The following is a 144,179-nucleotide window of genomic DNA, read 5'->3' as shown; positions in this document are numbered from 1 at the left end:
CAGGGACAAGTTAAGGTAGTGCTTCAGGATTTCCAGTTTTGAAATGGTGGTCCACAGCCATGCTGTTCTTTCTTTCCCTTGTCCTCATGCCACCCTAGTTCTTTGTCAGATCTCTTACTTGCATCTCTCTGACACATCCGTATTTCATCCTTACTCATTGGCCTTATTAGAAGCAATGTCATTACAAATTGCCTGAACTCTCTACAGGTATAAAGCAGTTTAGAAATGTGATCTTTTGAGAGCACTCTTGCCTCATATCTGGATGCAGTCCTAGTCTAATGCAGCAACACATAGCTAGGTGATTCATGCCTCGGTGCTTAAACTACCCTGTGCAGATATGCCCATAGTCATATTGGACACAGCATCAATGCTACTGCTGGTCCAAGGGGATTATAAATAGAGTGTGCACTTCGGATGGGTCTTCCAGCTTGCTAAACTTGCAGCCCTGTGTTGGCATAAGATTACAGCAGCAAAGTCCTAACAAATATATTACTAATTGCATACCCAGTCATCCTACTTCACTTCTTCCCCCTCTCCAAATATAAGGGAGATAGGTGGATTTCCATCCTTTGCTAAATGAAAGGCTGATTTACAGCAAGCAGCATCTTTCTGAACAGCAAGTGTATTAACCAGGAGTAGGCTAAAGCCTCCATTTGCTTATCAGTATAGCAAAGCAAACTGTTGCACTGGTGACTCATCCAATTTATAAACAGGTACAGTGCTCACCATTTTATCCTTGTTTCTTTTGTAGGCAGTTCCTACTACTGTTTATATTCAGATTTAACTGTTTGTTAGCCTAGATAAGTGAAACAATCTGGGTTAAAAAAAATAAAATAAAATTGTGGGTTTGTTTGGCTCTTTTTCAAGCTAAACACCACATAATCCCTTCTCTGTTTTTACACCCATCCCCACAGGTTCATTATATCTGCCTGGCAAATTTCCTGCTCACTCAGATTGTGTGTTCTTTTCCATGGACTTCTCTGCTCAATTCTGCAGCATCCTCAGCTTCTCTCATGATCCTTGCAGGAACCTTCATAGGTTTGAGTGTCTATTAGAGTTTCTGTGAACAGACATCTGCAAGCCTCTTGGGCCTTTTTGATACTCTGGAATTGTTATTTTCATCTTTTTTGTTTGTTTTCCCTGAGATGAGGCTAAATTACCTGCACTTTATTGGCTTCCTGAGAAACACACACTGCTTGCCTCTGTAATAGCAAGGTTTTAGTTCATGAACCCTATATATTTTAGAAAATCTGTGTTAGCTGCAGCAGAGTTTATGCTGCAGGACCAGTTACATTGTCCTCCTGTTGTCAACTCATTTACCTACCTCATGAATACAGTTTCCGCCCCAGCAGGTGTTGTACTATTCTCGTTTCATATATGGAGGCAGTTTTTCCCCTGTTCACCATACTTTGCAGAGAATGGATGAGAGCACAATGAAAACTGTTTGGACACAGTGATTTAAGAGCCTGCTGGCTTGAGGCTCATGCTGTGAAAATGTCATATATCCTAATCCTTGAATCTCAGGCATCCACAGTGTTGCAACAAATGAAAGGAAGCATCATGGCTTTAAACCTGGCTCAGGTGAACTGTGAATTGCCTTCAACAGTCTCTGCTAGTGCAGCTGCAATGCTTCCTTGTTCCAGCAGCTTCCGACAGCCGAACACTTAAGCCCCTAATTTCATTTCACAGGTACCAACCACCTTTTCTTTTAGATTGTCTAAACAGGTGACATAACCAGTGTAACAGAGAAGTCTGCTAACTTGCATTTATACTCGGTTGCATATAGCTTTAAAGGCAGTTGCTTCCACTTAAGAATTTAGGAATGGCTTCTGTGCCCATAAGCCCGTGTATTTTTTTGCACTGCTGTTAGTGCTGGGGATTTTCATTGATTGGAGTCTATTTAATATCACATGAAACCAATACTAGGCTCTGTGGTATTACATATTGCTTTGTCCCCATAGCTTAAGAAAAAAATAAACTTCTCTTTAACATGTATTAACACTATTTTTCCAGTGAAAAAGTAGAAAATGGATCTATTAAGAATATCGGCCATAATTTACTGAAACAACTGTTCAGTCTTTACTGAAAAGGGCTATCTGAAACAGGAAGATTTTCCATTATCAGTGTACCATTGATATGCCATATATTTACCTCCATATTGAAGGTAGACATCTCTGGGAAACCATATAGTAACGTAACTGCTAGCATGTGCATGTACAATGTTTTCCAAAATCTAACCATAACCAAAAGTTTGGACACGATCTTATACCATGACAAAATGTCTTCACTTTGAAATCTTGAAACACAGTAGACAAGGCAACTGAGAAACAATTTTTGCTGTGCTTCGTAGGTATTTGCAGTCTCCACTTGTTGTTTATTATATCACTGGAGATAGTAGTTCAGATTACTCTTAGAAGTATCCTTGATCAAATTATTTGGTATGGTCATGAAAGCTTTGATTGTTAGGGTGTTGCCAACTTTTCACTGTCTTTTCTTGTACTTAATAAATTAATACTGCATGGGAAAAGCCTAGAATTTGTATTAAAATGATAATATGCTCTAAAATCCTATGTTTTCCACTGGTAATCAGTAAAACATATTTCAGTATCAGACAAAATTTCTAAGATTTAGCCTACATGAAAGTATACATTGTATATCACCTACTTATTGAAGGTTTCCTAGATCTCCAAAAGAAGAAGGAAAAGCTGGGCATGAGTGGCATCTAAGTTACAGCTATTTGAATCAGCTACCTTTAAAATCTTGATATGATAATAACCCTGACAGTCAGAGTGCTTATCCAGCTACCTCAATAAGAATGTGAGCCCTACATTCAGGCACAGATATCTCTGTCCCTGGAGTATTCTTTTATGCATTGTCAGTCAGACAATTAAATCATCCATGCTTTTGTTTTGTGATAGTAGAGCAAAGCAACACAGGGGATGGTGAAGATCAGAATGTGGATGTTCTTGGTCCAAATTCACTCTTCATGAAGGATAATGGACTTTAACTGAAGATTCAATAACTAAATTATAGAATCATAGAATCATATTCTGATAGATGCAAGAATATTTTTTTCTTTCTTTCATCTGGTTGACCACATCCTAGCTGTGCATCACAGGACTTCACAGTGAAGCTGCTACCTCACAGAAAGTCTTACCCCACAGGATAAGACTTGTTGTAATTAAAGCCCAATTCCCTGTTTCACCAAGTGCTCACAAAGTAAGGAGTGTTGTGTGTGAACAGGTGGTAGGAAATGCAAAGGATAAACTGTCAGGGAGTTTGCTGTGAGTGAGCTGCCTTCATGCCCCCAAATTTTGCCCGGCTACACAGCAGCTTTATAGAAGCTGCAGTATTATGATAACCTCTGGCAATTCGCAATGATCCTCAAGGGAGATGGGGCAAGCTGAGCACAATCAGAGAAAGTATAGCACTTTATATCTTCTATTTCCAACCTGCTGTGTACAGGGAAAACCTCTATATGTTTTTTTTTTTTAGGGAATTTTATAGATCTTATAGGGAATCTAGGCTGGTGCAGTCAGTCCCTGTGCCCTTTAAAGAATAGGTGGGGAACATAGTCTTCTTGTAACTGTCTACCAAAAATCCTGCTGTCAGGAGAGGACATTAGAACACACAAAAAGGGTAAGTCTTAACAGACAGTAGGCTTTTCACATAGCTGTGAGCAACACAATCTACTCTGTGTACATTTCAAATAATAAACAAAAACTATTAGATTAAATAACACTAAGCGAAGGCAAAGGTGGATAATCTTAAAATCATGTGAATTGCTCTATAAATGTCTGTTATCCTCAGTGAGGCTTTTATGTCAATACAAAATGTCATACAGTTAGCAGTGTTTGTTTGTTTCATTCTGTAAAGGCCAATTCTTGAGGCAAGACAAATGACAGATGAGCCAAATATTTGCCAAAAGGAAAATCAATATTTTTCCTTTTCTTCTGTCTTTTTCTTTTTTTTTTTTCTCCTCTGGCCTGCAGTAGTTCACTTCAAAGCCAAGCAGAAGCCTGAAGTAATATCCCTTATTTCCTGCACCCCACTTCAACCTGCGCAATGCCTGATGCAGGAGGTCGGGCTCCTTAACTGCTCTAGGAAGCCCTGGTGATTTATTTGGCCAATAATGCAGTCAGTAATAGTGATTTCTCAAATGTGGGTTTTGTACCATTATCAAAAATTGAGTCTGGGAAAACATCCAGTCCCCAAGCCTCCCTCAGAGTTTCTTCCTCAGAAGGACCACTTCCTATCCCTTTGACATCTCCATCTGCTCTCCTACCTAAAGCAGGATCTGATTCAAGATGCCTCCATGCCAAGAGGAAGGCTGGAGACTGCATTTAGCTGGCTGTGTTGCAAAGGGGAAGATAACTCAGGAAGTCTTTTGTTGTTGTTGATTTTCTTTCCTTCTAGTGCTGCCCAGTTCCCTAGTCCCTTTCCAGAGAGCGAAGCATGACTTGGTTCAGGCTGAGCTCTCTGCTCTGCTGAACCCTCTGCTCCTCTGCTGCACATATGGTGGAGGCCTGGCAGGTGGCTACCTCTGTGGAAGACATGGGTGTCTGACTGCATCACCACAGAGGCAGGGGGGCTGAAGCTTTCTCGGAGCAAACTGACTTCATTTGAAAAGCTCAAGGGGAAAGGTGTGAACATTTTCATTGTTACTGTCCATACAGCACCTAACAACAAAAACAACAAAAAGATCTGAGCTGATTAAACCAGCTGTTATGTTTGACAGAAACTAGAAGGGAGGAATAAGCAAATAAAAACATCTGTAGTTTTGTGTAGTTTCCATGACCCTTTGGAAGGCATGCTTAGTTTCCTTCCTTGTAAAAGGTATCCACTCCTGTCTCATAGGTTACCTTCAGTCGTTTTATTTACGACACATAATGAATCTGTCATTCTACGCTTCTTTTGGAAAGAAGGACAAGGGCAGGGATGTGTTTGCCAAATGCAGATTAATTCAAGATATTAACAGTGCATCCAACCCATTTATAATGAAATGGCCTAATAATAATAATAATAATAATAATAATAATAATAATAATAATAATAATAATAATAATAATAATAATAATAATAATAATGTGTATGAAACAAGTGATGCATAATGCAAGTGCTCACTACCTGCTGACCAATGCCCAGCATATCCCTGAGCAGCTAGCCCCCCCACCCTGGCTAACCACCCCTATATATTGCTCAGCATGACGTCAGATGGTATGGAATACCCCTTTGGCCGGTTTGGGTCATCTGTCCTGGGTCTGTCTCTTCCCAGCTCTTGCTGCACCCCTAGCATGCCCACTGGCAGGACAGAGCGAGAAGCTGAGATGTCCTTGGCTTAGTGTAAGCACTGCTTTGCAATAATTAAAACATCAGTGTGTTATCAACACTCTTCTCATCCTAATCCAAAACATAGCACCCTACCAGCTACTAGGAGGAAAATTGACTCGGTCCTAGCTGAAACCAGGACATACATCCACTCCTTATTCAATACGACTTGTCATGCTCAGGTTACACCTTTTCCAATACATTCCAATGAATCACCATTTTCATCTTTGGTATACAGAATCTCCACTGAGTCTGCATAGTCCGTGACTGACATCAGGCTCCATCTGTCACGTCAGTCTTTCAGGGCAGAAGAGATGGTGTGTGATGTTGCATCGTCACACATTGAAGCCTGTTCTTGTTCCATCACATCTCTGTGCTTGTCCACAAAATTTTTCTATCCACAAAATCTTTTCTATCAAAATTCATTCATTATTATCTTTGTGGTTGTTACTGTGATACCATTAATAGGACATTGACATATAGCAATCATGGTAATGATGACATGCAGTGCTATGTAATAATTGACATAATACAATTCAGCTCATGGGCTATTCTCACCCAGTATTAAATCCCCTTGAGGTACACACTGGACCTCTCAATTCTTTTGCATTACCCACCAAGTGTATCCAGGTCCCTGAGTAAAAGCAATCCCACAAATGGATTTGCCTTTTCCTGAGGCAGCAGTAGCCCAGACTGTCTTACCCAGCATGTTTCTTACATGCACTACAGGAACTTTATCCCCTTGTACAGTATGTAACAGGTTTGATTGGGCAGGTCCATATCGGTTGGCAGATCAGCAGTCAAGTACTGTGTTCAGTTTTGGGCCCCTCGCTACAAGAAGGACATCGAGGTGCTTGAGCGGGTCCAAAGAAGGGCGACGAAGCTGGTGAGGGGCCTGGAGAGCAAGTCCTATGAGGAGCGGCTGAAGGAGCTGGGCTTGTTCAGCCTAGAGAAGAGGAGGCTCAGGGGTGACCTTATTGCTCTGTATAAGTACATTAAAGGAGGCTGTAGCGAGGTGGGGGTTGGCCTGTTCTCCCATGTGCCTGGTGACAGGACGAGGGGGAATGGGCTAAAGTTACGCCAGGGGAGTTTTAGGTTAGATGTTAGGAAGAATTTCTTTACTGAAAGGGTTGTTAGGCACTGGAACGGGCTGCCCAGGGAGGTGGTGGAGTCACCATCCCTGGAAGTCTTCAAAAGACGTTTAGATGTAGAGCTTAGGGATATGGTTTAGTGGGGACTGTTAGTGTTAGGTCTGAGGTTGGACTCGATGACCTTGAGGTCTCTTCCAACCTAAAAAAATTCTGTGATTCTGTAATACTAATTGACTAACCAGGTGGCCTTTGCGCATCCCAATTTTTGAATGTCCCAGAACCCATTGCTTTCAGTGTAGTCTTTAACTGTTCATTGTATTGCTCAACTTTCCTGGAGGCTGGTGCATGATAGGAGGTGTGATATACCCACTCAATACCATGTTCTTTGGCCCAAGTGTGTATAAGTTTGTTTCAGAAATTAGTCCCATTGTCTGACTCAATTCTTTCTGGGCTGCCATGTCGCAATAGGACTTGCTTTTCAAGGCCCAGGATAGTGTTCCAGGTGGTGGCATGGGGCACAGGATATGTTTCCAGCCATCCAGTGGTTGCTTCCACCATTGTAACTACATGGCACTTGCCATTGTGGGTTTGAGGGAGTGTGATGTAATATTTATATTTCAACCATTGTCCTCCATACCAAAGAGGCTTTGACTGTTTGGCTTGCTTGATTGCAGCACATGTTTCACAATCATGAATAACCTGTGCAATAGAGTCCATGGTCAGGTCCACCCCTCGATCACGAGCCCATCTGTATGTTGCATCTCTACCTTGATGGCCCAAGGTGTCATGGGCCCATAGAGCTATAAATAATTCACTCTTATGTTGCCAGTCCAGGTCCACCTGAGCCACTTCAATCTTAGCAGCCTGATCCACCTGCTGGTTGTTCTGATGTTATGTTCTTCAGTAGCCCGATTCTTGGGCACATGGGCATCTATGTGGCGTACCTTTACAACCAGGTTCTCTATCTGGGCAGCAATATCTTGCCACAATGCAGCAGCCCAGATGGGTTTGCCCCTGCGCTGCCAGTTGTTCTGCTTCCATTGCTGTAACCACCCCCACAGGGCATATGCTACCATCCATGAATCAGTGTAGAGATAGAGAACTGGCCACTTTTCTCATTCAGCAATATCTAAAGCCAGCTAGATGGCTTTTACTTCTGCAAACTGACTCGATTCATCTTCTCCCTCAGTAGCTTCTGCAACTCATCGTGTAGGACTCCATACAGCAGCCTTCCATCTCCCACATGATGCTTTCCCACAATATGACAGGACCCATCAGTGAACAGGGCATATTTCTTTTCATTTTCTATTAGTTTGTACAGTGGGGCTTCTTCAGCACGACCCACCTCCTCCTCTGGTGATATCCCAAAATATTTGCCTTCTGCACAGTCCATAATAACTTTCAAGATTCCTGGGCATCTGGCATTTCCTATTCGAGCCTGCTGAGTAATCAGTGCAACCCATTTGCTCCATGTCGCGTCAGTTGCATGATGTGTAGAGGGGACCCTTCCTTTGAACATCCAGCCTAGTACCAGCAGGTACTAGGGGTGCCAGGAAGAGCTGCGCTTCAGTACTGACCACTTCTGAAGCAGATCAAACTCCTTAACATGCTGCCAATACCTCCTTTTTGGTTGGAGTGTAGCAGGCCTCAGATCCTCTGTATCCCCGACTCCAAAACCCTAGAGGTCGATACCGAGTTTCCCCAGGCTTTTTCTGCCGGAGGCTCCAGGTGGGGCCATTCACCCTGGCTGTGTTGTAGAGCACATTCTTTACATCTGGTCCTGTTTGGACTGGCCCAACGGCTACTGCATATTTCCTGCTTAATTTGTTCAAAGGCTTGTCGTTGCTCAGGGTCCCATTTGAAATCATTCTTCTTACGGGTTACTTGGTAGAGCAGGTTTACAATCAGACTGTAATTTGGAATGTGCATTCTCCAAAACCCCACGACACCTAGGAAAGTTTGTTTTTCTTTTTTGCTAGTTGGTGGAGACATAGCTGTTATTTTGTTGATCACATCCATTGGGATTTGACAGCGTCCATCCTGCCATTTTATTCCTAAAAACTGGATATCTTGTGCAGGTCCTTTGACTCTATTTTGTTTTATGGCAAAACCAGCCTTCAGAAGGATTTGGACTATTTTCTTCCCTTTCTCGAAAACTTCCTCTGCTGTGTCACCCCACACAATAATGTCATTGATGTACTGCAGGTGTTCAGGAGCTTCCCCCTGCTCCAGCACAGACTGAATCAGTCCATGGCAAATGGTAGGGCTGTGTTTCCACCCCTGGGGCAGCTGATTCCAGGTGTATTGGACACCCCTCCAAGTGAAAGCAAACTGTGGCCGGCACTCTGCTGCTAGAGGGATGGAGTAAAATGCATTAGCGATATCAACTGTGGCATACCACTTGGCTGCCTTTAATTCCAGTTCATACTGGAATTCTAGCATGTCCAGCACTGCAGCACTCAGTGGTGGCATGAATTTGTTCAGGCCATGATAGTCCACTGTTAGTCTTCACTCACCATTAGACATTTGCACTGGCCATAGGGAACTATTAAAAGGTGAATGAGTCTTGCTGATCACTCCTTGGTTCTCCAGTTGATGAATTAGCTTATGGATGGGAATCAGGGAGTCTCGGTTGGTGCGATATTGCTGCCGGTGCACAGTTGTGGTAACGATTGGCACCTGCTGTTCCTTGACCCTCAGCAACCCCACAACAGAAGAGTCCTCCGAGAGACTGGACAAGGTAGACAACTGTTTAATGTCCTCTGTCTCTAAGGCAGCTATGCCAAAAGCCCACCTGAACCCTTTTGGGTCCTTGAAATATCCTCTTCTGAAATAGTCTATGCCAAGGATGCACAGAGCATCTGGACCAGTCACAATACAGTGCTTTTGCCACTCATTCCCAGTTAGACTCACTTCAGCCTCCAATACAGTTAATTGCTGGGATTCCGCTGTCACTCCATAAATACAGATGGGTTCTGGCCCTTTATAGCTTTATGACATTAGAGTACATTGTGCACCGGTGTCTACTAAAGCCTTATACTTCTGTGCATCTGATGTGCCAGGCCATCGAATCCACACAGTCCAATAAACTCGATTGTCCCTTTCCTCCCCCTGTCTGGAGGCAGGGCTGCCCTAATCCTGGTCAGAATCTTCATTTCTGTGTCTGAAGGACTGTCTGCTGGAAGTTTGAGCAGCAACCTTCTCAGAGAACCCCTTATTCCTGAGTGTTTTTCTTTGCAACTCACATATCTGTGCCTCTAGGGTCAAGGTAGATTTTCCATCCCATTTTCTCATGTCCTCTCCATGGTCACATAGGTAAAACCACAGGGTGGCATGGGGTGTCTACTGACTGTATGGTCTTCCTTGCATGGATGGACACTTACCCCTGATAGCTGAGACACCGGTTTGTACAGGTGGGGCAAAAAATAAACTCTCTTCCAGTTGGTGAACCTCTTCAGAAAGTTTCTCCACAGCTGAGATGCAGGACTGTAGGGAAGAGGAGAGACTATCTTCGTACTGCCGGAGTTGTTTAGTCAATTCATCCACTGTGGGTTCCTCATGTTCTTTCCAGGCTATTACTGCCAGTGAGCTGGCATATGATGATGGTGCACTCTGTACAAACTCCCACGACATGGGTCGTGTACACTTGACTTCATCTGGATCTCTGGATATTTGTTTGTTGTCTAGGTCCCTATAAATCACCTCCCGTACGGCTAATTCCCTCAGGTACTGGATTCCCTTCTCCATAGCGGTCCACTTGCCTGGCAGACATACAAATTCTTCCTTGAAGGGATACCTTTCCTTCACCACAGCTGACAGGAGATGCCTCCAGAGGCTGTAAGGTGTGCTCTATCTCCCATTGTTTTGTCAATGCCTGCATCTCTAGCAAGGGATCCCAGCCACCTAGCTTCCCTGCCCTCTAATTCCAGACAATTGGCTTTGGAGCACCGGAACAGCAAGGTGACAAGCTGCTCACCTATACAGCAACCAAAATCTTTTCTCACATCTCATAGCTCATGCTGGTATAAGGTTCAGGCAGTTACTTCTGTTTTGTTTTTTGTTTTTTTTTTTGACATCTTTGTCTTCATCCTCCTGTTCCAATGATGGCCCGGCCTCGTGTTCTTCATGCTTAGTCTTAGCAAGAGTTTCTCTGTGTTCTAAATGATCTGGCTCAAAACCATTTTTTTCACCTTGGCTACAGGGGCAACTTGCTCTGCTACAGTTCATTTCTCTGACCCAGCCACAGAACCTGCCACAGGGTTTAGAATGAATGCAGGGCCCACCACAGGGGTTGGAATAAATGCCGGGCCTGGCACAATGGTTGGAACAACCGCAGGGCCTGTCACAGGAGCTGGAACAACTGCTGGGCCCATCAAAAGGATTGGAGTGGCTGCAGGGGCTGGAGTGGCTGCAGGGTCCATCATAGGGGTTGGAGTGGCTGCCAGGGTTGAAATGGCTGTTGGGCCTGTCACAGGACTTGGAGCGGCTGCTGGGTCTGTCACTAGGTTTATAGTGGCATCAATTGGAGCTCAATAGGCATAGGCCAGACCCCAGCATGTTGCAGTGATTTGTGTCTCTTTGGAATTGCCAGAATGATGACACCCCTTTTTCAAGCATTCTACCAGCTTTTTAGGATTTTGCAGTTGTTCAGGGGTGAATTTCCAAAGTACTGGAGGTGCCCACTGCTCTAGATACCTGCCCATATCCTCTCACGCTCCCTGCCACTCATAACCATCCCACCTCAGGACAGATCTCTGGATAGCATTCCTCAGTACTTGTTTAACCTTAAACAAAATCTGAAGTGCATTCAGGAGACATAACAATAACAACATGCTGGTCTGAACATCCCAAGGATATTCAAAATCTTGAAAAACTATCATAACTAGACCAGAGGCTAAGAGGGGGTGAAGGAGAAAGGGAGAGTGAACAAGTAGGAAAAAATATCTCCCCCTGTCCCCTCCACAGATTGCCTACCTGAGAAATAAGGTAATAGGTGTAATTGCTAATAGTTTCTGAGGTATGGTTTCCAAAGTACAGAGTCAACAACAGTGCAGAGTACAAATACCAGATTAGTCTCATGACCAGCAATTTCATCACATCATAAGCCAGTGTTACACTGCACAGTAAAATAATGATCTTAAACCAGTCCCCAGAAAGGATAACAGCACAATAGGGAACACATAAAGTAAGTAATGTGCTATATAACTCAAGTTGAGTTTCTTTCTTAAAATTCACTGTGATATTCTCTGCGCTGGTGAGGCCCCACCTCGAGTACTGTGTGCAGTTCTGGGCACCACAGTATAAAAAGGACATGAAACTGTTGGAGAGTGTCCAGAGGAGGGCTACGAAGATGGTGAAAGGCCTGGAGGGGAAGACGTACGAGGAACGGCTGAGGGCACTGGGCCTGTTCAGCCTGGAGAAGAGGAGGCTGAGGGGAGACCTCATTGCAGTCTACAACTTCCTCGTAAGGGGGTGTCGAGAGGCAGGAGACCTTTTCTCCATTAACACCAGCGACAGGACCCGTGGGAACGGGGTTAAGCTGAGGCAGGGGAAGTTTAGGCTTGACATCAGGAGGGGGTTCTTCACAGAGAGAGTGGTTGCACACTGGAACAGGCTCCCCAGGGAAGTGGTCACTGCACTGAGCCTGACTGAATTTAAGAAGAGATTGGACTGTGCACTTAGTCACATGGTCTGAACTTTTGGGTAGACCTGTGCGGTGTCAAGAGTTGGACTTGATGATCCTTAAGGGTCCCTTCCAACTCAGGATATTCTATGATTCTATGATTCTATGATTCTATGATTGTATAATCCTCATTCTTTTACTCCCTTCTACCAAATACACAGAAAAGGTTTTCCAACTCCTTATCCTATCAATACCTGGGAAGGGGTCTTCTATATTCTATCTTAGTAAAAGCTGATACTTAATTGCATGCCTCCTAATCTGATTAGCAGAAGTGAAGAAGACTCTTTATTAAAATCAATTACCTGGGACTGCAAGCCATGTTGTAATGAAAAGCTGTATAAGCTTTTTTTTTTTTTTTTTTTTTTCTTAGGGTTCTTCTGTTCTAGCTATCATTCTGTTATCTGGAAATAAACTCAGCAAGGTATACACATCTTGCTCTTCCTCCAAAAGTGTTTCTAGAAAAGTTACCTCTCACAAGCACCAAACCTTTCCATTAAAGAAAGAGATGATCAGCATCGATGCCCTGCAGTTGACTGTTTTCACATGATCTTTGTAGCAAATGTGATCAAGTTTTACCTGGTATAGCTCAGAAATGGCAGCATAGGCTTCAGTTCTTTGATACCAAAGACAAACCACCCTATTCAACTGAACCACAGAATGTCTGAAGCTGGAAGGAACCTCTGGAGACCATTTGGTCCAAACCCCCTTCTCAAGCAGGGCCACCCAGAGTAGGTTGCCCAAGACCACGTCCTGGCAGCTTTTGAAGATCTCCAAGAAGGAGACTTCACAACCTTTCTCTGCAGCTTGTGCAACTTGTGCCAGTGTTCTGTCAACAGTACATTAAAAAAAATAAAAATAATGATGTTCAGTTTAAAGATCATTTCTTGTATTTCAATTTATGTCCATTATCTCTTGTCTGCAGTCCCACCCAGTCAATATTTACATACCTTTTTAAGTTCACCACCACAAGCCTTTTCTTCTCTGGGCTAACCAGCTGCGTCAGGAAACTCTCTTCCACGCTCTCCATAAGCCTCCTAGACTGCTTCCTCTGAGCTGTATTGCATTTCCAGGATATGTTTGGGAAGTTGAAGTCTCCCACAAGAACAAATGCTGACAATTTCTCAACTTCTTCCAGCTGCCTGTAGAATTCCTCATCCGTCTCCTCATCCTGGTTTGGTGGTCTATAACAGATCCCCACCAGGATGCTTACCGTGTTGGCCTTCCTGCCGATCCCAACCCATAGGGACTCAGCCTTATCATTCCCAGTCCCCAGTTCCACAACATCAAAGCACTCTCTAATATAGAGAGCCACACCACCACCCCTTCTGTGTTGCCAGTCCCTTCTGAAGAGCCTATAGCCAGTCATTGCAGCACTCCAGTCATGGGAATGGTCCCACCACGTTTCAGTGATGGCAACCAAGTCACAGCTAGCCTGCTGCATGATGGCTTCCAGCTCCAAATATGTTTATTATATTATTATATATATGTATTTTATTAGAATAACTGGCACAAACTGGAATTAAAAACAAACAAACAAACAAACAAAAACTTAGACAAAATCATAAGTGCCTTTAAAAAAAAAAGTTATATATTTGTCTCTCATACATGTAAATTCGTGACTTTCAGAGAAGACATTAGGATCTGGATGTGCATATCTGAGATCTTCCCTTCTTGCTCTCTTTTGAAGGTATTCAACAAAATGGATTATGTATACATAAAAAATACATTATGACTTCTGGATAGGAATCACTACAGGATAAACATATTCCATGTGGATGAATTAATCTTTACACAATTTCTAAAAGTACAAATGGTTGGAGCAACAATCCCAGAATGAATGTCGTTATTTAATCGGTACAAACATACAGACTGCTGTTATTAGAAGCCATAAATTCTTGGAAGCATAAATTTCACAGATAAAACAGAGACCCTACCAGAACATCCTGGCTAGACAATAAATGGGCATTGTTCTGATTGAATTAAAAATGTCCTTATGTGTTCATAAATTGAACTGAAAAGTTATACTATTTTATTAAGAGCATAAGTGTTGATGTGAGGAGCCTGGGTTACTTCTTGCAGGACAAAAACATAGGGTGAAATATCCCACTTCGATTAAATTGATCTGCTTACTCCCCCCAAATTCCCAATGCATTTGGGAAGACAAATGCATGCGTTAAATCTCAGAGAGGGAGAAACGTGATTTCGCGTAAGGAAATTTATTAGCCAAATCCATAACAAGACCAAGAATTCAGGTTGATGTTCAACAGTGCAGCTGTAGAGTTATACTAGCTATTCAATATGTATGCCAGAAGAGTTCTAGCTCCAAATAAATCAACATAATTTAGGCTTTGGCTGCAAAAGAAAGTGATAGTAGTTTCACTAGGGTTGTTTCAGTAAATCAATTTCATTAAATATGAAGCAAATCCACATGTGGACACAGTTAAATTGATTTACAAATGACATGTTGATTTAGCTTAATTCAAAGGATGGATTTTTATATGGCAGCTATAAATTGATTTAAGTCCATCTACACATGACTACAATGGTTCGATTTCAATAGACTTAAAACAAGACTTCAGTTAAGCCACTCTTCCAACACTTTAAATATCAGGTTAGGTCTTATGAAGTAAACACACACATAGGTAGACGACAGCTGTTTTTCAAAAAACAGGACATTTAAATTAATCTGAGTTCAATTTAATGGGACAGATCTTAGCTCCTCTTGATGGTTTTTGATGGTCTGGATCTTAAGGGTCTTTTTTAACCTCAGTGATTCAATTTATACAAAACTACCAAAGATTGACAAAGAGTCTCCTTTATTGACCGATGACCATGACTTTTATTTATTGCAAACTGACCCTACTTTTAAAATGATTTAATGTCTTCCATCAAAACAGAGACCCTACCAGAACATCCTGGCTAGACAATAAATGGGCATTGTTCTGATTGAATTAAAAATGTCCTTATGTGTTCATAAATTGAACTGAAAGGTTATACTATTTTATTAAGAGCATAAGTGTTGATGTGAGGAGCCTGGGTTACTTCTTGCAGGACAAAAACATAGGGTGAAAAATCCCACTTCGATTAAATTAATCTGCTTACTCCCCCCAGATTAAGTCAGATTCTACATTTCAGTTGTACAGATCATCTTCTTAGCCTGTGAAGGAAACCTAAAACCTACCAGTTTTGATCAGCTGTATGCTTTCTGACCGTGCACAGAATAAAAAGAATGAGAGTTCAGTACAATACCTTTCCTCATCAGTATGTTCAAGTCATGCTCCAGAGTCAGTTTCTTGTTGCATTCCCAGTGGAAGATCTAGGCCATGCAGCAGGGAGAAGATAGCTGATCCTCATCTGCTTTTAATTTTGCAGCTAATCCTCATTTTATTTCATATCTGAACATATGGGGAAGAAAATATCAAACAGAATAGTTGATTTCTACAGTATCATTTTTCGTAAGCTCTATTTTTGTCACTTTTTTACTCAAAACATTTTTGCAGTGTCTTTTGACAGATGCAAAAAGAAAAGTGAATAATGCTTATTTGGACTAAATATTCACTTGTCTGTGTATGTTAGAATAAGCTATAGCGATTATTCATTGGGATGATCTCATCAGCAGGAACCAGTAAATTCTCTATGCTTTTGAAAATTAAGCTGTTTATTTCAGAGCCTAAATAGACACTTGGCAACTTAAATTCAGGTATGCATTTCTCAGTGCCATGCCTGCTGGCCTCTAAGATGCAGTATTCCTGAGTGGAGAGCCAGATGAAATCTCAACATTTTATTATGATGAATTAAGTGGAGGTTTTAACTCTTCCAGTGTGTCAAGATTTCATCTTGTATCTTTTCTGTGTTCAGTTTAATGCTCAGCACGACATCAGTGGTTAATCAGTACACATGGGATTAATTTATTTGATGAGAGCAAGACTGTGGTAACAGTGATTTCCTCATTTATTAGCTTTAATAATAGATGTTCTTTTTGTTATCTTCCTTATCTTATGAATGGTCCAAGTTCAGCCAAACCTGACCACTCATTCAGTTCCTATAAATTTTCTAAGGGCAGACAGGTAAAAGAGCAAGACAGAGCAAGCACGCTGGCAAGGGGGAGAAGTTGCTGTGTGAATTCTGCTTCCCTTGACACCAAAGAATCCACAAAGAAAGCAAGACTGCTAAATGCCAGTGTCTTCCGTCACACCTCATAATCACTGCTGGACAACAACCCATAAAAATGAATTTTTTATCACCCCTGGCATTACCGGAATGATTTGTTCTGAGAACAAATACTGATCTGTAGTTTTGCTACTATCTCTAGGGTATTTGGGACTTCAACCTTCTATACAGAGGGCAAGATCCAAAGCATGCCCAGAATTGTCTCTGTCTCTATTAACATCAGATGACCTAGCCCAGAATTCTTCATCTGTCATCAGGTTGGGGTGACAGCATACACAGTCCTGCATTTGTAACGATTCCAGGACTTTTGGATTTACCCATGGGTTGCAAGTTCCCTGAGAGCCTTGTTCTTGCTTAAGATGCCAGACTAAAAAATAAATGGTAATTTTTCAGAAAATCCCAGGCTCTGTTCTGTCGAGTATAGTTACTACAGTTCCTGGATGGATGTTTATCCCATTTCAAAATTTCCGTGATGTTAGTACTTCTGTTCTTTTATTACAACTAACACTTTAAAATCATGAAAGCCAATCAGCTCATCTCAAGTAGGAATTATGGATTAAAACACATAAAATGAATGGATATTAACTGAATGATTGTTTTTTATTGTACAGACAATCTTTACACTCAGAATAATTATTGATTAATTGGAGCTTAATAACAAAATAATTATTTTTGTTAGGTGAGCTTAATTAAACTACAGGATCCAAGGAAGTGAGGTAAGTTTTCAGAGGGTGCTGGCTGGGGGCCATCAAGTGGCAGCAAAAGTGTCTGAACATGATGCCTGGTCCAGCAATGTTGCTTAGCAACTTCTCCGGGATGATTCTGGCAATTAACTCTTGTGTGTGCCAGGGGTACACCACTGCTTCATTCCAAATGGGAGAAGGCAGAGTAAATAGTCCTCCAGAAGACAGACCAGTAAAACCGGGGTTTGTGCTGAATAGCAACTGCAAAATTAACCCTTGTGCAATAGCTCTTTCTCAATGAGTTCCTTTTCTCAATGCCCTTGTTCTTTCCATGCAAACATAATATGCTTTTGGAAAGGATTAATCAATATCAGAATGTACAAGCTTGTTACAGAACAAGAGGATTTGTGCAGGGCATTGCTTCAATACTGGCTATTTCATTTCACATTCCTACATGAATCTGAACTGGCTTTCAAGTGCAAAAAGCCCAGCCATAACCCCTGAACCTGTCCGTGAAACCATGCTGTTCAGTAGATGACTTGTGAGTTCAGTTCCTTGAAAGTACACTTAGTTTTGCCTCAGTGTGAGCTCAGGTGCCCCAAGAGACTAGGAACAAATGAAGACACTGCGAGTCTATGCTCTCTTCCTAGAGACTGTTCCAGGTTGCTCCAAAGCTGGGCCATAATTCAGTACCCTCCTCTGCTTCTGGGTTCATCCTAAATTCTGATTCATTTCTATAAAGCCTTTGTGTAAACACATACAACCGAATTATTTATGAATTTCTACCATTTCCCCTACCATGACAAAACAGCTTATTAAAATAGGTCAAAAAATGGTGGAAGAGCTTTTATAAGGAAGAAAAAATCATCTCCTCTGTGCCGGCAATATGGTTCTGTAAGAATTCTGAAAGCCAAAATTTTGCATAGCATTGCAGTGGAGGAAAACTTACATAAAATTTACATATTTTTGTAGTTTTAAATAAATCTCTGAAGGACAACTTCAGTTCTTTCACTAAGTAAGAGAAGCTACAATTCTCTTTCATTCAGGATGCAGAGGTTTAAATTTACTTTGTATATGAACTGTGGAAAGAATTCGATAATACGCCTCAGAAAAAAGAAAACAAACAAACAAACAAGACAAAAAAAAAAACAAAATCCAACCAACCACCAACTAGCTTGTTTTATCACAGTCAAAAATAACTACAGACTTTTCTGCAATTCAGTCATTTAAAACAGTATAGAGTTATTGTCTTTCAACTTTCCGATCAGCAGTTGCCACAAGAATGGTGCCTTCTTACTGCAACTGCTTCTTTTGTCTATGGGGTCGAGTTGTTCAAAAAAATGATTTCATGTTGAAAAAGTGCCCCAATGACAAGGAACATAATTTTGAAAGTTATTTCATTGCATAAAGGATTTTACATAATTTACACACATTAACTGATTTTTAACTTGCTGGTGATTTATGATGCACCAACCAAAGAAAATACCTGGCAAAGGAAAATGCCCTATGAAGAGTGTCCATCTACACAGTGAGTGTACTTGAGTAGCTGAATATGCACAATCAATGGCCCTTTACATGGGCTGAGCTCTGCCCAGGAACCTCATCTGTTAGGCACAGTTACAGACATACCATGCACATGATGGCAATCTAGGTTGTAGGCAGCTCCCTGCTCACAGAACCTATCCCTGTCCCCAGCCACATCGGGTATGAGTGTAACAGCCTGAACTCACCAGACAACAGAAATTATTTTATGGAGTGGAGAGAGAAGGACAACATACAGCCCTAAATTAGGATTGATCTAATCCTTAAACATCAGGAGAGAACAATTAGACAGATGATCTATGAAAGGTATGGTATAAATGGGAAGCATTCTGCCTGCATGGACTTCCTCTGCCAACAGCAGGCTGATGGGACCCCCACAGCCTTCCATTTCTTATTTCTACGCTTTTTATTTGCTTGGTAAACATCTTTGTGTTCCGTCCCGTCCCCCCCCCCCTTTTTTTTACCATCTTTGACAGTTGGATTATATCATCAATCAGAAAAAAATTGACCCAAAATGTATACTCTATCTTGTGGGAGTTTTAGTTATTTCAGTTTTTGGAAGAGAGTGAGTGGGTAGGTGGGAGTGCCAGGAAGCAAGTCCCTCTGTAGATGCAGTATGAATATCCACTTCTTGTTTCCAGGCAGTGGTATCAAAGACAGAAATTCCTATAATCCCCATACTCAACCTGAGCTATGTTGAACAAAATTGATTCTGGAGTTAGTTTTTCAGCTGTTATTAATGTTGTTGTTTTCTAAAGTATAATTCAAACAGAATGAAAACCTGTGCCATTGCCACATATCCATCTTCCCACCCACATAATGTCTATTGAGGTATTATGTTATCTGTCTGAAAATTGAGTTAGTTCCCAGGTTGAATGAAGTTCATAAAACTTTCAGCAAAACAGGGCTGAATTTTATCAACATTTATCCACATTATGGCTTGGGAGAGGGAGCAGGGTAACCTCACTGTAATTGCATGGCTTCACTGGAAATCATGCAAAGTTTTGTAGGTTCAATTGCAATTTTCTTTGATTTATATTTTTTCTCAACTTCTAAATAAAATCTAGGCTGGTAATTTGGCTGAATTCAATAAGAGAACAATATTCTCAATGAACTCTACTCCTCAATGAACAGTTTTACATTTGAGACCTGACTACATTGCCAACTGACAGAAAACATTGTATTAGCAACCATTGTAATCTTACAGTATCTTGCTCTATTTACAGAAAACTTCCAGCAGCAAGGAATCTGCTGTACTCCATTCTTCAAAGAACAATCATTGCCTTCTACTGCATTGTGTTTTCTTTGGAACTACTTAGACCATGGTATTTCATTTTGTATGTACAAAACTGCTGAACAGTACTGACCATAAGCCCCGTGCTGTAAAAGGGGATACTCCTTCAGGACACTGGTTGGCAGAGTCCCTTGGGAGGCAGTTCTGAAGGGCAGAGGAGTCCAGGAAGGCTGGGCACTCCTCAAGAGGGAAATCTTAAAGGCACAGGAGCAGACCGTCCCCACGTGCCCGAAGACAAGCCAGCAGGGAAGAAGACCGGCCTGGCTGAACAGAGAGTTGTGGCTAGAGCTCAGGAAGAAAAAGAGGGTTTATGACCTTGGGAAAAGAGGTTAGGCCACTCAAGAGTACAATACGGATGTTACGAGGATGTGCAGGGACAAAGTTAGAAAGGCCAAAGCTCATCTGGAGCTCAATCTGGCTACTACTGTTAAAGACAACAGAAAATGCTTTTATAAATACATAAACAAGAAAAGGAGGACTAAGGAGAATCTCCACCCTTTTATGGGATGCGGAGGGAACTTAGTGATGAGAAATGAGGAAAACGCTGTGGTACTTAATGCCTTCTTTGCCTTAGTTTTTAGCAGCAAGAGCAGTTGTTCTTTGGATACCCAGTACCCTGAGCTGGTGGAAGGGGATGGGGAGCAGAATGTGGCCCTCATAATCCATGAGGAAATGGTTGGCAGCACACTAGAGCACTTAGATGTACGTAAGTCAATGGGGCCGGATGGGATTCACCCAAGGGTACTGAAAGAACTAGCAGAGGAGCTGGCCAAGCTGCTTTCCATCATTTATCAGCAGTCCTGGCTATCAGGGGAGGTCCCAGTCGACTGGCGGCTAGCAACCATGATGCCCATCTACAAGAAGGGCTGGAAGGTAGACCCGGGAAACTATAGGCCTGTTAGTTTGACCTCAGTGCCAGGGAAGCTCATGGAGCAGATCCTCTTGAGTGTCATCATGCGGCACTTACAGGGCAAGCAGGCGATCAGGCCCAGTCAGCATGGGTTTATGAAAGGCAGGTCCTTCTTGACAAACCTGATCTCCTTCTATGACAAAGTGATGTGCTTAGTGGATGAGGGAAAGGCTGTGGATGTGGTCTACCTTGACTTCAGTAAGGCTTTGGACACCGTTTTCCACAGCATTCTCTTCAAGAAACTGGCTGGGTAGCCGGGCCCAAAGAGTTGTGGTGAATGGAGGCCGGTCACTAGTGGCGTCCCCCAAGGCTCAGTACTAGGGCCAGTCCTCTTTAATATCTTTATTGATGATCTGGATGAGGGGATAGAGTGCACCCTCAGTAAGTTTGCAGATGACACTAAGTGTGTGTGTTGAACTGTTCAAGGGTAGGAAGGCTCTGCAGGAGGATCTGGATAGGCTGGACTGATGGGCTGAGGTCAACTGTATGAAGTTCAACAAGGCCAAATGCCGGGTCCTGCACCTGGGGAGCAATAACCCCAAGCAGAGCTACAGGCTGGGAGATGAGTGGTTGGAAAGCTGCCTGGCGGAGAAGGACCTGGGAGTACTGGTTGATAGTTGGCTGAATATGAGCCAGCAGTGTGCTCAGGTGGCCAGGAAGGCCAACAGCATCCTGGCTTGTATAAGAAACAGTGTGGCCAGCAGGTCTAGGGAAGCAATTGTCCCCATCTACTTGTCTCTGGTGAGGCCGCACCTCGAATACTGTGTTCAGTTTTCGGCCCCTCACTACAGGAAGGACATCGAGATGGATGCTTGAGCATGTCCAGAAAACAGTAACAAAGCTGGTGAAGGGTTTGGAGAACAAGTCTTATGAGGAACAGCTGAGGGAGCTGGGTTTGTTCAGCCTGGAGAAGAGAAGGCTCAGGTGCAACCTCATCTCTCTCTACTACAGGTACCTTAAAGGAGGCTGTAGTGAGATGGGGATTGGTCTATTCTCCCATGTGCCTGGTGATAAGTAGAGAGGGAATGGGCTAAAGTTGCACCAGGGGAGGTTTAGGTTGGATATTAGGAAGAACTTCTTTACTGAAAGGGTTGTTAGGCATTGGAATAGGCTGCCCAGGGAAGTGGTTGAGTCACCATCCCTGGCTGTCTTTAAAAGACATTTAGACGTAGAGGTTAGTGATACGGTTTAGTGGAGGACTTGTTAGTGTTAGGTCAGAGGTTGGACTAGGTGATCTTGGAAGTCTCTTCCAACCTAGATGATTCTCTGATTCTGTGATACTGTGAAAAGCTATTACCACTCCCTGCAGACTTTTATTGGCTGGTAGCTGTAGACAATTACAGATACAGTAACACTGCTGCTACTTTATGTTGATTGGTGTCACACCTCCTGCCCACCAGCCAGTCAGAAACTCAGTAGGAGCATGGGAACCCTAAGCTAAAGAAAATTTTGTAGTGATGTGGCCTTTTACAGCCATTTGATCTGGAATGATTTATCCATCCAATAGCAATTAGTGTTCTACATACTCACTGTTTTTTTCATTACTGTACTCCAGGGCAGTACTAGGTTTCTTATTTCACAGTGCCTGATCCTAATGACCTTTTCTGTAGTATAGGATGTATAATTTGTCTGTGGCTGTCTCTTCTTTGTTGTCCCCACCTGTAGTTTTTTGTGAATACTCTAAAGGGAACTTCAGTAATGACACAGACCTTGAAAGGAGAAAAACCGTGACAGATGCAGAGCTCAAGCTAGATCCTTAACTTATGCTAGAAATACACCAAGTGCAAATCTGTCTGCCAGCTGGTGCCCTCTCAGGGCTGTCATTCCCAGATAGTGTGAGCATAATATTCTGAGTATAACACCAATGCAAGCATCCCAATGCCTTGAGAGTTTAAGGGCGAAAGTTGGAAGACTGTCCTGGATTTGCTGTGAGTACTTTGTTTAAAACCTGCTTTGGTGAAGATAACTTCAGTAAAAAGTATCCAAATGAAAATACTGAAGGAATGGGACCAACAGATTAACTGAAGATACATAGCTACTGACTCAGCATGTTTCTTTACCAAAGATGGAAGCTTTCACGCAGACTTCTCCAGCACTACATGAGCCAAGATAGCCACTGATAGCAGTAGCAGTACATGGTTAACCTTTGTGCAAACGGGTTCCAGGGGACTCTGTCAGTAGATATCACAAAAATTTGTTGGCATTAGTAAATTAAAGAGCTTCAGACTGCTATAGTCTCTGGAGACAAAACTGTCCTTATTTTGAGCTGTTACTGCCCTTATTTTTCCTGTTACTGTTGTTTAGAGATGTTACTTACCTACCTGTCTCTGATGCAGACCCAGCTTTCTCCATCCACGGTTTCTTGTCTGATGTCTGCAATCTAGGCCTACCAGTTCAGTCTCTCAGATCAAAATATCCCACTATCCTGCCTTCATGTCCTACTCCCCATGTTTCTAGTCCCATACCTTCTTCCTTTCCCTGACAGGATGCAGTCACTTCTCCTTGTCCCAGGCCACTGCCCAGCTCCTTCTGCTACCTTGTTCTTCAGTCTTATGACCTCTGGAGCCTCTAAAATGGCCTAATGCTCAAACTACTATACACAATATAGAGACAACAATAAATAGTCTAGGAAATCATTTCATTTGCAGATAAAGTATGTTTTCTATTCAGATAGTGACCCAAAGGGAATTCAGATGGTTGAGAAGCTTTACTGGGCAGAATACTTAGGAGCTGCAGTTCCAGAGTACATTTCCATGTTAATTTGTCAATAAGCTTTTTCTTGCTGCATACATGTATGTGACTTCAAATATGTAGAAATATATTTTTTTCAATCTCAGATAGTAGACAACTTTATAATCCTTTGGGTTGGCAAAATCTATGAAATCTTTAATTGTGCACTTTGGCCTGACTTCATCTTTCATCCAAACCATGAACTCTATTTCTGTTCTGAAACCCATCTATTTTTACACAAGGACTTTGTATGTTATACTCTGCACCATGCTGGCCCTTGCACTCTCTCAATCTTTACTTCATTCACTCACACAGCTTCCGGAGTGTTGTGGGTTACCGAAAACTTCTGTTTCCCGTGACCTGGTTTGCAAGCTCCAGCACTATTGTCTTAAATCTGCAAAATCTGGCAATAATCCCAGTGCTTCCAGGCACATACATCTTCTCCTCGCCTTTTTCTTTTGCCTTTTAAACTATTCTTTCTCTTGTTACTGTCAGTTATAACTCTCTCCTTGGGTTCAGCAGAGCTTCTGCAGAATCAGGGCTGTGCTTTCCTCTCTGCTCCAGCACCAGCCTCTGCCATGCTGCTTGTTTATGCTGCTGCTCCGTGTTCACCATCACACACAGCAGAAGCAAAGTACCTCTTGGCGACTGCAGCGTAAAAGCAGACACTAACTTTTTAAAGTGACAAACAAAGTTTATCACATTGTCTTTGGAGAACTTCTATTCTGGCCTGTTTGTGGAAAGCTTTTTAACTTAACTTCTCTACGAAGTCAGAAAAGCAAATAAAAAGTACCATATTTTTAACACATTCCCAAATTCTGTGTGCTTTCCAGTATCTCAGATAAAACTATGCAATTAGGCAATTTTAAAACTCATAAAATCTGCAGACAATGCAAGACCAGACAATACAGCATAGACATAACACATTAGACTGTGTGTTAGTTATAAATTAAGAGGCAACATGCATAATAGGGAAAGGAGGGTAGAAAAGGAAATGGAGGGATGAAATTCTTTCAGCAGTCTCAGTGGTTCTTAAAAATTGTATCTAGTCGCATGCTCCAAGTTCTCCAAGTGTTTCTGAACTTGTCTCCTTCCTCTGTAGGGTGGGAAGCTCTTCTTTCTGTGGCTGTTCCTTCAGAACAGCCAAGTACCCTTTTTCTAATCTGGGCTCAAGCTTCTTTCCCAGTTTTCTGTAAACTCATGCACTTAATGCAGGCATGATCTCTGCAGCCATCAAAAAACCAAAGTCATTGTGGCCTTATTTAATACATTTTGGCAAATAAGCATAGTGAATGGGATTCTCGGCAGAAGTTTGGCTACTGAAGATGGCTTTAATTCTTAGGTCTCTCTCTGTTCCTTCAGCTGCCTGGCTGACAGACAGTCCCAGGCAACACTTACCAGTGCCCTATTTTTTTTTATATTACAGTATTCCCAGGCATTAAAAGAAAAAGGCCTTTGCCCAGCTCAAACTCCATAGTGCCTGATAAAGCTGATATTTATATTTTTTTGTATGAAGCTGTCTGCAAGCCATAAAAAACCCTCTAACCATTACAACATACACTCTGCCACTGGGACCCTTTTAAGAGGTGACCTGCTTTCATAAAGAGCTTCAGGCTTGCAGAGTTCTTCATTAGTGAAGTGTATGGGTGAGAGGTTGTAGGGCACTCTGGGACATGTGACAGTCCAGGAGTATCCGATCTAGCTTATTAATTTTAATTATCTACACAGTAATGAAGGCAGTATGTCAGAACACTGTTCCGCATTGGGAAAGGGAAAACATATCTCTGACACTTTGCCGATAATACTATATTTGATTTCTTCAAATGATGGACAAGGTGCTAACCAGAATCACACAGGAGAACTTTACAAATACTATCAATTTACATTTAATAAGTTAGGAGTGCGTATACAGAGAGGCAGCAGAAGATACAGAGGTATTTATGTAGAATATTAATTTTTGTACTTAAAATCTTTCTGTAGTAGTTCAGGCAGAGATGGCACTCTCTGTTCACCTCACTGGGGGAACTCAGGGTTTAAATAAGTCTTCTTTAGCTAGTTAAAATTTCTTGGAAGATTATTACCTTTGTCCTTAAATGCATTCATTTCCCTGTGGAGAATCCTTGCAGAGAGGTTCTCCATTACATGGCTGCTGGGAGATTTCCAACAATTCATATTTTTCCCAATTAATTTCAGGCTGAAATATTGATTCATTTGTGGAATGAACTGATAATAAGACTGAATTTCTGGGTTGGAGCATCAGATATGTGTACCATGGGGTATTATCACTATATGCTATAAATTTATGCCCTGTTGGATGAGTCTGTAATGTCTGCTGTATAGATTAACTTACCTAGTTTTGCTTCAGAAGCAAATTGAAAGGAATAACATGATGATGACTTAATGCCTCTGAAGATAATGAAAACATCAATGACTCTGTAGCTCATGGTGTGAGAAGCTGGTGACAATACAAGATCTGAATGCTGTAAATAACATATGTTCAAATTGAAAAGTTTGTAGATGGTAGATAAACACTTTCTCCATGTAAGCCTAAAACATATTGAAATCAGTGGATATCATGCTATTGTATGAATAAGTTGTCAATGGCTGTCAAGTTTTAACAAGTCCAACTTGATATGGATGCACAAAAAAAAGAGCCCCAGAGCATTTTCAGGCTCATTGCTAGGACTTCATTCTGTCTGTATTAGTTTTTAACCAGTCTTCTGACAGTGTAGTTGAAAAGAGACATCAATTTGAAGTTAAAACATAGCATGGCATCCCTGCTTTAGTTAAGGATCATCATATTAGGACTTTCCTCAATGTCACTCTCCAAAAAATGACTCCTTAAACTGTCAAAGTACCTTAAAAGGAGAGAAGTATAATAGTGTGTGAGTTTCTGTGACAATGTCCTCCAGACTTTTCCCACTTCCAACTTCTTCGTGTGCAGCCATCTCATGAGATGATCAAAGAATGGTTGAGACTGGAAGGATGACCTTAAAGACCATCAAAGCAGTTTTCCTATGAAGACAGGCTGAGGGAGCTGGGGTTGTTCATTCCAGAGAAGGCTCCAGGGAGATCTTACAGCAGCCTTTCATCACCTAAAGGGAGTCTACAGGAAACCTGGGGAGGGACGCTTTGTCAAGGGATGTAGTGATAGGGCAAGGGGGAATGGTTTTAAATTAAAAAGTTTAAATTTAGACTATGTATTTAGAAGAAATTCTTGACTATGAGGGTGGTAAGGCAGTGAAACAGGTTGCCCAGAGAAGCTGTGGATACCCCATCCCTGGAGGTGTTCAAGGACAAGTTGGATGGGACTGTGAGCAACCTGGTCTGGTGGGAGGTGTCCCTGCCCATAGCATGATGAAAGCTCTGCTGGACTGCCATGGCTCCTGGCAATTTTTAAGTAGCCCCACTGCACTTACACTCAATGAGACCTCATGTTCTGAGAACTGAAATAATTCTTATGTATTATCAGAAATCCTTATATTATGTTAATAATTTACTGTTTCTTATTATAGAGGTCTGCTATTCTATGCAAATGGACTATTTAAAGTAATAAAACCTTTCAGCCTTAATCATCTGAGAAACACTTGTTTTCAACTAATTCCCAGAAATAATGCATGTCCATGAAAGATAAATTTAGTCTGATGTGAGTGCACTTTTTGGCATTCATATTGCTACCAGCCAGAGATTGCTACAGATCTGGAAACAGTCTAGAACATCAGTTAAAATGTGTTTTTTTTTGTTGTTGTTGTTGTTGTTTTTGTTTTTCCTCAAGGTATCTTAAGAATTCTCCATAATAGTAATAATTTCAACAGGACATACGTTTGTGTATTTGTTACAGGTTGAGGGGGGTGTTGTTTCTTTATTTTTCACTAGCAAGTTTATTGTCCTCCATAAAATGTTTGGATTTTGTAACTATTTCCCATGTGTATTCCTTGGATCCATTACCATGTGTATTATGACCATATATTATATGACCATAGCATTGTAAATGCTCAGTCACAGAAAACAGTTGTAGCAATGCACAAGTCAGCTAGAAAATTAACAAGCTTTCCTGAAAAGCAGGAAGAAATCTGCCCAAGCACAGGACACAGACAACAGCAAAAGTATGAATAATTTCTATCTTTAGGATATATGAACTTCCAGATGTTACTTACCTGTACATCTTTGAAATGTAATTCTAGCACCACTGTACTTTTGTCTGGCTTATGACTTTGGGAACTAGATGTACCTATAAAGGGAATCAAACTACCAAAGCAACCATAGCATCTGTGTGTAATTTAACACCCCCTAAAAAACAAACAAACAAACAAACAAACAAACAAAAGAGCTGGAAAGGCATCATAATCCCTGAGGCTGGGTTCATACAAACAGACCAGCAGTGATTCATTAGATTCATTTTCACCTTGGTGTCAGGGCCCTGGGCGGAAGGATACTGCCAAGCTCTGCAACCTCTTCTCCCACACTAGGGGTTTGGCTGATGTGATGCAGACACGTGCCAGGCTGCAGGGAAGACAGCTAGCTCAGGAGAAAGAGCTGTGAGAAACCTTGCCAGTGACCTCCCCTTCTGTCTTGAGTTCCACGTTTCACTCAAGCCTCAGCCTTGGTCCTTGCTTTATCTGTACTGCAGGCATGCTCTGCCTGGCCATGCACCTTGCTGATCCTGACTGTCTTCATGACTTGATTTCTCAGGCTGGTGCTTCAGAGCTGCCCCATCACTGCAGACATATGTGGAAATCATAGGAATCTTGGCTGACCATGGTCAACATCACCAGACCCTGTCTGCTCCCCTTCCACTGCTAATAATGGGTCTGACGCCTAGTTGGTGAGGACACCGCCCCAGCCTGTCTTGCAATTGCCTTCAGCTCTTTGCAGTCTGCCTTGCCGTTCCTTGACTTTTGTTAATATCTTTTCATTCATCAGCTAAATATCAAATTATGATGAAAAACAGCACTTAGCATTTAAACAAGCTTACTAAACTGTGTATTTGAGATGGAGAAGGGGTGGGACATGGTGAGAAGATGGTGACATTCTGGTCAGGAGTTTTTCCAACGTTTAGTACCTTCTCAAACCATTTGGTTCTCCCCATATGGCAGGACAGTAAGCACTATGGGGACATAGAAAGTGGAAACTTAGAAAATGTGGTGTTTTTTAACTGGTGTCAGATATTCATGCCTATTATTGCTTCATCTGAATATATTTGTCTAACATAGCACAGCAGTACTTGTCACAGTGACTTGGGATTGAACTGGGACCTTTGACACTGTGTGAGCTCTACATCCCCACAAAGAGACTTTATATGCAAAGATTATTTCCTTTTCCTGTATTAAAGGCAGATAGAAATGACTGGAGAAAAAATAAGTTGATTGCCACAAATCATAAACTTTTGTATTAAGGTTCCATACACCATGTTGCTACAGTCAGGGTCTGAGCATTTTTGAGGGGCTCTGACTAAATGATAGGGACAGAAAATCTCAGATACTGGGTGAGCAAGGGTGGGAAAACAGGGGAAGGGACTGGACCTGTGGAAGAGAGGGGACTGGTAGTAGCAAAGGGGGAACATTTAAGGAAAAAAAAAAAAAAAAAGTCAAAAGAAACGAAAGACAGAATAAAAGCTCTAGATGGATAGAAGTCACTGTACTCCATAGCTCAGCAACTTTTATTTTCTTTCAGCTGCCTTGTCAGTGCATCACTCAGGTTACTCACACATCACATTGTATCATTTTGCAAGAGCAGCTTTTATCTATACTTCTAACACAGGGAGTCACAAGCTTCTGTGGACTTTGAGAAGCCAGACACGATGGCAAAGAGGAGGTTTTTGTGGGCACTGCTTCTCAAAAGTGAAGTTAGCACTTTCCTGCAGGGAAACAATCTCTTTGATGTACTTCAGTGCTGAGATAACATTGTACTATCTGCAAACAAATTATCTATATTGACCTGTCCAGCTAGGTGTGTCTGCCAATGTCATTAACTTCCTTCTACAGCTAGAGGAGCCAAAGACACCTCATGTAGCTGATAACACCATTTAAATGCATTCTTCCTGCAGATACTTTGTTCCCCTAAGAATTCCGCGGAATTAGATACTCCTTTTAATTATTTAATCCTGGCCATTTCAGATTCAGCCATTTAGTAAACATGCTATACCCTATTGTAGGAGATTATAAAGTACATGCTTGGCGTGCTTGGAGCTGAAAAGCTTACTAGATTTATTATTCACAGCCACTGGTTAAGTTTTTGTATGCAAGCAGGATAGACAACTAATAACTAGAAAAAATTTAGTGTGGAAAAAAGAATTAGTACAAATATTTAATCTTATTCCTGTTTTCTGAAAAGGAATCTTGAAGTAAAAGTTCAAGGCTAAAAAGCTGCACTGATCGCCTTGCTGAAGCGATCGGCTCCGGGGCAGACGTGTTCTGCAGCGGAGCGGGGTACCGGGACAGGCAGGGTTTTTTCTCCGGCATCGAGGCCACTCGAGGCAGCCGAGGGAGCCGCCAGGGCCCGTCAGCCCGCGCGAGGGAGGCTGACGAGGCGTAGGCGGAGCCGGTAGCGCCCCCTCCCCGGCCGTTCGAAAGCCGCCCCTGGGGAGCGCGGCGACCGGGACAGGCAAACAGGGCGGGGCGCGGCAGAAGGGCGGGGCGTGGCAGTTAGCGCGGGCAGGGCGAGCAGGAAGTGCCCCTCGCCGGTCTTTTGTCGCGGTTTTTCCCTTCAGTGCTGGTACTGGTAGCCTGTTTGCGAGAAACCTGGCCATGGTATCAACCAGGCAGAAAAACATGGCCTCCGCATCTCTTGCGGCCTCTCCCGCCACAGTCACCAATGTGGCTACTCAGACGGAGAGCTCGGGGAAACACACTGCCATCCAGGTCATGGGCTGCAGGATGTGCCCGAGTCCCCTGTCAGTATCCCACAGCAGCAGCAAGGGGTATGCCTGTGGGAGGTGTGCCCAGGTTGAAGAGCTGCTCAAACAGGTAGTGGAGCTTTGGGAGGAGGTGAGCAGGCTCAGGAGCATCAGGGAGTCAGAGAGGGAGATTGACTGGTGGAGGTGTACTCTGCCCTCTCTGAGACAGACTCAGGAGCCTGCCGCAGCACAAGTGTCTCCTGCCATGCAGAAGACAAAAGTTCCCCCATCCCACCAGGCAGCAGGAGGAGACCTAGGCCAAGGCGGGGAATAGAGGCAGGTTCCTGTTCAGGGTGGTAGGCGAGCCCTGTTCCTGCCCACCTCACCTTCCCATCTACCCTTATGTAACAGGTACGAGGGTCTAGAACACGACAGTCAGAACAATGAAGTAGACGAAAGCCTGTCCCAGTTGGAGAGGGTGCCTAAAGCAAGGCAACCTACCCCCGCATTGCTACATCGTCTGTCAAGAAAGACAGAAGGGTTATTGTCATGGGGGACTCTCTTTTGAAAGGGACAGAGGGCCCGATATGCCGACTGGACCCAACTGACAGGGAAGTCTGTTGTCTCCTGGGGCTTGGATGAGAGACAGCTAAGAAAGTCAAGTGCCTGGTATGGCCCACTGACTACTACCTGCTACTGGTCTTTCAGGCTGGTAATGACGAGGTAGCAACGAGAAGTCCGAGAGCGATCAAAAGGGACTTTAGGGCTTTGGGGCAACTACTTAAAGGATCAGGGGCACAGGTTGTGTTTGCCTCTGTCGTTCCGATAGGGGGATTGATGCTGATAAGTGGGCTCACCACAGTAGGATGTGGCTTCGGGACTGGTGCAACCAACCTTCAGGTTTTTTGATCATGGGAAGGTCTACGTGACGCCAGGCCTGCTGTCACCAGATGAGATGCGCCTCTCTCAGATAGGGGTAAGGATTTTGGCTCAGGAGCTGGCAGGGCTGATAGACAGGGCTTTAAACTAGAGTGGAAGGGGGAAGGGGATAAAACCAGGCATGCCAGTGATGACCTAAGGGATGGTGCGCTAGAATCAGAGGGACTGTGTGCCAGTGAGGTCCTTTGGTCAGCTCCACGAGGTGCTGTGTGTAAGGAAGCCTATTTGAAGTGCTTCTACACAAACGCACACAGTATGAGGAATAAAATGGACAAGCTAGAAGTCTTGGCCCAGTCCCACAGCTACGACATCATCAGCATAAGCGAAACCTGGTGGGATGAGTCCTGTGGCTGATGTGCTGCAATAGATGGTTACAGGCTCTTCAGGAGGGACAGGCAGGGTAGGCGAGGTGGTGGGGTAGTATGTGAAGCATGGGCTGGACTGCGTGGAACTTCAAGTTGGGGATGGCAAAGTTGAGAGCCTCTGAGTAAGGATTAAGGGACAAACAAATAAAGGGGATGTCACAGGGGGAATCTAGTACAGACCACCCAGCCAGGATGACAACACCGATGATTTATTTTTTGCAGAACTACGAGATGCCTCAAGATCAACTCCCCTTGTCCTTATGGGAAATTTCAACTTGCCAGACATCAACTGGGATCACCACACAGCTGGCAAGAGCAAGTCCAGGAGGTTCATAAAGCACCTAGATGATAACTTCTTGGTGCAGGTGCTAATGGAGCCAACTAGGAAAGGTGCCCTCCTTGATCTGCTGCTGGAAAACAGAGAGGGTCTTGTGGGAGACGTGGCAATTGGCAGCCGTCTCAGTCATAGTGATCATGAAGTGGTTGAGTTTACAATTTACAGCGACAGAAGGAAAACTGCCACCAAAACTTCAGCCCTGGATATGGGGAAGGCGGACTTCAGGCTGCTCAGGGAACTAGTCAGCAAGGTCCCCTGGGAAACTTCTTTTGAAGGCATTGGTGTCCATCAGTGCTGGTCAGTCTTTAAGCACTGCCTCCTAAAAGCACAAGATCAGGCGATTCCAAAATATCGAAGGCAGGCAGGCGGGGCGGAAGGCCAGCCTGGCTGACCAGGGATCTTCTACTGGAGCTAATACGGAAAAAGAAAGTGTACGGCTGCTGGAAGGAGGGTCAGGCAACGAGGAAGGAATACAGGGATGCTGTTCATGTTTGTAGGGAGAAAATTCATGGGGCCAATGCCCAACTGGAGTTGAAGCTGGTCATGTCTGTGGGAGACAATAAAAAAGGTTTTTTTAGATAAGTGAACAGAAAAAGGAGAACCAAAGAAAACATAGGTCCACTACTTGATGGGGAAGGTCTCCTCAGAGACAAGGACATAGGCAAAGCAGAGACGTTTAATGCCTTCTTCACCTCTGTCTTCAGTGCTAATGATGGGCTTTGGGACCCTGGGTGCCCTGAGTGGGAGGACCATGACGGTGGGAATGACAAACTTCCAACTGACCCTGAACGTGTGCAGGATTTGCTGCTCCACTTGGATCCATGCAAGTCCATGGATGTGGTGGTTTTACTCAGGTGGGCAGCCAAGCTCCACCACAACCGCTCTCTCACTCCCCTTCTCCTCAAAGAGGAAGGGGGAGAAAATACAACACAGAGAACTCAAGGTTTGAGATGAGAAAGGTTTAATTACAGGGAAAGGGAACGGGAAGGAAAGAAACAATAAGTCCGTGTGGAAGCACAGAGAGAAGGAAAAAAAAATCTCTACTTTCCATCAACGAGGATGTTCAGTCACATCATGGGAAGCAGGGCCTCAAAATGCGTAGTGATTGTTCAGGAGGAATAGCCGCCTCCCCCACGAGAGCCGTCCTTTTTATTGCTGAGTGTGACATCCGGTGTTATGGGATATCCCTTTGGTTGGTTTAAGTCAGCTGCCCTGGCAATGTCCCCTTCACATCACTTGCCAACCCCCAGCCTGCTGGCTCTTGGGTGCTTGGAAGGAGTCCTGATGCTGTGCCAGCACTATGCAGCAATAAACACAACACTGGAATGATACCAGTGCTGTTCCAGCTACAAGTGCAGAGCACAGCACTGTGTGGGCTGCTGCAGGGAAAGGTGACTCCATCCCAGACAGACTCAACACAATGGGTCCAGATGGGATCCATTCCAGGTTGCTTAAAGAGCTGGCACACTAGTGGGGTCCCTCAAGGCTCCTTTTTAGGGCCAGTCCTCTTCAATGTCTTTATAAATGATTTTGATGTAGGACTAGAAGGTGTTTTGAGCAAATTTGCCGATGACACTAAACTGGAAGGAGTTCTGGACTCTGTTGAGGGTGGAAAGGCCTTGCAGAGAGATCTGGACAGATTGGAGAGCTGGGCGATCACGAACTGCATGAAGTTTAACAAGAGCAAGTGCTGTGTCCTGCACCTGGGATGGGGCAACCATGGCTATACGTGCAGACTGGGTGATAAGACGCTGGAGAGCAGCCCCGCAGAGAGGGATCTGGGGGTTGTGGTTGACAGTAAGTTGACTATGAGCCAGCAGTGTGCCCTGGCAGCCAGGAAGGCCAACCATATCCTGGGGTGCATCAAGCACAGCATTGCTAGTCGGTCGAGGGAGGTGATTGTCCCACTCTACTCTGCACTGGTGTGGCCTCACCTTGAGTACTGCGTGCAGTTCTGGGCACCACAGTACAAAAAGGATGTGAAACTGTTGGAGAGTGTCCAGAGGAGGGCTACGAAGATGGTGAAGGGCCTAGAGGGGAAGATGTATGAGGAGCAGCTGAGGTCACTGGTCCTGTTCAGCCTGGAGAAGAGGAGGCTGAGGGGAGACCTCATCACGGTCTACAGCTTCCTCGCGAGGGGGAGTGGAGGGGAAGGCGCCGATCTATTCTCCTCAGTTACCAGTGACAGGACCCGCGGGAATGGTGTCAAGCTGAGGCAGGGGAGGTTTAGGCTAGACATCTGGAAGAGGTTCTTCACTGAGAGGGTTGTTGCACACTGGAACAGGCTCCCCAGGGAAGTAGTCACTGCACCAAGCCTGTTGGAGTTTAAGAAGCATTTGGACTGTGCACTTAGTCACATGGTCTAAAATTTTGGGTAGACCTGTGTGGTGCCAGGAGTTGGACTTGATGATCCTTATGGGTCCCTTCCAACTCGGGATACTCTATGATTCTATGAAAAGTTCTTGAAAAAAACATGGACTCCCCTGCTTAGCATATAGATGAAAAGTCTCATCTCTCTTCCTTGTCTTTTGCCTAAATATTGAAAAATAGTTATCATATTACACACTTCCTTAACACAGTTTATGTTTTGTTTCCATTTGTTTTTGTTTTAATCACAGGCTCATAGGCTAGCTGCATTCTTTTTTTATTTTTTTTTTCGTTAAGGAGAATTTGAAAAGTGTACCAATTGGTTCCTGAGGTTTAGTGTTCAATGTTGGTTTAGAAGCCTGTAACCTATCAAAATTAAACTTAATTTCATCCCTCTGGGTAAAAATCTCTTAAAGGGTTGGAGGGTGTAGTTTCAGAAACTGATATTCTCTGTCCCATCAGGAACTCCTATTGAAGAATAAACTCCTGTGAAGTTCTCCCATTTAGACTTGACATATCTTTGAATGTTTCTCTTCAGCTGACTTCAAAGATCTTGAACATAAATACAAGTGGCCATGCAATAATATTTATTTAGGAAGGCTGTGTTAGAGTCCACTCCAGTCCCTTCATAATAAACTTTTCTAATGTATAGTAGAGACTTTTCATCCCAGAAGTAATTTCAGTCATGAAACGGGGTACAACTTCAGTTTAACAGTGGGCTCCAACGCAAGACTAATAAATCTCAACATTGACTGTTCATCACATAAGTTAATATACATATATACAGTAGTATAAAAAGATACCTGAATTAGATAGCTGTTTCTGTGCTACAAGCAATGCAGATTATTTAGCCTGGTACTTCACTTGGATGCTTTACCAGTTAATTTGGAGAGAACTGAGGCACATCTATATCGTGTTGTGTGGTACAGCTCCAACCTGTCAACAGAAACGTCCTCTCCTGGTAAGCCATAAAAAACAGGAACAGCTCTGATTCCCCCAATGTTTCTTGTGGACTTTCCTTCCTGGCCGTCAGGGATCATGTATTTAGCATAGAGCTGGGACAGAAAGAGTGAACAGCCTTATTATTTATTAAACCACAAAGGGAGCTTAGGGAACAAGAAATGTTTGGCCAACTGTGAGTATGGCCAGGATATTCACATACCATCAAGACACTATGGTGATATACTGAACAATAGTTGGAAGATACTGCAACTGTGATGCTCTGTCTCGTGCAAAAGACATCAGTTCTGTCATTTTCCAACTTTTCTACTGTTTCTCAGGAACTTGGTGTTCTCCAAAGGTCTTCTTTTTCAGCCTTACTGAGCTTTAATTGAAAGGCCTGACAACAGTTCATCCATGGCCTGGGAATAATGGCGATTGCTCTTAGCATGATATGGAATCTTGTGTGAACACCAAGAGAAACACACATTCTTATTCCCGGAAGGGAAAGACTGAAACAACAAAAATGGAACCTGCAAAAGACCTCAGGATATCATTTAGTTTATCACACTCTCCCAAGGAAAAATTAATTGTATCCACATAATTCAAAACAAATGGTAGTGCAACCTAGTCTGAAAAAAATATATATAATAATAATCAGTGATGATTTTCAAACATTCAGCTTGTCTTCCTACATGAAATAAACTTTCTTTGAAATCTCTAACCATTGCAAATATAGATTCAAACCTGGTGATTTTTGCAAGGTGGTAAATCAAGCAAGTTGCTGGTTCTCCTTTAAAAATCCTTAAAAAACTTCTTCTATAAAGTCAGACCACTGTCCTTTCAGACCACTGGGCTGAAAACTGCATTTTTCTTGGTAAGTATTTTTTATGTTTTACAATGATGAAAATCAGGGATTTTAACAGAAGCTGAAGAAGTTATTAAAAACTCTTCCAGTCCCTGGTTATTCCGATGCTCCTGTTTCACCCACTTTCCTCTCTTGAGAAACTTAACTGTTCTTTTGCAATCACACAGACACCTACCATGCAAAAGTAACCACTCTTTGCTAGACTAATGAGAAATGAAAGGTTTATTCCAGTCCATTTGCTTAAGATGATGTCAGCTTTTTAACTTTCCACAGAGAATGTAAGAAAATTTTAAACAAAGTTGATCTATGATGTCAAGCATTATTGACCATTAAAGGGATGTCTCCTGCTTCTTCCTGGAAAAAGACCCTTGTTCTACTGAGTCTTGTTTTGCCACTGAGGTACAATTGTTGCATAAGGAAGTTTTTGCATAAAGAGTGAAAAGCTATAACATAACAATATCTGCTTTCTTGAAACAGCTTTTCAACTTGAGTGGAACTCTTGCTGGGTGATTCTCTGTGATATGGTTCAGCTCATTATCATTATCTAATAATAATAACAAATAAGGATTTTAAAAGTTAGTTTGCTCAAGAAAGAGGTAAACATTCTAATTTAAATGTATTTATACCCAATCCATGCTACCAGCAACAATTTCAGAATTTCATCTTTTTGGTGTCCTTGGATTCAAAATCTAAAAAACATTATCTTACCGGATTATTTCCTTCTTAATTAAAATGTAAGAATTTAGCTAGAATTAGGAAGGGTAAAAAAATAAAATAAAATAAAATAAAATAAAATAAAATAAAATAAAATAAAATAAAATAATAATAAAAAATCTTTCTTTCCTTTGTTTGATTTTTCTCATCTTTTTTTTTTCTTTTCTTATAAATAGCTACACTACTTTTAGCAAATAAGCTTTCTTAAAGACAACTATATCTATTTCATTTGCATGACAGTTAGAAGAAAAATAGCTATCTTTCCTCCTTTTCATATTTACTTGTAATTTCTCTATTAAAAAATCATCTTTTCTCCTTTTGTCTTTTTCTTCTGGAAATTTTATTTCAAATCAAGATTTGAAGTCTCCCAAAGAATAAAATGTTCCAACCAAGATAAAAGAAGAACTTTCTGTTATGATAAATGTCTTCCAAAGATACTTCATTTTATGAGAATATGAACACAGAACCTTTCACTGCATATTAAAACTCAGATCCTCATATGCCTCTCAGTCTGTCATTATTTATAAAAATAGTGTAGTCTTGTATATGTCATGACTATACACTCCTAATTTCATTTGTGATCATAAGCACCTTGTGTACTGTAAGTACCAGCAGTGCTTAAACTATGAAATCTTTGAGAAAAGTGCTTTTTTGTTTGGTCCTTGACTGTACAGTACCTACCGCAATCTGATCTGGATCAATGGCTTAGAGTCAAAGACAATATACCAGTACACATAATGAATAATTATGAGAAAACCACTCAGTTAATGTGGGACTGAAGACTCTCACCCTACTCTGCTCCAGATCTGAGCAGTTAATGCCACGGTCATAGAGACATAGGTCTTGGCCTAGCAGCTTCACATTTGGAGTTCAGCAAATAAAGAACTAAAAAATGTGGTTTGTCTTTTCACTCCAAGAAGGATTGTCTTCTAGTAATGCATCATTGTATGGCTCAAGAAATGGTGGTTCCATTTCTGATTTCTCTTACAGATCTTTTGCAAAACAATAAAATTTGTTTCTCTCTCTTTATCTCAGCACTAAACCAAAAATTTAGATTATGGAGCTTTCTTCTACCATGATCTTTTTTAAGCACTTTTATTATGAATGCTCTTAACAGAGGGATCACCCTTGTTTTCTCCGAGTTTAAGCCAATGGGAGTCCAATATCAGTGAGGCTGTGCTGTAGTAAAAATTTTGACAGTGTTAGTGATCATTCATCAGTCAGTTGCATGATTCAAGGTTAAATATACACTCAGTGCTTTACAAATGGATCACACTGAGACATATTTCTAAGCAAGGAATGATCTTAGAAAATTATGACACAGTGTCTAGAGTGGAGTGACTCAGACTCATAAATTTTACTAATGATTTATTTACCAAAAATGCATATGTTCAATAGTCACAATTCTTTACCAATTTGGCTGATAGCTTAAAAATGAAAAAAAAAAAAAATTAAAAATTGGAAGTATAAAAATGCTGCAGTCCAATATTTTCAAACAAGATGTTTCCATTTTTGCCTTCAAAATTAGTTTAAAGTTGCCAACATGAAAATAAAAGGGGGGGGGGGGGATTAAAAATGAAGGGTTACACTTCTGTTCTGGTCAGCCAAAATATTTAGTAATTTCAAATGACTTCTTTTATGATCTGTTACTGAAAAAAAAAAAATGGATTGAGCCCACTGAAAATGTAAGGTAGCAGACACTCAGCTGGTCTGGCTTAAAACAGGCAATTAGCAGTGAAGCTGGCATATGTTGTTGGTTGGACTATGTAGCTGGCTGGATATTCTTGGATTTTTTATAAACTAATCTATTAAGAAACTGCCTATACAGATTTCTAGAGCTTTATTATGAATATAAGAGCAACAGTATGCCTCAAAATCTATAAGGAGCTGTGCTATTGTCCATATTTATAATTCACCTTTTTTATTATTATTATTATTGGTATTCATCTATTTGATAGGATATGACTAGAATCAAAAGTGAATTAGATTCTTATATAGTCCCTATAATGTCCCTAAAAAGACAAGCTGGTAAAAATGTGATATCACAGGTTGTTTTAGTATTCCACTCTAGAGTATCAGTATTTCTCTTTCTGACTCTCTAATTATGTTTGACAGTGCCTAGTGTATCAAGTTGTACTGCCATTCAGTCAGAATTGAAAGGCTTGGTACACTTCAACCAAATAACAAGCTCCTTCTATTGCCAAAACATGGCCCCATTCATTTTAATAGGCTTTTATTGATCTTAATGGCAGAAGACATGGAATGCAAGTCAGCAGAAATTAAATAAATGTTACCTAAATGTCATGGCAGCATGGTCAGAGAGATGATTCTTCCAGTACATCTTTTTAGTGTCTTATTTCCTGGGCAAGCATGAAGGCTACATTGGTAGTGTCTTACAGTAACGTCCACCTCTGTGCTCTGTCAACAGCATAAGCAAAAACATCAAGGATACTCTCACACATATAATCCAGTTTCTGCCAGAGGTTGAGGTAATGTGCACATGCACCTTACAGAAGTGAAAATGACTGAAATAAATTGCATTATTTTGTCTCTGTAAGTGAAAGAAAGCTTCAATTCATTCAGACAAGCATCACCAACCTAGCCGAACTTCTTCTGTCTTCTCTCTAACTGGGCATACATGGCAGAATGAAAATGGAAAGTTGTTTCAAATACCACATGTTCATCTTGTGGCCTCAACAAAAACTGCCTCTCTGCCTTCTGTCCTCTGTCTTCTGTCTACCTTCTGTCCTCTATGACTCACACTGAGGTTTATGTTCATCCACCAGTGCATAGCGATCATTCTTCTAGACTATAGTAAGCTGACATTTTGGCAAAGCAATTGTTTTCTTATGAAGGAAGGAATAAAGCATCTTAGCAATTTTTTGTCATAAATGAGGTGAGCTTGAATTTATAATGAACAATGTGTATGTTCTTCAGGGGAAGAAAGACCCAACACAAACCATAGTTGAATTTACTGCCCTTTTTTCATTGGGATCCCAGCTGAAGCTGCCGCAGAAGCTAGAAGAATGAAATCAGCAACTAGATTTACCTGTACAAGAAGTATATGGTCTAAATTGCTAAACCATTAGACTCACTGAGTTATGAGTATGACTTACTAAAAAAGATTTTGTATAGTCTGTCTCCCCACTGATTCTACATTAGCAATTATATTGTTCCAATCTCAAATCATATTTCAGTTGATAATGCTCTGAAACAATTTTATACATGTTCCTACTATGAAAAAGAAAGAAATTAACTTTAAAAATACATTTCTTAATAAACAATAGAAATTTATTTCTATCTGGTAGTGTTGAAAAGGTAGTCAAGAGACTATCATGGAAGGGAAAATAGGGACATTATTTAGAGGAGGTAGAGAAGGAAAAAATCCACTAATGACACTGTACAATGCAGCTACCCTCAAATTAAAACATTTATCATCATTTAGACTGCAAATATCACTGAAAATACTGATTTGAGTTTATGAATGCAGTAAGACAGTAGGACAATAGGACATCCTGCTGGTAAAATAACACTTGTCAGGAAACTGAAGACACTGGAATTTTATTTGCCCTCATGATCCAGGCACTGTCGTGTCATTGTGCCAAGAACGGCCAAAGTTAATTATAAGTTGCAATGTGGCAATGTGCTTCATACATTGACTTTGTTGAAAGTAGCATATTCTGTTCACTTGAATCTCTAGCTTGTCTTTTGTGTATCACTGTGAACAATTTCAAAGATTTTTTTAACATAACTTGCTATTTAGTATATTTTTATTTATACTATTTTTTATAGTATTTTATACTATAATAGTGTTAATATAACTTGCTATTTAGCTTTCTGCTGTATTACACAGCAGTACCCTGCTATTTAATATATGGGACAGCCTACCATATGATGTAAAATATTGCACACTCTGAAAGACAGTACACATGAGCTGGGTTGACAGCAACATGAATATTTCCTGTAGAACATAAGCTTGATGTTTTCACTCTTGTAGCCAGTTTGGGATAGCCATGAATGAGTGGAAACCTCTTTTCCACCACTGTGAATGACCCATGCAAAGCATTGGTGACCTGTTATTTTGGGACCAGCATTTTATTGTTTATCTTCCTCCATTTCAGCTGAGATCAATGGGAAAAGCTGGAGCCCAGAATTTTTGAAAATCAGATTATTCAAGGCCTATATCCTGCATTTATTCAAACCAGTGTCAGTGTTCTCATGAATTTCAGTGCAAGAAGCACATTCCTTTAGATCTGAAGCAGAAAGTCTTTCCTCAAAGACACTGTCTGAGAACAATGGATCTGTGCTGAGTTATATCAGTTGGAGATATGGCTCTAGACACATTAAAACAAAAATATGGATTCTTGATTCTCTTCCCTTTTAGGTGATTGTTTACGACTGATCAAGCATTAAGTGCCTAAGTTGACAACATTCTACCAACTTATTTAAGAAAAAAGATGGAAACTCATGGTTGCCAGTGGAAGTAGACAGAAAATACAGGAACGCAGAGAAATCAAGGGGCCTTCTTCTAATCTTATTTATGTTTATGAATGTCATGAGTCACTGAAACCAGAGAGATATATTGGCTATATCACAGGCAATGCCACTATAATCACCAGTCTTACAAAAATAGGAAAGGTCCTGACTTTACACCAGCTGTTATGTATCTACAACTGCTTTCCATGAAAGATAAGCCAGACCTTATGAACAGAGAAAAATTGCTAATGTATTGCTGTATTACCTTAATAACTGTTTCTGCTACCAAAGTCTAAAAAGTATAAACAGTTTCCCAAAAGAATTGGTATCCACTGAGCAGCAAATATAAGTTGTTTTGAAATGCTGGTTGTAATGCTGAGCAGAAAGCTAAGACTGTTAGAATCTTATTTTTATAACATCAGTGTTTAATTTCAGGGGACCATATTTCCCTCCCCCCCCCCTTTTTCTTTTTTCTTTTCTTTTCTTTTCTTTTCTTTTCTTTTCTTTTCTTTTCTTTTCTTTTCTTTTCTTTTCTTTTCTTTTCTTTTCTTTTCTTTTCTTTTCTTTTCTTTTCTTTTCTTTTCTTTTCTTTTCTTTTCTTTTCTTTTCTTTTCTTTTCTATCGTAACTGCAGAGCCACACAGAATTCTGAAACTTCAGCTCAAGGAAATTAAAATCCAGTGTGGCCTTTGATCCTTTTCAGAAAAAGTTAAAAGTCTCCCCACTAATGGGAAAATACTTCAAGTTCTCCCTGAAAGAAGCACTTGGGAAGAAGTTTTTGTCCTTCAGGGGACTTACCAGTTTTCTTTTATCAATGGCCTATGCTAATTTGTTCTGCATGTTAGGGAGTTTTTTTCAGGCCTCTCATACTGTTTCTAGGAGAGCAGTTGGCATATTGTAGGTGTTAGAAATGGCTCAATCTTCAAATAGGATTAAATAAAAAAATAGGATTTATTAAAGGAATAGAGGTAAGCAAACAGCTCTGGGTGCACCGGGAGTCTCCGCTCCACCAGGACACACACCAGTTACATCAAGTAGCTGATTTTTATGCTCCTAGACTAATACATATTCATTACTACTTCTAAAAAAAATAGGTTATTATAATTAGCTTCCGGGGTCCAGTCCCTCCTACTGGAGCATGCGCATCTGTCTCCAGTGGTCCCTCTGGGGGTCTCTAGGGGTCTTTCATGCTGAAGGCTCGTAGTCTTCCTCTCCAAGTTTTTTTGTCGTCCTTCCCCTTTGTACTCCTTGGCACCGTGTCAAGTTTATACAGCATCCTCTGCAGGTCTTGTCTCCTAGCCATCCTTCAGCTTCTTTTTTTTTCTTCTTCTTAATCTCTTGGCCACCTGGCCAGATATCAGAGGCCTGCATAGTATCCCATAACAGTCACTAGTTGTTATCAGTTGTTCTGAAACCCTCAGACATCAAAGACTTCTTACAAACACAAAAAGCTTTCTTATTGACACTTCACCAGTAATTTAAACATTCTTCACCAGCCATTCACAGGGACAGTCACACCTATAGCAGTGTTAAGTTAATCTCAAATAAGACAAAAAAAAAGGCTGTAACTGTTAGAAATAGAAGTCCAGAATAACAAAAGCAAACAGGTTCATAAATTTGAGGAGTATTTTCTGAAGACTTGATAAATTGACTAGAATGAGGGGGAGACTGGGACACACTGCATCTGTGGTTCAAGAATTAAATTGCCAGTGCAGGGCCCAGAGGCAGACAGGACTGTTCTTTATGGACACGAATTGTTAAAACATTCCTAACATAGGAAATACATTGAATTCAGGGGTTCAGAGATTTGGATGACACCAGCACGGTGTTTGTGGACATGTGTTGACATGTTTTATATTTATGGTTCAGACACTTTCTACTTCTTTTTGGAGTACAACAGACCACAACAAGCAAGCTCCTCATTTTAAGTAAAGCAAGTTGTGAGAGGGGGAAGCAGCTGGAAAAATAGATGAGGATGCAATTTAGGATCTTATTCTTGAATTCCTTTGATCATTTAAATTGCATGGGTGTCAGACAACGTGGTACTGAGTGTCTAGTCAAGGAGGCTTTTCTCTGAGCGTTTAAGTTCCTGCACTATACTCAAATGTTTCTTGCAAAAACTGTGATTGAATAGTTTTCTGAGAAAGTGCATTAAATGAACTGAAAACAATAAGAAGATATATATGCATATATACATAAAATTTGAAAGGAAATTACTGTCTTTAATAAATCTTTCAGTATTTGCAATTCAAATGTTATATTGATGTGTGGGTGCTAGAGAGATCTCAAATGAAAATGACTGGATAGTAACTATTTTTACTGCAAACAGAAATGTACAAGGTAATCAAGTAGCATAAACAAGGAAAGTAAACTAGATTTCTGAAACTCTTCCTGTTTTTAGTCACTCCCTTGTAGCATTTGCAACACAAGCAAGGAAACTTGTTTATTTATAAGTAGCACACCAAACCCCTACATCTTCCCCATTCCCCTCATGCAGTCTAAACCACAGGTGACGTTAAATTGATGTCTTCCCAGCTAGCTTATCAAAGGACATCATCACCCTTCAGCTGTGTCCAGTGTATAGAGTCAGCTAGAGGAAGAAGGAGAGTTGGTCATGGACATTACATTTTAATATATTGAGATAGGCAAGGGGCAAAATCAGGCACAGACAGCTACATTTGAAAGAGCATCATCTCCAGGCTGCTCTGAAATCTCAAGTGGAAGCTGAAATGATGTAAATTAAGAGAGTAGGGATCTAGTTTACCTGACAAGTTAAGACAATTCTCACATTTTAATCAGAATACCTGATAACATGTGAGAAATATTGTCAGAAAGTAGCACTTTTTACCTCAGTAGTGATACATAAGCAAACTGATTACACCAGACAGATTGCCTGGGAGCCACTCTAACTAATGGGTAGCATTTCTCAGTATTCTTCAGCATTTCTATGTGTTTTTGACTTCGTAACATCAAGAAAACTTGTCAGTGACTCATGTAATCTGAGTTCCCCTCCTCTTCCCTCTCCAAACATTTCACTGAGTGATCCTGAACAAGTTACTTCATTAATTTTAATTGGATGCTGTCATGAGAAAAGGCCTGTCAGGCTGGGTTGCAAGTCTGTGGTCATTCAAACCTGGTTCATACAAATGCCTATTAATTCTAGTGGGACTTTCCTCTTTGTCAGGACTGCAAGATTTACCAAACTGCATGTGCTTAAAAGGCTGCAACAGTAGGATGTTGATTCTTGTCCCATGAAGATTTATTAGAATCTGCTATTAATATGTATCTTCTTGTCTGCCACTTGAACACCTTCAAAAAGGCCCTTCTTCAGTCCCTACTGGCTGATCCCAAGTTACAGCAGGCATTGTCAGCTGAATCTGTATTTCTTCTAGCAGCTCTTCCTAATCCACCCAGACTCTGGGCAAGTCTTGGCAATGAAGGAAAAAGCACAGAATATCGTGTGACTTTTTTTTCCTGCTGATGTGCAGCAAAAGTGAACAGGTAGACACGTTTTCCAGAAAATCTTATGTTCTTGTCCGCATCTCAAACTGAGTGGTGAATAGCCCAAGAGAAGAATGCCAAACCGGCTTCAATTCTCCTTCAGCAAAGGAGACCAGAGACAGTTTAGATAATTCCCACAAGATTCTTAAGAATATTGCAAATAAATGAAATATGGAAATATTACATTGAACTGTGAGACTGCTGGATTTACATAGCTTTGTAGAAAAAATATTGCTATTATAGCTAAAGCAGAAGCAGTTCATGATTAAACCATATCCTTTTAGATGCATACAAGAATACAAAATGAATATATGAAAATTCAGAAATAAATATTGGAATTACGTAAAATAAAGAAAAAAAAAGATATTATTTTGCTCTGGACTCTGCAGTTCCTCTAATACTCCGTTCTGGTCCTCAGTAGACTGGGACGAGCACTGGATACGTGGGAGGGATGAGGGGGATGTATTTGTGAATGTTTGCCTTCACAACTGAGAAATAGTTCTGAAAATATTTGTGACTTCTTTTAATTTACTTTGCGTACATTTTCCTTTTCAAGTGTATTTTGCCTCAAGAAAGTGTCAGGAATTTCAGTGGGCATGACCAGTCATGCTGGTAGCATTCCCTGGCTACCTTGGAAAGGCTTTAGTGTGAGAGTCAACACAACAGGATTCAGAAACCCTGACATGTAAATATCACCATGCATTTGCATAAGAAACAACCATGGTCACTTTCACCATGGTCGGTATTAAAGAACTCCAGCCCTCTAATTCTGCACATTTCATACAGGAGCCCTTTGGCCTCTATAGTGAGCTGGTTTTAGTTTTAGCCCTTATAGTTCCTTATATGTTTTCTCGAGTCACTTCTCTTCTGCCTTCTTGGATTCTCCCTATTATTTCTACATTTCTTCCCTTTTTCACCAGCAACCCCTTATCCGCTTCTCTTTTGACACTCTGATACACCTTATCTTTCCAACCTCTGTTCTCCAATAGCTTCTGTTCTCCAGAAGCCTGACATTTCTCTCTTTCCTCAAGCCCCTCCTCTACCATGGACTGACCCAAAGTCTAGATTGCTCTCTCTGTTCACGCACAGTGGGCAGCTCAGTGCAGTGGACATTTCTTGGTGGGTTAGGCAACCTGAGTATGACTGAATACAAAGTGATATGCTTTCTGGCAACCTACAGAGTTTTTTCTATGAGAAGCAAAACTATTTTAGCCAACATAAAGCAAAATTTCCCCAATAAAGCAGCAGGCAAAACAGTCCTCTATTTATATGACAATAATGGAAGAATAATCTTAATATTATGACATCAAGCGCCTAGTAGTTACTACTTCCAGACACTGATATTGCTTAATATATTTCATCCTGAAAATATTCCATCAGTCATGCAGAACACCATAGCTATGCAGCCATTGTTTAGAAAAGAACAGCAAAATCGCAACATCTTATTAAGGCTGTGTTGAACAGAAAATGACCTTAGTTTTTTGAAGTCTCACTCATAACCCCTTGATGCAAGAAGACGTACAGAGCAGCATTTATTTAGCTCAGACGGCTTTGAAGAATCGAAATACCAAGTAAACTATTTCAGTTTATTTTCACTAACAAAAAAAAAGGTTTCTGTTATGAATAAGCAAGAAGGGAAGGAGCAGCATGAAGCAAGCAAATTTGTATTAAGTTGCGCTTCAAAGTGAAGATAACATTTTCTAATTAATCTGTGATGCAGATCATCTAGAATATGTAGTTTTACTCCGATGCCTAAATAATTTTAAGGATATGGGCAGAGATGACTTAGAAGAACACCTAAAAGTCTGTCCTCCAAACTGCCTGTGGTCAGTGTGTTCATTTTTGCAAAGAAGAAAGTACTGAAGAGAGCACAATACAGCAAATAACAGAAAAATTAAAGCATGGTACAAACTCTCGAGAATTTCCAGGAAATACCCAGGCACTGGTGAAAGTACTGGTGCAGTCTGCTTTACTGTCTCTTCACACCTATTTCTGTGAATGTAGGTTAACTGTAGAAGAGAGGATTCACCTTGAGGGAGAAGCAAGCCATTACAGGGAAGGTAATCGTCCCAGTTTCCATTTCAGGCAGGAGAGAAATTGTTCTGTGGAGTTAAATGAACTTCTGAATCTTTTTCTAGTCCATCAGTAACAAATCCGAAACATGAGAATGGAATACTTTTCTGGATGTAATCACTTATTAATCCACCGGGGATTTAGCTTACAAACCACTCCCATTAACAGTAAAGACATATCTATTGTATGCAAATCCTAGACCAAGGCTGGCAACAGAAAACCTGTGAACATGGAGCATTGTGCAGGAGAACTCTATATACATGATGGTTTTATAATTTATTTTTTCTGAGTGTTTGCTCTGCACTGATAGATTCCATGGAAATTGAATATAAAAGTAAACATAAGCAACTTTGCAAAGCTTACTTCAGTCTCTGCATTTGACTTACCCCTTAAAAGCCCCTTGAATCAGCTTTTGCAGTTGATTACCTTACAGCAGAAAAATCCCTTTGTTGTCATTGCTTTATTTTATACTACATGTATAGCATTTATTTATTTATTTATTTATTTTCACAGAGAATACCAACTTCAGGGAATACCTCCAGTGATATGCTAGCATATGAACAATGTAAATTTTTATTACAGAAGAAAGAGCAGGGAGATTCATCATCTTGGTCTATCTGTTAAGCAGTATATTTTGACGCTTTAAATGTTTTAGGTTCTCTGTGTAATAACAGGGATTAATATGATGTGCCTACAAAGAGATTACATGAATGAATTACACAGGAGATTAGGAAGAAATCTCATTTTGCGCACCCATCAAAATAAAACCTTTTCTGACTCAAAGAAAAGCCATCCTTTTCTCCTTCTTTGGACCAGATTATTAAATGTACTACAGCTGTAGCAGGACTGAAGAAGACTGGTGAACACAAAACCAACCTATACTCCCAGCAAAAATCCTAAGCAATCCACCCTGGAAAGGTCATGTATGTCAGCTGAGAAATCGGGACATGCAGTCAGCGCCACGGGCTGCAGCCCCTCTCACTGGTGCCACCCATTTCCACCACCCTCCAAACCTCATAAAGCAAGCATGCAGGCCGGCGGTTAGCTGCAAGAGAACTCCTGGGGGCTTATAGTAAGCAAATTGCAACAAAGCCAATTCCTTCTCCTTTGGAGAATCTTAAAATACCTTACAAACAATGTGTCCCCCAACACATCTGAGACACCACATATTTTTATGTTATGTTAAGGATAGCTAGACTAAAATGGTGCTCAATTGTCAAGGGTAGCCACAGAATCAGGGGAAAAAAAATGATTCCCAAGATTGTGCTGTAACCACAAGAAAACCTATTCTATTTGCTGTTCTCCCTGCTTGGTTTAGTATTTCCCAGTAAAATTTAGTCATCACATATCTGTGTGGCTCTTCCATGTCACGGATTTCAGACTCCTTTAAAAATTGTAAAAGATACTGCTCAGCATTAACAATCCCACCCCTTAAGTGTAATCTTATTGGGAATTAAATGTAGCCACTGTTTAGCAATCCAGCTCTGTATGATCACTGACAGGAAGTGAACAGTGACTAGAAAACTATTAGGCACTGAACAGTAATTTAAACTGTCAATTGTGGAAAATACAATATTCATCGCAGCATTTACTGACTTTTCACACTTCCCCATTTGTTTTGCGTAACTCTACTTACAAGTGTTCTCCATCACTTTTTTTTTTTTTTTTTTCCCCTTATTAAGGATTCCACATCCAAGTCCTAATACTGCATCTAGCTTCATCTCTTTTTTTCAGAACTGGAATGTTTGGCTGGACCCTGTGGCCACAAATACCTACTGGGATTTTGTAGAGCCAAATCCTCTTTGTTTCTTTCCACTTTTTCCCTCCATTCTCCATCAACACAAAGTTATATGATCCCATCCAGTTCTGACTCTTCTGGAAATAGTACCTTCTCTGCCATGTGCAGAATAATTCAGAAGGGTAGGTTATCTCTGGGGAAAGAAAAAAAAAAAAAAAAAAAAAAAAAAAAGAGAGAGAGAGAGAGAGAAAATAAATAAATAAAGAAAAAAAGTGTCCTTTCAGAAAACTAGAGAGACCCCTTTCTTTTTGCTTTGAATGTCGGACAGGAACACTGCTCCAGCTCTCCTCCTTCTGCTCTACAGTCAAAAAGCACAGATCTATTAACCTTTTGGGAACAATAGAAATTGCACATTTTCTCCTAGGCAATCAGTAGAAAGAGAAAGAGAGAAAAGTATCTAAGGGAAAAAAGAGATACAGCTAGGCTAGTGATGGCCTCACATGGCTACTGTGGGATAACCAACCCATTGCATATTTCTATGACAGTGCTAATAGGCTTTAAGCATCAGGTGTTGTAGCATAACCCACTGTGTACACAAAGGAATAGCCAATATTTTTTATTTTGTTCCACAAAAATAGTTATCCTCCTGTCTTTGCCTCCTGAACAGCAGCTGGCAGGGGTGCATGCGAGTGGGAGAAAGGTGCTGCAGTCTGACTTGCTTAGCAATCAAATGGAGAATGCATCCCGAATTCACAGTCGACTGCTCTGTGGGAGGAGGAGTGAATGTCCTTCCCTCCTTGATAATAGGATTAATGCCAATTCCACACACTGGTATGTATTCTGAGGTGAGTTCTGAGGTGAATCAGTACAAGTCCTTACCACAAGCTAGCACAGCAGGGCCATTAGTGCTCCATGATGTTGCAAACCATTCTGCTTCCCTGGATAAGGGCTTGAAAGTACACATATATTTGTGTGAATGTGCACATAATGTGTCTGTGTGGTATGCTATTATCACTAAGTATTGTTTTACCTTTTTTTTTTTTTTTTTTTTAGCTCCTGGAAACCCGAGCAAATTAAAACAATAGCAAAATGTTCCTGCTGTAGCTAGGTCTTCCAAACTCTTGGCTCCAGTAAACCTACAGTATATGCCAGTGTTTTTGATTCTCATCCACTTTTTAAGTATCAGTTTTAAGTATCAGTTTCTTCCTGCAAATAACACATACATATATATACGTACATACACAGTTTGGACATCTAGCAAGGTCTCTCCCTGAGTCATTTCCTTGACGTTTGGTTTTGAAAAACATCTTTGTCAATCTTTCAGAACCATGTGGTAGTCAGAGCCACGTCCAAACCACCTGAGTTTGGACTTCCTTGCTGGCAGTCAGCACTCTGACTATTAATTCTCTACAGATGTCAACACTTCTCATCTGGTAGCACCTAGTGCCATGGGTGTACCTGGTTAGCATGCAAGTGCATCACAAAAAAATCCATGGAAACTCCCCCTAGATAATACTTAAAGATGAGTTATGAAAGATGGCTGAAGGAATACTTGACGACTCTCTCTTTTCCAAATACTACATGGAAACACTGTGTGTTCCGTGTCCTGACAGTCCAGTTAAAGCTATTTAAAGTACTAGGAAAAGTGAATCAGCCACTTCAAGAATGAGTCTGATACTGACACGTGCTATACCTCTGAACTCATAATGCATTATTAAGACTCCCTTGCGTGGCACAGGAAAAAAGCTGTGTCTATGTTAGCAGTTACACAGAGGGTGAAAATGTGTGGAATTCCAAGGATGGAACTATACATCCTTGTTGGATTTGACAAAGCATGATCTTCACTGATGAAACCCTGCGAAATCTGGGGTCAGTCCCACTAGAGCTTACATATAAGATTATCTTTATGCATAACTCATGCATGCAGATTGTTACATTTGGCCTCTGCCCTGTCTGCTTCTGTGCAAGGTTCTGTAATGTAAAGCCTTGGGTGCAAGCTTGCCATTCCCGGAGTCAATGGCACCTTCCCATATCTGGTCCGTAAGTGGCTAAAATAATAAAATAGCTGCTCAGATGTGGTGAGCTTTAACATAGTGCTTTCCTCTGATTTTTTTTTGTTTTTTTGGGGGGGGGAGGTGAGCCTGAGGAGAAAGGAGGAGGAATATATGAATAGTGGTGCTATGCTTTTTTGTGATTATACTATTTAATGGTGACATCATCTCAAGGCCCAAATGAGGTTCCCATTCAAGGCTTCTTTAGACCACAAATACACAAGCAATTGCTGCCTGGATTGCAGCCATCTTTTGTATTTTCTTACAGAACTTCATATTTGAAAACTTGAAGTAGTACAAGCTTAAATGGGAGCTCTGTCACCAGACTTAGGAGCACTGATCCTAACATCAGTTCCAGCACTGGTTTAGGCAGGGTTGATAGATAAATCGCTCACTTCTCCTCTTTTCTATTTAGTGTCACTCTCCATACCAAAGCATGAACTTTAAGTCTACACAGCAGTAGAACCTGTGATTTTAAACAGTAAAAGTTGAGATTTTAAACAGATTTTATTGTATGAGAGTGCTAGAGCAGGAAGACCTGGGGCTATGTAAGGAAAAACAAACAAACAAAAAAGAAAGTCTCCTCCAGCTACCTAAAATGTAAGATTTGTTTTATTTTATACTTACTGCAAGAGAGCCATACAGCATGAAGCAGATGATGATGAGGCTATCAGGACACAAGCATTTGGTTGCTACATCTGGCATTAGCATGGGATGGCAGAACAACTGATCAGGATTTAATTTTCATTTCTTGTCCTAATTTGCATTTTCTACTACTGTTTGCTGCATTTCAGCTCTGTGGGTTTGAGATCTGACCAAAAAGCCAGCTGAAGGCTCATACCAGTAAAAGTCCAGAATTTCTTTCCTCAACAAAGTCACACAAAAATACACACCTTGCCTCCTGCTCTTTCCCCTCCTACTTGTACACGCTCTACCATGTCTGCTCCTCAGGAAATAGGCTTGAACAATACAAAACCATTTGTGTCTTATTTAAAGAGGACTCCAGCTTTTCCTTTGGTCACTTACAACAATGAAATGGATGAGAGTGAAAGAGCGTCACTCTAATAGAAAGAGAAGCCCAGAAAAAAATAAGAGTGTCTGAAGCCCAAGTCCCTCTCAAGCTTGGCTTCAAATTTCTGTGTCCATGCAGGGAGAGCTTCCTTCTTACGGAAGGGAAGGGGAGGGAAGGGAAGGGGAGGGAAGGGGAGGGGAGGGAAGGGGAGGGAAGGGAAGGGAAGGGAAGGGAAGGGAAGGGAAGGGAAGGGAAGGAAAGGAAAGGAAAGGAAAGGAAAGGAAAGGAAAATTGAATGGCTTGTTGCTCTTGTCTTTTCAGGGTTGAGTTAAATTGAGGAATCAGCAATACTACAGAATATAGGGGGTAAAAAGAAAACAAATGGATTAACTGGTGGTCCAGAATTCCTGTGCTCTAATTATTTTATGAAAAAAATAACAGCAGCCCACCTAGTCATGAGTTTTATTTGGTGTCTGTAAAAGAATTAGTCCCAATGGGACAGTATAGCCTAGTTTTACGTGGCTGTGTAATGAGAGATACTACCATAAGAAACTAGCACAAGCTGACAGGGGACCTTGAGTTATGTTTGAAATCATTTAACTCAGATTTTAAACAAGTGGCTAAATTTGGTAAAGTTATATTCTCTCTTGATTTCAGAAGTACATCCATGATTGCTCCTTTCCATGTGCACCACCTGTGCAAAAAGCGTTGCTTGAATATTCAAAGCATACCTTCATGCTAGACCATTGCTTAAGACATGTCAAGGAGCAAGATCCCAGTGATGGGAGACAGTTTACAACATCCCCGTTGATTTACCGATTAGCTATTTAAATATATTATATATATATTAATATATTATATTAAATGCATATTAATATATTAAAATATATTAAATATATATTTTACCGATTTTTTACCGATTAGCTATTTAAATATAGCTGCGTCCCCAGACAGTAAATAACATACATGCGGTGGGCATGAGTCATCACTCCTGCAACAGTGTCTGCGGAGCTCCCTGCTTTGCACGGCTTATGCATTAAAGTGTAAATGAAAAATAGTTTTTATTACAAATCCGCACGAGGGAGATCATTTATGGTCGCCGGCTTAAGGCAGCCTGCTTCTCCGCGACTGTAGGCAGAAGAGTGCGGGGGCGGGGGAGGATAAAGTTTTGACATTTTTAGGCAATTGAGCCTCAAAATCGGCGCACGTCTTCCTTCACTTCCTCGCTTGGAGCCGCGTTTACCTAGGGATCCCGGAGCAAAGGGCCGGCCGTTTAACCCCCAGGGCTGGCCGTTACCTGGGGCTCTGAGGGGAGCGGTCCTGCCCCGCAGCCCCCTCACGGCTCCCGTGAGGCGATGGTGGCAGCCCCGCGGGAGAGGAGGAGAAGGAGGGAGGAGGGCGGGGAAGTTTCCGTGCGGGACAGCGGGGCGGGCTGACGCGGGACAGTCGCTGCTGGGCTCCGGAGAGAGCCAGGAGGCACCTGAGAGCCATCGGCAGGTGGCGGGGGAGCGGTTGGCCGGGGCCGGGGCGGGGAGAGGAGAGAGGGAGGGAGGGGACACGGGCGGGGAGAGGAGGAGACGCGGCAGCCGCGGAGCAGTGAGATGGCGACGGAGGTGGCGGCTCCTCAGCGCCGGCGCCTCGTCCTCTGCCTCGAGCACTGACGCACCCGCCCGGCTCGACCCACAGCTGAGGGAAGCAGCTGTGCCCGGCAGCGACTTGGCGAGAGGTCAGCGGGCTGGGGTGGGTTTGGGGAGGGGAAGGGGCTGGAGGAACCGTGCCGAGCCGTGCCAGGTCGCCTGTGGGAAACTTCGCGTGCCTCCTGCCAGCCCGGCCGCGCGGCACCGGGACGGCTGCCTTGCTCGTCCAGGCTGCTGGGGTCGTGCCGTGTGTATGTGTTTGGGTTCTGAATCGATGGTTCGAATCGAAGCAGGGCTCGGGTATTAATCACGCCTGTCTTAGAAAGCTCGTTGGTGACTCGTTTCCATGACAACGAGACACCTCCGAGCCTTCGAGCCTCTTTGCCCGCTTTTTATTATTTTTTTTTTTTCCATTTCGTGAAATGTGTTCGTGCTAACGCCGTGTTTTGTCACCGAGGAGAAAAGCTAGCAAATAAAACCTGATCGATCCTGCATTCCTGGTGCAGCGGTCCGCTGCCACCCGGCTGCTTGCCTGCGCTCCTTAACGATGCGCGGATGGGACTTGTGTGGAGAGTTGGACGAGATTCCTCACCTTTTCCTTTACTGGTTTATCTCCTCTGGCCATAAAGCTGGGACCAAAATACAGTTTGAACTGTCTCTTACTCAAGCAAGCGCTCCTTAGCCATGTTAGTACTGCAAGTGTGATGCTTGTTATCTTTGCGTATCGTTTCTGAGCACAGAACCCTCTGGGAGGCTGGGTGTCGCCTTCTCTGTAGTTGTGGTAGAGCACAGGTAGAGCACTGTTTAACTTAGTCACCTTCTTGTGGTGTGACCTTGACAGGCCTCATAACTTCTTTATATCCTACTGTGTCTCAAAAAGGAAACATTGCCTACTCATACCTGCGAAGTGTTCCGAGCTAATCAAGCAATTCTTCTGAGATGAAGTACTGTTAAATTTCAATGTATTGTTTTCTGTTATGAGTAGTAAATGTGTGTTTTATGTTCCTCTTCTGTCATGATCCAAGTGAAAATTTCCTTCTTTAGCTTCAGTCTTAATCAACCTAGCACGGTCCTGCTTGCTCTTTGGGTAATGTGTAGTGTTATCCATCTGAAATCGATAATTCTAATCCTATTTATGCTAACAACCAGTCACTACTGTCTCAGGTTAACTCCATCAGATTCAGGTAAAAATGTGACTCTTTGGCAGATTTAAATTTGTAGGAATGCCTACTATGACAAAGAGTATACATCTGGCAAGGTTATACAATAGTAAAGAAAGAAAAGATTAAAATTGAATGACAGTCTTTATCACTTGCCTTAGTATTGCAACCAGAGACGGAATTAAAAGCTTTTTTGAGAGGGAGGCAGGGAGGGAGAGAGACAAAGCGAGAAAATGAGCAACACACTTTTAACTGTATGTCAAGTTAAACATCTGAAACAGTTCTACTAATTTTCATAGTTTTCCAAGAAACGTTTTAATATGTAGTGTTCTGTACAGAAGCGTTGGAAGGGAGCGTGTAAGAAATGTTTTAGAATATGCAGTTCAAAACACAAATACTGTCTAATTGATGTTCAATTATAAACACTTTGAGTAGAAAGTTATAGCAATAGGGGAACTTTAGTAAGAAGTGTACATTTTTATTCTTTGTTTAAACGCTCCTTTTAAGCAAACTGTATCTATTTTAAATTAAGTATCTCTTTCCTACTCTGAGGAAGAGTCTATCCCAAGCTGAGCTGAGCAAAGTGCTAAAACATATATGCCTCATTCCAAATGCATTAGTGTTCTCTCATATCCATAGACAAATTGTGCTTCAAGCATTTATTTAAACATTCTAAGGAATCAAAACCTGTGACCTTGCCTTTTGTATTCTGGTCTTTTTAGCAGCTCAGTAGTGAAACATCTGCCTGACAACATTTCTTGGGAATTGAGGACCTTCTGACCATTACCAGCACTAGTGAAGCAAATATATGACAACCCTACGCAAAGAAAGAAAAAGAAATGATACTTTAATATCTTATCTCCTTTGGATGTCATTGAATTATGTTCTTATACTGAATTACTAAATTTGTAATACTTAGTGCTGCACAGTCAATATAGATAGACTGAAAGTGAACTGGGCTTTGTTCTGTGCTTTATGTCCTCTGCAAAGTTCAGTCTGTTATTACTTGTGGTAGTAAGGACAACAGATACTCCAATTCAGTTCTCAGACCCTAGTTGCCGGGGGTGGGGGGGGTGGGGGGGAAGGAGGGTGGTCTTCATTTCATTTTTTTAATATTGATAGCAGGGCTCTCTTATGAAAGATATTTCATAAAAAGTCTGTATTTAGAGTTGTTTTTCAGAACACTATTTGCTTAGGTTTGTAAATAGATTTTTAAGTGTATGAGCTGCTACTGATAAAGATGTTATATTTGAGGGAGTGGAGAAAAAAGCAAACGTGAAGGCTAAATCCATAGGTACAGATGATATGGGTTTATGTTATATTTTACTCAGTAGTATACCAACATAACTTTGATATAATGTACACTTTTTTTCTAAAACAAAAATGCTTCTGGCAGTGTTTATATTCAAGAAGCTATGTGTTGCTGAAGCCACGTATTGCTTAAACTTTGGTGGCGTGTAGAAGTAGACTTAAGTGCTGTTTGTTTCTGTGGTGTTGGAAGTCCCTCGGGTGGTTTGGTGAATAATGTGCAAGACCAGTATTTAGTGGAGATGGCTGAGCTCCTTTCTCTAACAGATCTACTTTGGACAAGTTGCTTTACCTCTATATTTCATCATTCCCCCATTTGTCATCCTCCTATTATCTATCATTCAGTCTTGCTTTTTTGGAGTGTAGGATCTTCAGTGTAAAATCTGTTGTGCCCAGAGAGTTCTCTGCTGTAGCAGCAAAACGCTACTGCGGTACAATAACAAGAAATGATAGGCAGCATTTTTTTCTGTATCAGTCACTGTGGTCTTAGCATGATCTCTAGCCACTTTCTGAGAGGCAGTAAGATTGTTACAGATCAGTGTGAAGAGGTAATGGAGGAGTTGCTTCTAATGCTAGTACCTTAAAATTTCTTTTGCTAAATATATTTATAGAAGACTCTCAGAGAAAGAGTTCACATATCTATCCTTCAAGGGCTAGAAAATAAATTATGTCTCATTCTTGCTTTTCTTGAACATGTATGTTTGCTGTCAGGGTGAATGTACTAATTTTCTGTATGTAAAAATAGAGTAATCATGAATTTAAAATGTGCATATTAGTGGGAAGGAGCTTGTCAGTGGCACAAACCAGCACTAAAGAAATGAAGTGGAATCTTTTTTTTTTTTTTTTAAATACTTATTTGTTCTTTCTCCTTTTCTTGTGTTTGTAGGTAGGAGAAAGGCAGAGGAGTTTCCAAGTACCATTTTTGATCTTATAAAGCACACAGCTACATTTGACAGCAGTAAGTAATGACATTAGGAAGGTATGAGAGCTGTTTCTGTATTGTTCTAGCTGGGAGCTTAATTATGCTCTTGATAAACTACTATAAAGATGTTTACACTTCAAAATATGATGTACTTGGTGGTAAGTCCAGCTATGTTTTTTTGTTTGTCTTACTTTTCAAAGTCACCCTATAAATGGATAGTGGTGATTTCTGATAAACTAGGCTTTTAGATCGAGGTAAGGTTCTTTCCTAGGAAAGGTTACAGATGAAAAACAGACTTTTATTAAACTGCCCACTTTTCTGCTTTATATGGTAGATTTGCATTTTTTGCTTTATCTGACTTTGACAGCTAAATTCTGATGAAAAAAGTATTTTTGCATATTATTGGAAGGTGAAATAAAGCTCTTGTGTTTGAGACATTTTATTCCTCTTAAAGATGAGATCTCTTACATGAGAAGATCTAGAAATCTCTTTTCGATCCTTTCATTTACTTGCCTTATTTTTAATCAACTCTGTACAATGATTTCAAAGTGACTTAGAATTTTAGGGCCCGAAATTGACACAACTCAAAGATTTATTTTTTTAAAATGTACCTGGAGGGGGAAAAGCCCAGGTCTCTAAAATGCCTGATGTTGCGCACCTGCAAGTTGACATGCACAAATTCACTGGTGAGTTTGGAAATTTTGGACCTGGATCTGTTTCCTACTTACAAAATAGAGAGATGAAAGGAGACACCAGCTCAAATTTGTTACTTTCAAATCGTCTTACTGCTCAAACGAATAGTGGAGTCCTTACTGCTCAAACTAGTAGTGGAGTCAGTAGTTGTAGGGCCCAGCTAGTGATCAGTTTGTGCATCTCTGCGATACAGACTATAGGAAGTCTGAAGAGCAAAGCAAATCTTTCTTCTCACAAAGTCCTGCTGAACATAGTATGGCCTCCTGAGTGTGTGGAGGCTTATAAGGACTTAAAAATTTGGGAAGAAATATGGTACTCTGTGAAGACTGACATTTCAAAAGATTGATCTAGATAGTGGCAACTTGGGTAGAAACAATGGTGTTAATAGTCACCAGAAGCCCAGTAAAGGCAGAAGCTAAATCACAGAAGTTTGAATCAAATCTGAGAGGGAGCAGACCAGACTGCTTTACTGCTTCAGAAATATCGAACAAAAGGATTCCTTTCAAAGGCTCTGAAAACAAAGACAAAGCTATTTGCTGGCCTCTATGGGTTCCCCAGTATGAAGTCTTCTGTGCCTTACTTAGCTTCAATTATAAAGAGTTCATCCTCTGGTGACTGGAAATGTCTGTGGTGTAATTTTAATTCAGAGGGACTGACTTCTCTAGAGAGAGAGGCAAAAGACAAGAAAGAGACAAACTGTTTATCCTTGCCATATCCTGTCTTTGCTTTGCCATCCAGGTAATATCCAAAAGACTTCAAAAGCCTCTGCCATCTTGAAAATCTAATGGCAGCGTAGTGCTACCTTTGGAGCAGTTGATTTTTAATTCCAGTGCTTTAACTCTGATTTTTTTTCTTTTTCTTGGTTATGGTGGGGAAAAATATAGGCAAATTTCTCTGTTAGCAGTTCCTGTGATAGAGGATTTCTGCTTTTATTGGTACTCTAGGTGCATATAACACTCCTCACCAAAATAGAAGCAAGGAAGATGGACTCCACACACCCCCACGAAACTGATACACAGCAAGCAAAACAGAGATCATTCCCTATTTTACGGTTCAATATCCCTTGCCTATATATAAAGCCTACAGAGAGGAGCCGTTAAGTACTTACATGAGTTCAGATAGCATCTAAACCTTTTGATGCTGATGCTACATCTAAACTGCCTTATCTTCACCTGACTAGTATTACACTGATTTGCCTAGGCTTTTTCACTAGCAAGCGATACAGCCTGGCAGACCCACCAAGTGGTGTGCTCAGAGTGTAAGCTAAGGTACTGTTCTGTGATGTTCTCTTGGGATAAGGCAGGGAGGGACTTAGCCTCTGCACGCGTAGCAGCCCCAGCAAGAATCTGCACGCTTCTCCCTTTGAGGCTCTTGATTTGTGGACTGACCTTTTCACACTAGTGAAGCTTAGCAGGCCCACACAATTTTGTCACTTAATGCTGGGGTGTCTGATGTTGCAGACAGGGAGTCTGTTCCTGCTCTATTTGGAGAACAGCAAAATTCTTGCTGATTGCCACAGGAATAAATTGTGTTCCTAAACATACTTCAGTAGCTAGAAAGAAACTTCCTAAAAAAGAACTGGACTATAACACTACACCAAAGAATTGGGCATTGTTTTATGCCTCAAACCTCTCAACAGTAACATGCTTGCAGACAAAGGACTGCAAACAACAAACCTCAGGACATTCCTGGAAGGACTGTGGAGGATTGCCAGTTCTGCCTGCTCTGAGAAGCAATTGAGGCTTGATCATGTCACTGATTAAAATCTTATTTATTCTAATGGGCACTATTCAGTCCCTTAGAATTCCAGTCCTACTATGGTCTGGAAGTAGTGAAGTGTGACTTAGTAATTATTACAAAAAGGATTCACTGCCTCAAGCAGAAAAGGCAGAGGGATTTCAGTTCACCTGGAGAAACAAAAGGCCCTTTCCCACACTGATGAGGATACATTTGGAAGTTATCATGGAAAACTAAAGATTGCGTCCTGTTGCTGGGAATTGTGATAGTTTAGAAAGACTGATTCCTAACTAGAACAATTTGATTTTTCTATATATCCTGTGTATTATTTTTAGCTTTGCACTTTTTTCTCCCGCTTTGGTCTTAACCCTTTGTGATTACCGTGTAGATGTTCCTGTGGTTCCCTTAGCAGAGGAACTTTTTCAATTACAGGCATTTTCTCTAAAAGGAGTTCAAGTGAAGTACCTAGAGCCTGTTGGAAGTAGGCTGTTCCAGGAATGTATTTTGTAGATCTCTGCAGCTCTGTGCTTGCTTTCCAAAATCCCTATATTTCACTATTTTTGCCCATAGAGAGCCACTGTTACATAGCTGTCGAGGTGCAAGGAGGGGGCAGGGAGGTAGTCACTTGAGCCATATACGTTGTGCATTTGTCATCTGTGTAGCATTCCCATATATGAGAGTGCCAGGGCTGATTTTCCACATGATTTTCAGCCTGTGGTAATTAGAACACCACTTCCTTTGATAACCATGCTTCACCTGGTAATCTCTCATCTTGTACTGTATTGCTTTTTGTGGTGAGAGTTTGGGAGATTGCATCCCTTTTTCTCTTTTTTTTTTTTTTTTTTTCCTGTGGAATCCTAAAAGCATCTACCATCAACATGCTCCTCTGCCCAACAATTCTTGAACATAAAAAAAGAAAAGAAAAGAAAAGAAAAGAAAAGGAAAGAAAAGAAAAGAAAAGAAAAGAAAAGAAAAGAAAAGAAAAGAAAAGAAAAGAAAAGAAAAGAAAAGAAAAGAAAAGAAAAGAAAAGAAAAGAAAAGAAAAGAAAAGAAAAGAAAAGAAAAAAAACTCTGTCTTGGAAAGTGTGTGGCTGACATTTTTTCCTATTATGTCACTTCCCAGGTAGGTCATCTTGCCATTCAAAAACATAGGAAAAATTCTACAGTGGTAAACTTTTCCAGGGAAATTTTGTTCTCTTCAGATGCTTTATTGTAAATAGCAAATATGAATCTTCAAAAAACATTAAAATCCAAAATACTGTCATTTTCTTACACAGTTGAGATTATTTTTTTTTGTTCCTGTCTTGTCTTTTCAGTATAACCATGGCATATAATGTGGACAGAAAGCTTCCAAAGTTGACCAAATGAGAAGTTACTCACATGAAATATCCCCAAATGCAGAAATTCAATACAAAGCTGTGTGATTTACTCTAAAGCCATAGAAGACAACATAAAACTAAAGGCAGAAGTATTGTCAGTGGAAGCAATGAAGCTTCATGAAGAACTTAAGCTATTCAAAATGATGAAAAAGTCAAGCATGTGTGAATGGAAGCAGAACAATGACATCTTTACAGGACAGTTTTCATTGCTGTTTTGTGAAAAATGTTAAGGCTCATTTTTCTAAATGCAATGTGTTCAGTTGCACCTGAAATAAATTCCCTTTATACAGATGGAGGTATAGAAGTTTTGACATGCATGTGTGGCTTTTTGCTCACTGACAGATTGGGCTAGAATTGAGAAGTCATGAGAGGAATTAGTCCATGGCTGTTCTCAATATTGTAAACGTGTTTGTGAAGTAAGTTCAGTATAATCATGCTTGTTATCTTTTTTGGTTGTGTACAGTTTAAGAGTAATTCATTGCAATCGTGTTGTAAAGTATGGTGACACGGCAGCATTTCCCTGATCAACATACTGCTGAATTTTCATATTTAGAAATACTATTGGCAGGGATTTAGGAAGCTGGATTCTAGCCAGAGAACAAAGAATCACTGAATCCAACTATGCAAGGAGATTCTACACACGCAAGTCAGAGACTGTTGATTATCGCTTTTAATTGCAGGCTCTCATCTCTGTTTGGGTAAATCTGTGAATTCCCATATGAAGCAACTCAGTAGCCATGTAAGCAGTGCAGGGGCATTTGCCAGTGCAATGGTTACTGGGTCACATCCTGTCCTGTCACCCTTCCAGGACTCATGGCAAATGGAGAGGTTCCTTTGGGCTTGGTGCTATTCTGTTTCTAATCTGTGATTTGTGACAGATTTCAAGTTGTTCTATCAATAGAAAAGTGGCAAAGTGTACAAATTGCTGTATAGTCAGCATCTTTAAAGAAGAACCAAATGAAGTTCAGGAAGAAAACATATGAAATTTAACAAGAGCAAGTGCAGAGTCCTGCACCTGGGAAGGAACAACCAGATGTATCAGTACAGGCTGGGGGACGACCTGCTGGAGAGGAACTCTGAGGAGAAGGACCTAGGGGTCCTGGTGGACGACAGGTTGGCCATGAGCCAGCAGTGTACCCTGGTGGCCAAGAAGGCCAATGGAATCCTGGTGTGCATTAAAAGGAGCGTGGCCAGCAGGTCAAGGGAGGTGATCCTCCCCCTCTACTCTGCCTTGGTCAGGCCTCACCTGGAGTACTGTGTCCAGTTCTGGGCTCCCCAATACAAAAAAGACGGGGATCTCCTGGAAAGAGTCCAGCAGAGGGCCACAAAGCTGATATGGGGCCTGGAGCGTCTCCCCTACGAGGAAAGGCTGAGAGACCTGGGTCTGTTCATCCTTGAGAAAAGGCTGAGACTGGATCTTATTAATGTTTACAAATATCTTAAGTGTGGGAGACAGAGGGATTTGGCCAACCTCTTTTCAGTGGTTTGTGGGGATAGGACAAGGGGCAGTGGCCACAAAGTGGAACACAGGAAGTTCTGCACCAACATGCAAAAGAACTTCTTCACGGTGAGGGTGACTGGAACAGGCTGCTCCGGGAGGTTGTGGAGTCTCCTTTTCTGGAGATACTCAAGACCCATCTGAACACATACCTGGGCAACCAGCTCTAGGGAAACTGCTTTGGCAGGGTGGTTGGACCTGATGATCTCTTGAGGTCCCTTCCAACCCCTACAATTCTGTGATTCTGTGATCTTTGCTGCACAAATCAGGTTCAGTCACTCTTCACTATTTCCCATTCCTGTTCCCTTCTTTTTTTGCTCTGGGTGGACTTTACCATTTGTCTCTTGACTCTAGAGGTGTATACTTTATGTTAGAAACCAGCCTACATCATGCGTTGCTAGTATTTACTTTTTAGGAGCTTCACAAATAGAAATGTATTTAAAAATTAGAAGCCCATCTTGCAATTAAGAAACAATTCACCTTTTTTCAGGGTAGAAGAGCACACAAGGGGCTCAAACTTTTATTTAATTTGAAGTAACTGTTTCAAGACTTGTATTATAATTTTATAAGTCCATGGACACATTCCTATTTATTTGAATGGAAGCAGGGTCAAGCCCCATATCTGTGAGGGATGCAATTGTGAACGCAAAGCAAACCCTTGTGAGTCCCCTATGCAGGAATCAGGATGCACTCCTGGCCAGTAATCTAAATATAACAATGTAAAATTTATGAGGAAGGGAACTGACAGTAATAATGCTTCTTTGCCTTTCTACTCTTTATCACTACACTCCCACGCTTTTGGGTCATTCTTGGCAGAGAGCTGTGCAGTTTATTAATTGTCTTTGTTAGAGAGTCTCTATCTTCTGTCTTCTTTCTCCGTGACACATTCATAGCAGGGAAAGTTCTATCCGTCATTAGTCACTTTAAGCCCTAAGGGTGTAGTTTGAAGCCTCCTTCCTTTTTTTTTCCTAGAATCTGTTACACATAAGAGAAATTAATATATATCCACATGGACACATATAGGCATACATGCATAGCTTTCATTAAAATGAATTTGCATAACGTATTTTCATTTTGTAATTTTCTAATTGCTCTAATCTCTCAGTGATAATATGAGGGGTACAACAAGGTTACTGCTTATGGCAAATTTTGATCCAGACTTTGTAACCCTTATAATAACTATTTATCAACTCCACCTACCCTCTCCCTACATCTTCTGACATCAGACTTCAGTGGAAGATTGGCAGTGTCATGAATGTGAATCCAAATGATTGAGATTGGTAGGAACAAAATGTATCACTTTACCTATCGAACACAGGTAACAGCCTCCTAAACCTCCTGCAGTGATGAAATTGAAATACAGAGTAAACATATTCACAAGAGTTTAGTTTTAACATTTAACAGATTATTTTTCTCTTTCATTCTTCTCTGAAGTATGAAATTTAATCTAGTAGTCTTAAATCACTGATATTTATAGTCCGCCCTGAAAACATCAAGCAAGAACTACAAAAATACAGGCATGCTTTTCAGATGTGTTCTGTATTGCACCTGTCTCACATCTTAATGAAGACTCTTGGTGGTAGGTGCTTCTTAAGGAGACATAAGAGAAGCAATATTCTCAGTGAAGTTGGCACCTTTCTTAAGCAGGCTGTGTTTATATCAGTGTCTCTTTTTTGATAATTAGGCATTAAAAGCAAGAGTTGTTTTTGCAACTTTATGCGTAATATATTTATCTACAACAAACAATTAAAAGCAGTGTATAACATTTAAATAATGTAAATGAAACTGTTGTGTTGTCACTTCTCACAATCAAAGCTGAGCTTTCTCTTTCTTTTCTGTTCCTTCTGCCTTCTAAGTTATCTCACCTATCCCTCTTTAGGTGGGTTTAGGCAGCCACATGGTGGAGAGTAATAGGAATCTTGCCATTTGTTTTAATGTCCAAAGTCAGTCATGACTGTTTTGCAGCAAACTGATGGCATGGGCTGGGCAAATGAAAGTTTTGGTGTCCAGCAGCTGCCTACAAGCTTCCAAAATTCACTCAACTTCTGTCTCAAAAATCATTCATTGTGCCTTCTTCCTCTTTGTATCTATCTCAGGTAATTGTATTAGGAACAGTGGCAGTGGTTTTGGTTTTATGCAACACTGGTTAGAACAAGGAAAATCCTTTCCCTGTTTTGTGAGCCAGATTTCTATTTCCTTTGCTTTTCCTTTCTGTGTGGTATGAAGTAAATGTTCTGGGTGTTTTAGTTTCAAGCGCCAAAACTAAACAAATGTTTATCCCATATCACCATGAATGTCTTCTCTAATTTTTTCAACTTAGCTGCCAAAACAAACAAACAAACAAACAAAAAAAACCCACAGTCGGTTGCATAGCCTTATATTGGAGAATTTATATGTGGCGCAGAATGCCTTCCTCCCCCCCTGCCCCCCCCCCCCCCAAAAAAAAAAAAAAAAAGTGTTTTCTTGTGAATTGAGATCCTGAGCACATGATACAATCAGCTGGGTTCCAGAGTTGTCATTACAGCAAGTCCTCTTTTCCGGAAGAGAAGTCCTGTCTTCTTGCACAAGAGCATTTTCCATGACTGAGAAGCCAGAGAGACTCAGAGTTTGTGAAGACTTTCAGAAACCATGAATTGGGGGAGAGGTGAAGGGAGGGTGGAAAGAGCTAATTTTAAGACAGTAGATTACCCATATCCTTTTCTTGAAAGCAAATGTAAGATGTGGTCCATAAGGAACTTTCTAATTTGAATCTTATAACCATGTTGGCTATGCTTGCACGAACTTTTTTATCCAATTACAAAAAAGTGCTGTTAGTATGAACTGTAAAAACATTTTTGATAGATACTAATTGGGTGCTATGGTGGCATTATCTCACATGTAGTTTATATATCCAATCTGAATGCAATCCGTAAGTATGAAGGTTTTTTTCCTTTTGAGGGGTAGTGGGCTTGGAATAGGATGTCACCTAAATTAATTTGCTAGTTATTAGTAACAAAGCAGACCCAATAAAGGAAGCCATCTGTTGCACAGCTCATTACTGCTAACAAATGTAGTGATAAAATAAATGCAGAGCCTGGATTTTGAAGGACTTATTGGTGATGGATCTAACAGAAATTCATTGGGATGCCAGAAACTCAGGCTGTCCTCCACCTCTGAAAGGAATCCAGACTTTGCAGCAAGACTGTCAGTGCATTAAAAGACATCAGTAAATAAGCAGCTAAGCAATGCTGAAGTTTGTTCTATGACAAGAGTGAAGGATCTCTGAAACTGTAATGGTATGAATAATTAGCTGTGGATCTTTCCCATTAGAAGGCTGAAATAATGTCTGAAGAATATGCTTCTTTAAGCTAGAAGTGAAGTCCCACTGTCATTAAATAAATAATGAAATAGAAAGTAGAACCCCCAAAACACACAGCTGATCAGTAAGATATATACATACATACATACATATATATATATATAAGGTTTACATTGGGAACAACAAAAGACCACGGAAAGATTCTCATTCCTGTCTCCTTATGATAACAAAAGGGATCAGCTGCTTTCTTAGAAGCAAGTTAAGGACTGAAGGACTGAACAAGTCCTTTTTTTTTTTTTTTTTTTTCCTGCAGTGTCTAACAACTAAGCAATGTACAAGATGACCACTTCACAGGAGTCTTCTGAAGTTTTTGCCTGATGTGTACCCTGTGTAGGGTATAGGGCAATTTTAAGTTGATTATCTAGATAGTAGTTGCCTATACACACAGTAAGAACTGCATCAGTGTAGGGACTTGTCCTTTAACAGGAATCTACTTTCTAGATGTAAAAGTCTGTTTGAAGAGTTCTCTTGCATGCTCTGACCTTGGGTTGCAACTTCATTGATACCAAGAGGTTACCAATTGGTATCAATAGGTTTCAGAAAACCAGCATTTTTGGGACCATTAAGGTGACTTTGAACTTTTATTCTATTCTTTTAGAGTTATTATTATTATTATTATTATTTTTTAGGCATTTTGTAAGGATGGCAAACAGGGTGAGGGGGACTGTACTTTTATGTATTTATTTATTTATTTTTGGATAGGGTAGATGACACAGAAAAGAAATGTAAGAACAGACGTTTTGGGTCAGATTAAACATCCATCTAGCCTGTTGTCATAGCTCTGATGCTGGCTGGAGTAGATATCATATGGTGTAAAGCAGACATTTCCACAAATAGATATGCTCTCCCAGCTTCTGGCCATCTACATCACAGGTACCTTTTGCATCAGAGATCATAGCTTAGAGTTTAATAGCTATTGGTGGATGCTTTACCGACGACATTTGTTTAATAGTTTTTAGAATATAAGCTGTTGTCATCTACAAAATCCAGTTAAACTGCATTTTATGTGGGGGAAAAAAAGCAAACACCTCTTTTTGTTTATTTTAGAACTGCTTTCTGACAATGCTATTTGGCTTACATTTCTTGTATTATGAGAAGCAGTGCATGACTACTGCCTGTTCAGCTTGCCCATGGCAGTTGTAGGTTTTACGGACTTTTATGAGTTCCCTTCACAGCTGAATCTTCCTAGTCCATTTAATTACATGCGTACAGAAAGTCTTTTACACCTTTTACTGTCCTCATTCTCTCCTGTTCCCCTTCCAGCTCTACATACGTAGATGAGCTCTAAATTTATACTATGACATAATGAGCTTCTCTTTTTTTCATTTCCCAGCAGCTTCTAAAATTCTGTCTGCTGACTGCTATTGAGAACAGAATCACCATTTGTGTAGAATTATTTGACTTGCATAAGATTATTTATTTCTGATTTCATATTTCCCTTCTAAGATTCAGTAGCTATGCTGGAGGCCACCACTGTGTAAAGCTAGTGGTGGGAGGAGGTTTCAACCCTGCATTGCTTCGCATTTACTGACATGAAATTCATTTGCTATTTTATCCCTCAGTGACTTGGTATCTTGAATGGTGGACTCTATGTGAATGATTTCTGGGTGAAGGCAGGGAAGTGTTCTGCCAAGCCATGCATACTTAGAAGAAGCAATCAGCTCAGTATAAGGGAGTGTATGTCTAAGGGCTTGATACCATTTCATGGAGTTGGAACTCCTAAGTTCTATAAAACAAATCTGGTCAAGAAATTCTCATATTAAGCCTACATATTTGGTGCCCTTCTGCAACAGTCTTTGGAGGAGTTAATGGGCAAGACTTGACAGCCAAATGAGGTTGTGAAGGAGGAGTGACAACAGGATTGTGGAAAGCCTGCCTTACTAGTTTTGGGATCAAGGGCAACAGCTGGAGAACATGCAATTGCAAGAGATAAGTATGTGGTTGAAAGGGAGAAGAAAAAAGACATGGAGTCACAAATAAAGGGACTAAGGGTGGTCTCTACCAGAAATCTATTATATCAGAAAAACAGCATATCGACAGTCAGATGCTTGATTGGTTAGCAGCAGAAATATTCAAGCAGTCTTTGTGCTGTGGTCATGGTGGTGTGTTTTGTTTTTTTTCTCTGATCTAGCAACAGAAAACATTCTCTCATGATGGTACCAAGAAGGCATAAAGGTTCTGTTTTTCTAAGAGCTTTAAGAAGAAGGCAGCTTGGACTGCTTAAGGCATAGGAAATACTTGAAATCATTTGTCTCCCCAGATCTCTCTCCTCTTTATTTTTTTATGTATTTGATTGGTTCTTCTGTATCAGAATTCTTATGCTTGTAGTAGCCTGAGTTCTTTGCAAATTGTATGTGGCTGTCCACCATGTGTTTAGATTTGCTTCACTTTATTTTCACTTGAAAATAAATCCTCATTTATTTTCAAATGGTCAAGCCTTCATCTTCCTGTGGTCTTTCTTGGTTTCCTGTTGTATATTGTAGTTACAGCTTGGTGTCAGTGCAGTATTCCTTACTTACCTGTTAAGATGTTCTATAGTTGGTCCCATCTGCTGGATTGAATTAAAAATACTTAGAAGACAATCAACTACTTTCAGAAATGAGGTTTTCTAAACCCATCATACACTTGTTGGTTCTTGGTGCTAGTAGGTAGGATGTGATTCATTAAACTGAATGTATTCATGCACAATGGAATTCTCTCCATCCACCATATGTTCCATATATTCCAAATAGAGATGTTCATATTGATTTGCATGCTGAAAGTGTTTGAAGTTTGAAAGTTTTCTTCTTCAATAATTGAATATAGATCTAGATCTGCAGAACATTTTATAAAGACAGGTGAGATGCATCCCAGCAGTATAAACATCTACCAACGGATTTCTGCTTAGGAATCCCTAACTTACCTTTCTTCTACTAGAGGCATCAAATATACGGTAGAACAGATTTCTTGTCCTAGAGTCATTTTTTTGTTGCATATGTGTTTTTTGTTTTTATTTTTGTTTTCCTTCTCAGAATACTATTATGTACTTGATTTTAGAATTGAAGCATGGAGCACAGCAGTTCTTCCCACAAGAGCACCAGAAACAACTGGATCTAGAGATGGAGAGCAAGAGCAATGGTCACAGGTAGTCAGTCCATCATGATGAGACAGTAGATGGTCCCTACTTTAGATAATGGAAGCTTATCCAGAGGACTTACTCCCAGTATCCCTTTCTTCTTAATATCTAATACTGGATAAATACTCAGTCCATCTTTTGGAAGAAGTTGATCTTGACAAGCAAAGCAAGCTGAGACAACAGAGCTCTAGTGTGTAGAAAATCCAAGACTTCACAGGTATGTGCAGCATTGTGTAGTTAGTTAATTAATAAGTAAATAAGTATTTTGTTTATTCCTTTTAAGTGTCTTACATTCTGTGTCTTGTTCTATTTGGTTGGTCGTAGTTGTTAACAGTATTCTTTGCAGATGGGAGATTGGGGAAATGAGAGATGAGTCAGTGAAAATCACACAGGTGCCGGTTGCATGGTACTGATTAAAAAGATGTGTGCCAAAATGAAGCACATGTTAGCAGAGTCACTTGGATCTGAAGTATTGGATAACAAAACTCTGAAAGTGTTTACAGTGCTATAGGAATGGTTCTGCTTAGATAGTCTGTAAAGTGACAATTTAAAACATGGCTAAATGTTGAAGTATATTATGGTGATGACTATGGAAATACAAAATACTATTGTTGATATTTTAAGTCTTTCAGATGCATTGATTTTTACAAGAATTGGAACAGGCTTTGAATTTTCATCCTGCACAACTGGTCCTGGTTTCAAAGTGTATTTAGGGCAGAAAATTATTTGAACCATTACAGTGTTCAAAAACAGTTTCCCTGTACCTCATAGTTCACTTATCAATAGTGAATAAGTGCTAACACTTTTAACTATACATTTTCCTAAACATCTTAAAGAAATGTGCTTTTATCACCTGAAGATGGATACTTGTTCAGTTGGAAACTAGCCTATGTTTTGTGTAAACTTGGTTTATATGTGCAGCATCATTTTCATTATGCATCATATTGCTAAGAGGCTTCCTTACTCATTGGTCCATCTTCTCACTACTCATTTTTATTGATAACCTATCTCATATTACTGTTTTGTTTTCTGTTATGTAGTGCACTGTATTTCGACATAATTATTAGGTGATACTATTGAAAGATAGTAAAAAGGTTTTTGGAGTAAATTTTAAAATATTTTCAGTGGGTTTGAAAACTTGGCTTGTCATATCAAGCAGCTTGTGACAATGTACCATGATTTCAGCTTAGTTCATGCAGATTCCAAGTGATCAAGCTGGTAAGTGGACACATCTTCATAAACTCAGCAAAATTAAAAGTTTTTATTACACCAAATATCTAATATGCATTACAGTGATGTAATTCATTGCTTTGCTGATCAGTCAAGGTTCAGGACTACCCAGTATTCTGACTGCCTCCTGTTTTCTGAGCCTGTCTGGTGCTCTTCTCAGACTTCAGAAAAAGTCTGGGTAACAGAAGTTACTCTAGTGGATCATGGCAAATCTTATGAGAATCTGCCGAAAAACAAGGCCCCATTGTATCAAATCATACAGGGTAGTATGTCTCCTACTTTGCATATTACAGGGAACAGCTGCAGTAGAGTGGGCACCTGTATGGCCTTTTTGGTACAGGTGTAGCACTGCTCAAAGGGGGAGTAGGAGTTCCTAGCATTATGGCTTGCTCCTAGCCATAATCATTTATGAAAATTAGGTAACTGATTTTGAATCACTTTAGTACAAACAACTAAGGATAAATGTTAAAGCAGAAAAGCCTGAAATGTAATTTCCATTGTGCTGTGAAGTACAAGTAACATTAAACTTCCAGTGACAAGTTTTTTTGTAATTTAATTAAAAACAAGAATGTTGCCAAGTCTTTGCAACCGATTTCTGCCCATGTGTTGCTTGTATTGAGCATTCTGACTTTCTCCAACACAGAATCCTTCTCTGTGACCAAAAGGTCTAGTGTAACAGTAACTTTTCAAAATCCAGTGGGTGAAAATTGATCTACTACATGCAAATGGGGGCTTGCTTGCTAAGTCAGTATAAATATATACAGATTTTAAAAACCCAGAAATACTTCAGAAATACTTTGGTGGGAAAAAAAAAAAAAAAAAAAATTAATATCCAAGAGCATTCCCTGTCACTTAAGATGAATTCTTGAAAATACACCGTCCCAAAATGGTAGAGGAATCTTTCAAAAGGGGAATGATGGGAAATCACTTTAACATAATGCACTCATTCTTCAGATGCAAAATCTTCTAGCATTTGAATAGAAGTTACACTGTTTTTAGTTAATAGAATAAACATTTTTTATCTTTAAAATAGCTGATTTTTGAAAGGTGACACGTCAAAGAGGTCCATGTCCATTGAGAAAAGTAGGATCTTTGATTTTTTTTTCGAATATAGCTCTCACTTAGCAAACCCTGAATTAATCAGACTGAAATGGTACTTGATTACTGCAGTATTGTGGCAGAATTGTATTTACATAGGGGAAAGAAGGTGTTCTTACACTGACCTGTCAATACTGCTGTAATTATCATGTATTTCTGTAGTACTTGATTGTCAAGCTTGAGACCTAAGTTATCAATTGGTCATGGAGTGCTGAAGCAACTGGATAGATTTTTAGCCTGTGTGTAGCTGAAAAGGTAAAAAAGAGAGTACCACTTGAGGCTGTTAAGCAGTCTGTAGTCAGCACCTAAATATTTGGAAATAATCTTGATGCACACTTTCAGATTGAATCAGGTTTGCAACCGTGGAGAAAATATTAATGTATTTGCACCAGTACACATTTTGTATGGCAACACTGATGATTTTCCTGATGAAAAACAGCTTTCCTTAATTATCCAATTGCCTTTTTCCAGTAAGAAAGTTCTGAAGCATTGACTATTCACTTTTTTACTTATATTTTAGGTAGGTTTAGGTTGCATTAATTTCCTTTTAGCATTGAGTCAATGGAAGAATAAACATGTTTATTTTCATATGAATGAACAACATGAATTATGGATTTGCATAACAGAACAATATGAATTATACATAATATATGAAGAGTTTTTGTTTTCAAGAATAAATTTTATTGAAAGCCAAAAAGCCTGCAGTCTGGCTTTTTGTGGTAAGAATGTGTGACATCAGTATGTTGTATGATATAAATACTTAAGGTTCATTATTTGTATTTTTTCTTTAGAGTACAGCAAACCATTCCAGAATGGTTTTCATGCTCCAACTACAGAGGCAAATTGAAATAGCATGGATGGTGGATAGAAAGTAGCAGGCTATTCTGGTGCCCTGGTGTAGTGTTGACAGGTTGATACATCCATTTTGGTGGAAATGCTTTTGTTGTAATGCCCACTATGAAACTTTCTGTAATAAAACCAAGTGGCTTTTAGACTTCTCACATTGCATTTTATTTCTTAAATACAAAGACATGCACATACATTTTCCTTTGTCTACCTCTTTGCAAGAAACTTCCTCCCATGCTGAAAGACCAGCCTATGTAGCCAGGAGATGTGCTGTAGGAGGCATACACATCTCATCTGGCTCCCCATTATGGTTTTATCTCTTCTTTTTGGAAATACTGGTTTCTTGTGAGCTAATAGCTTAATTGTGCAATAAGAGGCCTGACTCTGGAGAAAACATAGATAACTGGGATGCTATTCCCTTGTATTGAGACAAAGATGGAAGTTTTCATTTATGTTCCTGGTGGTACTGATGTTTGTGATCTGTAGTAGTTTCAGATACCCACTAACATGCTGGTAAGCTGTGTAAGGCCGAATTTAGTTGGCTGTTGCTTTCTGGCAACACCTTTGTTCCCTTATTGGCTTTGAAATCTTGCATACATACTTCTGTGGCAGAGCTGCCTTTTTAATTGCAATACCAGCTTTCAAAAAAAAAAAAGTCTGTTGGGTAGTCATACCATTCAACTATCAAAATTTTAAATGTATGACTTTAATTGCAAATGCTTTGTTAGCCATTCACATGGCTATTTTTCTGAACCGATGGTGTTATACGGCTGCAATTGAGACAGCACTTTATTATTAGCTTGTTTCAAGTTCGTTGAGCTGATATCCCCACAGGTCTCCTCTTAAGTGCATCAGTTTGTTTTGTGTTGCAGACATTTAGCAGTTGGTCAGAGATCTTTAGAAATCTGTGTATTGCCATCACATAAGCTGCTGTTTTGATTCTTCTCATAGCTTGTTGGGTTATAAACACTAACAGTCATATTTGTCTTCATTCCTATACAGTTTTTCTTTCTGCTTACTTAATAAACAATGCTCTCTGGATTTCTTTATGACTTGCTTCATCCAATTGAAGATCACAGATATTTTTCTAGTAGATAAACAGATCCATTTACACTTTGATATATATCAGTGATTCTTAGATGTGTGCTTTTTGCAACTTTTACCTTTATAAATTATCAAGTGACTGCCCTACAAAGAAGCAAACTGTGATGTTTAAATTCTGATTGCTGCCTCCTGACTTCCCTGAAAAAATTACTACTTCTTCAGGTAAACTTTGGTTTCATCTCTGTGCACAGTTGGATGTAGTTTTCATTTGAAGAGTTCCTTTGTGACAAGGTTTATGACATTAGAATGCAGTTCCAGTGCAGATGCTTAACTTGGTTATGTGAACCTTTCCACGAATGATTAAGTAGAACTTGGTCATGGTGCAATATCAAGCTGGAAGCCTGATTAACTGGGAAATGTTTTCCACAATGTTATTTTCTTAAGGCAAATTCTTCCTTAATCAGTGCTATACTATAAGATGAGTTTTCTTTTTAGACTGATAGAGATTTGTGATTCGTATAAGTTGGAATGGGCTTCCCAATTATTTTTAATTACCTTATGAGGAAGATAATGAATTGCATGACTGGCTTTGGAAATTCATCTGTTTAAAATCACCTTCAGAAGCTGCTATTCCTAGAGATTATGTGAGAAACACTCCATAGCCAATAACTTAGGCTCAGGCGAGGATCTCAGTGGAGTAGTAATTTATTCGCGATTGCAATGGCGGGCACCCCACAAGCAGGAGAGAGCGCATCTACTAGTTCCAAAACACAGTTTATATACCTTTTGATGGCAGGACCCTCCCCTGTTTCCCCACTGAGTGGGTAATCCAGGTTCACAATCTATCTGATGCTTCACAAACAATGTATGGCCTTCAGTTGCCGGCCTGCTAAATTTCAAATTTATTTTGACATTTTTACTGCTTGAAGTGGTAATGTTTCTTCATTTATCTGACTTGACTTGACACCATGATTTTCACCTAATTGTCCTAAGGAGTCTGGTTGTCTGCATTTTACTAGGTTGCCTGCTAAACTTTCTTATCACTGTAAGCATATCTCAGTACCACATTCCCTCCTTCTAAACAATGTAACTCTGCAAAAACAACATTTCTATTCCCACAATTAGAAGCAAGGTGAAATTGCATTTAAACCATGCTAGTTTGGTATTTTCAGTATACAACTGGTATAAAGATAGGGGTGGGTTTTGGGATGGGAATACAGATCAAAAGTATCCAGAGAAAACAAATAGCTCCTAGCTAGGAATATATTAAGTTAAGAACAAGGCCTCCTTTTAACTGACTTTTTGATATTCCCTGGATGGTATTTCTAATTGATAGGGTTTCTGAACTGCTTATGATGTAACTTCTTGAAGAAAACAATTTTTAACCTATGTAAACATCAATCTAATTAAAAGATTTCAAAATCATTTCCTACTTCTTCAAATTAATTGATGTTTCAATACACTTTCATTTTCTAAGCATGTATTTGTAATAAGCATTATGATGCAAGTTTTATTAAAACAGTCCTAGTTTCATAATCAAGGACTCTTGAATTTCTCCCATATTCCTCACATGACACGTGACACTGAACTTGCTCCAGAAAGAATATGGAAAAGATTGAAACCGTTTATTGGGAAGTGGGATTCAAAAGGACATACAAAATTAGAGGTGATATAACAAATAGAATGTTAAACCAGTCAAACAGCATTTACTATTTATTTACAACTAATCAATAGAAGTCATTGAGCTAAAAGGTATCTGTGCCAACAAGAGCTCCAGAGAAGAGTAGGCACTTAACAGACACAATGAGATAACTGTAATAATTCACTGTTCTAGTAACTAAAGAATTTTCAGGGTTTTTTTTGTTTTGTTTTATTTTTAATTCCAGACATTCCAGAGCCCCTAATCATAGGGATATAGAAGTTTACCACTAAGATAAACTTTTGATCATGTCCATTTTCAAATATCTAGCAGTATGTTCTGGAAATGGAAAAATGAATTTGACCTGTGACTGGTATGACAGACAAGTTTTTAATAGGAATTTAACTGTAGCCTCTTTCTAACCTACAGGAATACTACTAAAAATCTATTGTTAAGAAACAAAACTTCCAGGCTTTGTTCTTTTATTGAAAATTCTGTCATTGATTTCAATGTAATGAAGTTGTCATTTAATTTAGGTTTCTGAGTGGCCATATGGAAAAAATAAAGTATACTGTGTGGGTAACAGAGTGACATTAAATAGGGTTAAACAGAAATGTTTTTGCTTTTTCAAGGAAGGAAGAAGAAACTGTCAAGTCACCAAAGAATGTTTCACTTGACCCAGGACAACATATATTTCTCTTGCTCTACAAATTAAAGAGAAATTAAAAAAGCACTTAGACATTTCTAGAACAACATTTGTTGTTTTTTTTTTTCCTGTTTTTATTCTTCAGTGTCTGCATTTAGAATGTGAAACATTTCACATTTTTAAAAAACAACCTTTTTACCTGACTTTGTGGATGCTTTGGTGCATGCCCTGCGTGGTGCCAGGAGTTGGACTCGATGATACTTATGGGTCCCTTCCAACTCAGGGTATTCTATGATTCTATGATTCTACGCAGTGTAGACAAAATGACCTATTCTGGTTTATGCTACAGTCAAGTAGGAAACCAGGAAGTAGGCTCTTTTGCTCAAAGAAGTCTTCTTAAGAACAAGAACTTGTATAAACTTTTATGAGTTAAATTACACAGGAAAGAAATATAGAGAACTGGATTGAAAGGATAGAGGTGACCTTAGCTAACTAGAATATAACCCTCTTATGGTGCTACCAGCCTGGCCAGTAAACAGAAAATTAGAATGTTATGTATAGTTATGACAGTCGTAGCAAGGTATAATACTGCCTGGAAGGAAGGAAGGCGGGGACAGGCTTCAACAGTTTGAAGTTCCAGTGATTAGGCTAATCTTTCACTTCTGCTATGTTTAAATGTGTCACAAATACACATAATTTTCAGAAAATGTGTTTATATCACATTTTTGGATGAGGCAACAAGATGAACAGTGTCTCGATGCAATAGAGAAGCATAAAAAAAAATTGTTGTGGGAAGGTTGGAATTCAGATTTGGAACTTCTAGCTGAAGTGAGTTAAGCCTAAACAAAAAGCTTCTCTGCACTTCAGAGACCTCATTAGGTTCAGTTCAACTATACTTGAGTTTTAAGGATTTCATAATTCAGCATATTTTGGATGTCATTTACTGTCCCAAGACACAATTGATTGTCTAGGGTATATGACTTCATCCATACTGACAAATACATTACACAGTGGGCATGAAAAGTCTTATGGTTAGTGAAAAGAAACTCACTCCATAATGAGTGTTTGTGGTAACTGCCAAAAGATTATATTTTTATTAGACAAGAGAGTCCAAAAAACTGTGACAATAGATAGGGCGTTTGCAAATAGACCTTGAAAGCCCATAGAGATATTAAGATTAAAGTAATATTCTGCTTATAAAATTTGCGTGCATAGTGTGCCCCCTTAGAAGCTGTAGCACCAGCTTTTTTTTGGTCATATGCTAAGTTTTACAACCAGTTTTCTCTGTTGCTCATTCAAATAAAACAGGTAACACTATCGGTATTACAGGACACTAAAATTATGACAATAAATTAACCAATTTTATTTTTCTTTAATACCCAAAAGAATGCATCATTGGGATTAGGCTATAAGAAACAGTTCCCTGTGCTGATAAGGGATTCTTCATTTAGACCGTGATGAAGTAATGTATATAATGTGGTGTTGCTGCAGATAGGAAATGTAGTTAATCAGCCACAATTTCCAGGAAAAAAAAAATCAAATCATTCCAGTGATTTAAAACTCTACATTCTTATTTGGCTTCTTTAGCACATCTAAGTTGTGTCCTGTTCCTCACTGTCTCTAAATTTGAAGGTTGGTATGGCTATTCTAAGATATCTAACAGTGATTAAAAAAAAAATAATCTGCAAGGATCATTTAAAACATTATTGGTGTCCTTCATCAGAATCTTTCCATAAATTAAGGTGTATATTTAATTACACACTGGTTAAGTAATTCTCCTTTGAGTTCCTTGGGTTAGAGATTTTGCAGGAGTATCTCAGAGACAATGGCAGCCATCTAGTTCCTGTCCTAAGTTGGACTTCTGACTCTGCTTTCCAGCTTTACTAGGACCAAAGGCATCACTGAGGCTTATAATGACTTCAAATTTGATTATTAAGTAGGGTAAGCAAAATTACCTAGCCAGGCAGTCTTTCATATGTAAACTGAATGAAAATTACTTAAACATCAAATGAGTTTATATTCTCATAGAGAATGAGTCTGTTTTTTTCAGTTTTCCCTAACCTGGTCAGTTTTCACAGGAGCATGGCATTTTTAATCAGTGTTTCCTGTTTAAGTCATCATATCTAGAAACCTCATGTGCAGTTCCCAAATCTGGTATGTTCTTCGTTTATGACTGTAACTTCTCCACGCATCATTTTCTCTCTGGAAAATAGAAATACTACCCAATCTCCACTATTATTCTTTTCATTTGTTTGGACTCTGAAGTATCTAGGAGACTGCATGACTGCAGTACTGCTTGACTGCATGACTGCAGTACTGCTTGCTAGTAATCTTTGCTGTGTAACATGCATGATGAATGTTATACTTTGTGTGTGTTATTTACAGCTGGTATGTTCTGTCAATGATTTTCTGTATGATGGTGTATAAGGTGAAGAGGAAGCAATTGTCACTATTGTTATAAATGAGGTCTCAACTCAATCTGAATTTTGTAATATTTATAAAACAAATATTTCTAAAAGGTATAAAAGGCAAGTAAACAGCGCTGGGTGTGCAGGGAGTCTACGCTCCACCAACATGCACACACAAACATCAAACATTCTAAATATACAGAACATTGCTTTACATACTAAACCCGAGTATGCCTATACATACGTACAATCAGGAAAGGTAACAAACAATCCTTTCAGTTCCATGACTTAACAGTCTCCATTTTCCATTCCTTTTGAACAATATGTCTCGCCTTAAGTTTTCAAGCAACTCAGTCTTCGGGCCTTATGTATCCCGTTCTTCCCGGATTGAAGAAAAGCATATCCATCTCCTTTTCAACGCCAATAGGCCTGGGTCAAAAGGCACGTTCAGGTCAACAGCAAATAACAGCAAAGGCCTTCGATGGCTGTAGCAGCAGAGAGACCGATGGCGTAGCAGTCGGATCAGTAAAGGAGCCCGCAGCTCCCTCACTATCTGGAAAACCACACGTTTCTGACTGTGGGTCCACATGGCTCTTTAAGGCCTCAGAGACTGCTCGCCAGGTGCCGATCAATCCCACTGCAACCTTGCCGTTTTTAGTTGCAGAGTCCCACACCTTGACCACAGTTTGGTCCCATATTTCAGGCTCATAAACTGTCTGATTGTTAATAAGGAGAATTAGCTGTAAGGTTACCAGGACAGTCTTTGTTCCTAAGGACGTATGATTCCCCATAATGCGCAGCTGCTTACCAGCGAGAGGCAGTTGTGTGCACGGGTCCGCTTGTCTCAGCTCGAGCTTCTCTCCAGCTCCAGTGCGCCTATTTCCAGCGACTTTCTGTACAAGCTTCTCTGAACAGTTTGCTGAGTTTGGCCGAACCTATCTTCATGAGGCAATCAAAGTGCCTGTTCCCATCCTGGTCTCCATTCTGCCAGCCTGTTCCTCTTCACTTCTTTTTCCTGCTTCTTTATTGATGACGTAACTTCATCGTGTTGCCCAGTTCTTTTCAAAACAGCTTTTCATTGGTCAAAAAGCTAGGTGCGTGTGTCGATCTGCTCGAGGGTAGGAAGGCTCTGCAGGAGGATCTGGATAGGCTGCACCGATGGGCTGAGGTCAACTGCATGAAGTTCAACAAGGCCAAGTGCCGGGTCCTGCACCTGGGGCGCAATAACCCCAAGCAGAACTACAGGCTGGGAGAGGAATGGTTGGAGAGCTGCCAGGCAGAGAAGGACCTGGGAGTGATGGTGGACAGTCGGCTGAATATGAGCCAGCAGTGTGCTCAGGTGGCCAAGAAGGCCAACGGCATCCTGGCTTGTATCAGAAACACTGTGACCAGCAGGGCTAGGGAGGTGATCGTCCCCCTGTACTCGGCTCTGGTGAGGCCGCACCTCGAGTACTGTGTTCAGTTTTGGGCCCCTCGCTACAAGAAGGACATCGAGGTGCTTAAGCGGGTCCAAAGAAGGGCGACGAAGCTGGTGAGGGGCCTGGAGAGCAAGTCCTATGAGGAGCGGTTGAAGGAGCTGGGCTTGTTCAGCCTAGAGAAGAGGAGGCTCAGGGGTGACCTTATTGCTCTGTATAAGTACATTAAAGGAGGCTGTAGCGAGGTGGGGGTTGGCCTGTTCTCCCATGTGCCTGGTGACAGGACGAGGGGGAATGGGCTAAAGTTACGCCAGGGGAGTTTTAGGTTAGATGTTAGGAAGAATTTCTTTACTGAAAGGGTTGTTAGGCATTGGAACGGGCTGCCCAGGGAGGTGGTGGAGTCACCATCCCTGGAAGTCTTCAAAAGACGTTTAGATGTAGAGCTTAGGGATATGGTTTAGTGGGGACTGTTAGTGTTAGGTCAGAGGTTGGACTCGATGATCTTGAGGTCTCTTCCAACCTAGAAATTCTGTGATTCTGTGATTCTGTAACAACAACAGCAAACATCCGGAAACATCCATGCCTTAACGGCTGGAGAACAAGAAACCATCTGGAGAACAAGAAACCTGAGACTGCATGGAGTCTCCTGAATCACCCTTCTTTGTTCCCTCTAAACTCTTTTATATTCCTGATGGCCTCGTCGTTAAGAGTCTAATGTTATCTCAGTCACGGGGTTTTCCAGCCCCCATGGCCACATTCCCAAATCTCCCCCTTCTTTATTAATATCAACCATTTTCTGGCTGATCCAGCATGGGCTTCCCACAGGCAGCAGCTCTTCCAGAACTGCTCCAGATATGGGTCCGTACCACGGGGTCCATCCCTCAGGAGAAATCTGCTCCAACCTGGCTCCCCTACGGGCAGCAGCTCCTGCTAGGTCACCTGCTCCTGCGTGGTCTCCCCTCTCCACAGGCTACAGGTCCGGCCCGGAATCTACTCCAGCAGGGGTCTTCCACAGGCGGCAGCCTCTGTCGGTGCAGGGCCACCTGCTCCACCGTGGTCTCCATGGGCTGCAGCATGGAACCCTGCTCCACCGTGGTATTCCATGGGCTGCAGGGGGACTTCTGCTCCGGCACCTGGAGCACCTCTCCCCCTCCTTCTTCACTGACCTTGGCGCCTGCAAGGCTGTCTCTTACTCCTCTCACACTCCCAGTGTGGCACAGCGTTTTTTTTCCCCTGTCTTAAATATGCTCTTACAGAGGCGCAAAACAACATCGCTTATTGGCTCGGCTCTGGTCAGCAGTGGGGCCCTTACCAAACATGGGGCAGCTTCTAGATCCTTCCCACAGAAACCACCCCTGTGGCCCCCTGCTACCAAAAACTTGCCATGTAAACCCACTACATCACTAAAATTGGAAGACCTGCTGGAGATTGGTGTGGAAAGGAGTCCTTCATTATGTCACATGTGGTGGCATGTTTTTATGTCTGTATGGCATATTGTTATGTCTGTATGTAGATGTTCCTATCTGATTATAACATATGGTCTCCATTAACACCAGCGACAGGACCCGCGGGAACGGGGTTAAGCTGAGGCAGGGGAAGTTTAGGCTTGACATCAGGAGGGGGTTCTTCACAGAGAGAGTGGTTGCACACTGGAACAGGCTCCCCAGGGAAGTGGTCACTGCACCGAGCCTGACTGAATTTAAGAAGAGATTGGACTGTGCACTTAGTCACATGGTCTGAACTTTTGGGTAGACCTGTGCGGTGTCAAGAGTTGGACTTGATGATCCTTAAGGGTCCCTTCCAACTCAGGATATTCTATGATTCTATGATTCTATGATTCTACATATCTTTTGACAAACTGTGAGATTTAGCAGAAGCCCTGTGGCTCTCCGCACATTTGCGACGTCCTAATTTTATCTAACTTGGAAGAGTTGGCAAGCACAGGGGTATTTAATAGGACCTTCTGAGCACTAACAAAGTATGAATTAAAGAACTGAAGCTGAAACAGTACTACAGGCACACCACAGAAGTGTGTGATATCCTTACCATAAACTGTAGAGCAAGATTTATGAAGAGGTGTAGAGAATGTGTTCTTAAAGGTAAGATTGCAAGAAGTAGAAGTTGTGAACCTAAGAGAAGACTGAGTGGGGGTATGATGGCTCTTTTTGTATACATTAATTGAAGGCTGACACAGAGAGAGGTGTAACTAATATATCTCTGAGCAAATTGTTCTCCAGGTCCATTGGACTCAAGAGGATGGGCTTGAATAAAAGCAAAGGAGCTGCAAGTTAGGTAGAGGAAAACTTTCTAGCCATGAGATTGGACAAACTGGAAGGGAATCTCCCTCAGAGGCTGGAAAATGCCTCTGGTGGTGAAGATTCTGTGAACTTCTGCTAAGAATGTACTTGGTGTACTTAATCCTGTGACAGAAAGATGGGTTAGATGATCTCTTGGATTGCTACTAGCCTTATCTTCTGTTGTTCTGTGCACAGAGCTAACTTGTGAGACTGTGCTGATGTATTTAATAATCTTCTTGCTAGCACCTTTTGTTCTTTCTAATAACAACAAAAAAGGACAATATATCTCAAGCATCTCACCTAAACATAGCTTTACCCTTCCTTCAAGGGTAGTGAAGGGGAAAAAATATTTCTGCATAAAATCTTGCCATGTGAAATGGTTATTTTTCTTGGAAACTTTTCTTTCCAATGATTCACTGATTCCTTTCAAGAAAACACTGCAAGATAAAATCATATGGATAACCAAAGCAGTGTACATAGCAGCAAAGAATGAGCTAGAATGTCACAGTGTGTGGCTGAAGAGTAGTCTGGTATAATGATCTGATAACATATCTAATCGCTTCATCAGGTGATCATATGGTGAGGGCGGCGGTTAAAAGCAAATGAGTTTGCTTTCTGTAGTGGTGGTGAGATTAGAAGGTGCAGTGCAACCACAGGCTCTGTCAGCTGGAACAAAAAGCTACCCACCCATTGTCTAATACTAATGTCTATTCTCCTTGATCATAACATCACAGCACCTTTCTTTTGAATTTGGTTCTCTTTGAATCATTCATTGTTGCATATTCTGCAAGCAAAAGCAATATTCCTAACATAATCCTTGTTCTGTGAAAAGACAGCAAATCACTTATAAAAAAAAAAAAAAATAGTAAGGACCATTACTTCTATCTCATAGTAGAAATGTTGAAATGCCGGGGGAGGATGGAGGGGAGAAAGGGAAACCACCACCCTCTAAAACTGTGATTCCCAAACTATTTCTTCAGCCTAATTTATGATGTAGTTGCAGTGACACTTGCAATTGCTCGCAGAAAAGAGGAGCTGGTGTGAGGCTAGGAATAGGTTGTTAAGGGAAAGGGAGAAGAATGGGTGTTCTCCTTTCCATCACACTGACCACAAATAAGCTTGAAATGGTGCATTGAAAATTAAAATTGGTGCATTAGACCACACAGCTAATCACCAATGTACAGAAGAAGGAAGAAAACCTAATCTCTTAACTTCCAGGCCCTTTGCCTTTCCCACTGGGTTTGTTACATGCTGTTCAAATTTTATAAAAAGAAAACAACAACAACAACAAAATTTGTCTTTCTTCAAATGTTGTCTTTTAAAAAATAGAAATTAAAAAATTAAAATGGTGGAACAGTCTGCCCAAAGAAGTTGTGGAAGCCCCATCCCTGGAGGTGTTCAAGGTTGGATGGTGCTTTGGGCAACATGGTCTGATGGTAGGTATCCCTGCCCATGGCAGGGAGGTTGGAATTAGGTGGTCCTAAAGGTCCCTTTCAACTCAAACCATTCTGTGATTCTATATGTACATTTATATGTGTATATACATATATATATATACATCCACTGACTGGTGTCATGATACGCCATATCACTGTAGGTGATATGATAATCCACACTGATTGGTGGATGATGCACCAGATACCTCTCTCTCTTTCTCTCTCTCTCTGTCATTTTCCTGGCCTCTTTTATATATCTCTACCATTCAAGTCTCCTCACTCTGATCTTCTGAGCTGGCAAGCATAACAAGACTTGGATTAAAATGCCGTAATCATTGTTGCCACTTCTATTGATTGGATGTAATTGGGTAAATTTTCCCTTCCCTGAAAACCTTCTAGATTTCTGTAGATTTATTTCTTCTAGTAAAGTTGCACTCCATTGCCAGTTAGACTATACTTTTTAAAAAATGTGCATCTTATTTGCAGTCTGAGTTAGTCTTCCATAGCTGACAAACTATATTGTTATTTTGTATCGTTCTCATTTCCTGATCGAATTACATACTACTTCATAAACTATTTTACAGAAATCTATGATGTTATTACTCTCTTTATTAGGCAACCTTCATCAACATCAATACTGAAACATACAATGTACTTTCCATAAGCCTACTGTGATATGCATATATTCCTCTCTTTAACTAGTTATTAATTGGGATATTCTATATTAACCATTCTATTAACTTTCTCCTTATCATTCTCACAAGCTTAAAATTACCTGGATTATCCAATTTACTGCTTAAAATGTCATTAGGTTTCTTTATCTCCTCTGAAAGCCACCATAGTTTACCAACAAAAGTAACAAGAAAAGGATATATATGCTCCCCAGCCATCTCTTCTGAAATAACTGGATACAGATTACACAGAATTGCAGATTTAAAATTATGAACTTTGGTAATAACTCATTAATGTCATCCTAAATTATTCTTTGTATGGAATTATCTAGTAGTCTCAGCTATACCAAACATCTGTGTCTCCCCAGATACACGACATAAGTGCTTATTGATCTCTTTTTAATTAACTGTTACTAAAGCCAAGATTTTCTTCTGGTAATGAATCACTACTGGAATTCCTGCAGCTTTGGTTTACACAGGAAAAAAATCTTATTCTCTTTATTCCTTACAATATAGGTAATAACTTGTTCTTTTAATCTGTTTTGCTTGATTAAACTTCCAGATTCTTAACCTTTATCTTATACTCTGTGTTACTCTTTTTTAATGAAATTCTACCTTTAAATCTGCTTGATATTTTAATTGATTTGATATTCCTTTGGAAAAAGGTGATGGCTTTTTCAAACAGAGTTGATGTATATAGAAGTATTCTTAATATGCTCCTAATTAGCATTCATAATTTTCTGTCCCATTTTTTCCCTTCATAGTGTTATGACCTCCAATAGTTTTCCCCTTTGACAAATTGATTTATTTTAAAGCTACAAGCATTATAGTGGTTTGGACTTTAGTCACACTTGCAGATTACAGTGTAATCTATCATGACTTCTTGAACAGAAGTTAGCACTGATTTTTAGGTTTGTGATTTGTTCTCTTCATCTGCTTTTTTACAGAATTTACTTGTGCTTAACATGTATTTTTTTATTACTGAGAAATCTATTGTCCCTAAACACTTTGCAAATAGCACTGTCTCCCTCCCCGTGCCAAAAAATATTACTCAGAATGCAGTTATTTATGATAATAGTGCTAATATTTTCTCCCTTTTTTAAAATGTGGGTGCAGTTTTCTCAGTATTTAATTTGATACCATAGCCTATAGTAGGCATCAATTAGTAAACTACATTGTATTTATCTGTTATACAGTACTGATTTCGTAAGCATTTGGTGTCATATTTCTCTTGAGATGTCAAAAACAATTTAATTTTTGACAGAAATTGCCATTTTCCTCTAATTTTTCCAAGCTGTGCCTTTATAAACACCTTAATTTTTTTTATTTTTTTTTTTGGGGGGGGGGGGAAGTACAAACACCCAAGTATTTGATGTGTCCCACCAACCTTCATAAGTATTACCTCATCTCTCTGGTTTATAGCCTGAGCTCCTAGTGTTGTACAGATCAACAAATTATTTCTTCATTATTCTCCAATGTCCATGTGAGTTCAGGATGCTGAAGACCAGCGTTAGTCTGCATTAGCAGTGATAAGAGGATAGGGTGTTGATGGTGTTGATGATGATGTTTGCACTGGGACACAACCTCCACCATAGCTACATGATCTGGAGCTGGTGATGTTTAATCAAGGTGGATGTAAGATGTGTGGATTCCACCAGTTGTGGGGCTGTTTTACAAAAGGACTAGGAGAGCCTTTTTATGAACAACTGCCAGCCAAATTGCATCACATCTCGCTCTCATTTCCAGGAAAACAAGAAATAAGAATAATCCCATGAAATGCTTTGATTTTAATGAAAAGACATTTTTTGAAATGTTTCCAACCATCTTAGTTGCTTAACCCACTTTCTGAATGACTGCACCCTCTAATGGGGTAAAACAGATCGACTTTCAAAGCAGACAATTTACTTTTATACTGTTTATATCCTTCTAGTTCTTATATGCAAAATACAACAGCCCATTCATGAAACAATAAAATAAGCACAATCGTGCTGAACTTAGATTACAAGGGAAGTGTGAATATCCAATAAAGAATTAATTTAAATTAAATTTATCTTTACTCTGGGTTAATGAAAAGTATATAAATAGCTGTATACATTCAGGGTGAAATGAGAAAGGAATCATAGTAACAATAATTTATTTCTCTTCTAAAACCCGGTCCAGAAAGACATATGATTTTTTTTTTCTTATTGTATGAAACAATCTCAGTTAACCAAAGCTTTGTGGGGAAGCACATGTTTGAACAAATGAAAATTAGATGAAACAGACATTTAACCATATTGTTGCATCTTGTCAAACAGGTGATTCTGTAATGGACCAATGAAAGCCAACGATGACAAGTTGTGGCCAACAGTCCTTGAATGTGCTAATGGTTCTGCTTTCATTGCTCTTGTCAGCAGGTAACCTTTGAACCTTGAATTTTTCTTTCTCTGATATATGTCAAAGGGAAAAATTAATTTCAGTTTAATACTGAATTCCTACAAAAAAAAAAAAGATCAAATGAATTGTTAATTGAATAGCATAAAGCCATCTTTGCATTTAATAACTAAAGCTGAAATTTGAAATGTAACTGAAAATTTAGTTCAAGAAATCAAAGGTGGTGGGCACAGACATGGTAAAGCAGACTGGACTGAAAATTTAAAAGAAACAAAACTACTATTTAGATATGCTAGTTTTTCAGCTCATCTAAAAGAAAAAAAGCAAGCTCTGCACCAGCATAATATCCAACCATTTTGCTAAACGACCATTTCTTAGAAAAAGAGTAAGTTGGGTTACAGATTTTTATAAGTGTACACAAAACTATATGAGCATGTGAAGCATCGAATATGGAATGTAAGCTATTTTTGAGATCAGTGTAAATTAGATATGATGTTATTTATTTTAAATACATACATTCTTAAATAAAAGTGCATGGCATTGCAGTATGCAAGTATTGTGTTATTTTTCTGAATCTGAAGAATTGACTGTTCCAGGGAGTATGCATGTGTTTTTTTCTCTAGGTGTTTGTTAGATCTGCCCTAGGTGTTTGCTACTAGCACACAGAGATGTTTTGTGCAGAAATCTGTCAACTGTTAGACTGAGAATTAGAGTGCTACGATTACTAGTTGTATTTGTTCTTCAGGAGTTATCTATAGCATTAAAGCTTTTTGTAGTGAAGGATGATTTACAAAAAAGAGGGGGAAGGGGGGAGAAGGATATTTACAGTCCAAATATATTTGATTCTAGGTATTTCAAACTCTGAGTACATACAACCTCTTTTACCCTCCATTCTTGAACTGCTTTTTAATTCAAAAGGAGATTTTCATCATAATTGATTCATACTCCCTTGTAGTACACATCCATAATCACCATACTTAAAACTTCACCGGGTATTATATATCTTAAAGTATCTTTGTGCTCCAGTAAGAGTTGTTACAGTACTGTATCTGTGTAATGCCTATAATATCCAGTGTAATGTCCTCATCAATAAGTTGAATCATGCATTTTCTTTCCTACAGTCTCAATGCTTGTTTGCAAGTGTTCAAGCTGATTCTTACTAATGAGAGTTTATTCTCTAGCCATTTCCTGCAAAGTCCTCTCACTGATATCCCTATGGATGGCACTGCATCTCTAGTTATTTAAGTAACCTATTCCTATGTGCTAGAGTCAGGCATAGGGGGTTATAGCAACCTCTTAGTCATTTTCCAGTTTAAAGTCATTTCAGAAAGCTATTTCGCTGATATATAAAGGAAGCCAGTTATTCAAGAAGACTTCAGTGATTGTATACCACTGATCAAACATCACAAAACTGTTCCAGGTGCTCCAGTCTCTTCTGCTGCTTTTTATTATGTTTCCATACTTTTACCACTCATTTTAGGGAACTTCTACTGGGACCTCCTCAAATCCCACTTCTCCAATCATTTTCCTCAATATTATATAAATGGCTGTGTTCCAGCTGACTGGGAATCACATTAAGAGTGCAAATAGTACCAGTCAGCCACTGATGTATGTACACTTACTCCCTCAAACCCAAACATAAAGCCAGGGTTTTGACATGTTTTTCTTTTAGGAAAAGAAATGTACTGCCTCTGAAGTAAAACGTTTTATTTGAAACTAATTGTGAATAGCTTTTACTTCTTATGTAATTTATCTACTAACATCATAAACTATTGTATTTGTAAATGTACCTTATCTTTTTGCTTCTTGGTTATTAGTATTTTATTACCTAACACTGATTATTAGCAAGTAGAGTACAGGCTTCATTTGGAATCATCATAAGCCTTTGGTACCAGCCTAACTTTACTTCTTGTGGAGTTTTGCTACTGACATCTGTAGGAGTGCACTTAGGCTGTTGCTAACTGGCATTTTACAGGGCATAGATGAAATTTATTATTTATTGAATGTACATTTTTGTCCATAATAGATCAGCTTCCACAAAGGACAACTATTGGCTTCATGCAGTGACAATGACAGGAAAAATAGGCTACTACTCTCACTGGAATGTTATGTACATCATTCTTAAACTGAGCTGAAATCAAAATCTAAATGCAAAAGCCCTTTGAAGTTCCCTAGATTTACAAACTTCCGTCTGTAAGATCATTCTTTACTTCCAAGTCTGATATACTAAGTTGTGCAATCTTAATACTGAAGTTCTCTGCATGGCTGAAAACTGCAGTTAAGAATTGGAAATGTAACTGTCAATGGAAGGAAAATATAGGCACAAGTGACAGGCAAGCTCTCAGACGAGCTGTTCTCAGCACCCAGTCTTTTTGTCAGAAAAGGAGAGAAGCAATGGCAGTGGAACAAACTTAGGTTAGGTATTAAGGTGGTGACTCAGAATGAGGATAAAGTTTGGCAGCTTTAGCTATGTGGCTAGGAAGGAGATGCAGTTGCCCAATGTGGGCAAAAAGCTCTCAGAGCAAGGAGAAATAACTCTGAAAAGGAAGGGTTTAGTTTGGAGTAGGCAGGCTGCGGCTTTGTGCAGGGAGGAAGGGAGTATAAAATCAAATTGGGAATACCGAAACTTCAGACTAATGTTTTTTCAATGTTATCAAGATCACAATGCACACAATTTTAGGATTTGTGGACACATTAATTGTACTAACCTGATAGGGACTGCGTAATAAAGGGAGGACTGGCATGCAGTCATACCATAAGAATATTCTTTCAGGCTACTTTAACTCCTAGATTTATTTTGCAGGAATGTTGATGCTTAAACTCATGTAATAGATTGAAACACATTTATAAAATCAGGGATGGCAGCAAAGCAAAAGGTGAGGGATTATTTGCACATTACAGTAATTATCCTTTCAAGTAAAAAATTAACGTCTGTATATCAAAATTGTCCGAGGCTTTCAAATGATTGTCATTGTGCTAAATAATATATATATATATATATGAATATTTGTATAGATTCATACAGAAAGCTTATAAAGATCAACCATTCTCAAAACCTGATACTTTACAAATCTGGTAGCTAAATTAAAAAATTAATCAACATTACACAGATTAACTGTTAACAAGTAGTGAAGTAGTAACTTGATGTACACTGGTTGTTTACTTTTTATGGTAGATACATTTTAAGATGAGCTCAAATCAGTCGTTTGAAGCATGACCATTATCCATAAATTAGTAGGAACAGAGATAAGAGCATCTATATCACTAACCTGTTCAATAATACATTTCAGAAATAGGACGAGAATTTGCACAAGCAATTCCACTTCAGTAACAGCTGCAATCTTTGCAACAGACAGCTTAAAACCTTTCAGTTGTCCCAGTTTTATCCTAATTTCAGCAGAGTTAAGGCTCTTTCTTGCTCAGGATTTAAGTTACATGTATTTTCCAGAAGAATACTTTGTAAAACATTGTACTTTGTTTTCTCAGGAAATCGGAGATCCAATAAAGACAGCAACTGAAATTACACAGATCGTAATAAATTGATAAAGGTTTTTCACTGTGTACTGGATTTGGCTGGCATGGGATTAATTTTCTTCACAACAGCCCCGTGATGACCTGCTAAAGACTGGTGACCAAATAGCATCAGTAACACACCAGTGTCATAGCTGTTTCTGGGCGCCATCAAGGCCTTCTCTGATTCTCACTGCTCCCGTCCCTCTCACCAGCAAGGAGGCTGCAGGGGCACATGGCTGATGCCCCTGAACCCAAGTGACCAAAGTGATACTCCAGAGCAGATAATGTTGTGCCCAGCCATAAAACTGGGACGAGAGATTTTTTGAAAATTACCATTGCCTGGGGACTGCTTAGGCATCAGTCTGCTAGTGGTTAGTGATTGCTTTCACGTCACCTATTTTTTTCTTCCTTCTTCACTTATTAAACTTCCTTTATCTTGAACTACAAGTTGTTTTGCTTTGCCCTTCAGATCCTCTCCAGCATTTCCCTGGGGGAAGGAGTGACTGAGTGGCTTTGTGGTGATTAGCTACATACTGGGTTTAACACAGTGACTGAATTAATACATAACTTTATGCTTTTTCTTGTCTATTTATTTTAATCGTTGATACACATTTTACTATTAGGGGTTTGTTTTGGAATACATTTTATTAGAGGCATAACTCATGATCTGACTTGATGTTATTTTCCATTCTCCTCCCTTTCTATAGTCACCCTTCCCCAGGTTTTGATCCCCAAAGAAGTTTGGGTTTAATTTTCCTTTTAAAATGTACTAAAAACCTCTCTAGGGATCAGGGAATATTTCACATATGTGGATAAATAAACTACTTTTCAGTGAGGAGTAATTTAAGCCTCTCAAAGTTCTATAGTCTTCTAATGCATTGTCACTATTCAGTTTCTGTCACAGCACTGAATAATTTCAGAAGCATGGAAGTATTCAATTGCTTGTGAAACATAAAGAACAAGTTTCAATTCTAACAACATAAAACATATGAAAAATGGTATTTTTAATATCCTTTTATTTTCAAAGCCAGTTCTGGCATTTTTCTTTAAAATGTCCAAAACTTGAAACAACAATCTATACTAAACACTTCAAAAATTACTAACATGTAATTAGTTGTAACAATACAACATTTTTAAAAGAGAAATAAGTTAATATATCTTAAGCCTTAAAAGGCATTATACCAAAAATAATTATACCTGCATTTTTTATTATATATATATATTACAATTTAGATATCTATAAATAAAATATACAAGTGAAAAGCAGGTATAATGAGATAAGTGTATGTGTCTTACTACATTTTTTTTGCATAGCTTTTTAAATAAGGCACATGTATCTTCCTTTGAAGCATCTGAAGCTAGCCATTTATCAGAGAAGGATTAGATAGGTGCTGTCCTGTTCAATACTGAAAATAAAAATGCTGTGAGTAAAGGTCACTACTGAAGTGTAATGCTACGTTACGAAGGCTACCACTTCACTCAAATTTATTAGGCACAATAATAATGATTAGAACCTGATTTTGAAGAGACTTACAGTAAAACACTAGTCAGGCATTACCTTGACATGCCACTTTGTATGACTACTAGAAATGGGTCAACTTCCTTTCTTTTTTTTTTTTTTTTTTTTTACTAGGAATAATGACTAATATTACTATACGCAATGTATATATGCAATGTGCATGTAATGCACCCTTGCAAGCTGGTACCAAACACCTAGGGCCCTTTACAAATGCTTAACCATGTGCATTTAATACCATTTGGCCTGCCCTAAGTCATCCATGTGTGCACTGGACCTATGAGAGACATCTACCTCCTCCACTGAAAGCTGGAGACAGGCTAGGGAAATCTTAGCTGGCACTGGAGTCCTATATTTAAGGAACTGTATCAAGCTCCCATTCTTTTTAGGAAACAAATAATTAGCTAAAAGCTCTGTTTGGTTTATGAATTTCTTTCCTGCCACGTCTCATGTTTTCAAATAAATAAATAAATAGATAAAACTAATATAATGATGGAACAGAGTGCACCCTTACCAAGTTCATTGATAATATAGATGTGGAAGGAGTGGCTGATAGGCCAGAGATCATGTTGCTGCCATCCAGAGGGACCTGGACAGGCTGGAGAAATGGGCTGACAGGAACCTCATACAGTTTGCAAAGTCTTGTCCCTAAGGAGGGACAACCCCATGTACATGTACATGCTGGGGCTGCCCAGCTGGAGAGCATCTTGGCAGAAAAGGACCTGGGTGTCCTGGTAGATACCAAGTTGGATGTGAGCCAGCAGTGTGCATTTGCCACAAAGAAGGTAATGGTATCTGGCATTAGGTAAAGTATTGCCAGTGGGTCAAGGGAGGAGATCCTTCCCCTTTCCTCAGCACTGGTGAGACCACACTGTGTCCAGCTCTGGCCTCCCTGGTAGAAGAGAATTAGACATGCTGGAAAGAATCCAACAAAAGATCATTAAGATGAAATGACTGGAGCCTCTCTTACATGAGGAAAGGATGCGAAAGCTGGGGTTGTTTAGTACAGAGAACTGAAGGCTCAGTTGGGAATTTTAATGTCTGTAAATACCTGAATGGGAAATGCAAAGAAGACAAAGCATATATATATATACTGTGCTTACCTTATATTAGAGCTTAGGTTCATCTCAACTAATTTTAGGAATGAAGCTGAGGTATGAGAAAGGAGGATAGCTTCTGCAGGGTCTACAATCCATAGAGATAGAGGCAAGTAGAGAGAGGAACTTACAGAGGGTGATTCATATGCCACAGGGCCTACCACAACAAAAAAACTATAAATCAGTTAAAATATTGGCAGTGTGTGGAGCCAAATATTGGCCATGGGCTTTTCTTCTGCAAGCCTTTACAGATGAACAGGAAGTCACGTGCATGTGGTTAAGGCCCATGCTGGAAGGGATTGCTGTGCTGCTCCTCTGCATGCTTGATTAGCTCTGGCAAACTGAGATGCTTGCAAAGCTTCTAGTTCAGAGCTGTTTATAACCATTAGGTCTCCAGCAATCTTACCACAAAGATGTAACTGTGCTGTGCCAGGCACCACGCAGCAAGCAGCCTTGAATCTGCATTCCAAGGATATGTATGGGAGAGCATTTCTATTTATTTGTTTATTTATTTTCAGGGAAAATGATGGTGAAATCATTGTGACATTCTTCAGAAAAAAATGTTCTCAGAGATGTAATAAACACTTCACATGAAAATTTAATAAAGAAGACCTGTAAGAACTTCCAGGAGTAGCAATATTTCTATTAGTTCTATATCATTGCAAATTCAGAGTTGTTCAGATCTGTTATACTGTTTTGTACTTACTTTTTATGGCAAAATAATCCTTATCAAAGAATTACCTTTACAGTGGAAAAGCAATTTTTTGTCAGTAACTGTGACTGTAAATCAAGTGTCATCAAACTTTTATTGCAGTTTTTATATAGGCTTTTTGTTTTTATGAAGTCATCACAGGAAAATCAAACATGAACATTGTTAAGTCTTTGTGGTTATCTGTATAGTTAGTGTGTGCAGTATGAAAATGTTTCCCTGAATAATTTTGGGTTTCTTGCATGAAGGGTATTTCTTCTCATCACTTAAAAGAAATAATAATCAGAACCACAGCAATAATAACAGTCAAAAACCATGCTAAATGTTTTAGTATTAAATGTTACGAAATTGAAAGTTCTGAAATGTTAACATTTTTCAGAAATCAAATAAAAATATTTAAGCTTAACCAATGAAAAATTACAGTTTATTGCATACATAAAACACAAGTAACTTACAAAGCCAATATTTTTCTTTGTTTTACAGTATTGTCTGCACATTTTCGGGTCTGCGAGCCATATACAGACTACAAAGGTCGCTACCACTTCGGTTTTCACTGCCCCCGTCTTTCTGACAATAAATCTTACATCTTTTGCTGTCACCATAACAACACAGTATTTAAATACTGCTGCAATGAGACAGAATTTCAGACTGTTATGCAGATGAACTTAACAGGGAATGCAGATGGATATATGCATAAGTAAGTATGAGTACATGAGTTTTTAAAGTGCTCTTCACTAAACTGTTCATGGTCTAGTAACATAGTCTGAGGTGTACTTAATGATGGAAGCAATTAGAATAATTACATACACACAGAAACTTGCTTACAGAACGCCTAAAAGAAAAGGATATTTAGCTTTGCTATTGTTGTTTTGACACTTCCCATAAACATTGCTAGGACAGTATGTATGTAAAAGTTGCATTTAAATGTAAGAAATAGAGAGTTACATATAAAAGTTACAAATGAAGTGTCTCTCCCCAACCTCAGTCTTATCCAAACTGTATTTAAAGGAATATCAGTAAAAGAAAAAAAAAAAAAAAAAAAAAAAAACAAAAACTCAAAACTAAATGCAGAAAAGTATTTGCTTATATGCCAACACCATGTGGTCTTCCTGCCTGTTACCTGAGATACTTCCATGTTGTTTTGAGACCTATCCTCCAAGTTAAGTATCACCGATTTTTGTCCTAAGGAACTAATATGTAGCAAGCAGATGTTTGTTACTGATTACCTATTTATAATGGCTAAATATTCACTTGTGATCTGTATCCTATTTCTTATTTGATATTCAGGCCACACTAATCCACTGTTATTTCTTTTGATTCAGAGGGCAAATTCCAGCTGATGGAATTCCCTGTAAAACCCCAGGGTCAAGTTCTGATCTTTCTGCCTTCCCCTGTCAGTTTATTCTTGTATCCAGCCCCCCCAGGGCAAGAAAGGGGTGGATTAAAAACAACTGGAATTCCAGTCTATTGATTTTTTGATTACTACAGGGATTTCAGTGTTTTCTTCTGTGGATCCAAACTTGGTCAGTGTGTTTCATTCATATGAAACAAGGTGCAAGTCTGCTAGGAGATTATGGTGCTGGAATACTGATGTTGGCTCTTCAGCTCACTGTGTACAAGTGCAGCCAGCAGCAGCCAGCTCAGTGTCAGCAAACTGTTGTCTTCCTTAACAACCACCTCTCATACAGTTCTGCCTAGCAAAGTTTGAATCTTGTATAGATGTAAAAATCGCATACTCTAATTTCACAGGTGTTAGTGGCAATCACGTAGTATAAAGAAACCTGTATCATGTGTAGTATAAAAGAGTTAGGACTGCAAAATATCCCCTGGCATGTACTACCTTTCTCTGCTACCTGCCTTCTCTGTTTGTGTGCCTACTCACTTGTGTACATGTACAGACATGCACCTGCACCCACAAAAGTAAACAAGTAGAGCTGTTCATATTATAGGGCTATTGTGTGTGAGCAGTTCATCAATGGGAAAGAAGGCTATTTGGTATTCTATGGATTACAGTATCTAATTTTAATTTAAGTACTTAGAGCCTAATGTGTGTGTTATTTTAGTTATAATCAAGCTATCATTTTTTGTAAGTCATCTCAAGTGAAAGAGAAAACTACCTATGTATATGTCTTTATTGTCAAAAGTCATTGTTGTGAGCCACCTTCAGATTTATTTCCACATATGTCTTCAGTCCAGAATTTCCTGTGGACGTTAGCTACATGCTGATCTTTTGTGAAGATAGGTGAAAACATGTTAAATACAATAAAAAGCTTTTGGAGATGTAATTTAGAGAAGTGCCAGAGTGGAACCAGTATTCCCCTTGTGTAAGTTCCTGAAATATTACCTCTGATAATTCCATCAGGGCCAGGAAAATGAAGGGAAGCTAACTTTCTATTTAAAACTCCTCCAGTGTAGTGAGAGGGAGAGAGAGATCATCATCCTGAGCTCACTGAGATTGGTAGAAGACTTCCTAATAATGTTAACATGCTGTGGAGGGGCCGAAAAATGTGAAGCCTAGATGCCTACATTAAGACCATTGTAATGAGCATCTTAATACACTCTGACTTTATTTAACATGTAAAATAATTTAACTTCATCTGGATTCTAATACATCTAGGATTCACTTTACTGTTAGAAAGTCAGCTATTTATTTAGATCTAATTTCACACACCACTGAAAAAAGCTTCTAGTGGAACTGTGGCTGTGGTTGCACTGTGGCTGGGGAGAATAATTTAGGATATGGGAATAGCAATGAACTGAAAAAATGTATATAGTTGTAAGGGAAGAGTGATTCGATATCATTATTTGATTTATTTTTCTCCATAGCCAGTCTTGTGATCATCAAGACATACCTCTTGTTTTAACATACAGTTGATGGGGGAAAAAAAATGAAGTCACAGGTAACTTCTTTGTCACAGTGCAGATGAAAAAACACATTCGTCTTCTACAGTCATACAGTGTAACTGTAGCCAGATTTATTTACATTATTTCCATTACCATAACTAAAGATTCCCCTGTTTTGGTAACTGCAGAATACTGGGCTATTATATCTTTGCAATCATGCAAACTAATCAGTTTATAATATTTTTGAATGTGAACAATTCATTTAGTATTAAATACAGAAATACCAATGATGTCTAACAGACTAAAAAAAAAGTTCTGCCATCGAAAGTATTTTTCCATAAAACTATCTAATAAATTACTTAATCGGTCTTAAAAATAGTATTTACTTAAATCTTGTATTCATATTCTCTCTGTTTTTCTATTATGCAAGTTCTGATGGGTATCAGCAGATACGATGGGTATTAGCAGGGATCCTTAATCTGATCCTTAATCTGATACATTATGGCAGTCTGTAATACATCCATGTTTTTCCTTATCTCTCATTCCTGTTTTCACAGAATCACAGAATCATTTAGGTTGGAAGAGACCTCCAAGATCACCTAGTCCAATGTCTGACCTAACACTAACAAGTCCTCCACTAAACCATATCACTGAGCTATCGCTAAGTTTTCCAGGGTTGACTGTCTTTTGCACATCACATTACAACATTGCACCAAAACCAATGTAAGGACGATCTTTCTCCGTATACAGCATGTCCCCTGCAGAGCCTATGTTTGCTTAAGTATCGCCCAGAAAATCATCTTTACAAGAAAGCAAAGCTAAATAAATAAATGTATATTTTTTTTTTCAATTCCAATACCAATTGTTCCAAAAAGATATAATTTAGTTGGGAAGACTTCTTAGGTGCTACAGTAGTGGATTCTACAGGAAAATGTAAGATGGGACAAAGATCTTTAGGTATTTTCTTTTTTAATAAAAATAAAACAGAGAAAAATTCTAATTAAAGTGTACATGTAAAAAATATAAAGGTTTCCTCAGTGATAGAAGTACCAATGCATTTCCAAGGATGTAAGCTCATATTTGCTTGGGGCAACACTTAAAATGTATTACTACATTTTAACTATGTATTACTACATAGTAACAGCCCCATTTGAGAATAGGGAAAGAAGCAGTTTCCATGGCCATCTGCCCACATTTAAACTGCAGCTGTAAGAATGCTACTCACAATTGTTTTGACTTGTTGTTGTTTCTTTGTGTTTTGTTTTGTGGTTTTTTTTTTTTTTAAGCCTGAATTCCCAAATGAATTATTTTCTGTTCATATACAGCATATAAAAAACTAGCAAACTCTTCCAAAACAAAGCTTAGTCCTAACCAGCTTGTCATCTCTATCAAAAAGTCAATGAATTAGATGGAAGGAGTCATATAGGTAAAAATAATAATAAAATAATCTATCCATTTTCATTTGTCTGTAGAGGTGTCAGAGAAATCTGAGTAGGATTCTATATATGGAATAGGATGAGATGGGTAGAAAATGTATTTATTTTTCTCCAAGAGCCCAATTCAAGGCTTCCTAAAGTCAGAGCAAATCTTGATGTTTACACAAGTAGGCTCTGTATCAAGTGTCTACCATACATACATTGTATTTTTGTAAAAGCTGAAGTATCTTGAAATAATGAGCCACTAAGCTTTTCTGACATACCTATGAATTATCCTCTCTCACTAAGCTAGAAAAAAATTATCATGCAACTCTACTCCAGATTTTGCTTTTGTATTGTTGGTCATGCAACAGCAGAGGACTGGGCAACATGGCTGTGGAAGTAGTTTTCAGTGTTACATTGCAAAGCGTTGTGTTGAACCTAAAGAGAAGCTCCAAAGTGACTGACTGAGAGGGCAAGAGAACTGGGAGGCAAGGCCAACCAAACTTTTCAGCTGGGGAAGGGGAGGAGGATACACAACCACACCAAAAAAATCTTACTATATTTGATTGTCCGAGCAAAGGAGCAAACCCCAGTAATTTGAATCCCGACAGATTTGGAATCCACTCACACTTCATTTTTTAATTGAAATGAAACTTCTGCACAGATGTACAGAAAAATTCGTCTGTAAGATGAAATTTTTACTGTTAAATTATTCAGTTCAATGAAATCACAGAATCACAGAATTTCTAGGTTGGAAGAGACCTCAAGATCATCGAGTCCAACCTCTGACCTAATGCTAACAGTCCCCACTAAACCATATCCCTAAGCTCTACATCTAAACGTCTTTTAAAGACTTCCAGGGATGGTGACTCCACCACTTCCCTAGGCAGCCTGTTCCAATGTCTAACAAGAGATGAGAGCATGTCTAGGTGCTTTGATTCCCAGTTCTTTGCTGTGTCTCTGGCCCTACTTTTATTCAGTGATACAGAAGAAAGGTTGTTTATTTTCTAATTAAGGCATCTTCATAATTTGTAGGGAAGTTTTAATTTTTAATGTGATTAGTAAGTATCAGCAAAATTAGTACTTTCTACCATGTTAATACTTTGAGAAACAAAATATATCAAAGTATGGCATTTCCCTTTGTATACAAAACATACTACTTATTAATTTTGCTTGTGATTTTTCACAAGGCACCTTTGACAGTGCTGTAGTGCCACTGTCTGTTATTTTCAATAAAGAAGTCTTTCATTTTTGTACTTGTGAGAAACAGATGTTATTTAGAAGGAACAGATTTAAATTGGAACTCTCAAAATAGCTTAAATTTTCACTAGCCAATGTTTGTTGGGTAAAAGTAGATGCCTAAAATACAAAAGAATTCTTCTGAGGTAACTGAAAGAAATGTTTCTGCCTCTCAAATTGCTGCCAAAACAAAAAATAACATTTTTTCCAATATTTACTATGGATCAAATACAGCACACCTATTCCTAACATGCATTGGTATTAGTAATGAATAGGAACAGGATTTGTCACAGCAGATTTCTTCCTGACTTCTCTGGCTTTCACTTTTATTTATATTAGCAGAAGATAGAGAATTTTACTCCAGTAGGAGTAAACCCACTGAAAATGAAGAGTACCACTATTGAGAAGCCTAGCTTAACCAAACCCACTTACAGTTCCAAGTGCTTTGGACTGAAAGGATTTCAATGCATGTCAAAAGCCTACCCACTGTTGTTTGAATTTAGGCATGCAGGTACAGGTCTTTAGCAGAGGCAAAGACTCTTGAATTAAGAGTTTTCAGAATCACTACATTTTGTCTACTTCTAATCCTCCTAGAAACTTACTGAAAAGTTTGAAAATCCTAGGCTAGAATGAATGATCATAAAGTGAGACAGAAAGGGCCCATTAACAGCTCTCATTACTCACAGTTGTTTGCTATGGAACCACATTTAATCTAAGCATTTTATATCAGTGTAGTGGAAGAATCATTCACTGGAGAGGAAAATCAGTTTCATTAATTGCTGACAGGCAGCAACACAAATTAAAATTCTGTTTTCTTATCTGATCTCTTGCTTCAAATGCTGATTATATTTATAAAATGGAAGATCTGTATAAAAGTTTAAATGGAAATAAAAGTTCGAAGCAGAGACTTGAAAAGTTTTAGGTTTTAAAAGGTTTGGAACATATTTTGAAATCGTCAATATATCTTTCTGGCTTATATCTATAATGTGTGTTCTCAGGCTTTTTTCCTCTTGGAGCACTTTAGTTTTCATCAATGTTCTGATAAAACAGTTCCCTCAAAGTCTGTGAAAGAGCAGTGTTGAACATGTGTTCAGTTGTATTCAGGTTCAAATAGATGGGGGCTGCCTGTTGATATGCTTAGATGTCATTTTCCCCCAAGATTGTCTTCCTAATGATACTTTTTATTAGTATCCCTTCTGCTTGCTCTTGTTTTTATAGTCTCTACTACACATTATTTCCACGTAAGCTCTTAGGTCTAGATCGACCTTCTTTCTCTGCACACGTAACAATTTCATTCTTACTTGTTTCTTCGCATCTCTGTTCTGGTCTCCTCTTCCCCACTCACAGAATTTCCAATTCAAACTACGTTTATAACTAGTAATCTTTTTTTTTTTCTTTTAAGAATATTGCATCAGTAGCTTTAGCGTACTTTTTGATCTCTGTACTGTTGATCCCTTATACCTTTTCTTCTTTTCTTTACCCTCTAGTAACTTTACTCACCTGTCTTAGCTACAAAGCTCTATGCACCATGCTGGCAGCTGATAATTTTCACTGCCTTTACCCATATGTACCTTATAGCTACACCAACATGAATGTACAAACATAGTACGCATTTTCTTTCTTATTGAATGCATTATATAATACAGTTTTGTCCATATTCTTCCTTCCTAAACTGAGCATGAGCTAACTAATGGATCTTTAGCAGTTGCTCTTGAAAGTCTCTTCTGCAACCAGCAATTATTAGTCATAAAATTCAGAGCAAATCCAAACATGTTAAACAGCTTTTAAGACAAGGGGTTTATAATGCTTGTCAGCAGTGAATGTTTCAATAGTAGAAGCACCCTTAGGTTCAATGATTACAGCATATTTTCATATTGTTAATCCTCACTCATATAAATGCCCTGTTGCTTCAAGAAGGGTGGCTCTCTGAGAGAGAATTTGCAGAATAAAACATAGAATAAGACCCATCAAACATTTGTTTATCAATGGGCTCACTTAAAGCATCAAAGTTAATCACATACCATGTTTATATATATGTACACAGATGAGAGAGAAATAAAAATGTTTGCAGGGTGGGGGCCTTCATTTTTAAAAGCCTCCCATATCATGCATACAGCAGTATTTAGACAGATTAAAATAATAGATAATATTTTACGACATTCGTTAAAACAAAATTTTGGTATCATTCATCTGTATATTATTTTTACATAATTAGTGGAACAAAGAACCTTTACTATAATGACCACTATACATATTACATTACTTTTTTGTTTTGCCTTTGTTATTTTCACAGCAACTACAGTGCACTGTTAGGGGTGTGGATCTATGGCTTTTTTGTGGTGATATTGCTGGTACTGGACCTTTTATATTACTCTTCAATGAACTATGATATTTGCAAACTTTACCTGGCACGGTGGGGAATCCAGGGAAAGTGGATGACACAAGGACAGAGCCAATGGATTAACCCTGCTCAGGATCCAAGCCAAGTACAGACACAGCCTCAAACGTCACAGACAGTACATACTTTAAAAGGAGATGCTTTAAGCCCACCTCTGGTATCTTTTCAGAGTACATCTGCCTGGTAAGTATGTTAAGCCATTCTGTGATGTATTTTTTGACTCTCTTGTTTTGTAGTTTAACCAATCATCTCCATTTGGAAGTTTCTACAAATTCAGGCTGAGTTACACCATTTGAGAACCTAGCAGATAGTTCTTTATATTGTGAATTGTCTTACATAATTACTGCTTAGGAGTGATTTCTTATTCTGGGGTATTTTAAATTATCTTTTAATGTTGTTGTCTCAGAGAAATAGGTGCTGCCATTTTTCAGTGGTAAAGAGTTTTACTACACTTAGACAACATCCTTGTCTCTAAATTGAAGAGAAGTGATTTGAAGGGTGGACAGTTCAGTGGATAAGAATTGGGTGGATAGCCACACCCAAAGAGTGGTGGTGAAGGTCTCTTTGTCCAGGTGGATGCCAGTGACGACTGGTGTCCCTCAGGAGTCCATCTTGGGACTGGTAGTGTTTGACATCTTCGTAAATGACATAGACAATGGAACTGAGCACACTCTTAGCACATTCGCAGATGACACCAAGCTGAGTGGTGCAGTTGGCACTATATGGGTAAGGGATGCCATCTAGGACCTGGATAGACTTGAGAAGTGAGCACACATGAACCTCATGAAGTTCATCAAGGCCAATTGGAAGGTGCTGCATCTGGGTTGGAACAATCCCTAAGTACAGACTGAGGGATGAATTAATTGAGAGCAGCCCTATGGAGAGAGACCTGGGGGTACTGTTGGATGAAACACTGGACATAAGCTGGCAATGTGCACTTGTAGTCCTGAAGGCCAACTGTATCCTGGGCTGCAACAGCAGAGGAGTGGCCAGCAGGTGAAGGGAGGTGATTCTGCCCTTCTACTCTGCCTTCATGAGGTCCCATCTAGAAATACTGCATCCAGCTTTGTGGCCCCCAGCACAAGAAGGACATAGACCCATTAGAGGAGGTCCAGAGGAGGGCAACAAGGATCACCAGAGGACTAGATCACCACTCCTATGAAGAAGGCTGAGAGAGTTGGGGATGTTCAGCCTGGAGAAAAGAAGGTTCTTGCCCCCTTAAAGGGAGCTTATAAGACAGACTATTTACAAGGGCATGTACTGATAGGACAAGGGGTATTGGTTTTACACTAAAAGACGGGAGGTTTAATGTTGTGGTTTAACCCAGCTGGCAGCTAAGCACCACACAGCCATTCGCTCACCCTCCCCACTCCCTCTCTGGGATGGGGGACAGAATCAGGAAAATGAAGCCTGTGGGTTGAGATAGAGACAGTTTATTAGGACAGAAAATAAAGGAAAATAATAATAATAGTGATAATAGTAATACTACTAATAATGAGTACAAAGAAGTGATGCACAGTGCAATTGCTCACCACCCACTGACCGATGCCCAGCATATTCCCAAGCAGCTGGTCCCCCCACCCCAGCTAGCCATCCCTATATATTGTTCAGCATGATACCAGATGGTATGGAATACCCCTTTGGCCGGTTTGGGTCAGCTCTCCTGGGTCTGTCCCCTCCCAGCTCCCGCTGTACTCCCAGCCTGCCCGCTGGCAGGACAGTGTGAGAAGCTGAAGTCCTTGGCTTAGTGTAAGCACTGCTCTGCAACAATTAAAGCATCAGTGTGTTATCAACATTATTCTCATCCTAAATCTAAAACACAGCACCATGCCAGCTACCAGCAGGAAAAATAACTCTATCCTACCTGAAACCAGGACATTTAGTTTAAGGAAGAAATTCTCCACTCAGAGAATGGCAAGGCACCGGCAGAGACTTCCCAGAGAATCTGTGGATGGAGGTGTTGAAGGCAAGGTTGGATGGGGCTTTGGGCAACCTAGTCTGGTGGGAGGTGTCCCTGCCCATGGCAGGGAGGTTGTAATTAAGTGGTTCTAAAGGTCCCTTTCAACTCAAGCCATTCTGTGATTCTGCTCTATGGTACAAATAAATTACAAATCTTTGTTTCTGCATCAACCATCATAAAGTTAATTTTCATTTGGTACCAAAGACAATTTGCTGTGTGTATCTACGTGTCTGTTGGTCTGGTTTTAAAAGACTGTATAAATATCAACAGTGCAATAACTTCAATGTGAGAAGTCACCAATACACACCATTTGTGGCATGAGTCACAGAAGCAATATGAAAACCAGGTTAGTTTTTTATATGCATAGCTGAAAAAGCATACCTGAATCTCAATTGACAGAATGACACAAGTAGGCTACTGTAAAGTTAAATGCAACCAAAACAAAACAAAAGAAAAAAAAAACATGCCTAATGGGAGACAGATTCAGGAGTAGCAAGAACATAAATAGAAGAAATTGAGGACTAATAACCATGGGACAAAATGTCATTGAATGATTTTTGCCTGTTTTTTACCAAGGAAAACAGAATCAAAGGAAGACAGACAAATAAACCAATATTCTGAATGAGGCGTCAAAAGAGGCAGGTGATTTTTTTCATGGTAAGAAGAGTTTTCTAGACTTGTCCTGAAGGGAAAGGGTGAAAAGTCACCAGTGCAATTTAGAAGTGTTCCAGAGGGCTAGACACCGAGATTTGGCAAAATTAAGTGATCCAAGAATGAGCAGGGTGAAAAAGATGACAGCAGTTCCTGAAGCTATAGAGCATATAAAGACAGTGTTGGTCTTGATCTGAAACCTTTGGATAGCACTCTTTTGTAAAAAAGGATATTAGCAGTAGTCCTTTTATTTCATAACTTGCTCTTTAGTTTTAACAGAAAATCTAGAGCAAAAAAGTTTTTTTGTGATAGAAAAGGTAATGATAGTATGACCAAGGAAAAGGATCAGTGAGAGAGGAACTCATTTGGTGTAGCAGTCAGTACTGACTGAATATATTCAGTGCAGCTCAGACTTAAAGGACCATTATATTACAGCAGATGGTGTCCAAATGGAAGAGTCCCAATAACGCTCCATAAGGTAGATAGTTGCTTGTACTTAGTTATAAGCATTCTTCTTTTCCTCTTCTTCCTCTTCCCTTCTTTTTTCCTTCTTCCAGTCCCTGCAGCTTTTTGCACATGGAATTCCCAGTCTTTAGTTGGAATTGCCGTACAGCTTAAAACCAACATTTGTAATACAGTATTGGTGGTTTAGCTTCATACTTATGTGTGTATACAAAAATGTGATACCTTTATTTTATATTTGTGTTTATATATTTAAAATATTAGGCATGGCTATATGGCTTGTTCTGCCATACTATTACAAATCAAAGGAAACTCTCCAGTAATTTTTGAAGGATTCTTAATCAATTTCCATTCCTGACTTTTGCTGTTCTTTTTCTGTGCTTCTTTTTGAAACATTAAGTGGGGATTGTATGTTAGGATCAGGTGAGCATGCTCCTTTTCCTGTGTTTGCAGGAGATGAGCATTGATAAATCGCCGTTGTAACTTTCACCACTTCCCCACCGCACTGTGTGCCTATGTTCCCAACAGCTCCCATAATATTATTTTTTTTTCTTAATTCCTTTCATTGCTCAATGAAAGAAATAAGTAGATGTCTCCTTAGCAAATCCATGTTTACCCCTTGTATTTTGGCACATAAGATACTACAGGAAATGCCATATTTTGAAGTTTATAACCTGCTACTTTTGAAACTTACAACCTTTCAACTAAGTGCATAGATGTTGTGGTGGCTTTATGCTGCTGGGCAGCTGAGCTCCACCACAACTGCCCTCTCACTCCCCCTTCTCAGGAGAAGAAAGGAAGAAAAAAACATGTGGGACAGAAAAAAAATAAAAGGCTTATGGATTGAGATAAGGGTAATTTAATTAAAGGGAAAAGAAAGAGGGGGAAAAAAAGCCACACGGAAGCACAGAGAAGAAAAAAAAAAAACTTCCTATCAACAAGCAACATTCGGCTATGTCCCAGGAAGCAGGGCCTCTATACATGTAGTGGTTGTTTGGGAGGAGAGACATCTTCATAACAAGAGCACCCCCTCTCCTTCCCCTTCCCCAGCTTTTATTGCTGTGTGGCACCACTTGGTATGGCATATCCCTTTGGTTGGTTTAGGTCAGCTGCCCTGGTATGTCCCCTCCCCACCCCTTGCCCATCCCCAGCCTGCTGGCTTTGGGGGCTGGAGGGAGTCTTGGTGCTGTAGGGCACAGCACAGCACAGCAATAGACAAAACACTGGTGCAATATCAGGGTTGTTTGTGGTTTGATACCAATGCTGTTCTACCTACAGGTGCAGAACACTGCACTTGTATATGGGCTGCTGTGGGGGAAATTAATTCCATCCCAGCCAGACCCAGCACAGGTGTCTCAAAAACGCAGTAGGCAGTGGTGATCGTAGGCAAGGTGATTAGCATGTGGAAGAGGCTTTTGAGTAAAGAGGTCTTTCAGAAAAATAGACTTGTGTACTACAGCAAGTGCTAAGACAGTAGGGAGTAAGAGTAGGTTCCCTGGCTATTTATTTCTCCATTAGATAATCTGCAGGTTATATACATGGAAAATATGGTAATTTTGCAATATACATGTATATATATAAATTAAGTTTAACTTTCATTTAGAGTCTGTTTCTGCTGCAGTCTATATTTGATGAATGACCTTAGTAGCGTCTTCTCAAAATTCAATCATGCTGTTAGTGAAGAAGTGCAGTGGAGTTAAAGGATTTATCATTTTCACCACTGTCTTTAAGATTGCTCAATTATTCGCATTTTGTTGTTTTCCATTTTATACTTGAACTTCCATTATTGCAGATAATGCAATAATGGAAGCCTCTTGAACTGCTTTGGTAACAGCAAGACTCCAGTTATAAAATCAACTTTTCAGTTTGTGTTCACATTTTTGAAGTGTCTTAAACCTATCCCTGCTTTTCCAGTCACAGAGAAAATGTGTGTTTTTCTTTAGCATCTCACAAACACGCTTACATATATATGGGTGGTGTCATGCCATAAGAGCAGCTCCAGATTACAGATGGGCTTTCTTTCAATTCAAAAAAAACAGGAAAATAGAAAATAGATTTTTTAATCCTGTGAGATATGAATATATCCCAGGGCATAAAAACTTAAATACTGTTTAAAACATTTTGCAAAAAAGTTCACAAGTTTTCATGATAACAAAAGTTGTCAGTTACTAGCTTCCTGTACTACATTTATCATAATACAGTTAGAAAAAAAAAATCTAGAAGACGGTACATTGTGGTAATGGGGAAGTGATTCTTGTATATCAAGAATCAAAGCAGCACTCTATTGCAGTCTCCTATTGCAGAGGACTGAAAGTGTAAGAAAGCATCCCAAGAACAAAGTCAGGATTAACCTATGATTTGTAAAGTAGTTTGGGATCTTCCTGGATTAAAAAAACGATGTAAGTGCTTAATATTTCATCATTTTCTTTCTTGTTCTAGTTTAAATGCTGTGGCGGCTAGCAAATGTGATGTCCATCTACAAGAAGGGCTGGAAGGTAGACCCGGGAAACTATAGGCCTGTTAGTTTGACCTCAGTGCCAGGGAAGCTCATGGAGCAGATTATCTTGAGTGTCATCATGTGGCACTTGCAGGGCAACCAGGCGATCAGGCCCAGTCAGCATGGGTTTATGAAAGGCAGGTCCTGCTTGATGAACCTGATCTCCTTCTATGACAAAGTGACGTGCTTAGTGGATGAGGGAAAGGCTGTGGATGTAGTCTACCTTGACTTTAGTAAGGCTTTGGACACCGTTTCCCTTAACATTCTCCTCAAGAAACTGGCTCTTGGCTTGGACTGGTGTACGCTTCATTGGGTTTCAAACTGGCTGGATAGCTGGGCCCAAAGAGTTTTGGTGAATGGAGCTAAATCCAGTTGAAGGCTAGGACCAACATAACTGTAAAAACATAAGAAGCTTAAAAACTAAAACAAAACTAGGGAAATCGCTTTCTGCTCCTGGAAGAGCCAGATCATGAAACTGGCTTTGCACTGTGTATCCCTTTTCCTGCCTGGACTCTTACGTGATGTCGGGGCAGGAGACCAGCAAAACGGATGGGAGACTTGGAAGCAAGCACCTCAAATTCCTTAATGCTCCAATTTTTGTTTACTTGCCAGTACACTATAATTATGGAAATAAATGGAAAGGTTTAATTTTGAATTTCACAATTTTAATTTAAACAATTCAAGATACATAAATAAGTGCTTTCTTTGTTGTTTTTAGAAATTCACTACTGATGTGAAGACAATATGCAAAGCTTCTGCCCACTTCAGTCTGAATCCCAGCAAACCTTCTAAATGTTGATAGGCACTGCTTCTTCTGTTGATACATAAATAACATATGTGGTTCATTTCATGCCTATTCTCTTTTTCCTTTTGTTCTGTAATAGACCCAATAATGCAACATTTATTTCTTCACATTCATGTAAACTGCAGATTCATTGGATATGAGATGATCGATATTCCCTATGTAGTTATTTCTCAGCCTGTCCATCAACCTGGGACTGTCATATTCATCAACTTTATGAAAGTCTTTCCTTTAAATGAACTGTACAGTTAAAGTGATTTAACTATCTTAAATGTGGTAATGAATTGTCAGAAAACATCAATTAGTAGAAAAGTGAGTAGTTAAATGGAAAGCTGAAAGTTATTGATAAATGAACTCTTCGTGCTGAGAAATGAAAGCTAGTCAAAATACTGGAAACCAATTCTGAACAACTTCCATATTTAAATTTTCTCTTATATTTTGAGTAGATTTTCTTGCAGCCAGATCCTTAGCTTATCTAGATAATAACAGATCGGGAGTGTAGCACTGCTGAAGTAGCAGATAGCATTTAATTCATGTGAAATTAGAAGAAATCAGTTAAGACTGCAATTTTACTGTGTAATGTAACAACACTATAGTGTCATATACAGGAATGAGTATGACATCGCAAGTTTTATCAACAAAACCCATCATTTCTCTCGCAGCAAACGCCACTTAATTTTAAAGACGGTTAGAGCTATTTGGATAGTTCTTTCGCCTACCCCTTACCTTCACCTTGGAGTCAGATGCGCAACAGCACATACACTTTTCATACATTTTATATATGCACTGAGAAATAAAATGACAAGGTTATTCTGAAGCTTCTTGCATAGATTCTGAAGTATCACAGAGAAACTTTAAAGCATCCCCAAGCACTTTTCAAATAAGCTGAGTACAACTTCTGAGCTTCAAGGAAAAGTACTCACATATATATATTCATGCCTCAGTCTGTCCGTTTCACACTTCAAAGGTGTCCAGGCTGGGTGATTTGAACTTCATATCTGCATTCAAAAATCCAGTTCAGGTGCTCAGAGTCACCCTTGATTTAGATCTGTAAATACAAATGTAGCTGAAAATCAGCTTAGCTGCATTTGACATATTGTTAAGAGCAGCTGTATCTGGGAAATGCAAGAAGGAGAGAGTTGCTCCCATACTTGTATTGAATTATGCAACCTCAGCTGAGTTAAACTTTGACTGGCAGAGAGCAAAACTTATTGCTAATAAAATGCAATTAATTGCTTTTAGTTTTCTAGAGTCTAAATAAGGCAGATGGACAAGAAAGTGAGAGGGATAATCAACAGCTTCAGCTAATGACTTTGCAGGTGGCAGAAGAGATGAAAGGGAAAGTGGCAAGGACCTGGCGTTACTGATCCAAACAGGAAAGCCTTCCTGCATTCATAGAAAGTTGCAGCAGGATTTCTGAGTAGGAAATTTGGCATAACTTACCAGATTTCAGAAATGAAAGAAAATATATCTTGAAAAATTAAAGGAGGGGGGAGGGGGAAGGAAATGATGGACAGAATATTATCAATCTTAAATAGGCTACACCCCAGAAAACTACTAAAAACCTGCAAAATTACTATATATGTACACTATGTGTTTTTAACAGAAGTGAGAATGAAGAAGAAGAAAGCAAAAATCCAGTGGAAATAAGAGCCTATGAATTAAAATCCCATTGCTGTTAGTGTCTGGGAAAGCCAACTCCAGCATATATTTTAGTTATGAAGAAACAGATAACTTACCTCCTAACTCAATGAGGAACAAGCAAGTAGTACAGCTGAAGGTCATGTACTGACCAGTTCATATCTCAGAATTATTACTAAACAGCACCTGTATGTAATAATTCTTTTATAGAGTTGCAGAAGATCTGTTCAAGTATGCTAACATGTCTGCATGAAATAATGGCACACTGTAGAATTCCAAACAATAATCATAAAAAGCTGATGTGATGATGCTGAATCTATGACCATACATGGTAACAATGTCAGACAATTATTTGCAGTGACAGCTGAGTTCACAGATCTCCCACATCATTACTTTAATTGTTACTGTTCCCCGATTAGATCATGATGCAGCAAGCAATTAGGCATTTCATCAGAAAAGTGATAAAGCATGTTTATATGACCTTGGTTTTATAATGATCTTTCACTGCACAGTTTAAGAAAAGGCCAGCAATTAGACACAGTCAGTTTGTTCATCATTAGGAAAGTATCAGATAAATGGTTGTTTAAGTCTCAAAAGCAAAATAGATCAAAAAGCATTGAAATTTGGGGAACATTAGAGTCATTTTACTGTCCATTAGGTCAGGAGAGAACACACCAATCAGGAAACCATTTTCAAGAACTGAAAATGTTATGGAGAAGTTACATGACCAACATTGTCATAAATATATGTACACAGGTATCTATAACCATAATTGTAAAGAAAATCTATTCACTGAAAAAAAAAAAAAAAAGAAAGAAAGAAAAAAAAAAAAACCACTGAAAAGACTTTGAAGTCAACTGTAAAATGTTTCTTGGAAATCACAAATGCTAGGGAGGTGAACACAAATTCAAGACATTAAACAGAAGGATGACAAATGCAGCTCAAACAATTAAAAATGCCACTAATGGCAATGTCCAATGGCAGGCGTTGACATGGTCCCAAAACAGAACAAGTAGGCAAGCCTGAGACGTAGTACTTTAAACATCAGAGAAGACAGGCTAGTCAGCACAATTACATAGCCTACACAAAGCAGCAACACAGGAATAATTGGTTGAAAGTGGGCACACAGCTTAAACTACAGGAACCTATGTAAAAAGTAGCTATGTGTGAAATAAATAGACCAGCTCACTTTACATCCTGGTAGGGTAATCTGTTTCCTGCTGTTTGTGAGTGCTGGTAACCTGTACTTACGCTCCAAAGAGCCTGAAAGATGGAATAGTGGTGGAGACATGGCCATTTACAGCAAATGTTAAAAGCAGCGATGGAAAGGTGTTTGCTCAGAGGTTCATGCAATCACTTTGCAGAACAGTGATTGATGGGCTTAAATCTAAAATGGTGCAAGGTCTGCCTGCAGTTTTCCTGAAGGATGGATGCTCTAGCACATAGCTGAGTAGTTTATGCACAAAGGAGTCTTCATAGTTAAGGGAGCTTTGTCTGTGATAATAGTGGTGAGTCATACCACTGAGGTGGATTTGCATTAGAGCAATTCTTTGCAGTCATTAAAGTGATGCTGCTCTGAGAGCTGAAACACAGTGAACAGCCTGCCTCCTTCCTGTTGAAAAACATTACCAGCACATAGCAGCATGTGGAAAAGTAGTTGCAGTGAGTTTCATCAGAAATTATAGTAAATTAGTTAAAGTCATTAAGTATATTCTAGGATGATTAGTGATACAGATTTTAATCAGTCATGCAGACAAGGGCGGCAAGATATTTTCCATTGCATTCCCAACTTCTCAGCTCTTGGAAGTGATACATCATTGGGAGCTGATGATCACAGTACCTTTCATCAGTATTATACTAGCAGGTCATCACAATCACAGTTCCACCTAAAATATTCTAAAGAAATTCTGATTGGAAAGCAGCCAGAATTCACCCTTTCTGATCACCAAAAAACTCTCACTGACTGAAGCTAATATAACTGATACCATCTACAAAAAATGCTTGCTTAATTTAATTTTTTAGACATTTTGAAGAAAATTGTATGGGGGGCTGTGGGTTGACTTTTTCTTTTTTACTATTCAGTGAAGCCTCTCAAAGCTCAGAGTAAGAATGGTGTTCCAGCTAAAAAGAGCCCCACTGTTTGCTTGCACTACTAAAAGAAGATAAAAATGTGGATGAATTTTTGTAAATGTTTTAAGAATACAAACAAATTGTGATGCTATTGAAACCAAAAATAAATTTGGTTCATCATTTGCCAGCTGTCGCTCAGGTTGACTCTTCTCTTTTCCTTGGAAATACATAAAGTAAAAGGAACTCAGAGTGAAAATACCTGAAGCAGTCCAACAACTATTCCAAATACTTAACTTGAGTATATCCACAAGATGATGCTAGCAGAAATGGGGCAGGTTTTGGAGGGGTTACAGACAAGTAAAGTAACAGAAAAAGGGCTTGCACAGCATTAGGATAGTGACAAAAGTAATCCACATCTTCCCATTTTAAGTCCCAATCTTCCAGTGCTTGTTGCATGGGAAATCTCTGTCTCATTTTCTTAGTTCCTTTATTCCATTTAGATTAGTGCAAACATGGTCTGGAAAGCTTTAGAAAACAAAAATAATGAAAAACTAAGGAACTGTCTGGCATTTATCCTATCTTTCTTAAAGTCAGTTCTCATGACTACTGGCTATAGCTGGAGTTACATTCTGCTCCTATATGTTAGAGAAGTAAATAAATACTTGATAGTCTGAGATGTATTTATCTTCATAGTGCTTATGTACATTTTGTTATTTCAGTTTGAGAGATGAGGCAGAAAAGCTTACCTGTTGCAGAGGGCCCTGCTGGAAGTATTTGACAAGAGCAGGAAACTGGCCCAGCCCTCTCCCCCCAGGCTGCAGTTTCCAGGGGATCAGACCTCCTTGAAAACTGGGAGGCAGTAAGCCTGGGATAGTGGAGGTGAGCAGAAGGCTTTAGATTAGGGCTCCAACAGTCCAAGTGCAATGTGCTCTACACACAAACATAAGCGAACACTGATTTCTCCAACTGGGCTTTGTTCCTCACCTGACATGATGTGAGGAAATGCCATGGCAGCACACTGAGTAGGTTTGCTTGCGCAGTGCAGTACATGATCTAGTGCTTTGGCAAGGTTCTAAGAGACTGCCAGAGAGGAGACAAAGGGGTCATGAAAGGATTTACAAACTGCTGCCACTCCATGCAGTTTCTACATGTCACTCCCTTAGTTCCATAAAGTGTTACAAAGATTAGCCATATGACAAACTATAATATGGCTCTTAAAGACAGAGCATACTGCTCTTTGCTTTGGTGTCTGAAATTTAGAACACCTTACCTGGGCAGCAACGCTCCTGCCTCACAGCTCCGAGGTCACACATTTTGTATTATGTAGTAGAAACAGCGGAGATAAGGTACACGGTAAAAGCACATCACCTGCCTGACTGTTCAGTTGTAGGTACTGCTGGTAGAGTATCCTGGAACCATCTAAGATACTGGAATACATTAAGCAACTACACACCATGTATTTCCTATGCTGTGTGATAGCTAAGCAAGCTAATTATATTATTGAGTATATAAAGATGGAGATGCTAATTATAAGAGATGCTAATTAGTGAGTTGTTATCTCACTAGCAGTGGTGAGAATGCTGGAGGGAAACATCAGCTTCACTAGTGCCCATGGCAGAAAACACTGTAATGGCAGATGCAAAGGCATTCAGAAAAGAGCTGCAGAGCTTGTTTGACTTTTGGAAAGTCTGATAAACTGTGAGAAGTTTAAGCTCAAGGATAAAAGAACATTAAAAAGCAAATTGATCCCAGTCTCTAAATTCTCTGTGAGGAGATTTCAGATAATGGAGGGCTGTAGCAAACAAAGAAAAGAAAAAAAAAAAAACAATACCTGGTACATCAATTTATACATGTACAAATCTAGACTGGCGATAAAGAGCAGGATTAACCTCCGTCAATTTAGCCATCTGAAATTCGGGCATCTACTCCAAGCAAGTTATTTAGGCGTCCTCACTAACACACTGAGAGAGGTGTTTCCACAGGGCTATTCAAACCACCTCTGTTAGGATGGATTGAATCACTTGGATGCCTCGCTGTCTTGGTTTTGTTGTTGGTCAGTATGTTGAAGATGACCTTATACACATCACTGACATTGAACCAGCTGAAGTTTGCATGTGTGTGTGTTCATTGCACTGAAGATTTTTTTCAAGGTTGGTCATAGTCCAAGGAAATGTCTTGAGATGCACCAGAATACTCTTTATGTGTCATTGTAAAGCTAGGCCTGATGGCTTCTGGAATATAAGCAAGAACCACAGGCTAGGAATGTAGGACTGCACAGGAGGCTAAGCAGAGGACCCTAAGCTGAACTGTTCTTTGAAATCTGGGTTAGCTGGGGAATATGTGAGGCTGGGTTCCCAGAAGACTCGTACCAACATCAGTTTTTCTAGCATTGCATTTTCATCAGACTTACAGAGTAGTCAGAAAACAGGGGGCCACAGCTGCACATCAAAAACACACAATGTTTTTTCCAATGGTTCCCTCCACTATTTGGGAACATGGGGGACAAACATGTCCTTCCTTCTCTCCGCCTCTTCCAATAAATGCTTGATAATGCAGCTGCCGCATAATAGCTGCTGATGCCAGTGGGACTATGTGGTGGTTGCATAATCAGACCAAAGAATGGAAATCTCTGGGCAAATTCTCATCTCACCTGCGAAATCCTCATCTCTACTGCTCTGTGGGAACAGAAAGCTGATGGTCATAGGAGGGCTGAGAAGGTGAGGATTATTTTTGTGTGTAGCTGGCTTCTGATTTTTTATTTACAAGTGTTGTAAGATTGTAGTGGACACAAGAACATTGACACAGTGCATCAGGATTCTCCATTGCAGTGTGTGCATATGATACTTGTTGAATTATTCATTGTGAATTATTACTTCCTTTCCACCTATAATATTAGAGTGCACAGCTGAAAACCACAGTCATCACTGGTCAACTGCAAAACACATAAATATCTGTCATGAAAAAATGAGCATGCATTGGATCCACAATACAAACGTGCATCCACAAACAAGTGAATAAATAATGAATAACATGGAACTAACAGAGAATAACCACCAGCTGGCCTTAATAAATGCTCAAAACAAAAATCTCCATGATTCATAAATTATCATTCAAACCAAACGATACCAAGTAGAATACCTCCTCCAGATGACGCCAAGCACACACTGTTCTTTTTTCTCTGCACTCAATAAATGCTCTTCAGTAGGGCTCACACACTGCCACTAACCCATGCACAAGGCGCCTGTTGCAGCTAAAGGAAACTTTGCAGCCCAGTGTCTAGATGCAGCCCTGGGACAACACAAAAATAATAAACCAGTCACAGTTCTAGCACTGAAGCTGAAGCATGTTTCTTTGTGAAGCTGGCAGTACATCTCAGGTAACCAGAAAAGAGAAATTGCTTTCTTCCCTCCTTCACTCTGCTAAAATTAGCCAGGGTCCTTGGCTTCTTCTCCTTCCAAACCTCCACTTCTCCCATGGCTTTTTATGTAGGAAGAGACATTCTGCACAGAACTCTCTAACGTTCCTTCCAGCATGTGGTACTGCTCAGGTGTGGGCCTTGCAGGTGTTACTAACTGCTCCTAACTACAAATAAAGATAAAAATTATTTATTGCTAAGGTCATTATGTGCAGAGAAATATGAACTGCAACAGGAGGCCAAACACATAACCATGTTACACTGCAACAGCTTTGCTTTTTTTTTTTTTTAATTGTTGCCACAATTGTTCCATTAATGTTAAAAAGCTGTTCTGTGTTCTTAGTTTGAAGCGTCTTCAGACATTTATTAAAACAAAATAGTTTTAGGTTTCATACTGCTGGAAAAGCCACACAAATGGCTGAAGAAAAGAAAAATCCTACAGAAAAAGAACAGTTACAGGCAACATGATGACACCATATTTCATCCTATATTGAAATCCGTCTCTCAACACAGAAATTACTATGTATTTTTTCTTGAGCTCTGAATCAGAAAGCTAGCCTTCTTCGTACTGAAAAGTGAAAGCAGAAAACAAGGCTTTTGGGTAAAAGAAATAACTATTTCAAGAAATACAATTTTTCCATATGCCATTAATAAGCCTTTTTTTTCAAGAAATGAAAGAATATCCTGCATGGTGCTGAGAGAATTAAAAAATCTGATTTAACTGAGAGTAAATGTAAGACCCTGGGTTAAACCACAGGTTTGGGGATTGAAATTCAAGTGCAGAAATAGACTTTTCCCCCTAAATCGACTATTCGGCAGCTGGAACAAGTTCAGCCTCTGGCAAGCCTACAGTAAGTAGCATAGGCGTATTGTTTCAGCTCTGCTGGAGGAAGAAGCAGCTATTCTAGAATGCCTTTAATATAGAGGAGAAAAAAAAAAAAAAAAAAAAGGAAAGGAAAGTGGAAAGGGAAAGGGAAGGGAAAGGGGGAGGGGAAGAGGAAGGGAAAGGGGGAGGGGAAGGGGAAGGGGAAGGGGAAGGGGAAGGGGAAGGGGAAGGGGAAGGGGAAGGGGAAGGGGAAGGCGAAGGGGAAGGCGAAGGGGAAGGCGAAGGGGAAGGCGAAGGGGAAGGCGAAGGGGAAGGGGAGGGGAAGGGGAAGGAGAGGAATGTAGGTGGCGTTATCCTCTGTTGGCCTTCAGGACGTGCTAGGCGGCAATTTTAAAAGGAGAGATTTGCCTGATGCCAAGGTGGCAAAGAGCACTGAGGCAAAAAGAGCTGTAATATAAGGAGCAGGCTATTCACCTGACAAAGGTTAGCTCACTTTGGTATAGCTCAGTCCATCTTTCTTGAATTTTAGAAAAAAAAATAAGCTACATCTATCTTGCCCGTGTACAGTTATGTGTAGAATCTGGTAGAGTACATGTATATACAGAAACCAAGGGCCCAACAAATATGAATTATAAATAATAGGTAAAAATATTACGTGATACACAGCTGTATATACAAATACATGCGTGCACTTGCACCCCTATGCACATACCTACACTCTTCCACATGACCACATTTTTCCTTCACATGGTATGTTTTCTGCACAGCTCAATTTACTTCAAGTTGAAAACCATACACTTCGTCCTGTATTTTAAAGCTAGCATTTGGCTTCAGCTCTAAGTGGCAAAGACCAATTATAACACTTAGTATTGACCATCCACCTGAGTAAAGATACACTGAGTATAGCCTTCATAAATCACAGAATCACAGAATCACAGAATTTCTAGGTTGGAAAAGACCTCAAGATCATCGAGTCCAACCTCTGACCTAACGCTAATAGTCCCTACTAAACCATATCCCTAAGCTCTACATCTAAACATCTTTTAAAGACTTCCAGGGATGGTGACTCCACCACCTCCCTGGGCAGCCTGTTCCAGTGTCTAACAACCCTTTCAGTAAAGAAGTTCTTCCTAACATCTAACCTAAAACTCCCCTGGCACAACTTCAGCCCATTCCCCCTCGTCCTGTCACCAGGCACGTGGGAGAACAGGCCAACCCCCACCTCACTACAGCCTCCTTTAAGGAGAGCAATAAGGTCTCCCCTGAGCCTCCTCTTCTCCAGGCTGAACAAGCCCAGCTCCTTCAGCCACTCCTCGTAGGACTTGTTCTCCAGGCCCTTCACCAGCTTCGTCGCCCTTCTCTGGACCCGCTCAAGCACCTCGATGTCCTTCTTGTAGCGAGGGGACCAAAACTGAACACAGTACTCGAGGTGCGGCCTCACCAGAGCCAGGTACAGGGGGACGATGACCTCCCTAGCCCTGCTGGTCACACTGGTTCTGATACAAGCCAGGATGCCGTTGGCCTTCTTGGCCACCTGAGCACACTGCTGGCTCATATTCAGCTGACTGTCCACCATCACTCCCAGGTCCTTCTCTGCCTGGCAGCTTTACAACCACTCATCTCCCAGCCTGTAGCTCTGCTTGGGGTTATTGTGCCCAAGGTGCAGGACCCGGCACTTGGCCTTGTTGAACTTCATGCAGTTGACCTCAGCCCATCGGTGCAGCCTATCCAGATCCTCCTGCAGAGCTTTCCTACCCTCGAGCAGATCGACACACGCGCATAGCTTGGTGTCATCTGCGAACTTACTGAGGGTGCACTCAATGTCCTCGTCCAGATCATTGATGAAGATATTAATGTCTTTTTAAAGATTGTTTTTTAAAAATTTAAAAATTGTCTTTTTTTAAAAATGTCTTTTTAAATTTTGTCCTTCATTTATAAATAAATTATTGGCCACTGTGTGGCAAAAGAATTACAGAAAAGAAAAAAAAAGTTACTATACTTAATGAAATAACACACTCCATAACTGCTCATCTTTCTAAATCAAACACTAATGTCATAAGCAAGTTTGATTTGTTTTTTTCTTCTGTGACCTTTTTGTTTTTAAAGTATCCATCATATTGTTCTGGGGTATGTTAAAAGGTTGTACAAGCAGAGAATGGCTGTGTAGTAGCAAGCAACATCATATATCACACAGCGAGTTCTACTGTCTGCTTTTTCAACCTGGCTTTGCATTTACAGCAAGTAGTATCTTATAAATAATGTGGATCTGTAAATTCAAATTGTCAGCCAGCAAGGAAGGAGCCTTTTCCTCATATCATGCACTTGAATTTTACATAGAAGGGCATGCTCTTCTAAAGACTCTTGTACTTTTATTTGTGCTCTTGGATTTTAGATGTATGGGTTGACACTGCTGTGAGCTCAGCAAATGTGAAGGATACTTGAATATCTTAGGTACGTCAGAGTCCCTTTGTGGAAACAGATCTTGAAAGCCTGCAACATCAGCTTCTGGGAAACTGGGATGAGCTGAAATTGGAGACATTCAGATAATCAGTCCTTACCATTAATGTAGAAATATTCAAAGGTTTACAGATTTTTTATTTTTAAAGGTTTGACAGCAATATCAAGAGCATTGGCTGCAAAACCACACATACACACACACACACACAAAATACATGTTGATCCCTGCCCCAAAGAATGCCCATCTATTGCCCCATCCACAGGAGCATGCAGGACTGCAGCATGACTGTCACCAGGCTGCTAGTCACAAGCCTCAGGGCTGCACTTGAACCACTGGAAGTTCAAGCGGGAGGGGGAAAAATGTTTGGGGCTGCACATGCACATCTGGTGTAAGAAGCTGCTTTTCTTTACCAGGTGCAGCTATACGTGAGGAAATAGCCACATGGCCTGGCTTTTCCATCAGAATCTTTTAGTATGTTGTAGCTCTTAAAAACATGCATCAGATCTGCTTGTGAATAAACCTGAGGCAAAAACGTTTCTAACCAGAACATGGAGACTACAGAACAGCTTCCAATACTGGATTGTAAATAGCACAGTTGGGTATATTTACTTAGAAAATTCTATATTTGCCTGTAAGAATAAGAGATTGAACATGATGGTAACAGAAATCCACCCTGGCATTATAAATTTTAATAATTCAGTTTTCAGCAGAGTGGGGCTTCTAATGCCCTAGGTTAGACATCCTGCTTCTGGATACCTGCACCTGAACTAATCACCCAGCAATTTACTGTAGAGCTGGTGGGGACAAAGGGAATCTCCACAGCACCACTTGCCCAACTTGATGCCCTTCACAGGAGGAGAACCGCTCTGCAGAGGTGCCTGTTGATTTCCAATAATAGTAAAGGGGCCCAAGGTGACTCCCTCGAAATGAAGGCATCTAGCCATTTTCTGAAGCAGTATGCCCACCCCGGAGCTCAAAGAAGCAGGAAAAAAAAAAAAAAAAAAAAAAAGGGAAAAAAAAAAAGGAAGAAGAAGGTTCATTATATGATACCCGTACTGAGTTTATCATCAGAATTCCTAGAAGTCTTAAAAAAAATTGACAGTAGTTCAAACTATATATAATAAAACCAGTTCTTCTTAATGAATCATGAAAATTAATCGGCTTTCAAGTGTATCAGTAACTTAACAGCTGCCACACAATAGCCTGCAGGAAAATTTGGCAGCAGTCAGCCAGATGAATTTCAACCTCAATTCATGCAGCTGATTCGGACACTGTGGGAAAGACCTGAGTGTTTCATAGATGTCTGGCAAATTAGAGAGTCCAGCCCACTTTCAGTTTTACTTATAGTTGGCTAGCCACTCTTTTAAGATGGTTTGGGAGTCCCAGGGTGTTTTGACTATTTATTTTAAATAACCTTAGCAGAAAGAAGAAAACATATTAAGTTACTAAAAAATCAGCCTCAGTGAGGGAAGACACATACAGCTTTTCAGTGATCATCTTCCAATTTATGTCCTCAAACCTTAATCTGTTTCTCTGTTCAACACATAAATCAGAAGTTTGAATGTTTCATATTTCCTTTAAAAATACTCAACATTTCTCCAAGAAAACCAGATGGTTTCAGTCTCAAGAACTGTGTTCAGGAGTATCTATCATTTCAGGAGCTATCAAATGAAAAACATTGCTACTAATTGAAAAATACTTGCCTTTAGAAACGTAGGATTACTTCCGAGACATTACTCACAATTAGTTATTTATGTTAGCCACCCTATTGATTTCAGTAGTGCACTGTGCTTTGTGAGAATCGTAAAATATGGCTTTCAGTAAAATATAGAGAAGATTGTATCCTGTGTGGTTTCACTCCTCTACCACCCAACCCAGATGATGGGACAAAAGATGTATTTAATTTGTACAATTAAAGATAACACAGAACCTCGGCAGGAAACCCATCTTCTCCTTTAGTTTTGGTGTGTTAGCCAGGCACCACATTAATAACAGAAGCAAAGCCAGCTGCTGTTCCAGCACCTGCCATGCTGGGGGAGGCAGCAGGGGAGGCAGGTCTCTGCCCCTGCAGCTCCAGCTGTGCCCCAAAAGCCTCATCTCTGTCCCAAGCAGATCCTGAGCTCTACATACCAAGGATACCAAGGAAGCAACCAGGTTGTCTGCAGCCCCACTCCTCCCCTGACCCCAAGGCCTTTCCTCCGCAGGGCGGGAGCACAGCCAAGGCTTGGCTGGCAGGGTTGGCTGTCCACCAATAGCTCCTTCTCCCATGCAAGGGCCCAAGCCCCAGGAGCACATCTTCCCTAAAATGCCTTTAAAGGCAAGGAACAGCTCCCAGCTGTTTACAGCTTGTAAACTCTCAATCTAGGCTAAAACAGACAAGATTCTTAAGAAGTGGAAAGAGCAATTTATAATCCAGGTTTACCAACACGTATAACCTAAATTACTAAAAAGGAAATTTCTTTAAAATTGCACTTTCGTAACTCATGCACTTGAATTTTTTGAGTAACCTTTTCTCAAGTATTGTAAATGGTCATTGCTGCTCTTGCATGTATTGTTACAATGCTCCAATCTCTAAGACAGCTGACACAGCATTCACTTTTACAACATATTAAGCCTATATATGAGAATTATCTTACATAATACAGACAGGCAATTCTGCCCTGAAAGTGCATAGCTAACTTATATGTAAAATAAAGATATTTAAAGCCAAATAACAAGTACATTCTAAACATTCCTCCTGCTTGATCAGTTTAATTTATGAAAATATCTGTTAAGTGATTATCTTATTTAATGTTTCCCATAGCTACAGATAATGAAAAACTCCAAGCTCTAACACTTTCCTGAGTAGAAACTGAGAATTTCTTATAGCTATATTTAAATATATATATACACATACATAAAGTATCATCAATTCAGCTCAATATATTTTCTCTTCCCAGTACTCAGCAAAAAAGTCTTGAATTTTAAGCCACCATCTCTTAGGAAATATTCTGTGCAAATATAATAAAATAAAATTTCATGAGACCAGTATTCCCAGGATATAAAAGAATACTGTTCTTAAATACTCTAAATAAATTGGTGAATTTATGTTAGATACAAAAAGAAATCTTGTTACCAGTCTCCTTGATTTGAGTTTTTACATACTGATATTCTACAGTTCCTTTGTACTAATCCTCCTTATTTTATCTGTGGAGCCTCTGAAAACAACATCATTATTTCTTAAATCCTGCCTATGACAACATTGTGGCACTTGAAAATCAGATTGACCCAATGGCTGGATCTGCTTTCAAAAGGTAGATACTCTACCACCACCACCTTCTCCCCACAGCAGAATATCACAGGCACATACATGTATATGCTTTCCACACAACATCAAATTCTGCTTCTTTATGTGCTGTCTCTCACTTCTTATGCACGTTAGAGAAGATCCAGTTCTGATTGAAGGTGCTGAGTACCTTTCAGTGTCTGTGTCCATCTGCTTTTCCAGCTGTTTCCTCTGTCCATACAGGGACCAGTGTGTACACTCAAATTCACACAAAGGATTGTGCAAAACCAGCATTTCCCATGAGCAGCACCTAGCACTTGGGGTAGTGCTTCAACAGATTTCAGCCAACACCTCATCAGCTCCTTGCTCTCGCATCTCAACCAAACTTCTGCCCTGCAATTTGATTTCAGAGCATAGGGTTGTGCTGGGTAAATTTCTGAAATCAGGTGGGCTTATGTTTGGGACAAGGCCATAGGGAGCACCAGACTGGGAAAAAACTCCAGTGTCCAGGATCAACAGAAGAATATGCGCCTTGAGCAAAAGTGGTGGACAGCCTCAATGCTCAGTTCAGTGACTGGTTCAAAAGAGGGTCTTGTGGGGCAAAGGAGCCTCAGAGCTGCTGCTGGTGAAGGATTCCTGCCATCTCTATTATCAGGTCATGAAACAGTTTAACCAATTACTGATCTATCCATTTATTATCATGGCTTATATTTTAGAGATGAATGGCTTCAACTGAGGGTGAAAATTTTGCCTTTTCCTTGACTATTTCCATGCTAGCTCCAGATCAAAGTCACCAAAATGGATTCATGCACAGGGAAAAGATGGCTATCAGTGATTTGCTTAGGTGTGCATAGTTTGCACTTTCATATTACAGCATGAAGTTATCAAAATGTGAAATGAGAATTTGTGTATGCATTTTAAGTTGATGCACAGCAGTGTTTCTCTTCACACGAGCATTTTAATTCAAATACTGCTCAGTGCTGATTATCATATTCCATTGTATTAGTTGAAAAGTATTTCATAAAGATTGTTAGGTTAGCAGCTCAGTCTCTCAGAAGATGGCACTAAATGAAGGTTTGCTGCTGTATCTCAGGTCACCATCCCTTTTGTCTCTACACCTTGGTGATGGAAACACCCCATTCAAGAGAAACTCAAGGTACTTCCTCAGATTTAAAGTCAATTTCCTGTGCACCTTAATCCCAAACATATTATTTGCCTTCCCCACATGTAGATTTAATGCTAATTATTGGCAAATAAATAATTGCTTGACATGTATAGATATTTTTCTAGCTGAGGTTTGAACGATTATTCCTTGCACTCTCAATTCTTTGAGACCAATATTTTCCAAAAAAATTGCACCTAAACTGTCACTTGCTTCCATTCTTCTACCTTTTTCCCTTACACAGACCATTACCTCTGATGAATTTTTAAAATAAATTATATGTTGTGGTCTCAAAAGGTGCAATTTGAACTCAAAATGACCTGGGGGGTAAGTAAAGTGAAATGGTATGAAAGCAGTCATACAAGAAATAAAGTTGCAGCTTGTGGTAGTACTCTGACCCAAAACATAAGGAGAAGAAATCTTCCTTTCCTACCTCTGAATGAAGAAAGAAAAAAAAAAAAAAAAAAGTGTACTTTTAAATAGTCTTTGCCAAACAATTCCAGTTTGAACCTCTGTGAAGAGGATTCTGAAAAATAAGCTAAGCAACAGAAGAATTGGGCATAATTGGCTGCAGAACATGTACCGGAGCAGTCTAGAGTAAAGTGCTACAGAGTATGGTGGCAGAGTCCCTCAAGTAGAACAAGACACTGACCATAAATGAGCTCTCCGCATGGAGCTCTCCGCATTTTTACCATCTCCTGCATCAGACACTGGACAATTCAGGGCTGAGAAATAAGCCCAGCATCATGACCCATGATTGAAGTAAGCACAGGCCTATTTCCCCACCTACCTGCTTTCCAGGTAGAAGGGAGGAGAAGAGATTGTCAGAGGTGACATGCAGCCCCATTCCCAGTGAGTGATACGTGTAGGTACGGCCTATTCCACCTGCACTCTTGAGTTAGTCCCATTCATGCCCTCTGTCTGACTTGTTCATTATCAAGTACTTCACTGTATTGATGGTAGGGCACTGCAGCATGAGTAAATAAATACACACAGCTGCACGAACAATCGAAAGGATTTTTTTTTCCCCACCAGCAAAGAAACGTTATGAGCAGAAAGCCTCTATCATATGATCATGATTCATGAGCTATTGTGATTTCCTGACCACTTTGATGCTACGCCTCAGAACTGTGGCACACAAGCTGGAGATCACATTTCTCCATTGGTGCTTAATTCAGAGCATGCAATAATATTTCTAGTTGCCATTCACACATGCATTGAGTAACCAATAGGCCACTAGCTTAATACATTTGGTAGCTGCCCACAAATAGGACCACCCCCCCAAAATACTCCTGCAGAATATGAGCAAAATTCAACATATCCATTAGTCCCATGCCTGCCCTGGGCATAAGACCCTTGGTGTTTCTTAACAACTGATAGAAATGTCTCAGACATTTCTGACTACCTAGCAAAGGGGTCTCTCAGTTGGCCCCATTTATGTGTCCCCCCACGTGCCAAGAACACACCTATCAGAACAGAAACTCCTGGGTTTGTTCTTCATATACCCTGATATTTCTGCCTCCTTTTCTTAGGTCTGCAGCTAAGGAATAAGCTTAAATCTGATCAATCTGACATGCACTACACATTCATTCAGTTTAATCCCTAACACCTTCTTGAGGTATTTGCTTTCAAACACATTTAGACATTTCTCTCCACCTTTGCAGAATTGTCAGCTAAAGTGGAAATTAAATGAGTTGAAAATTCAGAGTCTGTTTATCAGGTTGAAAATTTCCAGAGCCTGTTTTTTGTTTAAACTCTTAAGCACCAGACATCTATCTTCCCCAAGCCAATGAATATATTAGAAACATTAGCAATGGCTACCAGTGATGATGGTAATTTTACATGACGATTGCAACAAAACTGATTTGCCACAAGTTAAGGCAGTCCTTTCATCTGACATCCTGCATGTGTCATGACCCATTTCACTAGAACAGAGGGGAAATTGTGTGGCACCAGAGGAGAACGATCACTCAGCCTAGGGGCCATGCTGCTGCTTCTTTTTGGCAAGATAGCAACATCCCACACCACTGCTTAGTGTTGAAATGTTCATAATCAATTCAAAAGAACAAGATTTGCAACCTCTTCAAGTTACTGAGCCAAACTGAAGCAAATTTTAGTTGTGTCTGAAGTGTTTCCCTTGCATTGGAAAAACCTGAGTCATTCAGCTATTCTGATGTTCTCTCAATGAAAGAAAAGTTTTCTCGAGAAGCGAAGCGAAGAGCAAAAGAGGAGAGGAGAGGAGAGGAGAGGAGAGGAGAGGAGAGGAGAGGAGAGGAGAGGAGAGGAGAGGAGAGGAGAGGAGAGGAGAGGAGAGGAGAGGAGAGGAGAGGAGAGGAGAGGAGAGGAGAGGAGAGGAGAGGAGAGGAGAGGAGAGGAGAGGAGAGGAGAGGAGAGGAGAGGAGAGGAGAGGAGAGGAGAGGAGAGGAGAGGAGAGGAGAGGAGAGGAGAGGAGAGGAGAGGAGAGGAGAGGAGAGGAGAGGAGAGGAGAGGAGAGGAGAGGAGAGGAGAGGAGAGACAAGACAAGACAAGACAAGAAAAGAAGAAAAGAAAAGAAAAGAAAAGAAAAGAAAAGAAAAGAAAAGAAAAGAAAAGAAAAGAAAAGAAAAGAAAAGAAAAGAAAAGAAAAGAAAAGAAAAGAAAAGAAAAGAAAAGAAAAGAAAAGAAAAGAAAAGAAAAGAAAAGAAAAGAAAAGAAAAAACTGTCTAAAGACTAAAACTTTCTGCTTTCTTTCACACAAACTAGATGGACAAATTAAGATCACACAGGCAGCGTTCATTCCTGTATTTCATAGTTTTTACGATTTAGTAACCTGAGCAGTCTTTCAGCATACATTTTAGATACAATCTTATATGCTATATATAATACTACTATTGCACTGTACAGATGCCAAGCTATGCAAATTATTTCCCTGCTCTTTGTCTGCCTCCACAGAGGCAGAGGTGTTAGATTATGTTCTATTTCTTTCTGGTTGCAATATATTTAGACAACTGAATGGCTTTTCATTTGGTACTTATCCTGCAATTCATTTCTCGCATCCTTTCCTTTTAAGCTCATGAACTTGTGAGGCTTTTTTTTTTTTTTTTTTTTTTTAAATCTAGTGCATTGTGCATTGTCCTCCCTTGTCCTTCCATGTATGAGAAAGGAGGACTTTTCCTATTGCCTATAGTAATCAGCGTGTCTGCCAAGGGCTACTTGCTGCAGAAAGCTGCCTATTAGGCTGGTAGCTGAGCTCTTCCTGTGACAAGAGAGAGCAAAGCCTTTCTTCCACTCTCAGTATGAACAGAGTTGAAGGCATTGCAGACTCTCAGCAGTCATAGATTAGGGTTGGTCTGTTAGATCAGCGTAATACAGTTTTATACCAGAGAGAGTATCTGGACATTTTCAGAGACCACTTACTTTGTTATCTCATGTCTGAAGGGGCTTTGGTGATTGATAGCGCTTTTATGTGAACATTAACTTAGCAAGATTCCCTGGAACTGTGAGTGTGGCAACAGTTTACTTCATTTGTCAGAAAATGATTAAAGTTCCTGAAAAAAATAATAAATAAATGTCTGCAGAGGCTTTGAATCATTCTTTTGTTATTAATGGATGTCATTTTTTTTTCAGTGGAACTAAGGCACCTAGCAGTCATTGATGTGATAAAAGAGGCAATCTTTTAGTTAGCTACTTCCTCGCCAGACAATGAAAATCGATGCAGTCTGAGGTGCCACATTGGTGGTAACCCTTGCCAGTGAGTAGGAGCAAGCTGAGCCATCTCCATCTTGATACGTAAAAGAGCACTCTCTTGGTATATAAAAGTCCAGAAGTGACCAAAAGTGACAAAAGTTTCAGTACTCTGGCTGACCACATGTGGAAATCAGCATTTCTTTTTCTTAGGAAATGCAAGTATTTTCAATGATCCACTGTTGCAGAGCAATCAATCTAAAGCAGAATCTCCCAGTTTTACTGATCCATCATCAGTCAATCTGTTGTTCACCACCCATGCTTACTCCTCACTATAAGAAGTGGATCACGCTGAGAGGAAGGAGAACACCTGAAGAAAGCGGGCTCTGTTGGGCCATTTTTTTATTCAACAGCTTGTCATCCATTTAGTGAGCACTGCTTGGCAGCTTTTACCTGGCACCTGTGCTGCCAAGGTTTGGTTTCAGCCCGAAGCAACTGATTTGGCACCAGCCTTAGACAAGAGCTGAGAGAATAGAGGGTGAATACTTTGAGAAAGGAAAAAGGAAAAAGAAAAAGGAAAGGGGAAAGGGAAGGGGAAGGGGAAGGGGAAGGGGAAGGGGAAGGGGAAGGGGAAGGGGAAGGGGAAGGGGAAGGGGAAGGGGAAGGGGAAGGGGAAGGGGAAGGGGAAGGGGAAGGGGAAGGGGAAGGGGAAGGGGAAGGGGAAGGGGAAGGGGAAGGGGAAGGGGAAGGGGAAAGGGAAAGGGAAAGGGAAAGGGAAAGGGAAAGGGAAAGGGAAAGGGAAAGGGAAAGGGAAAGGGAAAGGGAAAGGGAAAGGGAAAGGGAAAGGGAAAGGGAAAGGGAAAGGGAAAGGGAAAGGGAAAACAAAGAGGAAGTGGTGGGGAGGGGAGGGGAGGGGAGGGGAGGGGAGGGGAGGGGAGGGGAGGAAGGAAAGAGAAAGGAATTTAAGTTAAGTAGACTACAGATTTGTAAAACACTTCATCTGAGCTAGAGCTAGAGTGAAAAGAAACAACTGAAGGTGCTGCAAAGAACATGTGTGTCTCCAAGCCATGACATGCTATTGCTCTTCTGTTTCCCCTCTCTCAAGGTTTTTTTGTTATTGTTTGTTTTGTTTGGTTTGGTTTGGTTTGGTTTTGTTATTGATATTTAATTACTTATAGCAAGGTATCAGGAGGTTCTCTTCTAGATACAAACAAACTTCTGTTAAACTTATTCTGTCTGCAGACCTTACAAGAGGCACATCTGCATGTTTCTTCAGTGCCCATTTCTACCAAGGTCAAAAAAGGACAGTGAAAGAACAAAATCCAAAGTAATTTTGCCGTATTTCTGAGGCAAACAAGGCTGATTAGGATATTTAATTATTAGAAAGCAATTATTAATAAAACCTTGACATAAGTTCGCTTTGAGTATTGGATAAAGGTTTAGATCCTCAGCATGATCTAGAGGGAGGACTGCGTATTTCTGCAGCAGTTCTTCCTGACAAGCAGCACTGCAAGGAAGACATGAACCTGGACAAAGGCAGCGTACTTCAGCTGCATCAGAGGCAGTTGCCCGGTGGACTTGCACATCCCAGCAAGCCCACCCCTGCCATTTCAGTGGTGTGACACTGAGGCAAAGGTTAGAGATCGAGCCTCATGTACTCAACAGGTTTGATGGGAAACGCTAGATAACCTCAGACACGCTGATTCCCACAGATATCCTGGTGTTTGAACCAGGTGTTTCTTTATATTTTATACATTAGTGAAATGCAATATGTATAATGTAGTGCACAGACTTGGGAATACCCAACATATAAAGAACGCTGCTTGGAAAAGTTAATTAAAGTTAATTAAATGTCGCTGCTACTAGGATACCAAATTGTGCCTCCAGCAGCTTGTGTTTATACCACTATGCTTTCCTACTCCAGGAAACAGATGGATCACTTTAATTTATTATTATGATTAATAATCATGGTCTACCTCAAAAACAAAAGGATCAACATAGCCAGGTACACACGCCCTCTCTGCACAAGGTGAAGATGGGCAGGTTTAACACATTTGTTATGTTCCAGACGAGTTGCAATAAATAAATAAATAAATAAATAAATAAAACACTTCTGTGAGGAAAGCACATGAATATAATTACTCATTTACATACGTGCAAACAGAAATGCATTTTCTCATCATGTGAAAGGAATCAGGGTTAGAGTAAGCAGTCCATGTTTGGTCCGATGCACACCTTAGTAACCAGTACAACAGGAAGACTCCATGACATTTGATAAAGGCTTTACCATATGGCCATGAGAATACACTTTACTCAGGAAAACCAGCCCGGTGAGACTGTATAAGCAAATAAAATTTGCTTCAAAGTAAATTTATGGTTGCAGAAGGAAGCCCTCTGCACTCTGCACTTTCAAAATAGACTTCATGCAGTAGAAATGAAGAGTTTAGCAGTTGTTTGCATTTCCTCTTTTACCTTTTCAGGCAAATATTTGATCATTTTATCTCACAGGTAGTAGACAGCTTGGCAACATGGAACAGTATGCTGGTATACGCACAGAAAAAGGTATTTGGAATAAAATCTGATTTTTATCTCTGTCTCAGATTCCAGCCATATCTGTAGGCTTGATTGTTATCCACATCTCTGTGGGCCAAGGGTGCTCAGTAGCCTACACCTGAGCCCTGGTCAGATGAGCACATGCAACTTGCACACCTAATATGTGGTTGATGTCCAGGACCAGGACCAATTTATAATGAATAAGGAGAAACAGGGTTAACCTCCCACTCTGACTGTAAAAACAAAACAAAACAAAAAACAAAGAAGGGAGATGCAACCTCCATAGCACATAAGCTCACACTAGGCTAAATAAAGCTAATGAAGGAAGGTAAAGGCCTCCCAACACCTCTTATTTCTTTCTCACCTGTTTTCTCCACAGATCAAATCCACATCTGAGAAAACAACACATCTATCTTTAGAGAAAATGCTTTGATGTTGAATGCTTATGAAACATTACAGGAACATGTGTGTTTTATGTCTTCCAGAAAAATACATTGATGTGCCTCAAGATGGGAGAGGTAAGATCAGACTCCACGGAGCAGCTTTCAAGAAAACCAGTTAAATGACAAAGACTTTAAAATGGTTGATAAGCAACAGAGAGAGAGAAACTACAGCATGGAGATTGATCAAGTCACCTGAAAAGAAACACCTTTCAGACAACTTCTATAGACAAATGATAAGAAAGAGTTTCCAGAAGAAAGTAGTCAGTAAGCAATATTTTAATTTTTGACTGATAATGTTATCTTTCAAAGGAATCATCATGTTTTAGAAAATGCTCAGTAGGAAGAAAATTAAGTTGCTCTGGCAAATCCACACAAAGGTGGAAAAAGATCATAAGACAAACCTTTGGTAGATAACTTTTCTTTGCCTCCCCATCCATCTATTGCCATTTGAGCCTAATCTAAGTGTCAGAATACTGAATGTGAGTTTTTGCAAAGTTCTCTGGTGAATATTTTGTCACGATGGGGTAGATGCTGGCAACCCCTGTCACTGCTACCCGTGTTGTCATGAACTACAAGATGAGTAAAACCTTCACACCCAATCAAACTGCAGGGTAGCAATGGTTCAGCCTTAGTACACATTTTAGTACACATTGGCAATGATTCTGATAAGACATAAAACATCTGAGCACAGCCCAGCTTCAGCTTGACATGCTTTCCTGAAGAGGGGAGCTTTCATTAAGAAGCAAAAGAGATACCCCATTCCTCCCCCATACCCCTTGAAGCTGAAAGAAAAATAGAAGAAAAGCAACAAACTGTGTATTACAAAAGCAATAGTACCATTGTCCCTCTGCTTTACAAGGCAATAATCCAATTCCCTCATCCACTGACTGGCGTCAGAATTTATCCCTCACAAATCTAAAGATTTGTAAATCTAATCTAATTTGGCTTACAAATCTAAGATTTGTAATTAATTTGTAATTAATTAAATTTATTTTATTAAATTTTATTAAATTTATTTTAATTTTTAAATTTTTAAAATTTATTTTAATTTTTATTTTAATTTAATATTAAGATCATTTATTAAGAGAGAGAAAGGGAAATGGAGAACCTGGCAATGACAACTAAACAGAGTAGTTCATCTAGAAGTTGTAGCATAGTGCCATGCTAATGCCAAATTAATTCTTCATGCCTCATATTTTGAGGCATGGCACAAATCAGTAATTTTATAATAATGTTATATTTTATTGTACAACCAGTGTGAGGAACACCTTGCCAATGAGTATTAAAAAACACCTTGTTAGTGAACAATCAAGTTGGGGTGGGTTTTTGTACCTCTTTGATTTGAGTGCATGTTAGCTTTCCATTGAACTCAACAGGAATAGACTACTGAGTGTGATATGAGCTAATTTAAAGTTATTGGAGTGTATAATGGTACATGACCAAACCTATCCAGGAATAAAAAATGTTGGGGGAGCCAAGACTGGAAGGCATAGGAGTATCCAGCCTCCAAAGAAAACCCAATAAATAAGTAAAAGCAGAGTATCACTGTGTAAGGGCAGGTAACAGCTAATCAGCAAGAATTCAAATGCTACAGATAAGTGTGTCACCCTCCAGGCATTAGGCTCCAACCTGTTCTAGGTAAGCATACGCCTGGCCCACTCTTGCTCTTCACAGAAGCTCCTGTGCATGCTCCTCTGAAAGCAACCCTGCTTGCAGTGCTGTCGTAGTACAAATGGCTTGTTTGACATTGAAAGAAATGCAGCATTTCAAATAAAAAGCAGACAGTATTTTTTAAACTTTGTTTCACTCTAAACATGAGAGACTTTAGTTTTCTAACATGAACATTTAATTAGAGCATTGCAGAAGCATTTAAAGCACTTTGAGTGGTCACAAAAAGGACCTCCAGCAAACAAGCACTGTAAGGAGCTTGCAGATAGTGGCAGACAGTCCTGGCTGCTCTCTCTTCGGAGATTAGCACTTCAGCAGTAAAAAGGTTGGAGCTCCTGGTGCTGGGAGACCTATCCCAATGAGGATGTAAAGTGGTGCCAACTTGTAAGAAAAGCAAAGGAAACCAAGTAGCTGAGAACAGTGCCATCAATGCCTCTACAGGCATCATGTCTTCTCCCCACTCCCACTTTGACTCCAAGATCCGTAACCCTTGTTGACAGCCACCAAAATACATATCTCCAGTAATCAGTTGGAGCTTTGCTCCTTTTACCTTCAGCACCTACTTTCATTGTGAGGTGATAACCACCACAGAGAGCTTTGTAAAAAGCTTATGTTCATGAAGGGATTTGTATTACATACTGGTTTGTGTTACTTACTGTATTTTGTAAGGGTTTTTTTTTCCCTTTGGGAACTGTGCGTTATTAATGAGCAGTTTTATGCTTTACTTCTAGTACATGTATACTTTGTAATCGATGTGCTTTTTGTTTGTTTGTTTGTTTTCCTTTGATTTTCTAAACAGAGCCAGCTAATATAAGGTGGATACTCTCTGGCTGAAATTCTGATTTTGCCTACCAATTAACTTATGGATAAATCCACATCGTAGCTGATGACGTTCATCAATTGTGTTGTTATAATCATCTGATATCCCACTTAATTTGGCAGAATATAAGATCTTGAATAAGGCTAATGCTTGCCAGGCCTCAAACTAAACGGAAACACTGCACCACATGTACTTCCCTACCACCATTGCTATCCACCCTTCTCTCTTATTGATGAGACATTGCAGAAGAGTGCTGGCTGAACATCCCAACCACCCATATAGCAGTGCTCTGATATCCTTGTGCATTCACCTGATCAAAAGTAATTATTGTGAACCAGATAACTGCAATTAATCACTATATTATTTCTGCAGAAACAGCCTGGTTCAAATGCAATCTCTCTCTAAAATAAAAGACTTGGACTAAAATAGATATATTTCTCTATGTCCGTCCTGATATAGTTGGAAAAATAAGGGATATAAAATTAATATTAATGAAAGCACATAATTTCATTGTTCATCCCATTCACCAATAGCAACTATTTCAGTGGCTATTAATGACATTTGTGCTCCAGAAGCCTCCTTCCCTTTCCAACTAATTTTCTCGTCCATATTTTACTAAGAACTGAGTGTCCAACTTCTTAATAATTGCTGTGTATAACATAGAACATAAGTTCTAAAAGTTATAAGTTCATAAGTTATAAAGCTTGTGCAGGACTTGGTGTTGTAATTAACCATCTGTTGTGCCTGGTTATCGATCTTACAAGAACACAAAGAGAAAACAACCTGGCCTCTAAATGTATACATCAGCGTATTGTAGCAGCTATTTTAGATAACTGTTTTTAATAGTTTTATTATGGCTGTAATTTCTATATGAGGACTGTCCACTTGCAGAAGCGTTGAAGTAATACATCAAAGCGATTTTTAAACTCAGTTCTATTTAACTACCAGTGATGGTGTATGAAAATTAGGGCAACAAAAAAAAACAACTCTAACAACTTGCCGGGAAGAAACATCTTTTCTCACCCTTGAAAATCCTCTTGTAAAAGAGGGATTTCTACTAGTCCTTTTTTACATAAATAGTAAATAACTAAGAAGCTAGGATATGCAGTACGATAGTCTATTTTAATAGTCTGCAATCAAATTTTAGGCTAATTAAGCTAACTAGAAATTCTAGGGTTACAGTGATTACTCACTCTTTATTGATGCATCGACAATAATACTGTTTACATAATACTCAATGTTTTAAATTAATACGTGCCAGTGTCCAGTGATTTGCTAATCTAGTTTTTGATCTAATCCTGTCCTATTTTTTGCAGCATACTCAAACTTCATATTATGAATCATGTTGTCTTTCTAAAGTGATTGCCAAGTAAACCAAAAATGTGTTTTACACTGCTATTGCACTGCTCTTGTCTTTATATACAGTAGTTTTTATAAAGATGTCCTTAGGTTTTAATAAATGAGTGTAACATAAACTAATCTCTGTAATAAAACTTCCTTTAATGTTTCAAGACCTTCTGGAATAGCTTTATAGATCCGAGTTTCCAACTTCCTTCAGTAGCTTCAGACTTTTTGTCTTCCTTTTCCATCTGCAGGGAAATCCCTAGATACCAATACTCTATAGTTTATACGGGTGGAAAGAAAGAAAGCATATTCAGTGCAAAGAATGATGTTTGGACCTGAAGAACCAGAAAAAGAAGAGAGAGGAAAGAGGAGGGGAGGAAAGGGGAGGGGAGGGGAGGGGAGGGGAGGCTAAGGCCATTGAATTGGTGTCACAGGTATTATTTGCCGAAAAACATGTTGTCCATTTGGTCTGCATCACATTTCCACCAGCTGCTAATACCAGATACTTAAGAGGGAAATGTGGGATGCAGATCGAAGACTGCTAGAAATAAACATCACCTTTACACTTCTCAGGATAAGCTGAAAAGACCAAATGTGCAACAAAGGAGAAAGAAAGAATACAACATTTTGCTTTCCATACATGATGCAGTGTCACACATGCATGTGATGGCAGCTCCACCTACCCAGATGAGGTAGGGTCAAACATATTTCAGCTTGCTTTGTAAAAAGGTAGGATCAACAGCTCACAAAGGCAGAACTTACATGTACATTTTTCTTCCTCTGATGGGCTGAAGGCAACAGAGTTTTCCAGAAAGGCTTAGACCTACTAAACACACTGTGCTCTCAAGTCCCTTTGTAACAGACCATTTAAGAAGCATCACTCACAATATTCCAAAAAATCTTCCACATGCCTAGCTGAAATTTCAGCTTTTGAACTAGTAAAATGAGACATTTTTGATACCTGGATTCCACAAACACAAAAAGAAACGCAACAGCTGTTTTATGTTGGTAGCATTGTTTACACTTAAAGTTTCTCCTTCATCCACCCAATCCTCAAGAAAATTTCACTGGTATCTGCAGTAACATACACAGTGAGCCTAGGTCCTAGCACAACACATGGACAGGAGGGAGAGTCATGGGGGGCTTCTTGCCTCTGGTTCCCTAGGCAGAAGCTGTTCTTTCTCTTCTCTGTCCTACAGTTCCCAAGTGTAGGTTTTCCTAAGCTGCCGTCCTCTGTCTAGCCTTGTTGACTCATCCAGCATTATTCATGTCTCAATGAAACACAAGAATTTATAAACACAAAATGTACCTTTTCAAATTAAAAATAATGGCTATAGTATCAGGTAGCTAGCCCCAGACTAGAGACTAAGTTGCAGGAATATACCTAAATGATCAAAAAAGTAGAGGAATTTTAAAGCAAAATTAAAGTATGTGTATATATGAGAAATCCGTTGTAATGCCAGTTACTTCATGCAATGCAGATCATTCCTGCAGCTTCAGTAACTACACACATCAGCTCAGAAATGGAGAAAGATAATTTTCTTTAAAGCAACACTTTGATCATTCTTAGTTTACTTGCAACTGTAAGAGACTACCATTACCTCCCACTGTGCTAATAGTTATGGAGACATATTGCAGAAAGAAAGAGAGGACAAAAGACAATTTTAAAAATAGCTACAAACAATGACAACCTACTTCCATTCTCAAACTGTATTTACAATTCTGAAAATAAATACATTCACAATGCCAGACAAATGAGAAGAAAAAAATAAATTGATGCATTGAGTATGTTACGGTATGCTTACCAAATTTCAACATTTTTTACAGCACATTTCTGGTAATTGAGTAAGCATTATACTCAACACATTATGCTCAGCAGGAACAGCTTTTAAATACCAAGCAAGCAAATTAAGTATCTCTGAAAATTCCACAAAAGGTGTTAGGATGTTGATAGTGACAGAGACTGACATTACCAAGCCATTATCACTGACACATAAACAAACAGGAGCTTCAGTTCCTTTAAATTAAGAGATCACTCCTACTGGAAAGCAAAGATGGTGTTGAGCTGCTTGTCATTCACACATACTGAAGGACGAGGAGAGAAAGCCTATCTCAGTGTTGATATTTACTTCCAAGAACACAAACCCCTGTCCATCTCACTCAAGATGTTCTCAACATTTAATACAATCTGTGCATAAAAGGGAGATGGTGGGGGAGACACTAATATTTTAGGCATGTGTGGGCATTCATGTGTAAGCATATAATACCTTGAATTTCTGAATCAGAATTCTGACCGTTCTTTGCTGGACTGTACAGAGCCTCAAGCTTTTCTAAATTTTCTGTTCATCAACCCATCCTTAAGTGCAATCCCATCACTGGTTTTTAGTTGTGAGGATAATGAGAAATCAAAATGATTTTATGAAGAACTGAAAGGTCACCTAAAGAGAGGGAAACTCTTGTGGCTCTCTTCAATATATTTTCATCAGCTAGTCTTTGCACCTTTCTTTTTATGTACGTTTCCAACAAAAATATAAAGTGACTTGCTCTGCTACAGACAAAGCCTCCCATTAGAAATGCCTGCACTTTCCTTTCGCATCCCCACTTTGCAGGACACCACTCTTAGGAATAAATCTTTCCTGAAGCACATGGTCTCCAAGCTTTCCAGCAGGAATGCAGTTCACATCTCCCCAGTGACTTATGCTCATCACTGTGAGAAACACTCCATAGCCAATAACTTAGGCTCAGGCAAGGATCTCAGTGAAGTAGTAATTTATTCGCGATTGCAATGGCGGGCGCCCCACAAGCAGGAGAGAGCGCATCTACTAGTTCCAAAACACAGTTTATATACCTTTTGATGGCAGGACTCTCCCCTGTTTCCCCACTGAGTGGGTAATCCAGGTTCACAATCTATCTGATGCTTCACAAACAATGCATGGCCTTCAGTTGCCGGCCTGCTAAATTTCAAATTTATTTTGACATTTTTACTGCTTGAAGTGGTAATGTTTCTTCACTTATCTGACTTGACTTGACACCGTGATTTTCACCTAATTGTCCTAAGGAGTCTGGTTGTCTGCATTTTACTAGGTTGCCTGCTAAACTTTCTTATCACTGTAAGCATAGCTCAGTACCACATTCCCTCCTTCTAAACAATGTAACTCTGCAAAAACAACATTTCTATTCCCACAATCACAAAAACTAAAACAACACACTTTAATGTGAGGCGTGTGCCTGCATACTTGCCTCTACTATTGTGCAAGCAACTTTTTTTTCCTATTTATTTATTTATTAAGCTAGGGATATGAACATAATACCCCTTGACCATCTCTCTGCTTCTTTATCTTAGCAACTAAAAAGCTATGTTTCATTTGACATCTGCTGGAGATTAAAAAAAAAAAAAAAAAAAAAAAAAAAAAAAGATCTACTAGCTTCTTTCTCCAGTATTTGCTGGCCTAGAAATTAGATATATTATGTCACTGATAATATTGTGAACTCAGCTTCCTCTAGCATTACCAAGTTTGTTAGGAAATTCTATGCTGCAGAGTGCTGCTTGGGTAGGTGGCAGCCTGGCAGGAAGTACCACCTGTGGTAAATATGTGATAGCTAGGAGTTGCTATACAAGGTCCCTCATCACTGTAACCACATAGTAGACCTCCCCTTCCCTGAATGAACCTCACCAGAAAAAGTCAATTGGGAATTTATCTGGCAAAGAGACACAGCATCCCTGTACTATATCTGCTATTATTATGCTGATATAGGAGCTCCAAGACGTTTCACATCCTTTCCCTTTTCTATGTTTGCTAACCACGTGGATGGTTCTAAAAGCAACTTATCTCTAGCTAATAAAAATAAATAAATAAATAAGAGGAAAAATTTAAACAGAGTAACTAAAAAGCCCCAAGCTCTAGGAGAAGGAAGCATGCAACACTGTCAGTCTTACAGACTTCGTATTTTGTAACACTACTTGTACAAACAACAGATGAATAAAAAGCTCCATGTAGGCCCACAGTCAAGTTTTTATTGAGTCCCCAGGCTGCAGCCAAGCTACATGGCAGGTGACTCTGGTTGTTCATGCTGTGCAGTCATTATTCCTCTATTCCACATCTTTTTTCCAGCACTGCCTGTATACAATGAGCTCCTGCTCTAACTGTAGCAGTAAGTGCTTTTATTTTTTTATTTTTTTTTTATTTTTTGGGGGGCGGGGGTGAAAACCCACCTGATTATGCTGCCATCCTCTTCACCAGGCAGAGCCATGCCTCCTAGTGCTGAGCAACTACACACATAGCTGCAAGTACCAACCACCCTGTCTGCTAAAACATTTTCCCTCCTCAGCTGCAGGTGAACCCTTTCCAGCCAGGACATCACCTACCATGAACTTGTTTGCAGTCCTGTTCCTTTTCCCAAAGAGTTTCAGCCTCACAGTGAGGGAACAGGTACCACAGACACTCAGAAGTGGAACTGATTCAGGGCTGAAATAAAATAGGAATACTTGGACTACTTGAACACTGCAACTTCTTCTTAACTCCTCCTCCTATTTCCCAGTGCTTAGACAACAGGAAATCAGGTCATAGTATTGCAGGGCAGAATAACCAGTATTAAGAAATCTCCTTTTCTTATCACCTCTTCTTCTCTCTAGCCCCACAGATGAAGTATGCATTAAATCTTCCATCATCATTAAGCACACACATTCCTTCTCAGTAGGAATGGACAAACTGGGCAAATTAATTTTCTACTCCATTTCTCCTCCCTAACAGTTAAATGAAGGATACATTGGCTGGATCATGGTCTGCACTCAACATCTCTCTCCAGCTGGTGCTAAAAGACTGCTTTCCTCTGCATTCTTTGCAAGCCCACATCTGCAGTCATTGGACGCAGAGACCTCCTGCATGAGCCTGCAGCACAGGACCAGTGCTGCAGGTCTAGCATGCTTCTGGACCAAGCATTTCCCAAAAGAGACTGACAGAACTGTGATGAGCTCTTGCAGCTGTATTTCTGCACTGCATGTTGTGGTTTGATCCAGGGTCCCCTAGTGCTGTCCTCTCCCCCAAGGCCCTACTCCTGAAACACTACAGTTGCCTTGGCCAGGACCCTGCCTTGTTGCAGGTTGTTTTTTCCAGCCCTCACTCACCCCACCATGGCTTGTGGACCTTGCTGTATCAGCTGGCAGCAATGTAATTCCCTTGTTTATTCTTTAGGACAGAAACGTGCATACACAAAGGAAGCAAGCAATTGTTCAAACTGAAAACACTTTTAAGTGCATGTCTTGCGTCTGCAGTTTAAAACCAGGCTCTGCTACCCAAATTCTACCCCATTTATACCAAAGTTGTGGGTTTGTTACTGTCCAGGCTCAGCACGGATGAATCGAGGAGACAAATCTCAGTGAGCTGGCAACTGGCAAATAAACTTTGGAGAAGAGCAGAGTAAAAATAGTGGAGTCTGAAGGAAGGCCAAACTGCACATCTACTCACTTTGAACTGATACCCTTTAAGCTAGAGGGAACCCAAATGCCTCCTGTTAGCATGGCTATTTACACGTATCTAAGTAACAGTGGCATACCTCAGCCATGCTCCTTTTCCCACTGCAAAGTCAAACATTCAGAGGATGCCTCAGATCAAAAGGCATAGCCACTCACTTGATACGTGTCAGCACATACCAAGGATGCATATGAAAGCATTAAGAGTGATCTGACCCAAGCCAGTAGAGGACAAAGAGTTTCAGCCTGCTTGGCCTGGGTGTGCAAGGCTTGGACTCACCACCTCTGTGCCAGCTTTAAGTGTGAGCCACCCCCTCTGCCCTGTTGTTCCAGCCCGCATACCAGAAATACCTCCTGAATTGCTAAATGTCAGAAGTCACAGGAATACATGGATGGCATTGGTGGGACTTCTGCAAAAACAAGAGGCTTTTGCCAAAGCAGCTGCAAGGTTTGCCATTTCAGGGAAGTAGCCAGGTTTCTCAGCCAAAAAAAAACATACCCTGGTTTACCCCAAACCATTGGCTTTAGCAGAACCACACATGGGTTTCTATGTGCTGTCTGGTCCCAAAAAGCCAAGGCAGGGTGTGACAATAATGCAGACAGCTTGGGTGTACCACATTGGTGTCAACCAGACACAACAGGTCAGCATGGTGCTGCAGTTCATGGGATTTTCACAGAAGGGAGTAAAAAGAAAAAGGTTAAGCTACTTCTTGCCATCAGCTGTATCAGAGGGAGGAAACAAAGAAAATATCTGAAAATATTGCATTGTCTTCCTCTCAGGTCATCCTAGAAGGGTCTTACTGAATGTAAATATAAGGGTTTTCTTCTAACACCATGATGCAGAAAATTTTTTGGTCAAGTTGTGTGCACAACAAAATGGACAATTCAAGTCAGAGTTCTATGAAAACCATTGTAGTTTAAGTACCCTCAGTGTCTACTGCTTGAATGCTCCCTTGTTGAAAAGGGAAGGAATTTAGTAAAAGGGTGGTAATTAATTCTTCAACAATAGACAATAAAGAAGAGCTTCATTTTAATAAACACAATAGAACTACTGATTTAATGCAAACATATTCAGAAGATTGGTACACCTTACACAAATTTATACCATAAGCAAGAACAAAACAATAATAACCACCTTCTATAGAAAGTATTGCTTGCTTTCTGGTCATTAATAAACCCCAGGAAATAATAAAATAGATTGTCTGAGGTTTTTCTCCATTTTTTTCACCCAAATTTAAATGCACAAAGGAGATAAATGCCTACTGTGAAACCAAAGCCAAAATTTCATTATGAGCTTACACTATTATAGAAGCGTACTAAGGTCCACCTCCCCACAGAGCTTGAGTTATCCCTTATAATGTTGATAAATGAACAAGAGGGAAGGCTTCTTTCTTTGCCAGGCATTCAGTAAGGACTTTGCAGTCCCTGTGCCTCCAGCCCCAGGCACTGACACAGCCAGCTGAGGTACCTGGTGTGCTCTGCCTAGAAGGCAGGAGCCGTGGCAATGGGAGAATGCTGCAGGGATGCCCACAGTGCTGCTGCTATCAGTCTTTCTCATAATTTTTCAGCCCGAGAATAGCAAATTCTTGGGCTGAAATTGTCAGAAACAGATGAACTTTTCCTCCCCTCTGAGCTGAAGGGGCTGCAGCTCTGTTAGAAAGCAGAGAGCTCAAGCACATGCATCCTCAGCCAGCAACAGTGGTAAACCCCTACCAAAATGACGCTAAATAATCAGATAAAATGTAATTGCAATATTTTCTCATCAAAACCCTTAGCTTAACAGGAAATTTGATGCCATATGGGCACTGAAAATTTTAGAGGTTTGGATTATCCTGTGGTTTCTTTATCGTTGTTTTTTGTTTGTTTGTTTTACCCAAATGAAAAGTAGAAAAAAAAAATGCAGGTTAATAAACAATTTGTCAAAAGTCACCACTGGATGTTTGCCTCAGAATACTCCTTAATACCATCTAAATTACCATCTCCAAATCCACCCTGCAATATTTTCTCAGGATTCTCAGGATTCAATCTGCTCTTTGCCTACACAGCAGCAGTTAGAGTCCAGCTTCATTAGCTGACACTTGAAACCTACCCTTTCCAGACAAACTGAATTGTTTCTTTGTGATGAGCTTCTTTTTGTTGTTGTTGTTTTGAAAGCCAACAGAAGCCACTTTTGTGTAAAGGGGAGGTAGAAAAATTCAGGATCAAAGCAACATGGCAGTCTCTGCAAGGTTGCATGTTCATGGATTTCTCTACAACAATTCATCACCTGTCCCACCACAGTTAGTACTCTGCACACTGTGAGCTTTGATACCAGAGAGCTGGTGATATGAAAGGGCCAAAGGAAGCATTGCTGTGCCCCCACCTTGCAGGAGGAGAGCTGAGCACAGAAAAAGGGATCATCTGTCCATAAGCACAGTACAAACAAGAGCCAAAACTTGCCAAATTCAACCAACCAACGAACCAACCAAAAAGGTAGTTTGGGGTTGAGTGAATCTGGGTTTAGTTTCTGGTCCAATTTACCAGCGTAAAGCCAACATGAAACCAAGATCTTCCCCAGCCCCATGGAGGCAGGGTATTGGGTAGATGCTGTGTGGCAGACGAATCAGACCCTTCTCTTCTCAAGTGCCTGGGTGGAATAGTACATCTGCACATGCATATCGTGACACCTGCAGAGCAAACGATTTTGTTCAAAGATTAAAGTTTTGTTGTTGTTGTTTTACTCCCTCATACTATTCTTCTCTATTTTCAGTTTCTGCCTCCAAGATTAAATTCTGACATCTTACTTCTGACTCTTTTTTGGTGGTAGATGGTTAGTAACTAAAGCTCGTACCTCAGGGAGGATTCTGGCTGCCCTTCAGGCATAAACACTTAAAGATGCACTTTTTAGGAAACTAGATTACTAACACATTAGTGTGACACAAGCACCAAGCTATGCGTATGCTTGGTGATATGGATTTTAGTCTTACAGCTCATGGATTAACAGAAAATTTACCATAAACAGACAAAAATCCCTAAGAAAGTGTAGCTAGCACTGATAGTGTGGAAGAGGGGTTGGAAGAATTCTGGGAAAGTATTTCAAAAACTCAAGAAAAATAAATGTATATAGTATGTCAGTCTTGGGACACTTCTAAAGGGAAGTCTGAAGAAAGGCAAAGAGAGATAATTTTGTAATACCGTGAGACCCCAAAATAAAGAGCTTTATGGATATTCCTTTGAAATAAAAAACAATCATTCAGTCCAGCTGTGTTCACATCCTTTCTGCCTTCCAGGGTTAATCTGCTGACAAGCTTTTATCTAAGTTTAATGTATATCCAGCTCTCTCTGGACTTTTCCTTTTTATCCGAAAATTAAAACACACTGAGCAAAAAACTAGTGGCAAAAATATATTAGCAGAAAAGCACAATTTCAGTCCTAACACAATTCCCATGGCATTGCCTTTCATTTGAGAAAAATAAAGTGAATTGAATTTTTTTGCCAAAGGAAAATGAGATGAGAGAAAAAAAAAAAAAAAAAAAAAAAACATTGCTAATTTGTACCATTGCTTAAAATGCATATATCCAAGCTGAAAAGTTAAGGAAGAACATCCTTAACCAGAACAAAGGGCATAAAAAACATCAAGATGGCACCAAAAACATACTTTGATCTGGCCTCAACTTTCATTTTTTAATCTGTCTTTCTAAGCCTTCCTGGATTCCTTGATGCACTGTCAAACATAATTTAAGTGTATTTAACTTAATTTTTTTTTTTTTTACTTATAACCTTTCACTTATAGTTTAATTACACTTTTTTTTTCTTTTTACTTATAACCTTTTATTTATGTATTCATTATATAGATTTTTTTTTCTGTGCAAATTAATTTCATAATACATAGCTAGGCAATGGTAACTACAAGTATCCCTCTTCTTCATGAAAAAGAAATATACTTGAGCAGAGTTACTGTCCTTCCACATTTGATTAACCACCACCAACAACTTTTTCATTGGCAGTAGTCACAACATCCACAAATGCCCCACGAGAAAAGGTATTTCACATTTTGAGATTACAAGGAACCTGCTTCCATCTTTATGGAAAACATACAGAGGTGAGGCTAGTTGTCCAGAGGAGCACCAAGAACAGAGAAGGTTTGTGCATGGTTCAAGGAAGGCTATGAAGGAATGCTGCCTGAAGACAAGGCTGAGTCCACCAAGTAAAGAGCACCTCTTCCACAACTCCCAGGAGGTCTACAGGAAGGGGTACACACAGGAAGTGGCCAGAAACATTATGGTTTCTTTACTGACAGCTTTTCAGTGGGAAATGCCACTTTGATTCTACCAAAATTGGAAGAAAGTATAGAGAAATAATCTCATGAAAATGAAGCTGAACCCCATTCTGATACAAATGTTTCAGAAAAAAATATTCCAAGATGAATTTAAATAAACCATACAGTTTCAGTTTCAAGCTGTATGTATCATATCACATTTTCTTCTAAAGTCTAAAATGGAAATAAAATGCATTGTCACATGTCAGTCATTGTCACTTGCATAGTCTCTGGAAATGCTTAATTTTTAGTGAGGAGGGGGAGCTCCCTCAAAATTTTAATGCTTTTTTCAGGATCAAATGATCTGTTCTCTGATCAGAGCTACTAGCACAGATATACCCTTAGCTTTTCAGGTCCTTCTCTGCCCTGATCCATGGAAAATAAACATCCATCAGAGGTAAAGGGAATTTTGACTCAAGCTGAAGAAATTCATACTCTCATGTTGGGAGTTCCCTCTGTTAGTAACTAGCACATGAACCAATATGGAGTGCCATTTTCCATTTCCTTGCTTTTGTGGAGTTGTAAAAAGATTAGCCTTCAATGTGATGCTTTTGTTTATTAATGCATTTTTCTTTAAAATAATGAGGGAAAGATTTTCCAACATCAGCTTACTAGGAAAATTGCTCAGGAGGATGAAAAACCTCTGAAGAGGCTGAAGTGCTGACAAGGAATGGGAAATTCAAATTTCACAGAAGTTATGGAATTAATTCCCCTAACATCTGTAAAAACAATAATCAGAGAAACCTTAAAACATTAATTTGTTTGCTGGACTTTGGGCCTGATCAAATTTCCCTGTAGGATAACTATGAGAGCATAAATCCAACCACATTCAAACTAGCCTCTCCTAAGGAACTATTCAAAAAGCTGTATAAAGAGGTAAATACATTCCCAGATGTGCCAGAGCACTGCAGTATCCAAGCACCTCATTGGCAAATAGACTGCTAACTGCAGTCTATCTTAACAAACCTGTTTTAGAATGTAACAAAAAAGGTCCAATAAAAAAAAATAAAAATCACACAGAGTGCAAGAACTTAAAATGGGAATGTCTTGGACAAAATAAGAAGTCGGCAAAGCCAAAACTAGGAATGACATGATATGAGGGGGTTGAAAATAGGCTTGGCTATTAGTGCTGTTCCTGGATCCCTGGTACCATACCAACTTTACCTCCTCCCTGTCTGCTTGTTGCGAAGCACGGACGAAAGCATGACAGACACCAGCAGAGTCAGATCATGCTTCACCATTTTATTGCCCAAATAGCCCAACTTTTATAGTGAACTTTACAGGGGTGGACAGTGTTTCACACAAGATTATTCGTCAAAAGCACTCAGACAAACCGTTAAGAAAATAACACCACCTGCAAGAAAAGAACCCCCCTTTTGATTAGAAGTTAGGAAAACAACCCCCTTTGTGCTTAACAGTCATGTAGACCTAGTCCTTGAGGCCAGCTGCTGACAACAATATTTTCTGAGTTCCTTAATTGGGTGATGTGGGAGTCATTGCCGTGGGAGCTTCTCACAGTTACTCTGGCAGCTTGGTTTGCTCAGCTACAGCAGGCCCTGAGATTTCTAAGGCCTACCCCTGGTTGCTTATGTCCACGTCCTGTATGCCAATTCCCAACATCTGCTCATTAATAGTCCCTGCTCCATCCTTCAGGTAAAGCAGTAATTCAGCCACATAGGCATAAAACTGGCAGGTTTAATATGCACTAAATCATTTGCTGTCTTCTCAACAACACTGATGTCTGGCTTGTGTCAGTAGACCACTGAGCAAAGGAGGATTACTTCTCTTCTTAACTTCCCTTGAGAAAACGTTCCCAAGTCTGTGGAGGCACTTCTACTCTTTCCTCTGAACTACTGTAACATTCATCCTCAGAAAGTATCACAGGCTGATGCTGTCCTCATCCTTTCTTATTTCCAGAGAGCTGAGGCTGCCCCAAAGCAGAGGAGTTTCCACTTCAGCATCTCCCCAGCCTCCTTCTCTTCAAATAACAAATAAGTTTTAAAAAAATAATAGTTGGGGTCTCCTGAGTTCAAACTATATAATGCCTCAACTATTTTTCTTTGCATGTAAAATTGAATAGACAACTCCTCTAAAAAGTCAGAGCATGCACTCCGCCAAAGTTGAGGTATCATTGAAAAATTCAGGTGCTGCATTTTCAAAGCGTGGGGTCCACAGACCTCCCCAGCATGGCAGCAGCAAGCACATGACTGGGGCTTCAGTAACCCTACCTCAAGCAGGTCAAAATTACCAAAATAAAACCTAGCAAATACAATGTATGCTGCATGAAACGTTTTCCTTTTCTTCAGGGGCAGCTCTATTTATCAGGCTTTCCTTCTGCTTTATTTTTATTGACAGCATCTGTTTATTTTGTCAGGCTATTTTCCAGCAACACAGAGAACCTTCTGCAATGTTTGCCTCAGAGG

General features: G+C 39.9%; 1 protein-coding gene across 11 annotated transcripts; it reads left to right on the top strand.

Moving 5' to 3' along the window:
* Positions 1–52,865: 52,865 nt before the first annotated feature.
* SHISAL1 (shisa like 1) lies at positions 52,866–132,158 on the top strand. 11 transcript variants are annotated; one of them, XR_011089208.1, is made up of 9 exons: positions 53,177–53,371; positions 56,637–56,708; positions 68,374–68,669; positions 85,480–85,578; positions 92,874–93,087; positions 100,185–100,472; positions 127,670–127,723; positions 128,200–128,421; positions 130,625–132,158. XR_011089208.1 is itself a non-coding variant. In XM_068657238.1 (8 exons), the coding sequence occupies exons 5-8, from the start codon at positions 85,512–85,514 to the stop codon at positions 121,635–121,637; spliced, it is 777 nt and encodes a 258-aa protein (XP_068513339.1). In that variant the 5' UTR covers positions 52,866–53,371; positions 56,637–56,708; positions 68,374–68,461; positions 68,583–68,669; positions 85,480–85,511; the 3' UTR covers positions 121,638–123,713. The 11 variants fall into 11 exon arrangements, 10 of the variants coding, with proteins under 10 accessions (XP_068513339.1, XP_068513365.1, XP_068513328.1 ...); XM_068657238.1 differs by lacking the exons at positions 127,670–127,723; positions 128,200–128,421; positions 130,625–132,158 and adding an exon at positions 121,430–123,713 and having other exon boundaries at positions 52,866–53,371; positions 68,374–68,461; positions 68,583–68,669; XM_068657264.1 differs by lacking the exons at positions 56,637–56,708; positions 127,670–127,723; positions 128,200–128,421; positions 130,625–132,158 and adding an exon at positions 121,430–123,713 and having other exon boundaries at positions 52,866–53,371; positions 68,374–68,461; positions 68,583–68,669.
* Positions 132,159–144,179: the final 12,021 nt, after the last annotated feature.

This window comes from Anas acuta, chromosome 1 (genome assembly GCF_963932015.1).
Source record: "Anas acuta chromosome 1, bAnaAcu1.1, whole genome shotgun sequence".
NCBI lineage: Eukaryota > Metazoa > Chordata > Aves > Anseriformes > Anatidae > Anas > Anas acuta.
The sequence above is the reverse complement of the archived record's forward strand: the minus strand, read 5'-3'. Positions and strand labels throughout refer to the sequence as shown.

What these genes read in the sequence shown, in the direction of transcription:
- SHISAL1 (XM_068657264.1), top strand. Translation starts at nt 85,512, where the DNA reads ATGACAAGTTGTGGCCAACAGTCCTTGAATGTGCTAATGGTTCTGCTT. An exon ending in TTCATTGCTCTTGTCAGCAG is followed by an intron (nt 85,579 to 92,873) that starts GTAACCTTTGAA and finishes TTTGTTTTACAG; the next exon opens with TATTGTCTGCACATTTTCGG. An exon ending in TTTCAGAGTACATCTGCCTG is followed by an intron (nt 100,473 to 121,429) that starts GTAAGTATGTTA and finishes GCTGTATCTCAG; the next exon opens with GTCACCATCCCTTTTGTCTC.